Source organism: Canis lupus, chromosome 8, assembly GCF_048164855.1.
Source record: "Canis lupus baileyi chromosome 8, mCanLup2.hap1, whole genome shotgun sequence".
Taxonomy (NCBI): Eukaryota; Metazoa; Chordata; class Mammalia; order Carnivora; family Canidae; genus Canis; species Canis lupus.
Genome location: NC_132845.1, coordinates 26,994,104 through 27,138,282, shown reverse-complemented (window position 1 = coordinate 27,138,282; position 144,179 = coordinate 26,994,104). Strand labels below are relative to the sequence as shown.

Here is a 144,179-nt window from a genome sequence, read left to right as displayed (position 1 = left end):
GCATTCTTACCAGCAGTTATTTGAGAATTCCAGTTGTTCTGCATCCTTACCAACACTGGCTACAGTTAGTCTTTTTAATTTCAACTCTTCTAGAGCCAGCAAACTGGCTCACAGGCCAAATCTCGCTCACCACCTATTTTTGCAAACAAAGCTTAGTTGGAACATGGTGGTGCACACTGGATTATATTTTCTTTTTTCTTTTTTTTTTTTTTTTAAATCGGAACTATTTCCAAGTTCTTTTTTTTTCTTATTTATTTATTTTTTAATTTTTATTTATGATAGTCACAGAGAGAGAGAGAGGCAGAGACACAGGCAGAGGGAGAAGCAGGCTCCATGCACCGGGAGCCCGATGTGGGATTCGATCCCGGGTCTCCAGGATCGCGCCCTGGGCCAAAGGCAGGCGCCAAACTGCTGCGCCACCCAGGGATCCTGGATTATATTTTCTGTGGCTCTTTTTGCTTTATCATGGCAGGGTTGAGTGGCTGAGATAGAGACCACCTAGCTCATAAAGCCTAAAATATGTATGATCTGGTCTTTACAGAAAAAAATTTGCTGACACATGGTGGAGCAGTTTCTCATTGAGGCTTTGATTTGTACTTTCCTAATGATTAGTGACACTTCAATGTCATACATAGATATTTAAGCTTAATTCAAGCTTTTGTACCTAATACCACATGGCAGAGTTAGACTTTTCCATTACTACTTTTCTAATTACAACTGGAAAGAATCATAAAGATCATGTATTCCAACTACTCTTCTAAAACTTGACTCATCTTTTTGTCCCCTGTTCTTCACTGTGTCATGCTTAATTGTTACATTCATATGTGATCTAACTTTCCTACAATCATGAGAAATTCATTTCTTTTACTCTAATTTTCTGCATAGTTGTAAATATCTTGTTCCAGAAGTAGCAGATTTTTCCATTGATTTTCCAATTTTATTTATTGGGTCCTAGACCAGAGTTGGCTAAAAAGTGACGTATTTATCCTTTGCCCAGTATCAACTATATGTGTAACTCCTTCTGGCATATCTTCTATTTTTTGTTATGTTATTTGTCTCTGAAATATCTTATATACATAAATATATATGTACATACACAAATACATTTTACACACAGATGCATATAGATATAAAATAATCCATTTTAACATATTTTAAATTAGGAAATAGTTAAAACATTTGAGAGTATAATAAACTGGTTTCTCAGTTTCAATTTGGGTCCTGTCTAGTAGATTCTCAACCTTGTACTCAGAGTGATTCTTTGAAGATAAGTCACTTATGTAACTAACTCCTCTTCAAAATCCACTGATGATTTTCTCTCTTGCCTAGAAGACAAGCAAAGTCTTGCTATGGGCTCTTGCCTCTTGAATTCATCTCCTCTCACTCTTTCCTTGCCACTTTGGTGTCCTTACTAGACCTAGAACACACACAAGTCCTACCCAGGGCTTATGCTTGTTTTCTTTACCTGGAAAACATTCCTCCGTTTGCTTCTTCACTTCCTTCATGTCTCTGCTCAAATAACATTTTTATCAGAATCTCTTCCTGACTACTCTATACAAAATAGTTCCTTTAATATCTATATCTTCCCTCTGTTTTAATTTTCTTCACTCAATTTTCATCCTTGGTATGTTGTATATTTATTTATTTTCTTCTTATCTCTTTTCTCTCATGAGGATGTGAGCTCCTCAAGATCACAGATTTTGCCTATTTTCTCCCCAACTGTGTTTCTGCTACTTACAACAATCTTTTGTATTTGATACATAGAAAATATTTAATAAATACTTACTGAAAATACTAACTGAATGAATACTGCAAGCTGCTTTTTCACTTGAGATTATATTTTTGAGATTTATGCATGTTTATTTGTATTGGCTCAGTTTTCCACTGCTGTGTAGTATTCTCTTGTATGACTATATCTCAATTTGTCATTCTTGTTTGGTAGATATTTGGGTTCCTTTTAGCTTTTCACTGGTACAAGCAGTGCTGAAATATATATTCTAATTATTTCTCCTTGTGTATATGTGCTGGCTTATAACTGAGTGGTGTATAACTGAGTGGACTTTCTGAATTGTAGGGTATGTTAAAATTCAATTTAAACAGGTATTGTCAAATTTCTCTTCAAAGTGCTTGACTTATTTATTCTCCCATCAGTGGTCAGTACATGATTAAAAGTGTGTTATTTTCCATTCTCTGAGCATTAGTGTGGCTGGCTCTTTGTATGCTTTCTAATAGCATTCTAATGTGCAATCTTGAGTTGAGTGTTTTCTGTAATTTTTTTTCCTTTGTTGTGGTCTTTCTTCCATTTAGTGAATAGAGTTGACACGCAAAGGCTGGGCAAAAAGATATGTAAATAGTACTGCTATGCTTGCTGGAAAATCCCCCCAGAAATGATTATCCTTTTTTGAGGGGAGGCTGTATAGTTCCCTTCGAGGAAATAAGTGAAGGAAACAGAGAGTAAATATTAGTAAGCAATTAAGGATCATATTCCGAAGAGCATCAGAAATATTCAGCATCCTGGAAGTACTGGAAAACTGTATGAATAGCAGCTGAAAAGAGCTCTTACTGGAGGCATGCTGTGACTTGAGAGGATTTGACGAGAGGGAAGAGAAATGCCAGAGCAGGTCGCCCTCAGCACAGTCCCTGTGCGATGATAACATAACAGGTAGGGATGTCATCCTGGTCACTTTAGCAGATAACAGCCTCATCACTATTATTATTAAATGATGCACAGAGAAAAGTAAAAAGAATATCTATATAATACACACTCTATTCCTGGCCTTGTGCTTATTTTTTAAAAATATGCATATTTGCCAGTATATTACATTATTGCCCAATTCCAGGGGTCTCCATACATAGAAATCAATGTAAGTAGTGCTTTCTGGAGGATACAGTGTGGTCTATTTACCAGGCACTGTGATAAGTTCTTTTTATACATCATCTCATTTTACTCTTGAAACAGCCCTTCAGGTTAGGTATCTTGAGATAGTACTTAGTTCATAAAACTTTATGCCTAGTGTTATGTAGCTGAAAATGTATTATTCATAATGATATATGGGAGCATGGTTGAAATGTAAATGCAATTTTGTGCTGGAATTGAAAAACATTTTTTCTTCATGTCTCCTTCCAGGTTGATTGTTGACTAAGTAAGTCTAAGTTCTCCTTGCAATGACCTTATTTTTCCTGATTTGCATATGGCTCTTCAGAAGGGTTGGGGGTCAGGCAGGAGTTTGAGCTGGCTTCTCTCAAGCGGTCCCTGTAGACTCATCGCTGCAGAATGGGATGTTGTTGCTGAGCTGACACAGATGGGTTGATTGAAGAGAGAATGGATAAAGGACAGCTATCATATTTTATGACACTTTAAGGATAGGAAATGTTTTTGGAAACTGGAAAATGAAGGCATCTCTCTTTCAATGATGTTCAGAGACATTAGCAAAGGAATTATTCCCCTGGAACCCCTGAGAGCTCTTTAAAACTCTGGTCAGAGCACATTGTAGTCTTAATACATGGCCTTTGATTTAGAAAATACTATTGTCTAAAAGGAGAAACTTAGAATCCCTTGTGAAATCTTCCACTTGCCAAATACACAGTAATCTTTTGAGACCAAAACTTGGTGAAATAAACATCAAGGATATTACTGTCCTCCCAACATGAGAAAGCTTTCCTTGATATCTTGATGTTTAGGTTTATGTGACTTGATCCAAATTAAGCATGTTTGTAGAGGATCTAAGTATGCTTCCTTTTTTGAACTTATTGAAGCAGATGAAAATAATGGATTTTCTCATATTTTCTTTCTTTGATGCTTCTACAGGCCTTCCTAGGGGATCCTCAACCTAGAGGAAACACATAGATGTTAGAAATGAGTGTTTTGATCCAGTTGGTATGTCACAACTTGTGATTCAATTTACAGCAGATATCTTGGCCTTTGAATTTTTTTCTACTTAAGGACCAAAGGATTTTCTTTCATATCTAACCCTCTTTACTCAACCAATAAGATGGATTTTTATTAAGATGATTAGATAAATCACTTGACAAAGAGGGTCAATGACAATTGAATGACACAGACAGATTATGGAAGACAGTGGTTAGTTACTGAGTCAATATTCAAATTCATGAAGGTCCCTGTATCATATTCTCCTTTTCTGTCCATTAAACAGTGATATATCTCTTTTTTAGCTGAGAACTTTTCGTTTACATGTGCATAAGTTTTTTAATGCTTAAAGATAGATTTTTCTTTCTTGAGAGAGAGAGAGCACATGCATGCATGTGTGTGCAAGTGGGGAGGGGGAGTGGCAGAGGGAGAGTGAGAATCTTAAGTAGATTCCACACCCAGCATGGGGCCCAAAGTGGGATTCAATCTCATGATCCTGAGATCGTGACCTGAGCTGAAATCAAGAGTTGGATGCTTAACTGGCTGAGTCAGTCAGGCACCCCCCAAATAGAAAGATCTTAATTAGTTTGTTGAGATGGAGATATGTAACAAGGTCATTTGAACTTGTCAACACTGATTTCATTTTTGCATACGGGTAGAAATCATGTATTTCCTCTTCCTCCATTTAAAATAAATTGATAAGCAAAAATGACCACCCAAGTTTCTTTCCTTTTTTTTTTTTTTTTTGAGTTTTTTTGAGTTCCAAGTTTCCTTTTGAGTATTCTCTGACCACACTGGGAATGTTACTAATGGTTGCCATTTCTAGAAAGTCTAGATAAAGATTGCAATGGAATTCTAAATTTAAAGGACAATAGATTTGATTTGCTGTCTTCTTTTTTTATAAGCCTTGAACTAAATAACATTTCCCTTTAGTTATTTTTTCTTTCTTTCTTTCTTTTTCTTTCTTTTTCTTTCTTTCTTTCTTTCTTTCTTTCTTTCTTTCTTTCTTTCTTTCTTTCTTTCTTTTCTTTCTTCTTTCTTCTTCTTCTTTTTTTTTTTTTTTTTGTGTTCTCCAAGATTTAAATAGATGACAGAAACAGTAAAGCCAATCATTTGGTCATCCTAATGTATTCAGCACTTTTGTATATGCTAAATATTACTGTAGATGCCAAGAAGAACATCTGCTTTGAAAATTACCAACATCTCTAAGATTACAGAGCATTAAAGTGCAGTAGAATATCCACTCAACAGTGAGCCACCCACATAGTTTTTCAAGCATATGTCTCATAACAAAAATTCCCAGAATATTATTGTTTATGGGGAGTTTCTGATATATTCTCAAATAAAACAAATGGAATTATATTTACATATGGATTGCTATGCTTTGAGATTCTATAATATGAATCTATAAATGTAATTCTTGTTCAAAATATTCCCACCAGCTTGTGTAAGAACAATATTTAAAGCTGCCTCCCTTTCCTCAGCAAACATTTCCATGTTAATTACAAAAGATTCATAGTTCAGTCAAGTTCCTTTACATTCTTGTATATTTTGAAGGGATGATATAAGCAGCTACATATGTGAGATAATAACAGGATGATTTTCCTCTTTAATCTTTGTGTTTTATATTTTTCAAAATGCTGTGTATAAAACTGAAAAAGGAAAATGATTCCTATTGAAATGTCCTTCTCTTAGAAGAGGAGAGGATTTAAAAGAGAATAAAACATTTTAAGCTTGATAAGTTAATGAATTAGTCATCAACCACCTTCAGTAAATAAATTATAGAAACAATATGAGAAATACATGTAATGTTTTTGTGGGAATTGATCTTGGGCCTACAATAGGAAACACCCAGAAAGCATTTCTGAAATGAGTCTCAAGCAGGAGCCTATGGACTACATTTTATTCTGTTATGTTTAACTCAATTTAGATGCTAATGTTCAGGTCAAACAAATGAACAAACAAAATAAAACAGAACCGAAACCAAAATAAACTCCAAACAAGCAGGCAAACAAACAGCTTATATAAAGATTCACAAATTCTTGGTAGCAGGTGGTTGTAACTTTTGTTCCATTTGACTCTGATTGAAAGACAATTCTTCAGTTTCTAGTCTGTGTTCTCTCTGAACAACGAGGTCGAGTACATAGAATATCCTTCAGGGTAAAGTATTTAGGGGTTTCAGAGATTTCATTAAATCAAATAAGATCTCTTTCTTTTTAGATTGATGAAAGCAGGTATCTTTTAAATTGTTTTTCTGCTTGTTATCTTACTGTGTCTTTTCTCTTCTGGAGAAATCATTTTCATTTTTGTTTAAGATTCCTACCATGTGAATCTGGTGAGTCAGTTGCTGGCCCTACTCCACCAACCAGCCAAGGGTGACTGCAGGCTATGACACCCATCCCTTTTCAGCAGTTGTCCAAAGGGGTATGCAAGTGATTGGTTGGGTCAAACTCCGTCCTTCTCTGGAATGGTTCCAAATTAGGACAGAAGAGTTTTCATTTTGCTCTGCCTGTAGAAAAGTCCCCATTGCCACCTCTTTATTGTACACCCATTTTATGGAGCAGGGATAAGAACAACACATACAGATGTATTGACACTAGAGTTGGATGCAGGCACTGATAACAGTACTTGAGTCCAAGAAACCAGATGTTCCTAAGGCCAGCACCTATTTTATACTTTGTGAGTCAAAAATTTCCCTGTTTAAATGTAATCTTATTTTGGATGAGTTCCTACCCTTGCAGTGGAAGGAGTCCTAAGGAATGCATTGATCATTTAGCAATAATCTTTTAGTGCCTACTCCACTATAACCTTTCAATGGAGTTAAATAATTGTATATGTACCATGAGAAGGCATAAATTTACACATCTAATTTGTGGGTTAGTTTGCCATCTTGAAATAAGGTGGCTGTACATAAACATTTCAGACGGGCATCTCTTCTGCAACTATTGACATATTTTGGTAAAAATGGAGAGTTTCATTGGTTGAAAAATACGGAAACAAGGGGATATACCAAGCAATGTCTTAGAACCAGTAGTGAAGCTTCTCATGATTGTCAGCCAGGTACACCCTTGTGGAGTAATGAAAGGTTGATTATTGAACGGACTCTGAGTTTAACAGCATCTATTAGGAACAACATCCAAATTCTGACAAGAAAGAACATCAGTTGTAACTTGGGGGCTGATACCGGGTTGACTATAAGAAGAGAGTTACTGGACTCTGTAGTAATATGGAGCTATAAAGGCAAATCTCAGCAAAGTCAAGATAACTTCAATTTCGAGGACTATGTTTCCACCATTTTGTCTGCCCTGCTTCTTCTCTTCCCTGAGTCTCCATCCCACTGCCATCTTGTCTTGACTTCAAGTCCCTGGGCATTTTTTGGCTCCTGATGACCTGCTTTGGAGACCATAGGCCTGTGTGCAACTATGTTGTCTGCAATTTTTGTTCAAGACATTTACCAGTACAACAGAAGCCATTCCTACCTCAGTGTGAAAAATAAACTTAGACTCCCTTTGGTGAAAAAGTGCAGTAACAGGGAAGAACACAAGCTTGGGATTAAAATAGGCCCAAGTTAAAATTCTCTGTCACTCACCAACACTGATGAGATGAGCATCTCTAAAATAGGGACAATAATAGCAATCTTGTAGAGGTATCATAAAAAATAAAATACTGCATATGAAATGCCCAATATTGTCCCTGCACAGATCATCAATAAGATATATCATTGATATTTTTATAATGCAGTGGGCCCCAAAGCACTTCTCACCTGAGGGCTCATTTCACAACCAAAAGAAATGTGCCTGTGCACTTTTTTCTTCTAAGTCTAAAATGCTAGGGCTTCTCCTTATATTGCTGAGGTCCCTTTATCACTAGGGGCCTTCAACACATGCACACTTTTAACCATAGTCAGAAGTCAAAGATTCTGTAATATATAGAGTAAAGATGGGCTTAGGACCTATAGCTCAGGCTGTGCAATATGGAATACTGTGCTTGACACAGTTCCTGGACCATCTTTCTTTTCCTGGTGGTAGAATCCCCATCAGCTTCTCTGAGCTGGCCTGTCCTCTTCCCACATAAAGGAAGCAATTCAACAGAGTAACAATTGCTGAGAAAACTCACCTGAATCATCCTTAGGAAGCCAGAATTATTGTAAAGGGGAAGAATAATGTTCCTACAATGGAGATTTAGATCTTGGTTTTGCCTTTTTTTTTTCCCATGTGACACCAGACAAATTACTTATTCTTTGTGCCTCATTTTCTTCATTGTAAAAGAGAAAATAATGATGTTTGTGAAGATAAAATGAATTAGTAAGTGTGAAGCACTTGGCACCTAGTGATCGCTCAATGAATAACTGCTGTGATTTTGCGGAGGCCAGTGTGACTGTTAGGATTATTTTAGAAGACCTTGCTCTCCACTTTCATTTCCTGTTTCCAGTAAGTTTTGAAAACATTAGGAAATACACTGCTAGCCTTCAGAGGTAATGAGCCACTGGAATGGTTCTTGGGATGTGCAAGCAGGTTAATATTATGTAGTATTTCACTTGGAGCAATTACATTGGAGGGAAATTTTCTCATTTCAAGGGCTCAAGGGCAGTGTGTTCCCATGTTTAATGAGCAAAGTTTTCAAAATCGCTTTTATGAACTATTGGAAATTTGAGGTTTAACTCTTTATGAGTGAGAGTAGCAGTCATTAAACTAAGTGGATGTAAAGGTATTTCAGGGAATACTTTGGTATAATTTTTGTGATTTTCTTAAACAAACATCCAGAAGTATTTAATTTAGCTTAACCATTACCACCAAATCTAACAACTCTTTGTTAATTTGTTCAGAAGCAGCAGAATTTGCTTTGTTGAGATGTTCTGACATCTCAAAAGGGTAACAATACCCTTTTGCTGGAACTTGGTGGGCCTGAAATGCTGTATTTGGGGGATAGAATCCCTTTAAAGGTGAAAGAAAGCAGAACACAGTGTAACTCCATTTTTAGGTATTTTGGGGAAGCAGATTGTAGGAGACACTGTTTTTGAAATGCCTGCTCTGGGTTTAACTAGTTTGACACCAACCATTCTTCTGGAGAAACTTGCTGAGAGACTCTTATTTTATGTTAAAGCCAAGAGACCCCACAGAAGCCTGGGCCACCACCATTTTACCCTGGTAACAAGACCTAGGGCATGGTGACATTTGTCCCACTCCAGCTACACTGAAGTTCAGAACATATGTGCAGATTGAAAACTCGAGATAAAATGTAAATATGTATTTGGTAAAATTTGGAAGTTTAGTGAAAAAATTCACTTTATGTTCTATAGATTACATAACGATGACAATAAAGTAAGCAAACATTTAAACTACAGGGCAGATATTAAATCTTGAATATTGAATATCTTATTTTTCCACTTTAATCTTCTCTTGCTATCAGTTTCCATTTATCTTACCTTAAGAACATTCATAGCAATAGCCTGGACCTTAACAGATAATAACTAATAATTACCAGAAAAATAAATTTGCATCTCAATTCTTAGGGATTTCTTTCCTCAACAAAGATGGTAATTATGCCTAAATTGTCTTGAAATGTCAGAGCAGTTTGGCCAACTTGGTCAAATATACTTAAGACAAAAATGAAGAGACAGAAAGAAAAAAAGAAAAAGGATTTAAGCTTTTATGTTTAATGACTATCAATACTAAGAAAGTAGATGCCATGTTATTTTTTGTGTTTGGAGTACACAGATAACAATTGTCAGCCCAAATTTTTATTAAAATACCATTAAACACGTTTATACTAGAATGAAACAAAGAAGGAGGTTCATATCTCTTTCTCAAGAAGTCAGCTCCTTTTTCTATTAAGCACAAAATTATGCACTGCTTCCTCTTACTATCCTGCTTTAGTGTTGACTATCAAGTGTCCAGTGAACTAATTTTGACCTACCTTTGGGGTGAGACTACCATAGCGCAATTCTGATTGTGCTGAGATATATATATATTTTTTTTTCTTTTTTTTTTTTTTTAATCATTGTCATACCAAGGGGGAGGAGACCTAAAAAAGAGAAAACTCAACCATGTTGAAGTTTTAAGGGAAACTGAAGTCTGCTTACTATTTTTTTTACTTTTGCCTCCCCTATCTGGGAACATGTCGCAATAAGGACAGTTCTGTTTTTCCTGTGCACGCAGGCCTAGAACTCACATATTGTCTCCATATTACTAAAAGCTTTTGGTCTGATTCATGAATGTCACAATGCAGAAAGATGGATGCATTTTTCCTGACTCTCGTGTACCGTTTGACAGCCTCCCACTCAGAGAACTGGCAGACTGGCTGGGTAGTTATTGTGCTCTGCAAAGAGAATTATTACAAAGAAATATTCATTCAACAGGAAAGGAAAAATGAATCTCACAGATTTCAGCACAACATGAATTGATTTACTTCAGACGGTGAAAATCTCCATGTTAAGGTTATGCAATTAAGATCCTTCTCATTTAGATTCCTTTAATTTTTTTTTAAAGAAGTGAATTTTCTTTCATTAAGAAAATTAGAATACTCTCTCCACTCTTACTCCTGTATATGTAGAACTATTACTTAAATTACGATAATTACACTTAAGTAATGTCAGCTCTGATTTATCTGCATATGGTGCCCCCCCCCACTTCCATTTCCACTCACATATTCATTTGTAAATTGCTTTTTCAGGTACTCTAATGTGAATCAATTGCATTGAAGGTCACAATTAACAGCCTCCCTGTGTCCATGGCCTTTACAGTGTGACCTTGCAGATTCTTCCTTCAAGAGGTAAATCTATTTCCTTGCTCCATGTGCCTGGTCTAACAACTGTGATTTGCTTTGGCCGATTAGAACGTGGCACAGATCACACTGTGCTACTTCTGAGCTTGGGCCTCAGGAGGTCATGCATGCTTCTGCTTTTTCTCTTGAAAGCACGCCAATGTGTCACTGCCATGTGAATATCCTGGATCACACTGGGGGTTAGGACCTGATAAATGAATTTTGAGGGGGAGGATCATAATTCAGTCTAGAGCAGTATCTAAAGTGGTCTTATAGTTCAACCTTTATGTAAGATGTGTCTATTTCTAAATTTTCCTAACAAAGGGGATCAAAAACTCTATTTAAAATATTCTTGGAATTGATTCAACAACCATTGTTAATAATTTGTTTCTTTCAGAGTCAGTGGGTTCTTGCTTATGCCTACTTACACATTTTTAATTTGTTGAAATTAAACTCTTTCAATTAAACACATACTCTCTTCTGCACAGTTAGAGAATGAATGATTGGTGTAGTATCAAAATTTCATTTTTTGATTGTAGAATATTCACATCATTATTTCCTTTCCTCATTGTGTTTGTTGATATTCAACTTTATGATTTTCAGGACTATATCTAAAACCAGCAATACCAATTAGGGTCTCTGGAAGTTGTTTCATCTAGGACATATTTGAAATATTCTTAAATTGGTTGACCAGTTACATAAAGCATGCTATTCCCTTGGAACCCACAAGATAAAACTCAGAACTACATAAATCTCTTCCTTCATAGGAAGACAATGCACATATGAAGAATTCCTTTTAGGACAAGAACCAAAAGTATATTTTAGTTTATATAACTGATGTTTACATTATCAGTATAGGACCTGATCTGTCTTAATCATTTTTGCATGTGGCTTTAGTCACTTTCTTAAGTACATCAGTACATTGTACTGATCTCTGCCAGTTTTCGTTTATAACATTCTTGAATTAATTTCAGAGATTCATTTATTCTTTGAATTAATAATGAGTAAGATCCTACAACATGTTATGTATGTACCATTCTAAGTTCTAGGGTTTCAATGGTAACCAAATGAGACAAGATTCTGGGAATTTTACTATCTAATGGGAGATAACAAAAATGAATATAAAATACGCTCTCTAGTACCATTCTGTGTTATGAAGAAAAGTCAAGATAAATAGAGAGTGGAGGGAAACTATTTGAATACAAGGGTCACTGATAGTGTATCTGAGGATACATGATTTGAGCAGAGATCTAACTGAAGTAACAATACAAGTTATAGATATTTTCTGGTAGAAGGTTTTTTACTGGATGAAGGTTCTAAGAAAGATCTTTAAAAGAGGGAGGGATCAGCTTGCGCATGCCTTTTACCCTGCAGTGTTCACCTTTCCCCTTCCCCAGAACATGAACTCAGTTCTGGATAATGAGGTAAATATACAAACAAAAGTGAACATGGAGGTAGTGAAATGGAAGGCCAGAATGAGCCTGGCTCCCAGTGACATTGTACAGTTGCTGAATTGGCCCTGGATTTCCTACTGAGAACCTCTTGTTTTGTATGCAAAACTGTCTGAATTTCTTTAAGCTAGTGTTACATTTGGGGTGGGGGTTAAGGGATTGCTTCTTTTTTTAAAAAAATTATTTGTTAGAGAGAGAGAGAGAGAGAGAGAAAGAAAGTGCACATGAGTTGGGGGAGGAGCAAAGAGAGAATGGATCCCCAGCAGATTCTCCCTGGAGCATGGAACCTGATGACTTGGGGCTTGATCCCAGGACCCTGAGTTCATAACCTGAGCTGAAATCAAGAGTCAGAAGTTTAACCAACTAAGCCATCGAGGTATCCTGGGATTATTCAGTTATTATTCATAGCTGAATGAATTGTTTTTTTTTCTAATTTATTTATGTTTATTGTCTGATTTTCTTTTTTTTAAATTTATTTTTTATTGGTGTTCAATTTACCAACATACAGAATAACCCCCAGTGCCCGTCACCCATTCACTCCCATCCCCCACCCTCCTCCCCTTCTACCACCCCTAGTTTGTTTCCCAGAGTTAGCAGTCTTTACGTTCTGTCTCCCTTTCTGATATTTCCCACACATTTCTTCTCCCTTCCCTTATATTCCCTTTCACTCTTATTTATATTCCCCAAATGAATGAGAACATATAATGTTTGTCCTTCTCCGATTGACTTATTTCACTCAGCATAATACCCTCCAGTTCCATCCACGTTGAAGCAAATGGTGGGTATTTGTCATTTCTAATAGCTGAGTAATATTCCATTGTATACATAAACCACATCTTCTTTATCCACTCATCTTTCGATGGACCCCAAAGCTCCTTCCACAGCTTGGCTATTGTGGACATTGCTGCTATAAACATCGGGGTGCAGGTGTCCCGGCGTTTCATTGCATCTGTATCTTTGGGGTAAATCCCCAACAGTGCAATTGCTGGGTCGTAGGGCAGGTCTATTTTTAACTCTTTGAGGAGCCTCCACACAGTTTTCCAGAGTGGCTGCACCAGTTCACATTCCCACCAACAGTGTATGAGGGTTCCCTTTTCTCCGCATCCTCTCCAACATTTGTGGTTTCCTGCCTTGTTAATTTTCCCATTCTCACTGGTGTGAGGTGGGATCACATTGTGGTTTTGATTTGTATTTCCCTGGTGGCAAGTGATGCAGAGCATTTTCTCATGTGCATGTTGGCCATGTCTATGTCTTCCTCTGTGAGATTTCTGTTCATGTCTTTTGCCCATTTCATGATTGGATTGTTTGTTTCTTTGGTGTTGAGTTTAATAAGTTCTTTATAGATCTTGGAAACTAGCCCTTTATCTGATACGTCATTTGCAAATATCTTCTCCCATTCTGTAGGTTGTCTTTTAGTTTTGTTGACTGTATCCTTTGCTGTGCAAAAGCTTCTTATCTTGATGAAGTCCCAATAGTTCATTTTTGCTTTTGTTTCTTTTGCCTTCGTGGATGTATCTTGCAAGAAGTTACTGTGGTCGAGTTCAAAAAGGGTGTTGCCTGTGTTCTTCTCTAGGATTTTGATGGAATCTTGTCTCACATTTAGATCTTTCATCCATTTTGAGTTTATCTTTGTGTATGGTGAAAGAGAGTGGTCTAGTTTCATTCTTCTGCATGTGGATGTCCAATTTTCCCAGCTCCATTTATTGAAGAGACTATCTTTCTTCCAATGGATAGTCTTTCCTCCTTTATCGAATATTAGTTGACCATAAAGTTGAGGGTCCACTTCTGGATTCTCTATTCTGTTCCATTGATCTATGTGTCTGTTCTTGTGCCAGTACCACACTGTCTTGATGACCACAGCTTTGTAGTACAACCTGAAATCTGGCATTGTGATGCCCCCAGATATGGTTTTCTTTTTTAAAATTCCCCTGGCTATTCGGGGTCTTTTCTGATTCCACACAAATCTTAAAATAATTTGTTCTAACTCTCTGAAGAAAGTCCATGGTATTTTGATAGGGATTGCATTTAACGTGTATATTGCCCTGGGTAACATTGACATTTTCACAATATTAATTCTGCCAATCCATGAGCATGGAATATTTTTCCATCTCTTTGTGTCTTCCTCAATTTCTTTCAGAAGTGTTCTGTAGTTTTGAGGGTATAGATCCTTTACCTCTTTGGTGAGGTTTATTCCTAGGTATCTTATACTTTTGGGTGCAATTGTAAATGGGATTGACTCCTTAATTTCTCTTTCTTCAGTCTCATTGTTAGTGTATAAAAATGCCACTGATTTCTGGGCATTGATTTTGTATCCTGCCATGCTACCAAATTGCTGTATGAGTTCTAGCAATCTTGGGGTAGAGACTTTTGGGTTTTCTATGTAGAGTATCATGTCATCGGCCAAGAGGGAGAGTTTGACTTCTTCTTTGCCAATTTGAATGCCTTTAATGTCTTTTTGTTGTCTGATTGCTGAGGCTAGGACTTCCAGTACTATGTTGAATAGCAGTGGTGAGAGTGGACATCCCTGTCTTGTTCCTGATCTTAGGGGAAAGGCTCCCAGTGCTTCCCCATTGAGAATGATATTTGCTGTGGGCTTTTCGTAGATGGCTTTTAAGATGTTGAGGAATGTTCCCTCTATCCCTACACTCTGAAGAGTTTTGATCAGGAATGCATGCTGTATTTTGTCAAATGCTTTCTCTGCATCTAATGAGAGGATCATATGGTTCTTGGTTTTTCTCTTGCTGATATGATGAATCACATTGATTGTTTTACGGGTGTTGAACCAGCCTTGTGTCCCGGGGATAAATCCTACTTGGTCATGGTGAATAATTTTCTTAATGTACTGTTGGATCCTATTGGCCAGTATCTTGTTGAGGATTTTTGCATCCATGTTCATCAGGGATATTGGTCTGTAATTCTCCTTTTTGGTTGGGTCTTTGTCTGGTTTTGGAATTAAGGTGATGCTGGCTTCATAGAACGAATTTGGAAGTACTCCATCTCTTTCTATCTTTCCAAACAGCTTTAGGAGAATAGGTATTATTTCTTCTTTAAACGTTTGATAGAATTCCCCTGGGAAGCCATCTGGCCCTGGACTCTTGTGTCTTGGGAGGTGTTTGATGACTGCTTCAATTTCCTCCCTGGTTATTGGCCTGTTAAGGTTTTCTATTTCTTCCTGTTCCAGTTTTGGTAGTTTGTGGCTTTCCAGGAATGCGTCCATTTCTTCTAGATTGCCTAATTTATTGGTGTATAGCTGTTCATAATATGTTTTTAAAATCGTTTGTATTTCCTTGGTGTTGGTAGTGATCTCTCCTTTCTCATTCATGATTTTATTAATTTGAGTCTTCTCTCTCTTCTTTTTAATAAGGCTGGCTAATGGTTTGTCTATCTTATTAATTCTTTCAAAGAACCAACTCCTGGTTCTGTTGATCTGTTCCACGGTTTTTCTGGTCTCGATTTCGTTGAGTTCTGCTCGAATCTTTATTAACTCTCGTCTTCTCCTGGGTGTAGGATCTATCTGCTGTTTTTTCTCTAGCTCCTTTAGGTGTAAGGTTAGCTTTTGTATTTGAGTTCTTTCCAGTTTTTGAATGGATGCTTGTATTGCGATGTATTTCCCCCTTAGGACTGCTTTTGCTGCATCCCAAAGATTTTGAACGGTTGTATCTTCATTCTCATTAGTTTCCATGAATCTTTTTAATTCTTCCTTAATTTCCTGGTTGACCCTTTCATCTTTTAGCAGGATGGTCCTTAACCTCCACGTGTTTGAGGTCCTTCCAAACTTCTTGTTGGGATTTAGTTCTAATTTCAAGGCATTATGGTCTGAGAATATGCAGGGGACGATCCCAATCTTTTGGTATCGGTTCAGACCCGATTTGTGACCCAGTATGTGGTCTATTCTGGAGAAAGTTCCATGTGCACCTGAGAAGAATGTGTATTCAGTTGAGTTTGGATGTAAAGTTCTGTAGTTATCTGTGAAATCCATCTGGTCCAGTGTATCATTTAAAGCTCTCGTTACTTTGGAGATGTTGTGCTTAGAAGACCTATCGAGTATAGAAAGAGCTAGATTGAAGTCACCAAGTATAAGTGTATTATTATCTAAGTATTTCTTCACTTTGGTTATTAATTGATTTATATATTTGGCAGCTCCCACATTCGGGGCATATATATTGAGGATTGTTAAGCCCTCTTGTTGGATAGATCTTTTAAGTATGAGATAGTGTCCCTCTTCATCTCTCACTACAGTCTTCGGGGTAAATTTTAGTTTATCTGATATAAGGATGGCTACCCCGCTTTCTTTTGAGGACCATTCGAATGGTAAATGGTTCTCCAACCTTCTATTTTCAGGCTGTAGGTGTCCTTCTGTCTAAAATGAGTCTCTTGTAGACAGCCAATAGATGGGTCCTGCTTTTTTATCCAGTCTGAAACCCTGCGCCTTTTGATGGGGTCATTAAGCCCGTTCACGTTCAGAGTTACTATTGAGAGATATGAGTTTAGTGTCATCATGATATCTATTCAGTCCTTGTTTTTGTGGATTGTTCCACTGAACTTCTTCTTAAAGGGGAATTTTAAGAGTCCCCCTTAAAATTTCTTGCAGAGCTGGTTTGGAGGTCACATATTCTTTCAGTTGCTGCCTGTCTTGGAAGCTCTTTATCTCTCCTTCCATTTTGAATGAGAGCCTTGCTGGATAAAGTATTCTTGGTTGCATGTTCTTCTCATTTAGGATCCTAAATATATCCTGCCAGCCCTTTCTGGCCTGCCAGGTCTCTGTGGAGAGGTCTGCTGTTACCCTAATACTCCTACTCATAAAAGTCAGGGATTTCTTATCTCTTGCTGCTTTAAGGATCTTCTCTTTATCTTTGGAATTTGCAAGCTTCACTATTAAATGTCGAGGTGTTGAACGGTTTTTATTGATTTTAGGGGGGGATCTCTCTATTTCCTGGATCTGCATGCCTGTTTCCCTTCCCAGATTAGGAAAGTTTTCAGCTAGAATTTGTTCAAATACATATTCTGGCCCTCTGGCCCTTTTTGCGCCCTCGGGAACACCAATTAAACGTAGGTTTTTCTTCCTCAGGCTGTCGTTTATTTCCCTTAATCTATCTTCATGGTCTTTTAATTGTTTGTCTCTTTTTTCCTCAGTTTCCCTCTTTGCCATCAACTTGTCTTCTATGTCACTCACTCGTTCTTCCACCTCGTTAACCCTCGTGGTTAGGACGTCGTTTGGATTGCATCTCATTCAATTGATTTTTAATTTCTGCCTGATTAGCTCTAAATTCTGCAGTCATGAAGTCTCTTGAGTCCTTTATGCTTTTTTCTAGAGCCACCAGTAGCTGTATAATAGTGCTTCTGAATTGGCTTTCTGACATTGAATTGTAATCCAGATTTTGTAACTCTGGGAGAGAGGACTGTTTCTGATTCTTTCTTTTGAGGTGAGGTTTTCCTTCTAGTCATTTTGCTCAGTGCAGAGTGGCCAAAAAGCAAGTTGTATTGGGAAAAGGAGAAAAAGAGAGGAGAGAAAGAAGGAAAGAAAAGAGAAAGAGAAAAAAAAAGGAAGAAAAGAAAAAAAAAGAAGAAAAAGAGAAAGAAAAAGAAAGAAAGGGAAAAAAAAGGGTGGGGGAAGCAAACAAATCAAAAAGCAAAACAAAGCAAAACAAAACAAAAAAACCAAAAACCAAAAACCAAAAAACCCACGGGGGAGTATCTTCTGATTCTGTGTACTTTAAGTCCCTTGGCTTCCCCTGGAACTTGTCCGTCTAGCTGGTCTTCTGGGGGAGGGGCCTGTGGTGCTGATTTTCAGGTGTTAGCACTTGGGGGAGCTGCTCTGCCCCTGCCTGGTGCAGGGCTCTGTGGGGGTTGTTTACCCCGTGAGGCCCCAGGAGGCCCCAACCCCAGTGGCGGGGCCAGCTCTGGAGCCCTGGAGTCAGCCCCTGCAGTGACTCCGGAGCTCTCCGTCTACAGGGCCTGGAGGCTCCGGGGCGGGGCCGCTGATCTGCTCAGCCCCGGGCAGGAGCGTCCTCGCTGTCCTGGGCCCTCCCGACCTCTGCCTGTCCCGGGGGGAGGCCCGATCTTGGACTGTGTCCCGGCGCCCTGTGCTCCGGGGCCTGCGCTGTTGGATTCGCGCTCCCGCCCCCCAGCCCCCTCCGCGGAGCCCCCCCCGAGCCCCCCCGAGCTGCTCCCGCCCCGCAGCCCCCTCCACGGAGCCGCCGCCCGAGCCCCCCGAGCTGCTCCGGGTCCCGCCGTGCGCGCTGCAGCCCTTAGGGAGCTCGGCGCACTCTTCTGGGGCGCAGGTGTCTGTTACTGTCCCGGGGAGCCCGAGGGCATCCTCGCCCTCCTGGGTCCTGCTCCACCTCCCCGCGAGCCCCTTTCCGCCGGGAAGGTCGGTGCAGCTCCTGCGTCTCGGGGACGGGGCTCTCCTGTCCTGGGGACCCTCGCCCCGGCCTCAGCCCGGCTCCTCGCGGGGCCCCTCCCCCTTGGAGGCCTTTTGTGTCTTTATTTCTTTTTCCCGGTCTTCCTACCTTGATAGAAGCACGAACTCTTCTCACTGTAGCATTCCAGGTGTTCTCTCTTTAAATCTCAGGCCGAATTCATAGATTTTCAGGATAATTTGAAGGTTTTCTAGGTAATTTGGTGGGGACAGGTGACTTGGGGACCCCACTCTTCCGCCATCTTCTATTGTCTGGCTGAATGAATTCTATAACCAATATATGAGATGTCTCGTTGCCACTATCTCCTAGAATGGCTATATGGACCACCATTGGTGACTTTTGTATTTTTAGGTATTTAGGAAGTAATTCACATTACAAGCCCTGTAAACGAAATATGCCACTCTGTTTCTTCCCCCAAATTCAATTTTGTCGCTCCTTGTAGACCTTTTTTGTCAACTAGATGTACCTATACTACATTAACCTGAATTCACAGGTGCAGGCTCAATGTGAGAGGAGAGCCAAATCTCTTCTTGCAAAGGGTGGAAAAGACCTTTCTTCCTGAAAAATGGCCGGCATAGTGATGGATACTCGGTAGGTGCTCCATGTAGTTGAGTCTGCTTACATCATCACACCAGAAACAGCTCTCTGTCACTGCTTTAGTAGCATCTATGTGTCATTTAAAGGCAGAATTGTGGCCTTTCCACATCTGTGCATTTACCATTTTCAAGAAGTTTTGGTTATCAAACCAGAAAATCATTTCCATAAATGAATAAGAATAAGAAGGTTTTCAGCTTCACTAGTTAAAAAATAAACAATATAAGTGAATTCCTTTCTTATTCATATCTTAATTTTAGTTATTATTTTTTAAAATGGATCTTTTTATTTATTTATAGCTACATGAAAAAATTCTTTTGGTTGATTTTCTCCAAAGGTTTCCTTTCCTCGCCCCTTTCCCTTTCTTTCATTCCTAAAATGTAACTTGAAAAGTGCACAAGGGCACAATCTATTTTTTATCTACGTTTGGTTGGAGATCAAATGCCAAGGAGAAAAGCTAGCTATCAATTGCATGGTCATATTTTAAATTTGGACTCAACTGGAGCATCATAGAGCAGGAATATACCCCTTCACTTACTTCCTAAGTACCTAAAAATACAAAAGTCACCAATGATGGTCCATATAGCCATTCTAGGAGGTATTGGCACCCAGACATCTTATATATTGGTTATAGAATGCTTTTTGTCAATAGGTGCCATCCTTAATTTTCCATCATTCTTGGAAAGGATTTGTTGGAAATCTCGAAGCATCATCATTTCCCCCAACCTCTGCCAGCTCCTATGCCTCAGAGTGTCAGCCAGCCCTTTGCCCTTTGATTTCTGTACTAGAGCACATCCCTCAGGCATTTCTTACCACTTGCAGGGCTGAAGTCAGCACTCTCCCAGAGTGGGAAGCTCAGGATTCCTTCCAAGGAGTTGCAGGAAAAGCTTTAACAGTTTTGGGCAGAAGATCAGTACATATTGCCTTTCTCCAAGTCAGCTGAAAAATTGTCACTGAACCCTCACATTTCCTTTAGGGATAATCAGTAAGTTTTCTTTCAGAGTTGAATGTATGTATACACTGTGGATGTCTGACTTACCCTCTCCTAATTATCCATGAGTGTCCCTTTAAGTAGTGTGTTATAATGGTAATGGCATTGTCCTGGAAACAAAGGCCCTGAGTCCTTCGAGTTCTTATCAACTTGACTTCAAGTCCCTCATCTGTGGAATGGAGTTAAGGCCTGCCCTATCTATCTCATAGGATTGTTATGAGGTTTGATGAGGTGATAATTTGTTGAGAGTTTTGTTGGCTAAAATCTCATCACTGAACCAGAACTTCCCCCCTCTCTATAGGAGTGCCTCAAAGAAGGGAAGTAATTTTACCTCTGCACCAGGCTTCTATAAATATCCAATCCTGCCAGACCAGGGAAACCCCAACACTTTCTACCTTGTAGTCATGAGACTTGGGGCAGTGGTAAATAATTACACTGTGGAGATCAAATCCTGACTTCTTTGCTTACTAATTAGTGGGCATCTTGCCTTAGTTACTCAACCCTGTCCAAGTTTCAGTCACCTCATCTGTTGAATGGGAATAGGGATCATATCCATACTTCTGGTTGAGACAAATCTTATAAAGTGGTTAGTATAGTGCCTGGGGTATAGTAAATAGTGAATATTAGTTATTATCAATTTGTTTTTAGCATGGGCACAAGTAGGTTATGTGATACTGAGAAGATAATGGCTACCATTTTATCTTCTTTCTCTAAAAATGGCTAACAGTTTACCATAGAGACTAGGGTACTTTCTTTAAGATCTTGGTAGGTAAGTTTTTGTTTTATTTTGTTATGTTTTACCTTTTCTGTCATTTAACTGGAGGTCATTTTAATTTGAATTTGACATCTTGGCCTCTACCTTTTCATTCTACATTCTGACAGAAATGAAGGGTCTTCAGTATTTTATATAAACTGTGACTTTCATTTTCTGCCCAATGTCTGACATTTTACATTTTCATTTGTGCATTTATTTATATGAATAATCTTATAAAGGAAAAATAATAAAATTACATTTAATTATAAACTTATTTAACTTTAACTTTTGGGAAAAGGCTAAAAAGATGTGAAATATACTCTGTTCGGGAAAATCTTGTCTATGTGGTTGTAGGTTGGATTTATGACTGAAATTAATGAAATTAACCTCATCAAGCTTTCAGGAACTATAATTTAAAACACTTCATTTCCTACAATTGCAGCTAAGAAAATAGTTATTAGATCCTAAAGCTCAACTATCATCTATTTTTGTGAGAGTTTCTGAATGCATTTGTTGAAGACCTATGTTAATTTTCTCTTAACCTATGAACAGGGAAGGTATTGAGGACCTGATGTGAGTGAGCAAAATAGGAATTTCAGGGCCAAAGAGATTTGGTGAGGGTGAAATCTAATGAGGAAATAAATATATTTCATTGATAGACTTACTTATGCCTAGGATTGGAATGGGCTAATAAGACAGGGCTCACATCCACATACCTTCATTTTTATAATACCTGTAAGCACATACTCTGCTGGGATGTCCAGTGTATCAACGTGTGTCACATACATGACCTCCCAGGTATGCCATTCAGCTGTTCTTTGTTAATCAGTTAAGGACTAGGATAATTCATAAGAATATAGTCATATGTTAGCAACCCAACTGAGTCTTCTGTGTCTTCAGACTTCTATTAATTTTAGTTTTATTCCTTAAACTTAAAATGTGTCCAAGATTCTCATATATAAATACATATATATATTTATATATCTGTCATATATATTTAGTGGCAAAGAAAAAAGCCCTTTATCTGTGCTCCAGGGTGTCATTCTTAGTTATTTTTGGGGTCCTCATTTTCTTTTTCCTACTCATTTATTAACCTGGTTTCTCCCTCTGTTATGTTCTTCCACATACACTAGCAAAGCTGCTCCCTCCAAGGTCTTTAGAAACCTCTAGTATGGCAAATCCTGTGGGCAATGTTCAGGTATCTCCATATTTGATTTTCTGTGGCATTTGATACTGTTCTTTAAAGTTTTATCACAATTATATTTCTTCTGTAGGATCCTCTTCTTTCATGTACCTCTTAAATGTTGATATTCTTTATGGTTCTTTCTCTTCATTTTGTAAATCATCCTTAGGTATAGGATAGATACCCTCCTACATGCCAATGAGTCTCACATACATATTTTTTTTCAGTATCCCTATCCTGGTTTCTAAGCCCATGTTTATTATCATCTATTAAACTGTCCTCTTTAGATATAAAACAGCTAATTTAAATACAGTAGATTTTTTTTAAGAAAAGATTTTATTTATTTATTTGAGAGAGAGAGAGAGAGAGCACGAGCAAAGGGGCAGGGTGCAGGGAGAGGGAGAAGCAGACTCCTTGTTGAGCAGGGACCCTGAGATATGACCTGAGCTGAAGGCAGATACTTAATAGACTGAGCCACCCAGGCACCCTTAAATACATTATATTTAAAATGTAAGTCATTGCTTCCCAAATTTTCTTCTTCTCAGAATTTAAAAAAAAAAATTGCTTGATAATAATAATATTGTTTATCCAGTAGCTCATTAAAAAATTTCCAAGTATTGCTTTTGAATTTTTTTCTGATCATCAACTACTCCTTGCATTTCCATCCATATCCAGTCTTGCTCTCCTATCTGTGTTGGAGATCCCCCAAACCACATCTAGCTTTGATGATTTACTAGGAGAACATGCAGAACTCAGCATATGCCTATACTCACAGCTAAGATTTATTTATAACTGGGTGATACAAAACAAAATCAACAAAGGGAAAAGGTACATGAAGTGAATTCCAGAGGTATCAGGAATAAGCTTCCAAGAGTTATCTCATTGTGGCAACTCACAGGACAGATTTCATTTCTTTAGCATTAAATTGTGACAACATATATGAAATGTTGTCTATCTGGCAGCTCATTAGAGGCTCAGTGTCTCAGGTTTTTATTGGTGACTGGCCGGTCATATAAGCAACATCTATCTGCCTAACACATATGAAAATTCCAGATTCCCAGAAGGGGAGAAGGATTTATATTCAGCAGAAACCTTATTGTTGGTGTAAACAGTTTGAGTACAATGAGCCATTCTAATCAGTTAGGGAATGTTGGGAACCTTTCTAAAATCCAAGTTTCCAGACACCAGCCAAAGATCAACATTGCAAGCAGGTCTTTCTAAGAATACCGATCTCTGGCCTGCTACTATGTAAACTCTCTTCTCTTCAATTACATCAAATGCCTTTCAAAAATACATACCAGTTCTCTGATTAATCTTTTTTTGGTCTCCATTAATTTCACTCTAAAGCCCAATGGCCCACTCAATAATGTATCCCAAAGGTCTATCATGGGACCTAGCACATGGTAGTCATTGAATACATTATATAATTGGAAAAATATACAAAATTCCTCATAATTTTGTCATGTTCTACATTTTCCAATGTCATCCATCACCCCTTCCCCAGGCATATTCCATATTTTAGGAATTCCAAACTCTGCTCTTCCCATGTTTTCCCACATGTTCAGCTTTTTGCAATGGAAACTTCTTTTTCCTAGAATATTCTTTCCTCTGTTAGCCACCTGGCAAAGTCAAGCCTCAGCTGAAGTGTAAGCTCCTACTCTCCCATCCCCCTGTAATGTACTCTAGGCAGAGTTAGATATACTACACATACATCTCTGATATGGTCCTTATTGCTCTTGAAGATTTAAGAACACATGCAATGAGAATGAAGAGGTGTTTTAATATGGAAGGTCAGTTGGTCACCTAGACAGATGGCCACAAGGTCATATTTATTTGTTTGCCCAGTGACCTCACTATAGTCTAAGACCAGACTCTTGGCCTCGTGTGCTCAGAAACTAGCCTCAGCCATGTTTCAGTTAATAAGAATGATTGGACATAAAGATGCTAACTCACACTAAGAGGCCCAGCAGAGGCCATTTTGTGAATTTAAAATGAGGAACATCTGTGAAGCTGACTTTACATTCACATTTGTCTTATAAGTACATTTGCTCCCTGTAGATAAGCTGTACTGAGAGCCAGATTATCAGAGAGATGCTTGAGAAACATGGAATCAGTACAAGGGGATTTATATACATTATATAATTTCAATATTTTATGGCATTAGGCTCCCTTAACTGGACATAACCATCTCAGCAACAAAGATATATTGTAGGCAGAGCAGATAAGCCTGCAAGCCTGATAAAACTCTTTCTGGATGGTATTTGGATGAAAGCTCCCAAACTTTTCCTCTTTTTTGCCTGTATATGATTCTCAATTTCTTTCTATATTTAAATGGCTGAACTATCCCTTGTATGATTGGCACTTTCTTTATTATTTTATTGCACTTAAATAAGATTATAGTCTAAATTTTGTGGGCCTGGAGACCAGTCTATTTCTTTAAGTGGAATTTGCAAATCTCCACTTTGATAGATTAAGTGTTGATTTCTGAGGGCAAAAATTGTTTTTCTTATTCCTATTTTATTTTGGAGGTGATGAGGAGACTTTTGCATTGTAACTGCTTGTTTATTTTCATATTTGACTTACCCAGAAACCTGTAATCTCCGAGAGATTGGTGACTATGATTTATTGATTTTGGTGTCTTGTTACCTAGCCCAGAATTTTATTACAGAAAAATACGTTCCTTAAATGTATAGAGGTTAAAAATTTTCATTGGTAGTAAAGTTTTCTTTCTTTGTCTTTTAAAAAATATTTTGTTTATTTATTTGGGGGGACAGGGCTAGGGACAAGCAAATTGGTAGAGTATAAAGCCCAATGTGGGGCTCAATCCCACGACCCCAAGATCATGACATTAACTGAAATCAAGATTCAGAGGCTTAACTGACTGCATCACCTTGGCATCCCATTAAGTGATGTTCATTTTCATTAATATTTTAAGCTACCTTAAGTGAAAGTATTACTTTAGAATCTATAATAATTTTAACATTTTAGAATTTGTGATTTTTGTGTGTGTGTGTTCTGCAATTTAGCTTCTTTTTCAGAAAGTATATATTCAATCAATGAATAATATGTGAAACAGAGAAAAAGAAAAAGTAGTTTATTTATTTATTTATTTATTTGTTTGTTTTTTAGAAAAAGTAGTTTAAAGCAATGGATCTTGTGCTCCATTTCATGCAGATTCCCCATAATTCTTACATATACATATATTCCTACTCATCTCTGAATCTTTGCTGTTTTTCCTCTATCTGACTAGAAGCCATTTTTAAAAAGATTTTATTTATTTATTCATGAGAGACACACAGAGAGAGGCAGAGACATAGGCAGAGGGAGAAGCAGGCTCCATGCAGGGAGCCCGATGCAGGACTCCATCCCTGGACCGTAGGATCACGTCCTGAGCCAAAGGCAGATGCTCTACTGCTGAGCCACCCAGGCGTCCCCATCTTTTACTCTTTAACAGTCTATGTGAATACACCGTGTGATGAGCCCTTTCAATGATCAAACATGGTATAACTCGTACTGCGTTATTTTTTTTCCCAAACCATTTAAGAGTAAGTTGCAGAGATGATTGCTTTTTATCTCTGAATATTTTCATGTCCATTTCCTAAAAAAGGAAAAGCTTCTATATAAGCACAGTGCAATTATCAAAATCAAGAAATTAACATGAATATAATAGAATTATAGAATATATAAACTGCAGACTTCATTCAGATTTGTTTTTAAACAGCTTTTATGGAGGCTCTAAACAATTAATGTTGTATCTAGCCACCGCCCCTCCCCCCCAAAAAAAAATCCAAGGTCATGTGTTGCCTTTGGTGATAATATATCTTAAATCTTCTTTAATTCACTTTCTGAATCTTTGTCTCTTATGATATTGATATTTTTGAAGAGTAGAGTCAGTTATTTAGGATAATGTTTCTCAATTTGGATTTGTCTAATGTTTCCGTAGGATTAGACTCAGTGTATGATCGGTTGGTGGGAATACTATAGATCTAATGCTGAATTCCTCTTAGTACCTTCTGTCAGAAGGCACATGCTATCAATTAGTCTCATTATTAGAGATACTAACTTTGATTATTTGGTTAAGGTAGTGTCTCCTGGTTTTTTCCCCTGCAAAGTTATTATTTTACCCTTTGTAATTAATATGTATCCTCTGGATAGATACTTTGACACTATGCAAATATCCTGTTACTTCCCTTAGAGTCTACCTTCTAGTTTCAGCATCCACTGATAATTTTGGCTTGAGTCAACTGTTATTGTGAGGGTTGCCAAATGGCAATTTTCTAATCACATCATTCTGCCTACATTTGTTAGTTGGCTTTCTGGGGGAAGAAAGAGCTTCCATCCTCATCTTTTTTTCCTATCAGTGAGGACACATGGACCCCCTATTCCATGCAATACTATCTTTATTTATTTTGATATTCACATTGTGCCAGATTTGGCCAGTGGGGACCACTTTAAATTGGCGTTGTGTCCTTTTGGCATGTCCACACCACTCCTTTGAACTCTTTCAGACTTTTTGGCATAACAGGGTGTTTCTGGCTTACCTTGTACTTTTCTTTCTTTAGCCCTGGAATCAGCCATTTCTCCAAAGACTCCTGGTACCTTTCAATGGACAATGGAGAATGTTATTTAGACACCAAGATCTGGATGTCAGGTAATTGCAACTGGGTTGTCTTAGACTTTTAGGCCTTTTCAGATAACGGAACTAGGAAATTGAATATGTATAAGAATATTCTTATATACATGTATTAACAATTTTACATCCTACTTTCAGTTCTAATTCTCTTTTATCATAAAATTTATTATCTTCTAATATAGTATATATTTTTTCCTTATAATATTGGTTAATATTTGTTGCCATTTTTTTTTCCTACTAGAATTTAAATTCCACCATGGTAGGGGCTTTTCATTTGCTTTGTTTATGAACACATCCCAAGCAGCAAGAACAGTCCTGGGCTTAGTGGTTATTTGTGAATGAAAGAATAAATTCATTCCAGGGAAAACAAAAAATGTTTAGGAAAGAAAATACAATTATATTATATAGTTCCATTGGAAATAGTACTTCTATAGTTAAAAACTATAGTAAATTAATACTGAATATTGATATAGATAAAATTATAATAGAAGTATATTGTAAAGATGGAGGGAAGATGAAGGAAAACAAAATCTTTATTTTTTAGACAGTAGATAATGCCTAACATTGAAAAAATTTTTTGTTTCTTTTTGTTTGTTTCTTTGTTTTCACTATGTAGTTGAGTGTCAAAAGACACAGGGAAGTTGAAGATAATTGTGAGAAATCAGGAAGTGGGTGGTGGAGAGGGTTTAGAGGACTACATTTTTATAATAAGTAGAACAAAACTACTTGATTTATTAAATTAGATGCATTTGGTTTAAATACCTTTAATATATTCTCTAACCATTTCCCTCCATATATAAAATATACCTTTGATGAATAATAACATAAAAAGATCTTGAAAGAAATACCATAAATGAATGACTATGTGAATATACATAAATTAATTTTTCTGGAATCTTCTCTAAAATATATCCTTTCTTTAAGGCAAGTCGACAAAAAGCTGTATCAATGGACAAGAGTTTTTATGCTAGACTGCACTTTGGCATGGAACTCTCTGCCTCTATTGATGAAATTTTTTGTCTTATTTAAATGTTGTTGAGACTGTCACTTGTAAACAGTATGAAGAATTTTTCTTCTCGGGATGCCTGGGTGGCTCAGTGGTTGAGCATCTGCCTTCGGCTCAGGTCAGGATCCTTGGGTCCTGGGATTGAGTCCTGCATCAGGCTCCCTGTGAGGATCCTGTTTCTCCCTCTGCCTATGTCTCTGCCTCTGTGTGTGTGTGTCTCTCATGAATAAATAAAGAAAATTAAAAAGAAAAGAGTTTTTCTTTTCTTCTTACTATCAGATATTGTGTATTTCTGCAAAGCAAGTGGTTTGCTTTATTTTATGAAATGGCAACCCAAAAAGCTGACATTGTTTCTCTGTAGGGTATTAGAAAGTTCAGAGACAAAATTCTCACATCTGTGGCAAGTGTACAGGATCTCTGAGTATGTATCTTGTTTACTAGTTGGTGCCCTCCTGCTCTAATTTTCTCCTTCTCCTGAGTTTATCACATATTTGTCATAAGTTGCATTGTTTTGTAAACTTGATTAAATCTGTTGAAAACAAAGAAAGGTATAAATAAATAATGACTAATTACATATGTTTTTATCCACGAAAATAGGGAATTATTTTTGAGGTGTTCCTAAACCCTAGAGGTAAAAGATGTATAAACTTTTTAAATTACTTGCTTATTTGGAACTTGTTTTACTTTTCTCAACTTAGTTAACATTTTCCTAATCTTGCTTATAATTACATTTTGAAGGAGACATTTAAGACAATTTGAAATCAATGTGTTTCCTATTTATTTAAAAATTATAGGACAATAGATTTTTGGGTTAGAAATGGTTGTAGTGATTTTGTAATATAAAATCCTATAATGAGCTACTCATTTGATTCCAGGTTTCTTTCTCTTGTTCTGTTGGAAAAGCCTTTCTTTAAGCTGAAGTACACATATACACACACACACAATCTTTTCTAGAACTTTCTCTGGAGTATATAATGTGCTCAGCACCAGGAAAGCTCAAGTAAATAAAATAAGCTCCTTCAGTGAGCTACTCTCTGAAACCTGTTTTCTCATGTGTCAAATGGAGATAATAGCAGCACCTATCACACACACAGAATTTTGGTCTGAGTGTTCAATGAATTAATGCATATAAAGTACCACCACACTGTTACGTGCTCACTAGGTGTTTACTGCTGCCATATATTTGACAGGCTTGTTGCTAACATCAAGTGAAAGTACTTCGTAAAGTTCAAAGCACTATTAAAATGTAAGGACATGCCAGTAAATTAAATCCTAGTAGTGTTAGGTTATAACTACAGTTGCTTGAATACTTTTTTTGTCTATGATTCTACTTAGAAGCATGTTAATTGTTTATGTAATCACTTTTTTTGGAAACCACATACAGTTTTTTTTTTCCCGCATACAGTTTTTAACATGTATGTTATTAACTTTCATATTTAACCCCTCATTTCAGTGTAATACCTTTCTCAATCTTCATCCTGACATTGAATGCATTTTTTCTTATTTTCCTGTTTTGTGTGTTGCATAAATGTTATAAATATCCTATTATTAACAATTATTTGATTCTTTTGGGCAATCTACTTTTTTTTTTTTTTTTTTAAGTAGGACTATCTCTCCATTTTGTTTGGAAAGGACTTTTGTTTGTTTCTTTTTTCTTTTTTTAAGATTATATTTATTTATGAGAGACACAAGAGAGAGGCAGAGACATAGGCAGAGGAATTAGCAGGCTCCTTGCAGCAAGCCCCATGCAGGACTCGATCCCAGAACCTTGGGATCCTGACCTGAGCCAAAGGCAGACGCCCAACCACTGAGCCACTCAGGTGCCCCAGGACTTTTGTTTCTTAATGTTCCTTAGACCCGTAGGAAGCAAAAGACTAGCTAAAGCCTATGTAAAGCCCTGTGTTGTGACATTTAAGTAAAGGTTATCTCCCGCCTGCATTGTTCTGGCCAGCAGTCTGATGTGTGGGATGCTGAGCTAGCATTTGAGCCTGAGGAAGGCCTTGGCCTTTTATTTTTTTTTTTTAAGGTATTTTTTTAAAATTTTTTTTAATTTATTTTTTATTGGTGTTCAATTTACTAACATACAGAATAACCCCCAGTGCCCGTCACCCATTCACTCCCACCCCCCGCCCTCCTCCCCTTCCACCACCCCTAGTTCGTTTCCCAGAGTTCGCAGTCTTTACGTTCTGTCTCCCTTTCTGATATTTCCCACACATTTCTTCTCCCTTCCCTTATATTCCCTTTCACTATTATTTATATTCCCCAAATGAATGAGAACATATAATGTTTGTCCTTCTCCGACTGACTTATTTCACTCAGCATAATACCCTCCAGTTCCATCCACGTTGAAGCAAATGGTGGGTATTTGTCATTTCTAATGGCTGAGGAATATTCCATTGTATACATAAACCACATCTTCTTTATCCATTCATCTTTCGTTGGACACCGAGGCTCCTTCCACAGTTTGGCTATCGTGGCCATTGCTGCTATAAACATCGGGGTGCAGGTGTCCCGGAGTTTCATTGCATTTGTATCTTTGGGGTAAATCCCCAACAGTGCAATTGCTGGGTCGTAGGGCAGGTCTATTTTTAACTCTTTGAGGAACCTCCACACAGTTTTCCAGAGTGGCTGCACCAGTTCACATTCCCACCAACAGTGCAAGAGGGTTCCCCTTTCTCCACATCCTCTCCAACATTTGTTGTTTCCTGCCTTGTTAATTTTCCCCATTCTCACTGGTGTGAGGTGGTATCTCATTGTGGTTTTGATTTGTATTTCCCTGATGGCAAGTGATGCAGAAGAATGAAACTAGACCACTCTCTTTCACCATACACAAAGATAAACTCAAAATGGATGAAAGATCTAAATGTGAGACAAGATTCCATCAAAATCCTAGAGGAGAACACAGGCAACACCCTTTTTGAACTCGGCCATAGTAACTTCTTGCAAGATACATCCACGAAGGCAAAAGAAACAAAAGCAAAAATGAACTATTGGGACTTCATCAAGATAAGAAGCTTTTGCACAGCAAAGGATACAGTCAACAAAACTAAAAGACAACCTACAGAATGGGAGAAGATATTTGCAAATGACATATCAGATAAAGGGCTAGTTTCCAAGATCTATAAAGAACTTATTAAACTCAACACCAAAGAAACAAACAATCCAATCATGAAATGGGCCTTGGCCTTTTAAATATCTGAATCAATCGTAGAACTTAGAACCCAGGTGACTTCTAGAGTGCACCATTCAGTCTTCTTGTCCATATTCACTGAGGAGTTTGGTATTAATTGGAGGAAAGAAACCCTCAACAGAACTCATAATTACTGAATTTGCACCTATTGTGATGTTGAGCATTTTGCATCAGAAAAGCCATCTTCCCCAAAGCTTGTGATGCTGTTATGAGAGGTAATTCAGGGAGTGAGAAATAGTTCCCACTTAATTTGAAGTTACTGGGATTCTTATTACACTGAAAGGCATAAATCTGTGTCTTGGAGCACTGGGCTTTGGACATTTGTTCCTCTCACCCTCATACTTTCAAATATTGCCAGTTCATCTAGGCAAACTTATTGCTATAATATGGATCTTTTGCTCCATTTCATGCAGATTCCCCATAATTCTCACATATACATATTCCTATTCATCTCTGAATCTTTGCTGTTTTTCCTCTGACTAGAAGCTATTTTTTAAAAGATTTTATTTATTTATTCATGAAAGACACACAGGGAGAGGGCCAGCGACATAGACAGAGGGCTATGCAGGGAGCCTGCAGTCCCTCCTCCTGCAGGGAGCCTGATGTGGGACTCCATCCCAGGACCCTGGGATCATGACCTGAGCCAAAGGCAGACAGACGCTCAACCACTGAGCCATGCAGGTGCCCCTAGAAGCCATTTGTTATGCCCTCTCTACCTATACTAATCTACTCAAGGAGTTTCCCTAGGTAAATCTCTTCAAAATGATCTTTTTTACTTTCTTGTTTCCATTGGATCATAATGTTTGTAATGTACATTTTATAACATATGGATTGTTTCATATATATAAATGTTCACTTCCAAAATAATTAATCCAGTATTAATTAAACACAAAATTATTTGACTTAACTAATTTATAAAATAAGTGAAATCGCCATTTTGATATATGAATTTTTAAAGACTTTAATTTTTAAGAGTTTGCAAAAGATGTTACATACTTCCTTAATTAAACATTTGTATCAAAATAATTTAGCCGCCTTCTGGTGGTTTAGGATCAGAAACATTTGTTTTTCCCTGCTATAAATTACCCCAAGACTGTTATCAATTGTTATTATTTGAGGCATAAGCATCAAAAAAGACCTCTATTTCCCATTTAAACCTCTGCTCCTAAGATTTAATCAATCATTTATTCAGTTAGTGTTTATTAATCACTGTATTTCAGTATTATGTTACTTAGGAAAATAGTAGAGCAGACATTAATCTCATAGTACTTTTGGGCTAGCATACTTATAGTCTAGATGCTAAACCAAAATCACATAAATAAAAATACAAATTCAGACTAAATAAGCTCCAAGAAGAAAAAATAGAGGAGGGATGTGAGGGAGTAGGTACAAAGATAACTGATTTAAAATGATATGTGAAGGAATGCCTGTGGAGAGAAGGGACATGTGAGTTGAAACCTGAAGAATAAATAAATTTTTGCCAGAAAAAAATGTGGGAAGAGCATCTCAGCCACAGGGAAGAGCATGTACTAAACCCCCAGTGTGCAAAAGATCTTGGCACATTTATGGAATGAAGAGAAGCTATGTAGCAGGGGAGCTGTGAGCGAGGGAGTGATGTGGAGTTGATAGGGCCGGATATAATAAGGTCTCTTTGGCTATTTTATAGATTTAGATTTTTCCTAAGTGTACATGGAAATAGTGACCAGGAAAGTAAGATGTTACACATATTTTAAGATCTCTGGCTGCCTAGGTTAGACAGGTAAGGGAGAAAGTCCCTGAAACAGGTGGATTAAAAGGTCCAGGTAGAGGTGCCACAGAATAGCCCTGGCAGCAGAAGTGCTGAAAAGTAGACAGATTCAGGTTTGACTTTGGAGGGATGAGTAAAGGATTTTCTGATGGACCTGATATGGGGGTGAGGGAGGAGAGGTCAGTGTTGACTTACATTTCAGGGCATGTATTGGTCCACAAGCTCTTCAGGAGCTTCCTGGGTTTACTCTGGGGCCAGCCCCCATACACGGAGGGCACAGTGAGACCATGCGGGTCACTTATTAAACCAAGCAATGGAACTTAAAACAAGGCTTGTCTTGGGCAGCCACAAGGTGAGTAGATCTCTACACTGTCCCAGCAGAATCTTAGAAGTGTATATAGAGGCCTTAACTGGATTCAGTCATGTATCCTGTCTGGATGGTCTCAACATGACATCATTAACTCAAAGCTATGTCCTTGGGCCAGCCTCTGGGAGCAAAGAAGGCAAGTGGAACACACATTCCAAGGACAAGGGAGGGAGTGAAGAGCCTCTGATCACTGGGGTCCAGCTCGTGGGTGAACCCCAGTCACATCTTCCCCACGACCAACAGCTTCTGTAAGAATACATACAAACAGACTGTAGAACCAGCAGGCATGGCATTTCTTGATTTAACCATTAATCTGTCACCTGAAGCCTCACTTTACTTACTTTCAGATCCGTGGTGTTATCACCAAGGTTTGAGGCTCCTTGAGGTCTGAATTCTAGACACAGGAGCATCCAACTGTAGAGCTTAAACTCTTTGACCCTGGGGACCAACGCTCATACTTCTGAATCATCTTAAAGTGCTGTTCTCAGCACAGAAAGTAGGTGCTTACCAAGTTGATTTTAAGTTAAATAAGTATGGTTTAATTTATGCCAGCTGCTTCCTTGAAAATTTCCTAGATGATAAGGATTATGTTTTATAACCATTTTTCACTCTTCTTAATGGTGGGCACATCCATAAATCTTTAGTGAATTTACCCGGACCCCTAAATTTGAAGCGCATGTTCACTGTTTGTCCTCATGGGATATTGAAAGTGGGACAGAAGAAAGAAGACTCATGAATCTCAATGTGCATCAGAGCAAGAATTAGGCATGCATGCACATTATCATTGCTCCTGGCTCTCTTTTTGGGTTCTGCCCAACTGTGGAGAGATTATGTTCTTATCTTCTTTCCCTGCCACTCTGGAAATTGTGCAGGGCACTGTTAAAGAAAAAAAAAATCATTCCGATACCTGTTAAAATAATAAGAGAGACTTTATTCAGGACAGTTGTGATAGGTGTCGAGACTTTCACAATAGGAGAGAGTGCTCAGGCTCAACTCTGAATACAACAAGAACAAATGAAGGTGTCTAGCCAAGAGGCAGGTGAAGGGAGTCAGTAGATGGAACATTTCTGAGAGGAGACAATAAGGGCAGGGAGCATTCTTGCTGAATCTGGTAGTGTCTGTTAGTCAGACACTGTGTGCAGACACAGGAGTCAGAGACTCCTGTAGAGTCTCGTGAAGGCAGGCTGGGGGGTCATCGATCACCTGTTGGATGGTGAAGGATGAAGAATCCGGTCTGAGTCTCTCTAAACTGACTTAACAAAATTCTTGCTTAGACAGCAATGCAGGCCTCATTGAGGTCAGGAGACCTCATTGAAAGGGGGCTATGGGGAGCCTGACTCAAATTTTGCCAAGGAGGGTTTTCATCAGCAGGCTCTGCCTGCGGGGGCATGAGCTTGTCATCCACAGCTGTCAAACTGGCGGAGGAAGTCTTGCATGCAGTCTAAGGTATTCTCCAAACAACATTATCAGTGATAAAACTGACGCCGTTACCTCCAACTGTTAGATTGTCAAGTTTGTTTCTCCAATGGCTCAGAACTCAGGTGGAGAACAGAGACTTTACTGATAATTCATGGGCTCTCCAAGAACCCCAACACATATGTCTAGATATGCTGATGCGCTTGTAACTGTGATCTCCTAGAGCGTAGGAAGAGAGAGTTAAGTATAGGACAACATTATCACCAAATTGTACCAGGCCCTATGTTAGGTTTCTTAGACATATTATTTCATCATAGTGATACCGAAGAAGTCAACAGCACCATAAAATCCATAGAGGTACCAGATATTGTGTTCTAGCTTTTCCTTAAAAATTAATATTAGATTAATTAACATATGGTGTATTATTAGTCTCAGAGGTAGAATTTGTTTTGTTTGTTTTTAAAAACATGTCAGCTAGTCCCAGGTATTAAAAAGGAGGACCCCAAAATTTTCCATACCTTCTATTATTGCACTCATCTCTGTCATATTGTGCAAATGAGTGTCAGTTTGGGATTTTATATACTACTCAACTTGACATCTCAGATGGAATTTTGCTAAAGTGTAATGCCAGGTAAATGCAAATCAGAAACTTTGTGCAACCAACAGTTCATTTCACTTATTCTGGAAAAAAAACCCAGGAATCCTCTGTAGACTACCTTCATTGCTTTAATTATCCCTATTTAAGATACATTTCAGATTTTCTTGAAAATACCTTCTCTGAAAATTATGTCACCAAAATGAGGTTTCTTAGAATATAATATTGAGATGATTCAACATGGGACCAAATTAAAATACAGCAAATGATTAGACAAACTACTGTCTTAGAGAAAACAATTAGCAATGATTTGGACTATTAAAATCATTACAATTTTTTCCCACAATTTTATCTTTTCTCTGAGAACTATTTCCTTCCCTTTCATAATTGCAAATGACTGGTTTCCCACTTTTGTGCTTCCTTTCTGCAATATTTTGTTTGCTGACTCAAGATGCTACCCTTCCCTCACAGGTCCTTCTGGGTTCTCAGAGCAGCCTTAGACATAAATCATTATTATGTATTGAAAGTATTAACATTAGCTTAGTCTTTACTCAGTAGATTCATGTCTAGGAATAAAGTCAGTTCTAATACAATCATGTTCCCAAGAAACCTTGCGTTATTAAGAATCACAAGTAAGAATGATTATAGGAAGGGAAGTTAGAGCCTCAACAATTTCAGAATTACAATTACAAGATTATATTTCCTACAGGAATTTTAATCAGACAGGTATTTGGAAACTACTAATAATTTGTATTTATAATGTAAAAATTAAAGATTAATCTACAGAAACAGAAAAAAAATTAGATAAAACATTCTGAGTAAGCCCTGTGCATTTGAAATGAGAAAAATGAATGAATTTCTAGGTTACCATTGTGTTAATAATTATTATAACCCATGTGATACTAAAGACCAGATTGAAACTAGATGTTTGAAAAATACATTGTCAAAGTTAATTATAACATTTGTAACTGGCAATGGTTTTTAATTATAAGTAAAAAACAAAAAACAAAAAAGTAAAAAAAACAGGGAGGGAGGGGGCTTAAGAGCTGTATGTAAATGCTTGACATTTTATTTTGTTTATTTTTAATTTTTTAAATTTAAATTCAATTTGCCAACATATAGTATAAACATATAGTATAGTATAGTATAGTATAGTATAGTATAGTATAGTATAAACATATAGTATAGTACTCATCCCATCAAGTGCCCTACTTAGTGCCCATCACCCAGTTACCCCATCCCTCACCCACCTCCCCTTCTGCAACCCTTTGTTTCCCAGAGTCAGAAGTCTCTCATGGTTTGTCTCCCTCTCTAATTTTTCCCACTCAGTTCCCCTCCTTTCCCTTATAATCCCTTTCTGTATTTCTTATATTCCACATATGAGTGATATGATGATTTTCCTTCTCAGATTGACCTATTTCACTCAGCATAAAAGCTTCTTATAATTAACAGCAGTTCATGTATTAAAAATCAGGGTCATCATGAAAATTGCAGTGGAAATGAAATGCTGGTATAGCTCAAATAAATTACAACAAATATTATATATATATATATATATATATATATAGCCATTCATTGCAGCACTTTTTATGACAGAAAAAAATAAAAAATAACCTAAAATTTCAATAATAGGAGATTGACTAACTACATTTTTGTAAATCCCTATAATGTATGTTTGTACATGTAATGCATGTATTCATGGTATATTATTGACAAAAGCTTATTATAGAATAACATGTACATCATAATCCCATTTTTGAAAATTTATGTTAATTTTCCATTGAAAGTGTCTAGAAACACACATAATGAAATCTTCAGACCAGTAATCTAGAATCCCTTCATTTTGCTTGTCTCTTTTCTATAATCAATATGGATTACTTGGCTAAGATTTATAATTGGAACAATTATAATTAATTAATTATTTCCTACTTAATAAGTAATTGTAAAAGAAATCATGTTCCCTACAGTACTACAGAAATTGAAATAGAGCTTTTGGAAATGGAAAAAAAAAACCCTCAGCCATAATGACAAAATTGTTTATAAGTGTCTTATAACTTAAGTTATAAGACACTGTCTTAATAACTGATCCAGCACAACATTATTATAGAAAATCTCTGAAGGACAGAATGCTGTATAGCACTAATCAGTGCATAGTTTATAGAATGCATTTAAGTTGAACTACTTAAATTCTATTTTTTTCTTAAGGGAAATTAAAGAAATATTATGTAAATAGAAAAGTATATTGTTAATGTTCTCCATAATTGAAAAGCCAAGCTAGAAAGAAGGGTCAATAAATGTGGTGTGGTATGGTGGCTTTATATGTTAGCATGAACTTTTTATTTTTATTTTTTTAAAGATTTCTATACTTAGAAATTTCTATACTTAGACTACTTCTCTACACCCAACGTGCGGCTTGAACTCACAATCCTGAGATCAAGAGTTGCCTGTTCTGTTAGCTGAGCTGGCCAGGCGCTCCACGCACGAACTTTTTAAAAACAATTTGACACTCAGTTTTTTGGCCTTTACCATACTCTAGATTTGGTGCCATGTGAGCAAGACAGGATGCCTCACCTCTAACATCTCACTAGCTAGTGAGAGAGAAAGAAACATCCAGAACTTCACGATGTGTTAAGCAGAGCGATTGAGTCTAAGTGCTGTGGGAGCAGAGCCAGCAGTGATGAATTCAGCCTGAGGTGGGAGATTTCCCTGAGAAGGTGAAATTTGAGTTCTGCAAAGAATGAGCAAGACTTACTAAGTGAAGATTGTAGAAAGGGCTTTCCAGGCCTATGGAACAGCGAGAGCAAAAGAACAGAGTGTGAGATGTGTCATGGGAACACCGGTTATTCAGAGGTGTGGGTAGGTTTGTGTCATAGAGTACAGATGAGGGGATGTGCAAGGAGCCAATCAGTGCAAACCTTTAGCTATGCAAGTACAAAATGGGAGAGGCTAAAAAAAAAAAAAAAAAAAAGACATGAAATCACAATTCTGAAAATAAAGGTGGATTGTTTCTGTCACTTAAAATCTGTAGCAGAAAGAAAAGCAGAGTTTATTGAGTCCCTATTGTATGCCTTTATATCTGCTGTAGCATTCAGCCCGCATATCAACCTTAAAAGGTAGATTACTCTCAATTTACACCTGAGGAAATGGACACTACAGAAATCACCCTAGTTTCTGGAAAGATGAAGTGTAGCAGTAGGGTTCAATCAAAGTTCACACAACTCCCCAAGCTGGTACTCTTCCCATTATACCCTTCAGTCTTTCTGAAACACCCGACTCTCCTATTACAACAAACAGGGGGACTCATTACCACACAGATCACCCCCACCACTACCACCATCCCCAAATAACCTGGTATATTTGGAGTTAAAAATCAACTGAAGAGAGATGAAATGTGCATGTGAAAACTTTCTAGATCATTCTGCCCTATTCAGCATCCCTTATGGGATTGTCACTGTGATGTGAATGCAGAAATTTGCTGCTTTGAAAGCCTCGATATTTCCCCATTGTAGCCCACAGCTGTCTGAACACGGTGGTGTTTCTTGAGCTGGCAAGGGGGGAAAAAAAGAAGCTCGTTTTCTGCAGTGTGTGAATCTGCACAAAGGTATTTATCCCAAACAGCTACTCTCCCCTTTACAAAGGACTGATTTGGAATTCAGGTTGGTTGCGATGCCACAGGTGTTTTGGATTTGGATGGCAGCCTCTGAGGGGGGCCTGATGAGCTGTGTGTGCTGCCTGCCTGGCTGCACATTTGCCAGGCTGAGTAAGCCCATTCATCCGGGAGATGGCCCTGGAGTTGAAAGATGTGAGGCCCAAATGCCTTGTCACTTGAGTTTGCCTGTTTTCCTTTTTTCCCTCCTCTGCTCCCTGCCAGGAGTCTCCACAATGTAGTACTTCAGGAGGAGGGATGAATGCCAGCATCTGCCAAGGCATTAAGATACAGATCCTGCTTCTTCAGTTGACTAGATTAACATATTAAACAGCCTGTTCTGTTAAGATGTTTTCAGCTAAAATTAGTATTTCCTTTCTTGTTATGCTAGTTGTGATTTCACGGGGTTGTTTATCTCCTGGCGGAGCTCCCTCCCGTCTTTCTCTGCTCTTGTCATCTTCCGCACTGCTGCCAGACTGATCTGCTGTAAATGAAAATCTCCTCATTTTTCTTCCCTGGCTTAAAATTGGTGCGAAGTGAACTCATCCTTCAACGGTCAGCCACGCTGGGCCCCCCCATGCAGAGGGGGCCACTTTCTGGTCTAGCCAGAGCCTGTGCATACCTCACAGAGGGGTGTTCGCACAGTATTTGCAGTTATTTGTTCATTATCACTTTCTCTTTCTAGTTGATGCTTGAAGGAGCATGTCTTTTTTCACTATTTTAGTATCAAAATCTCATGTGTGGCCAACTCATCGTAGGTACAAAGAAAAGATTCGCTAGAAATATTAAAGGGTTAACTAAGTAGTAAATGAATTAAAAAATATTAAAAGAGCGATTGGTAGTTGTGAGAACCTAGCAGAAGGTGAAGGGGGGAGGAGCTGGGAGGCAGGCTATCTCTTATCCACTGTAGCACCTGATAAAGGGTAATGGAAATGCCTGGAATTTCCTTAAAGTGACATGTTTAGGGGCTCCTGAATGGCTCAGGGGTTGAGCGTCTGCCTTTGGCTCAGGGTGTGATCCCGGGGTCCTAGGATTGAGTCCCACATCAGGTTTCCCATAGGTTGCCTGCTTCTCCCTCTGTCTTTGTCTCTGTCTCTGTCTCTGTCTCTCTCTCTCTCTCTGTCTCTTATGAATAAATAAATAAAATCTTTTTTTTTTTAAACTGACATGTTTAGATAGTAGCCTTTGAAGCAAATTTTCCCTGTTTTTAGACAATTCTTGGTGTTGATTTTAATTCGTGGAATATCTCAGGGGTTGTCAGCTTACAAGTGTGTACAGAATGCTTTATGGTGATAAAAATGAGTACAAGATGAGACCTAAGAAAATGTATGATTAATAGAGAACATGGTTTGTGTCTAATCCCCCTTTACCCTAGAGCTTTGTGGAAGGATCATCCTATTTTATGGATGATACTTAGGATTTTTAAAAAATCCATTTTTCTTAAGATAACCCAAATGTCGAAACTGCCTTTCTTCTGAGGCTTTTATGGTTAGTGAAAACTCCAGATAAAGCAAAATTATTCAATCATATTTTATAGATCTCTCTGAATTGCCTTTTCCTTCCTCTAGAGGACTATCTAAGAGAAAATTTTCCATTTTTTCCTACCCAACATTTACTCCATTTAAATAATAGAGAAAATGGTAGGGTGTACTTTAAAACATCAGTGTAGATGGGAGACAACATTTCCAAATTAAAAATCTTAAAATTTAATTTTAGCTAGTTGTAATAATGCCTAATCCTATCAACATGATGTATGTATATTTAACATATACACATATATACGTTATATACTCATATATATGACAAGCAATTGGCAAGTTGCAAAATAGATATTCAAAGGATTACTGGTAAAAGAGTGTCATACAGCCCAATCATTTGAAAATGGCGTGAATTATATACAGGTAATAACATTTTAAATTGGTGATAACTATAAGACCTTAAGTTATCCCAACATTCCTGAAGTAAGAGAGAGAAACATGATATTTGATTATTGGTACCTAAACTTGAAAGTCTTCTTTAACCATAATTTGAATAATTACTCTCTAATTTAGAGAAATTATTTTGTGTCTTGTTAGTACCTCTACATTCTTCAGCTAACTTTTTTTTTAAAGATTTTATTTATTTATTCACAAGAGACACACAGAGAGAGGCAGAGACATAGGGAGAGGGAGAAGCAGGCTTCTCATAGGGAGCCTGCTATGGGACTAGATCCGAGGACCCCGGGATCATGCCCTGAGCCAAAGGCAGACACCCAACCGCTGAGCCACCCAGGCATGCCTTCAGCCATCTTTTTAGAACAAAGAGAGTTGAGCTATTTATAAGGTAAGTTAACATGGACGCTAAGGAGAGAGTTTATTATTAAGGCCTAGAGGTGACTGAGTGGAAAGACATGGGACCTGAACCAAATTCATCCCCAAAGGGTCATTGATGAAACTAACTTGAAAACAATCAAATTAGTTTTACATCAGATACATGAATGAATGTTCTTGACTTAAAGGCCTTGTTTCCAAGAAACATGTAAAAATGTCAAATTTCTAGCTTTGCATCCTTTTTCCAAGAAATCATGGCTCATTATGCCTTTCCTTTGAGATGAAGATTCATATGTCCATGGGGCCCACTCAACCTCTCATTTAAGTCTCAATCTGAACACCAAAGACTAATAGTTTAATTCCCCAAACAATCCTCTTCTGTTCCGATCTTAGAAGAAGCATCCTTCACTCAGCTCTCAGGCCAAAAACTAATATGAGTTCATCTTGATACTTTCTGCTTTCTTACCTCCACATCTACTCCAGCACTTCTTAAATACCTACTAAACATTTCTTAAATATTTTCTCCTACTCCCACCACTGCCTTAGTAGCAGCTACCATGACCTACTGTCTAGGAAAGAGTGTTAAATAGAATGGCTTTCTTCTCCGATTCCTTGTGCAAACTCCAGCTGAGCTGTCTTTCTGAAATGCAGATTCAGTTATGCCATTCTCCCTCTTAAAATCCTCCAGTGTTTTTGAAATTATTTTTAGGATTAAAAATAAATTATTAAATATAGGTCAAAGGCCCTGAGTGGCCTGGCTTACCTCCCCTTTCAACTCATCCCATCTCACTGAGTCCTTCACACCTACCAAGCTACCTCTCTCTCTCTCTGGACCTTTGAACTTGCTCTTTTCCCATCAGGAAAGCTCTTCTGTCTCCTTGTCATCCAATAAACTTTTATTCTCCCTTCAAATTCCAACCTAGCACCCATGATCATGACCACTCACCCACTCTCATAGCACTGTGCAACTCTCTCTAATGACACTAACTATAATTATAACTTTAGATCTGTCACCTTTACTGGGCTCTCTCTAAGCTTTTTGAGAACAGGTACAACGTCTGGTTTTGTCCTCTAATGAGTCTTCAGAGCTTAGCCCCATAGTCAGCATGTTCTGCATTGTCAATATTTATTGAATGATATTGGACCTATTAGCCAGTACTGACATTAGAGATAATCATTTTCTGAGTAATGATAAATATTCAGAGAAAGAAAGTTTTTAACATAAGTGCACTAAATAGATCTGTACTTTTATTGCCCATGTATGGGGTTGTCAATGTACTTCTTGCCTTTGTTTGTTTGTTTGTTTGTTTGTTTGTTTTACAGACTTTATTTATTCATGAAAGACAGAGAGAGAGAGAGAGAGAGGGAGAGGGAGAGAGAGAGAGAGGCAGAGACACAGCAGAAGGAGAAGCAGGCTCCATGCGGGGAGCCCTATGTGGGACTCGATCCCGGGGCTCCAGGATCACGCCCTGGGCCGACAGCAGGCGCTAAACCACTGAACCACCCAGGGATCCCCTACTTCTTGCCTTTGTATCCATTCAGCAGACCTTGCACGTTTGGATTATTTGGCTTATGTTAAGTCTTGAAATATATTTTTGTCTGCCTCAACTTATTATACATTTTAATTTCTCAGAATTGAAAGGTAATTCTCAGAAGTGTCAATCACTGGGTACAATGGATTCATTAAATGACATACATGGTATGGGCTTGAGATTTAGAACCAGATCTGTTTGGCTTTGATTCCTAGCTCTGCTATATATTACATATGTAAACTTGGGCAGTTGACTTCATATCGTCTGTAAAATGGGTTTTATAACACCTATCTCATGAGAAAATATAATTACAACTCTTCCTATTTAATAGGTACTGAATAAAAGGTCTTCATTATTCTTGCTGCCTTATCTTCCTCCCAGATAATCTTCATAGTTGCAAAGACATACCAATTAGATTACCACCCCTACTTTATGTTCCATCCAAATGAAATATATGTTTTAAAACTGAACTGTAACTGAATTGGAGATAGAGAAAAAGGATGAAAGGAGGACAAATATGCCGATCAATAGCCATGAGCACCCTAGGTTAATGCCTTGTAAATGAGCAGAAATAAAAAAGTGTCATTTCTTTGATGTAGTGGTTACCTGAGTTCGGTTTGCTTTTAATTTGCTCAAGTTATTAATAAAAATCTCTCCTTTCAGAGTAATTAGTTGTGTTTATTTGCTTCTTAGAGGGAAGGTGTTGGAGGAGTTCGTCAAGGAGATGAGACCTCTGGTTGACTTGTGAGCTTGATTCAGCAATGAGTCTCCTATACCCTCGCCTATACCCTATACCTTATACCCTAGGAATGTATGGACTGCTCACTGTTCCCACCATGGGAGCCCGTTTTCAAGGATGCAGTCTTGTGAAAGCAATGTGTTGTTGAGACCATCTGGACTGAATAAATGACTGAACCTAACTTCTCTGCAGTTTTAGGATTCTGGAGGGCAGGTGTGGAAATCTATCCATCTTGCAGCTGCCTGAGACAAGCCTTGAATCAAGTGCCCTTGCTTATTAAACCTGCCACCTACCTGTGTGGAGTGGTCTGTCTCTTTGTTCCTTCCTCATCAGCTTGGAGCCAGTTTCAGATTTCATCCAGGAAGCTTCTGAATTTCCAAACCAACTGAAGGATGCCTTCATGTTTTGTGCCGTAATTCCTTTCAGTATGCTCTTTTAACTTTACTTACTTTAAATAGAAATGATAAAGTAGATACTGCAAACATAGTAATCATGTTAACTCCTACTTTAGTTTAAAATTAAAAACATGGCAAATGCCTTTATGAGAGTGCTCTTTGATGGTGAGGAGACTGAGGTATTATTGAGATGTCTAATTTTATTAACAAACTATGCAGCTGAAAACAATATCATCAATCATTTTTCTATTCTTACCTTTAGGGAAGACTGTGCCTAGACCATCTCAGCAGAAAGATAGCCTGGCTCATTGTTTACAAAATATTGTATGTCAAAGACACTTTTATGGATCAAAGCCTGGGGAGCTTTGCTTTTCTTGGTTCTTTTTCTTCCAGAAATAATCATTACCTTTCTATACCTATTGGTTAGCATGTGACTATGAAATATTGTAGATGGATTTGTTAGTAAAGGGGGAGCATAAGATTATTCACCAACCAATGAAAAGTATTATAAGACCTAATGAAGTAGTACACCTCTGTCCTCAGAGAAGAAATAATTATTAAGTATGAAGTCAGTATATGATAAAGGCATTACCCTTTGACCTTGTGTTACCTATTATTTTAAGGTAATAAAGATATGGATGTAGTTTTCACAATGAAATAATACACATATGTGTTTTAAAGATGTATCAATGGGCTATAAAAGTCTCTCTTCACAAGCATTAATCTCTATAAATTCTTCTGTGATTTATACACTACAATAATCATAATCTCTATGGTTAACAATTATTCAGTGCTTGTTATGTGCCAGATATTATGGTAATTATTTCACACACATGTAACTCTAGTGATGTTTTGTTGAGGCAGAGATGTATATGTTGTGTTTCTTAGATGAGAGAAATGAAATTTGGAGAGATCAGGTGAGTGTCCCAAGATCTCTGCAGCTTAGTTTGTGAAGGAAGTATGTTTTTGAGTTCAAGTTCACTTGATTCCAAAGCTTTGATCTTGGCAACTAGTCAGAAATAAGCAGAAGAAAGCTGATGGGAGTCTAATGCGTGACTATTTACAAGTAATACTATTCTTTTATGTATTTCTTTTTTTTTAAAGGGGATGTATATTTTTTAAATAAATTATTTTATTCATGAGAGACAGAGAGAGAGAGAGAGAGAGAGAGAGGCAGAGACACAGGCAAAAGGAGAAGCAGGCTCCATGCAGGGAGCCTGATGTGGGTTTTGATCCCCGGACTCCAGGATCACGCCCTGGGCCAAAGGCAGATGCTAAACCACTGAGCCACCCATGGATCCCCTCTTTTATGTATTTCTGTGAGCATTTGATTAACATAAGCAACATGGATTTAGTAAGTTATTTACCTCTGTTTTTTCTCTGAAAGCTTTTCCATATGACCCTTTCTGCTTGTGAGGGTTACTGGGAGTGAATAATATCCTCTGAGGTTATTTAAGCACTTTGTTGCCATGGAGTCTGTAAGAATGCCCAGATTAAGAGAAATCGGGATGGGTGAAAATAGTTGCTGCTACATAAATTAAATCACTCAGTCACTCATTAATTCAACAAAATGTCAAGAAACTATTATATTCCAAGTAAAACTTTAGATTAAACACATACACACACACACACACACACACACACACACACACCCCAGCATGCATTCTCTGTCCTTTACAAACTCATACTCTAGTGTGTATGGCAAGAGAAGAATGGATTAAGTATGTAAAATAATGATTGCAATAAGATACATCTCAAAAGAAAAACATGAAAAAAAGTACTCTGTGCACACTCAGGAGAGAGTGTTTCACTGGTTAGAGTTTCAAGGAATTATTCTAGAGAAAGTTATAGTTGAGTGTGAGATGGAGTTCCTCAGCTGACATGGACAGGTGAGAGGTGATGGGCGTTCCAGAAAGAGGAAATATATGCAAAAGAGTCTGGAGCCTGTTAGTTGGGTGTGGCTGAAATGTAAGGATCAAAATACCCACCCACTTATGCACACCTTGGACTGTTCTAGACAAAAGACCCCATCTGCCATGACCTGTTTCCCTGTCTCTGTCACCGTCTCTCAGTTTAATTAACAGAATTGGCTCATGTAATTGTGGGATTGTAGGAGCTGACAATTCTAAAATCTATGTCCAGTAGGTCAGCAGTCTAGAAATTCAGGTAGGATTTAATGTTACAGTATTAATCCAAAATCTGCAAGGTGAGTCTCTATGTTGCAGTCTTGATGGCAAATTGCTTCTTTCATGAGAAACCTTGGTCTATGATGTTTAGGCCTTCGGTTGACTGGATGAAGCTCAGCCACATTACGGAAAGTTATCTGTTTCACTCAAAGGCTATTGATTATAAATCTTACTCACTTCTGAAAAATATCTTCAGGGCAACATTTAGACTGCTGTTTGACTAAACACTGGGCTGCATAGCCTAGCCAAGTTGGCACATAAATTAACCATCACCCCTGCTAAAGAAGAACCAGCTTCTTCCTCTTCTATGTGTTGTTGCCTTTTTTCTTGCTAATACTAAGCCCAAATCTTATATAGATACAGAGCACGGATCACTTCCTTGAAGCCCAGATGGACGGGGAATCTAGGAAATATAATCTTTAGCTTTCCAGTCTTTAGAGAACTAGGAAGGCAAACTAGAAGTGATTTAAAATGGGTGTTAAATAAGTCAACTAAGCTCACTTTCTGCTACTTAGCATCCATTCAAACTTTTAAAACAAGAACAGGAACAATAAAAGCAAGAGCAATAGGCGTGCCTGGGTCCCTCAGTTGGCTAAGCATCTGCCTTTGGCTCAGGTCATGATCCTGGGATCCTGGGATTGAGCCCCACATTGGGCTCCCTGATCAATGAGGAGTCTGCTTCTACCCCTCCCCCCACTCACGTTCTTGCTCTCTCTCCCTCAAGTAAATAATTTTTTTTAAAGCAAGAACAACATGCTTAATGCAATTCAACTATCTTTTTTAGTTTGTTTGTTTGTTTGTTTTGAGAGAGAGAGCATGCGAGTGCATGAGAATGGGGGGAGGGACGAAGGCAGGGGGAGAAAGGATCTCAAGCTCACTTTGCTGAGCACTGAGCCTGAGGCAGGGCCCCCTTCATGATCATAAGATTGTGACCTGAGCCAAAATCAAAAGTCAGACACCTAACCCACTGAGCCACCCAGGCACCCCAACTATCCTTTGCTCAAATGAAAACTCACTTATTCTCTCTTTGAAGGGAAAGTCTCAAATTTCATCTGTTTCTGCATTTCTTTCTGGGTAATGTTCATTTCTACTTTGGGTTAGTTCATTTCTACACCTCGGTATTTTGTAAGCTGTAGAATAAATTATGATGTTATCAGCAAAGAATTTATCCTATATAAATTCCTACATAAATTACTAGGTGGAAGTTATATAGGAAAAAACAGGATTTCTCTCCTCTTTTTTTAAGGAAGGACTACTACACATAGTTGTCATTCATTTTGCAGCTTTTAATGAGCCTTTTTTAAAAAAGATTTTATTTATTTATTCATGAGACAACAGAGAGAGCGAGCGAGAGAGAAGCAGAGACACAGGCAGAGGGAGAGACAGGCTCCATGCAGGGAGCCTGATGCAGGACTCGATCCCAGGTCTCCAGGATCATGCCCTGGGGTGAAGGTGGCGCTAAACCGCTGAGCCACTGAGCCACCCAGGCTGCCCTTAATGAGCCTTTTGTTAATATTTGTAACTGGTCATGGTCCAAATTTATTATTTGTAACATCCTCCATCACTAGCTATTCTTTTTTTTTTTAAAGATTTATTTTTTTGTTTATGATAGACATAGAGAGAGAGAGAGGGAGAGAGAGGCAGAGACACAGTAGAAGGGAGAAGCAGGCTCCATGCCAGGAGCCCAACGTGGGACTTGATCCTGGGACTCCAGGATCATGCCCTGGGCCAAAGGCAAGCGCTAAACCGCTGAGCCATCCGGGGATCCCCATCACTAGCCATTCTTAAGTTAGATAACTATTCATGAATTTCTGGCCTTTCTTATTTCTAATATAATCATTCTAATGTAATTACTTCATTAAAAAGTGAAGTCTTTTTAATACTACTTTTTTAATCAAATGAGTTTTGATATATAACATTTCCATCATTGTTTATCCCAAAGTATTTTTTTAAGATTTTATTTATTTATTCATGAGAGACACAGAAAGAAAGAGGCAGAGACACAGGCAGAGGGAAGAGAAGCAGGCTCCCTGCAAGGAGCCCGATGAGGGACTCGATCCCAGGACTTCAGGATCATGCCCTGGGCTGAAGGCAGGTGCTAAACCGCCAAGCCACCTGGGCTGCTCTACCCCAGAGTATTTTTAAATATCTGTGAACATTTTTTTCACCCATAACATATTTAGACCCAATTTTTAAAAATTTTCCAAGTATATGGGAGTTTTCATTTATGTTTTTGATGCTGATTAATTGCACTGTGGTTACAGAATATGGTTGATAGTATATATTAAAATTTTTTGTATTGTATTGTATTATACTATATTATACTGTTATACATTTTTTAAAAAAAGATTTTATTTATTTATTTATTTATTTAGAAAGTGTGAGCAGGGGGGCGGGGCAGAGGGAGAGGAAGAGAGAATCCCAAGCAGACGCTGCATTAAGCATGGAGCCTGACACCAGGCCCGATCTCATGACCCTGAGATCATGACCTGAACTCAAATTAAGAGTCAGATGCTTAACTGACTGAGTCACTCTATTATATTGTTATACATATAAATGATAACTGAGAGAAGCATGTTGAAAATGTTCACTATGATCATGAATTTTTCAAATTTTCCCATAGCTCACCCAACTTTTGATTTGCATATTTTGCAAATTGTTATATCTTCTTAGTGAATTTAGACTTTTATCATTATGCAGTCACCGTCTGTATTTATCTTAGTGGTTTTCTATTGTTTTGCCTTCCTAACATCTGTTCTATATACCTATGTAGCTTCTTTCTTATGGGGAATCCATTCTTCCTATACCACCATTCTCAGTGCTAACTTGCATTTTTTCCTATAAAATTTTTTTTCTGTACTCTTAAGAATTCAACTTGCTTTAGTGTGCTTTACTGCTATTTGCAATGCTTTTATTTCCCTGTGGGTATTATTTTGGTCTTTAGTTGGTTTTCTCAGTTCTACAGTCTTCCGAATTCTTTTGTTTCTTCATCTCATCTTTGAAGTCTCTCATTGAATTCCTGTTGTTTTTTATATTCTTCTATTGTAGAAGGCGCTTGTAGGGAAAGTTCTTTTTTTTGGCTATGATTACTTCCTTATGAGGCTCTACATTCATCCTTTAAATAATATGTTTCTTTAATTTTACTGTCTCTTTTGTGTGTGTGCTGATGTTTTTAAAATTGAGGCTCTGCCATGTATTTTTTTGTTACTCATTTATAACACAACATTTTTTTTAATATATTCCTTCAGCTTTGATATAAAGTGAATGTTTGTTCCTCTTCTTGTAACTGCCTATGCCAATTTGGGGCTCCTATCTATGTTTTCTGGCAGAAAGGTTCAAGCTTCCTATCTTTTTCTAATGTAGAATGCAGCCCTGAACTTTGGCTTCAACAGAATATCAGGACCAAGTCTATATTTTTTGTATTTCCATCTTTTCTCTTCAAGCTCTATTTTGCCCCCCTATAATTCAGAGAGGGAGAAAACATTATTTATGTGTTCTATTCCTGGAGTTTCTAGGGAGTGGGATAGAGCAGAGAGATATCTTACTCAGAGATCTTTGTATCCTCGTGTCCTACTCATAATTCTTTGCTCACCCACCAGACTTTAACTTCTTTTCAGATTTTCTCATACTTACTTTTTCTTTTGCTTTTTTTTAAATAATAAATTTATTTTTTATTGGTGTTCAATTTGCCAACATACAGAATAACACCCAGTGCTCATTCCATCAAGTGCCCCCCTCAGTGCCCGTCACCCATTCACCCCCACCCCCTGCCCTCCTCCCCTTTTCTTTTGCTTTGTTAATTAATTACCTTTTATCTTGAACTTTCCCCTATAATAAGGTCATTATGACAGCCTCTGATAGATGTTTGCCTTATTAAGGGAATACTTAATAAAACTACATTGTAGATGACTGCAAGTAAAATTTTTGAGTGTTCCTGTGGTCATTTGTCTGGATTTTTCACATAGCCTTTCCTGGTTTCCTACAAATTGACTGGAGGTTTATTTTAGATGAGTTTCTTAGGGTGTGGTCTGTTTGTCTTTTTCCTTTGTTTATAACTTTTCTCTGAGGGGAGGTAAGGTTAGGAGCCTTTGAGTTATCTTGATCTTTGGCTATCTTTTTCAAGGATTTTTGCCTGAGTTGGTATTCCTTTTTTAAAAAAGTTGAAGCTGACATGCCAATTTCCTCTTTGTAGGGTCTGTTGTTACTAGCAGTTCCCTAAGATTTGGGAGAAATAGAAAAATTGTTATCTGGCCTCACCTTCCTTCTTACTTTGATATTGCTTAGGATTTTTAAACATGAGGTGGCTTTGCTATTTATCCCAATCATAAAATATTAATAATCTGGTTCAGCAGCAAGTGGTCATTTATCTGAAGTATGCAAGTTGCAATTCCATTTGGTGGCAGAGAGGAGATGAACCCAAGGTACTGATGTGTGGTTATGTTTTCCAATAGCATTATGATGCTACTGGGAACTAACTACATGTCTGGGTAAAAAGACAATTTATTAACATTCAACATTAACCTTTGCTTTAAGAGAAATACACATCAATTTATCATGTTTTTTCAACAGACACCCTAGTAACTGGAAGAGAAAAAAATTACATTATATTATACTGGACTATCAGAAATAAAAGGTAATCTGAGGATTTTAAGTGATGTAAGTGACTATAGAGATATTCATGCACCCAGGGACAATCAAGTTTTCCTCAAATTATACATAATAAAACTGAGAGAAACGAAGCATACATGAAGTCTTGAGAAGATTCCAGTAGGAAAACTGGCGCTGATTTTTTTTCTAGATGCTAAATTCTTTGCCCTTAAATTGCTGTTCTATTTGTGAGTAATCTATTTTTTTAATCTTTGTCCATATATCCACTGATCCAAGCCAGTGAACAGCTTTATACGATTCAACTCACTCTATTTGAAGTGAGAAATGGAAACAAGTAGAGAAGCTGAGTTGAAGAGCCAAAGAAATATGAAATAAATACTTGTAAGTAATTCAGTAAGTCTCAGGTCTAAGTATAATTCCTTTTTCGTATTTTAAAAAGTAAAGTTTTAAAAGATAGAATAAACATGGAAAATTCAAATGGATAATTACTAGCAGTAAAAGAAAATGAGTCATAGTCATTGGGAATATTAAACTTTATATTCTTATACTATCTTGATTATTAAAGGTCTACTTTCCAACCTCTTGTCTCATCCTCCTCATACTTAGAAAAGGTGGACAGACAAGAGAAAAAATATGTGTGATGTTCTTTCTTCCTTAACGGTAGCTGCCTTGCACCCTTAAGCCTCTACTTGTTAGAACACTACACATCTGTGCCACTACACATCCATGAGGAGCTCAGTCTCCTTCAGACTCTTTCCCACTCCCAATCTTTTTTTTTTTTTTAATTTTTATTTATTTATGATAGTCACAGAGAGAGAGAGAGGCAGAGACATAGGCAGAGGGAGAAGCAGGCTCCATGCACCGGGAGCCCGACGTGGGATTCGATCCCAGGTCTCCAGGATCGCGCCCTGGGCCAAAGGCAGGCGCTAAACCACTGCACCACCCAGGGATCCCCCCACTCCCAATCTAAATACAAACATATTCTAAATTCTCAGTGCCATCTGGGACCCTTGCTGTATCACATTGTATATCATATTTCTGTCTCTACTATTTCTGCCCAAATTTATTTAAGCTGTAAAATATAATAGAGTAAACATTAAAGACAGCCTGGAAGTGACAAAATAAGGAAAATAATGTCATAATATCAACATCCTTTATACTCTTGTGGACCATACTCAACAAAAGAAGCTCAGACTTCCTAGAGTCTTTTTCCTGTAATTATGTCCATCGTCTTCAGGGTCTTAGTTCCACCCCTCCCAACCCCAGCCTGTCCCTGAGAACACTGTTTTCCACACAAACTTCCCACTTGGTGACTGTTTTCTTCTACACTGGCCCTATTAGAGGCAGGATAGTTATTCTTGTTTCTCTACCTCTAGCCCATTGCTCCTTTGCCTCTAAAGAAACCCAACCAACAAACAGCAAACACTTTACCTGGTCAAAAGTCCCTTTCCAGCTTCTGCCTCAGATCTCTGTTTTCTTTTACTGAAAATTTCTTGGAAGTTTTGTTTTCCCTGCTTCTATCAGTTCATGTCTCACTCTGAGAAAACCATGGTACAAGCTTTCATAGGTGGTATGAAGCTGCTGTCATCAAAGTCAGCCTCTCTCTGACTTTCTGTAGCCAAATCAATAGTCAAGTCCGATTTCTCATCTTGCTCTGTTTTTGTTTCATTAGACAAGTTGACCTCTCCCTCCTTCTTGAAACCTTTTTTTCACTAGCTTGCAGAAATTTCAGCTCTCGAGGTTCTCATCCTATCCCACCAGTCTTTTTCCGTCTGCTTTTCGAGCTCCTATTTCTCTTCTCAAATTCTAGGTTTTTGGAGTGCTCCGATGATTTAGAATTTTTCTTCTTTCTAAATTCATTCCCTAGTTGATCACATGCAGACACTCGACTTTGAATATCATCCACTTGCCAATCATTCCCAACTTCATGTTTCTAGACAGCCCTCTCTCCCAAATTTCTGACTCCTGTGTTTTAACTGTCCACTCCATATCACGCACTCATCTCAAAACAGAGATCTTGATTATTTCCAAAAAAACTCTCGTACTATTTTCATCTTTGTAAATGTCACTTCTCTTTCTCCATTGCTCAGGCATCTCCCACATCCCTCTTCCCATCCATCAGCAAACTCTGTTGGCTCTACCTTCAGACTGTATCCTGACTCCTATCATTTCTCACTAAATCCACAACTACTGTCTTACTTCAAGCCATTATCGTTTTCTCTCCTGGACTATTGAAATACTTTCCTGACTCACTCCTCTGCTTTCAACTTTATTTCCCTGATGTTTTTTTCTTCTCATGGAAACCAGAGTGATACTTCTAACATGGAATTCACACCATGTCACTGCTGAATCTTCAGTGCCTAGAATACTTTCTGGCACATAGTTGACACTCAACAAATATTTGTTGAATGAATGAAAAAGAAATGTTCTTTGGGAAAAGGGGCTAATATAATAGTTAGCTCCAACATATATGTATATTTTAGTTCCTTTAGTAGTCCAGTCTCATTACCAACCTCCTTGCTGAATTTTTTGGACATTATTCACCTTCTATCATCTTCCTTACCAATCGATAGATTAGTGTCCCATATGTCATAGTGAGAGTAAACTTGTTGGTTTACCACAATCTACAGCTTGGGTGTTGATGTCTTTCCTCTTGTTCTCTACTATCCACTAAGGTTATTCACTGACAAGAACCAATTCATTAAAATAAGAAGCTTATATTCTCCTGATACTTCAAATTACTTTTCAGGAAACAACATATTTATGCTACAACTCAAGGTATCAGGCAGGTAGAGGTTATAATGTAAATCTAAATGCACTAGGTGGGATCACAGAAGGTTGGTTGAAGGGACTTACAGACCAGTGACAGAGCTTGTGTTGTTCTTCAAATCATACAATGTACTTAATGCACCAATGTGGAGCAGCCTTAACCTTGACATTCATTATACAGAAATGTAGATATTGCAGGAGATTAGCATTCAGATTGAGTTTGGTAGTATGTCATTTTTCTAAAGTGCATTTACTATAAAGTATGAAAAACCAAGGTTTTTTTTTTTTTTTTCCTGGTAAAACTAAATTTCTGTAATCAATCCACTGACTAGTTAATTAACAAGAACAGAATTAAGCTCCCAGGCCATGAAGCATTTAATTTGCCTTGGAATCCTAATCTAGCTAAATGCCAAGTCCCGGGGGAAAGACACTATCTTACCGCATTTTACCTTTGGTAAACTGGAATTTGAAAGAATAAGAGAAGCCCAGAAAGAATAAGTAGGTTTTGGCCCAAGCATACCTTTGGCAAGGTTGAGCCATATGCTTACATTTAACAATCTCAATTAATCACTAAGAAAAAGAAAGATTTAGGAAATAGCAATTTATATATTTGAAAGTCCTCTTCTATATAATGTAAGGCAAAACCAAATTAGTAAAAACACTGATGCAGGTTTGTCTCAGTATTTTCCTGTGACCTTGTTGTAATGAATGAGAAAAAATAATAGAAAGCTGTTACCTTTTCACCAAATCTATTTTAAGATCATAAACTACTTCACTATATAAGAGAAAAGCAAAGCACTTTTTATTGCAAAAGTATGGTGCCAAGATTTTATGGCTCCAGGGTCATCATCCTGAAGAAAATTCAGTCACAAAAAGAGCAGACAATTTACAGTCTATAATTAGCACTCCTCCCTTTACTTTTGGCTTTGTCTGATGCCAGGTGGCCCGTGGTTAACCATGCCAGGTCTCATACTCGGAGAGGAGAAGAGTCAAGGCTAGTGTTCTGTGCGGTACCAACAGTAGCTTCCACTAAATTTCATTTGGGATGCCAACTTTAAATGTTGCTGAACTTTATGCCAATTCAGTGACATTTAAAAGGCTTGCTTTGTTTTAATACCTCTCATTTTCTTTGAGTCACAGTAGAGAGTGACATATTTGCTTACCAAGTGAAGGTGAATGGCAGTTCATGCCAATTAGAAATTTATTTAGGGAATTTGAAGTCTTTCAAAATCTACCATTCCTTGCCTAAAAAGATCCATTTCAATCCAGTGGCAGAAATCATGAATACAATCAATTATTGAAAAGAAAAGGAGAATGATGCTTAAAATGTATAGAGAAATACTAAAATAAGGGGAATCTGTGCTAAGGTAAAGCATTGCTCCCAAGGCCCAGACCCAGCTCTGAACAGGGTTATTATTAGTGAGCATAGTTTTAAGGCCCAACACTCCTTACTCACAATCTGGCAGAGACGAACAATGACCAGGACAAGAGAAACAGGGAAGAAGATAGTGGATTGGAATTAGTAAAGGCAACAGGTAGATGAATATTAAACCACATACTTGTTTGTGCAGAAAGTAAAGCTCAAATAAAAACTATGGAAATGAAGCACTATTTTGCCATGAACAGAAACTGAATGTTGAATTTATCCTTACCAAATGTAAGATAGCAAAAGGACAGCTCAAGAACAGACTGAAACATAATTTGATTTTAAAAAGTGAACACAGGTCTCTTTCTTTGAGCTCAGATCCTACCCATGCCAAGGAAAATGATCTCCCCTATTTCAAGCCTCATACAGAAAGGGACCAGAAGATTGTATTTATAGGTTAGCTTTGATTCTGTGAAAGAAAGCTTCCTTTAAGTAAAGAATAAACAAATGGTCCATCAAAGAGAATCTTGTTTGCTTCCCTGAAGATTCCAAGTACAAAAAGGATGGGATATTTTTGTGTCCCTGAGGGAATCAGAACAGCTTTATTGGTGTTTGCACGTGGGTCTTTGAAGTAGGCAACAATCATATGATATTCTTTCCATCTTTCGCATGGGAAAGCTCTGGCTGTAAGAGTTAATGGGCCTCTGAACTTCAACAATAGTCTAATGTTTATGCCACTACAAGGACCTACTGATATAAAAAGTTCTAGATTAGAATCTTAAACTCAAAGATTTTGCTGCCTTGGCATGTGGTACTTCAAATACTATTTAAAGATGCAGATGATGAAAGCGTTTGGGTCTTTTGTTGGACATATGTCTTGAAAGGCTGAAATTGGAATTAATTTCAAATTTGAAAGATGACTTAATTTTATCTGGGCTTTCCCCCAAACAACTTCTAGCATGAGTGTTATAAATGTGCACAGAGTCTTCAGCATGAATAAAAGATTATCATCTTTTGGCCCATGGGAAAAGTAAGAGTTTTGAGTATATTTATGTATATTCTAGATGCCTAAGGTTATATGCTAAAGAAAGAATACATTAAGATGTAGTAAGGTGTCTTTAAGGACATTAGGTTGGTGCCGAAGAAGGTGGAGCTATACTGTATCCACAAATTGCTGAAAGTCTGAGCCAATTCTTGCTTTGAATACTTTCCTAGTTAGTGATTTTGGTGATACTGACACTACATAGATGGAAACTTTATTTCCCCTCCTCTGAACTGCAAATCCACCTTTTACCACTGCTAAGTATGTTGTTTTAGACAACTTAAGGTGTCTTGGCTTCCTTATTCCTGAACAGAGATGAGACCAGTTATCCTAGGGTGTTGTTTGAAGATTAAATGAGAAAATATGTGTGTAGCAGGATATGAAGCTAAGACTTGCATAGGATTTTATGTGCGTAGGCAACACTACTTCATCACCTCACTTCACCTCAGTTAGATGTTTGCATTCTATGTAGTCTAATTTACTGGTCTGAAAATGTCCAAGGCTTGGTTATATCCTATCCTTTGCATAGGACCCCTCAGGCTGCTGAGAAAGAGTTTAAAACTTGCCTGTTAGCTACAATTTAGTTGGGCATATGTAGACTCAAATGATTTACATGAGGGAAGGGAGATAAAAGTCTTGTGATGAAGTAGCAGACCATCATAACAGGGTCTTTTAGCAAAAGTCCCCATGAATGAGGCTGACATCTTAGGGTTTAGGTCAGATGCCCTGCATGTGTACTGAGCAAGCTCCACCTTGGTTCCAGGGAGAGATGTAGGGCAGGCACCAGGAATATGTGGATATTTGGTGTGGAACAAGGGTGCAGTGGATTCACTAGTAAGCAAGTATCAACTTATGGCTGCAGATGTGGCTGCAGGCAATGGTGCACAGACTGACAAAGGCAGCAGTGAGTGCAGAGCCATAAGCATCACTTGACTTGCCTACCCTCCTTAGAGACTCCAAGAGTGGTATAAAACTGGGGAGAGGTGGCTGGGATGTATCATTAAGAGGTTGCAAGGGAAAACTATTTAAAATGACTGGGCTTAGCATTCCACGGTGGCTCTCATTCGGACTACTCGTGGAAGAGTCACTGCGAGGTCCTGGTGATAATTGTGGAAAGACCACTTGGAAAAATCTCTAGAGTTCTTTTAGCATCATGGTTTGGCATTTCCTTAAATGTGGCCCTGTTTGTTTCACTAACCACTGAAGCCTGAGACATGCAGTTTAGAGTCATATAAAAAACACAGCAGGGAGACTGGCATATAATAAGCAGTTAAGAAACAGAGGTTGCTATTATTATTGTTGTTGTTGTCACTTCTTTAATGCTAGCACTGTCCATTATCTACTATTTCTGTCAACAGAACTCAATTAAAATGTGACAAATAAAAGCTTAAAAAATATGTTACAGATCACTCCTAAGACCTGTATATCTCTTCTGTAGGAATCCGAAATGCTAAAGTTACTTCACAGAAAGTATTCTATGGAAAATGAGTTCAGAATCAATGAAAAATGCAGACATGAGTACATCCAATACTTACCATTCTAGTTCATGCTCGTTCCCTCTGTGGCATCTGTCAGCATTTCTTTAATGCAACCATTACTTTTCTATTATTACTGCCAATGACATCCCATTTCTATGATCATCACCGCTGTGATGCTGGTCCTGCCTCTGTACCGGGTGTGGGAAGGTTTGCTGAGCTGTGGCGGCCCTGTAGAATGAGGAGTGGTCCCTTTCCTCATTTATAAAGTCTCACTTGCAGAATTTGTGCTTCCTGTCTGCTCTGAGTGATTAGAGGTTCTGGTTCTCAGGGCACTGAGGGTGATACTTCTAACCAGGGGGCATAATAAAGGGTCCCCTAAAACCCAAGCTATGGCTATGGCTTGGGTTTTAGGGGGACCCTAAACCCCGCTCTTACCAGAAAGTATCAAGCAAATAAATTGGATACTCCAATGGCAGATAATGGGAGTCACTATGATGTCCCTTGATACTTCTAGGCCTGGTGAAAACAGCAAATGGGCTACTCCACCACCACAGCCCTGACAAGGAGTTTATATGTAGGAGTTCAGACACTTTAATTGTGAAGCAGGTTGGAATTACCCCACGGGGGCAGCAGATCTAGACTAGAAGTGCTGTCTGAGTCTGATCATAACCTAGAACAGGTGGAGAGAGGTAATCAGTATAAATTACAGCCTCAACAAATATATCAGTGCAACAGGGATTGTAGTACATACAACCAATCTTCCTATTGTCTTTTTTTTTTTCCAAAATAAATTGTGACAGCTATCTTTTTTAAATGTCTGTGGTAGGACCGAGGTTTGAGTACATTTAGTTTGGATCATGAGTGTTTTAAGTGCTAGGTGGGAGCAGAAGATGTCAGTTGACATTTATGTTTCCCTGGCACTAGCTCTATACACATTGATGGCTGCAGACATCTGTCAGCAATCTGCCTGAGTACTTTCACTGGTTGTAGGAATGTGCTTGGCTTGTGTGGGGTATGCTGGAAACGACTGGAAGTTAACATCCCTGGGAGTGGTCCTCAACCAGTGATGGATGGAGTTGGTAGAGAAACTTCATAGTTTTCTCATCTCTCAGGTAGAACAACGCTGAGGGGTGTTCTGTAGAACACCCAGGGGACCCTCAAAGAGTGATCTTCAATTCTCACAATAGCAAACTCTTCAGTAATGTACCTTCTCTTGGCTTTGTTCCTTTCCCTGTCTTGCTTTCTCACTCCCCTTTGGTGCTTCTGGGAATCATTTCCCCAGGAAATTATTTTCATACAGTTCTTTACTTCAGGGAACTCAACCCAAGACAAGTAACAAAGCAAGTCAGAGTTCTGACCCTCCTACCACTTACAGTCTAGTAGAAGAGAAGGATATTAGTCAGATAATTACATCATAATTATAAAATTACAATTGTGACAGGACGGCACATTAAAACACTGAGTGTGTGTGTGCGTATGTGTACACTAGACTTAGGAAGGGTCTTCCCTGAGGAAGGGATCTTTGAGCTGATAGGTACCTGCTACAATTTCCTCATATATGAAATAACTATATATTTTAATAGTGATTAGAATAGCCTCTGATGTATGCTAAGCACAATACAAGTGTTAGGTATTATTAACATTATTATGATCTTCTCATATATCATCTGTGAAAATTGATGAATTTTAAGATGGATTGTTGTCCAGGGGCTTTCATTACGTTTTGGCATATACAGCATATAGATGTTGCTTTTCTGTCTTCTTCTTTTTTCTTAGAAAGGGAAGAGAGAGGGTGGGGCAGAGGGAGAAAGAGAGAGGGAATCTTTTCCCCAGGAAATTATTTTCATACAGTTCTTTACTTCAGGGAACTCAACCCAAGACAAGTGACAAAGCAAGTCAAAAAAAGATTCCCTTTTTTTTTTGGAGTTCAATTTGCTAACATATAGCATAACACCCAATGCTCATCCCACCAAGTATCTAATCTGTTCCTGTCACCCAGTCACCCCAAACACCTACCCACCTCCCTTTCCACTAGCCCTTGTTCGTTTCCCAGAGTTAGGTGTTGGTGAGAGGGAATCTTTTTTTTTTTTTTTAATAAATAAATCTTTTTTTTTAATGTTTATTTATTTATGATAGTCAGAGAGAGAGAGAGAGAGAGAGAGAGAGAGAAAGGCAGAGACACAGGCAGAGGGAGAAGCAGGCTCCATGCACCGGGAGCCCGACGTGGGATTCGATCCCGGGCCTCCAGGATCGCGCCCCGGACCAAAGGCAGGCACTAAACCACTGCGCCACCCAGGGATCCCGAGAGAGGGAATCTTAAGCAGACTCCACACTCACCATCAAGGTGACTCAGGGCTCGATCTCATGACCTTGAGATCATGACCTAAACCAAAATGAAGAGTTGGACACTCAACCGATTGAGCCACCCGGCACCCCCCTGGTATATACAGCTGTTGCTTTAACAGCCAGTGCAGGGGAAGGCAGTATGGTAGGGGGTCTGGAATCAAATACAGGCATCAGTGCTCGCCTCTGAGTAACCTTGAGCAAGTTACTTCACTTCCATTTTATCTTCTCTATAATAGTACCTACTTCATGGGGTGATTTTAGAAGAAATCAACTACTATCCATCAAAGACAGGTAGGTGGTGGCATATAGTATGCTTTGTATCAGCTGGAACTACCATGATAAGCACTTCTAGCCATCATTCTCATCAGCTGCTGCTTCTTCCATTGTGATCCTATTTATTATAATATTTTGATAAGCATCTAAGATAATACTTTGGAATAACTTTTACCTTTGGAAGAGCCCTTAACATAGAAAGCCCTGCGGAAATGTAGTCACCTTCACTACTCTGCCGCAAATTTTATATTTTCTACGACCTTAATGTCTTTAGATTAGGGACATTGCAGTGCTACTGCTGCATTATTATTGCAATAAGGACCTCATCAAAATGACTTATTTTGGAAGGCAGCTATGCTAACCACTATACCACCAACGCTCCAAAATGACTTATTTTGTATCTCTGTGAGTGACATAATCATTCTGAAGCGAATTGTCACATTGCTAAGAACATCTCAGGTATTTTATCCTTTTCTCTATGGCTTCAGTGATTTTATCATAATTATTATAGCAAAATACCACATATTTAGCTCATGAGCATAAAACTCTGTATTCTCATACAATTATCTTTCAAGGACAGATTCTAATGTTTCAGATAGAAGAAACTTTTTTTTTTTTTTACTTGCAGCAACCTATGTTTAAAAAAATTATGAGTACTCTTATAAAAAATTTTTATTGGAACACATTAAATTTTTGGCAAGCATTGTTTATTTATTGCAAGTATCTTTTTTTCCTTTAAACTCTGGCATAATATTGATATATTGGGAAACAATTCCCCTTTTAGATCAGTTCTTACTTTTTTATGCCTTTAGTGCATTTCTTTGTGTATATACGCTTACTTCCTACATCGGCTTTTGAAGTTTCTTTAACTACAATCAGATTAAAGTTTTTCACTTTTAGGTAAGGGATATATGAAACTGAAGATTGTTTCCTAATTGAGCTCTGCTCTATTAAACAACTTGGTATATATAGTGGTTATACTATTATAAAATTTAGGTTATAAAAGATACATTACTAATATACCCTAACATGTTTCCTTTCATGTTGCAAAATATTCCTAATATATTTTGCTTAAGAAATTTTCTTATGTTGTTTGCCCCAACTTTTCAGCTTCAAAAGGAGATTTCTAAAATACATTGATTTTGCTTTTGACATTTTGATAGTTTCTGCAACCCCTTTTGGTTCTAATATCTGTCTATGACACTTAACTGAAAATACTTTGAAGAAAGCATTGCTGAGTTTTTGTACTAACAGATGTGTATCTTGTTTGCTTTAATTTTCTTACACCGTATCTGATATGTTACTCCAAATCTTAAATGGTTCAATTCTTATAAAATGTGTGGTAACAATTCCTAGAAACATCTAATGCTTCTTTGGCATTATACTGTATCTCGAGTGGGGAGGAGGTATGGTACTCATTCTCTCTGTGGGAACTGTCGTAGAGTGTATCCTGAAGCATTGAGAGGTACAGAAACTGTCTCTTTTACTGTAAGGTTTCTGTGGTCTGTCCATATGGTATACATGACCGGATGTTAAAAGTAGAAAAATCCATGTGTCCTTTAAGTAACCTTTAAGCTTCAATATATGTAAATTCATTGGGTAGTCATTTCAGTATTAATTTTTGTGAAAAGACATTTTCAAAGATGAAATGTTAAATTCTATTTCAGATCAGCCTTGACGAATGAACATTTGCCATCGGTTCTGATGATAGAGAACACTACCTTGAATCCCAATGAAGGAAACATTATTCTCTAAAAATAATTACTTTCTTTTCATTAGTATACCTGTATTGTAAGAAAGCTGTGTTCAATTATCATTATAGTTTGAATACTGTCAGTAAAAATTTTATGAAAATTTGTCTTTTCTCTTGCTATGAGTGCTTACATAATATCTGTGATTTTACCTCTTGTCCTACAAAACCTAAAACACTTACTATCTGAACTTTTAAAGGAAAAAGCTTTATGACCTCTGCTTTAAGGAAATCATCATGGTTGTAGGAGGGGGAACGGACTTTAGGGAGGTGAGGAGTCAGGTTAAGGAGCAGTCCAGGGGAGAGAGAGGATGATGTTCAAAATTGAACAAGAGAGTCAAAGTGGTCCTCTGCCTAAAAAGAGAGTGCTGAGCCTTTTCCAAGTCTCTTTGGCAAGAGTGGGAGTGGGGTGAGAGTCATAGCCCCCTGATCCAAAAAAGGGGTTTTAAAGCAACAACTAATAAAAATTCGGGCTGATGAATAGACAACACATACTAAATTGTTCTTTTAATCAAGTACTATTGGAAGAGTATGACATATATTAATTTATTCAATCTTCATAATAAAGCTATGTGGTAGGAACTATTTTGTCTTCGTTTTGTAGGTGAGGTGTCTGGGGTACAAAGAAATTTAAAACTTGCCGGATGTCATAGGAACAATGAATAGAGGCACTGGGATTTGAACTCAAACATTCTGGTACAAGTACTTAATCTTTAGTCACTACTACACTCTCTCTTCCATAAACAAGGGAGGCAGCTAGCTCAAGTCCTAGATGGCTCTCTGTGGAGGCATATGTTTGTTGTTCTGGCCCCTGTATCTAGTAGAACAGGGAGAGAGGAGGAGGGAAGAGATGGTAGAGAGCATTTTCAAAATTGGTGTGACAGGGATGGGGGGTGAAGTAGACTCTGTGGAAAGAAGCTGGGCTGTAGTTATCTTCTGAGTATGGCAGAGATATCTGCTGAGGTAGAGATCCAAATGGCAAGAGGTGAAGAGAAGGAACTGGAGGAGGAGGTTAAGCTGGCAACTATCTTTTATATCAGCAAACTGTACTGTGGAGACTACTCTACATTCTCCTGAAGAAGCCACATGTGCCCTCGGTGGAAGGGGGTGGGTAGTACTAGGACATCTACCACATAGAGGACAATGATAACTCACAGAGGTGTTTAGTAACAAGAGTTTTTTTGTTTGTTTGTTTAAGAGAGGGATGAGGGGAGGGGCAAAAAGAGAGGGAGAGAGGATCTTAAGCAGGTTCCACACCCCCAGAGTGGGCTCCATCTCACAACCCTGAGATCATGACCTGAGCCAAAATCAAGAGTCAGATGCTTAGCTGACTGAGCCACTAGATGCCCCAAAAGATAATTTTTAAAAGGAGTCTCCTTTTTTTGAACATGTTTCCTATCCACCTCCAACAGTGAAAGTGATGTAATGGAAGCAAGACTGGGTTGGGAATGGTGGGGGCTGCAAACTGGTGGTGTGGAGGGAGCAGAGACAGAACGAGGGCAAGAGAAGATAAGAAAGATAAGACGAGCCTCCTTCTCACTTTAGTTCCTTCACATTGTTGCTGAACTGCTCAAACTGAGAGAGAGTCCAGATTTCTTTTCTACAATGGTATCACATACTCAGAGAATGAGAATCAATTTTGCCATGGAATAATGCCAATAAATAGTTCTGGTTATACTGCGCTGTTGCAAAAGCATTTCATAAAACAAGTTGGGGCAGGACATGTTTGGTGTAGCATTGACTATATGTCAAGTCGCATAAATTCTCTTTGTAAATAAATTTACCATGATTTTGAAAACTCTGATGAAAATTGGTGGCTCTATTCACTGTATACAATGTCGTTCCCCACCTCTACCTTCAATTTCAACCTGTGATGACCCCAAAGCGATGGAGACAAAGGTCAAGTGAAGTGAAACAGCCTGACCTATGCTAAAGAGCTGTTCACTCTGGAACCTGGGAGAACTGTGTCTGTGTAGGACTTGAAGAATTATTGCCAGTATTGTTATGCCACTGAATTTACTTGCCAAAGCAATAACATCAATAAAACTGGGAAAATTGGAGGTATCCTGTTAATATCCAAAAAAGCCAAACTTTCTCATCCTCAAATTTCATCCATTCAAACAATGTAAAAATATTGTGAATATTACAATCATTCATCTATTCAACAAAATTTTATTGAAATTTTATTATGTACCAGGCTCTATTTTAAACAGTGAAGTTTCAGCAGTGAAATAAAATGAAACAAAATTCCTTTCTTCCAAAGAGCTTGTATTTAGTGTAAATGGGTGTGGGTGGTTGGGGGTAAGGAGACAGAGAAGAGATAGACAATAAACAAAACATGCAAAGAGATTATATAATATGCCAAAAGATGATATGTATTTTGGGAGAAAAATAAAGCAAGGTTGGGAGATGAAGACTATATAAAGAAGTGGTTTGCAATTTTAAGTAAGGTTTTTCCAGGTAATACACGTATATGGCAGGATTACTTTGCACATAGCAAAATATCACACAAAGTCTACTGTTTCCATTGGTTGGGGGAATCACAATACATCATATAACATAATGAAGAATGTAGAATGTATCCTCCTCAAGCATCTCTGCATTCTGGTCCCTAACGTCTTCTAGTGAAGTGGTAAAACGATTTCATTGGAAGTGAATGTCCTTATAGTGCTTGTAAAGGATTTAGGGAAAGGTTTAGAATGGAAGACTAAGGTCAGATACATTTATCTCCATACTGTGTTTCAAAAGCATCCAAATACTAAAGCATTTATCCATCCATCTATTCATCCATCCAACCATTCATTCATCCTTCCCAAATTATTGATTATGTATCTTATCCCAGGTACAGTGAATAAGTACTGGGAACAATTATAGAGGTGTTCATGTTCTAGGGTGAGAAAGGGGCTAATAGGAGTAATTAGGGATTATATTCCTGAGATTTCATTTGATCCTCACTATACTATTTAAGGAAATTGTCTGAAAATTTTATTGGACATCAGAACAACAACAACAACAACAAAAAAACAAACCCTTGAAAAATATATAAAAGTATATACCATCTTATATAGTGTGTGCAGATCTTAACTTTACTGGTAAAAGTAATGAGCCAGTACAGACTTCCACAGAAAATTTCATAGTGTGAGAAATATTGTAAAAATAAAACTTAAATGGAAAATAAGCAGTTGAAATACCCTCTAAATATTATTAATAATAAGAAGCATTCTAATTATTGTTATAATAGAAGTGACTTTTGGGTAGAAATAGTTTTATTTCATTTAGTGGAATTTTCAAGATGTCCCTGACAGCTCCACATTAATATACCATTTTCAAATTTCTGTACTTATAATCATTGTAATCTCCTTAAAAGTAAATATCCTAATTATAGAAATTTTAAATAAATACATCTCATACACATTCAAAAAATTCAGATAAAGTAATAGTTTCACTTGCCATCATTAGTTTAGTTTTCTGTATATCTGTTACACATGTGTGTACATGAAGAATATTTAGTTTGGGTAACTAGTTTGTAAAATAAATGGTACTATACTGTGAGTACTGGTCTATAGCTTGCATTTTTCCCTTATAATCACACCTTGGAGATCCTTTCACATTGTCTAAATATTAATATATCTTATTCTGTTCAGGAACTGCATTGTATGACTTTACATAATCTTTTTTTTTTTGTTGATGGGGATTTAGACTGCAATTTTCAAAGTCACAGACAATGCTACAAAGGATGTCGTATATGCCTTCATCCTCACACAGATAGGTATTTCTTTAGGGAAGGTATTAAACGGTACAACTGCTAGGTGGTAGGGTGGTTATATTTCAACTTCCAGTGGTACTTATGAATTATTCTCTAAAAGGACTGTGCCAATTCATACTCCTACCAATAGTGTGTGATAATATCAAATACCCCACAAATATAACATACCATAAAGTGACTTTCTAATTTCTGTAACTTTTAAATTGACTTGTATGAGCTCTGTATCTGCTGTGGGAAATAATCTTTGTCCCATTATAAAGACTGAAAAATATGCTTTTCTCATCTGTAGTTTATCTATTCTGCATATTAATCCCTTCTCTGTTATATAGGTTGAGAATACATTTCCCCAGTCTGCAGCTTTGTTTCCTAATTTTCACATTTTTTTAGAGTTGTGCAATCATTAATATTTATAAATAATATAAAATGTACAAATAATATAAAAAGTTTATGATATGTTAAGTGAAAAGGAATGCAAAAATGTTTACTTTTAAAAAACTGTTTTAATTCATTCTTTATTTTATTTTACTTTTAAGCTTTAATTTTAATCACTCTATGCTCATCATAACAAGTGTACTCCTTAATTCCCATCATCTATTTCACTATCCCCCCCACCCCTCTGGTAACCATCAGTTTGTTCTCTATGGTTAAGAGTCTATTTCTTGGCTTCTCTCTCTCTATATATATATATTCTCTTTTTTCCCCTTGTTTGTTTGTTTTGTTTGTTAAATTCCACATTTGAGTGAAGTCATATGGCATTTGTCTCTCTCTGACTGACTTATTTAAAGTTTTAAATTCTGGTGTAGTTAAAATTATGAGATTTTTCTTTATGACTTTTGTGTTTTATATGTTGTTGTTAAAAGCATCTTCTGTCTCAAAGTTATAAATATGGATTCCTATTTTTCTTAAAATGTGTTTGAGGCTTTGACTTTTACCTTTACATTTTTAATCCAAGTGGGTTTATTTTTTTGCAAATGGTATAAAATATTTGACTTAATTTTTCTTGCTCGATTTACTAAGAAAAATTCAGTATATGACTATCCTCTCCTCAGAGTTATTTTATTGCCATTATTGATTATTGCACAATTATCCATACATGGGTCTATTTCTGAACTCTATTCTATTACAAACCATTTGTCTCTTCCTGAATCAATACCATAATGTTTTAATTTCTATTTCCTTTTGATTTTACAGTGCCTGCCACTTGCATGTTAATATTAGCAAACTAAATGCCATGTTTCCCAGAAAGGATCCTGGCATAGAGTAGGAGTTAAATTGACATTTATTGAATTTTTTTCTTTAAATTCTAAGTTGCTTTTGGCAGACTAAAAAAAAATGTATTTGATGATAAGAGAAATTGGCTTCTTTATTCTCGTTTCCTGAATCCCATCTTAAAAACTTTGGATTAAAGTAAACCTATTTTATGATTCTCCAAGGGTAGATGCTAGCAGGTCATGACTTCTGCATTTATAAATGTGTTTGCAGAAGGGTATAGTGGTCTGGAACCTCCAATAGCCCTTTTGGTTAAGGGTTTAAAGAAACTCCAGTTCTTCCTTTTGATTGTTGTCACATACTTCTAAACAAAACATGATTTAGACATGTTCAGTAACTGAGAAAAATGTGTTCCACAAGCATTGCTTTCAAATGTTTTATTGATTATTTAAAAAATTTAAGTAAATATCAATGAAACAGCAGAATACATAGCATGAAGTAATCGAAATTAAAATAGCTTTAAGTTTTTACTTTTACTAAAAAGACTGATTATATTAATAATATAATGTCCTGAATGAAAAGATGAAAATATGTCCTGAATGTGGTAGAAAAGAAAATAAACCTATGGAGAAATAGGGGCTGAATCAAAATAACCCTAGAGACTGCTACCCTGTTAGGCAATTAAGTCATTTCTCATTTTTGGGAAAGAAACAATTTTATTTTTATTTTTTATTAACTGTAATCTCTCTACAAAGCTATTTGGATTTAGGTCAGGATGAAGAGCAATATACTTTTAAGAGTTGCTAAAAAGCACATTAGAGTAACTTACTGCTTAAGTGAACTAATTAATGCATAATATTTCCCCTCTTGCATTCTTTCTTATAAACTTTTCCGCTTATTAGTCATCATAGAACTGTTTTGTCTTTGCGTTCCATATCCTTTCTGAATGATTGTAATAAAGAGATAAATTTGGTATGTGTAATATTGTTACCCTGAGAAACCATGGCAACGAGTAAATACATCATTGGTCATTGTAATTCATCAGGCATTGTAGACAGTAGGAGTTACATTATAAGTTGAGAAAGATCAGGGTCCCTGTGGGCTGAGACTTGGGGAAAAGAAAAGCAGGTCTTATTCTTTCTGCTACTAAAGTCTTTTGCTGAAGTCTTCGTTATTGATTCTTAATTATGTTCTAGATCTAACTAGAAGGAACACGTTGTAAGCACTTGGAAATCCAAATGTGAATATGTATGGCATTCTTAGTCTGCTTAGTCTCACTCACTCATATTCTGTAAGATGTCTTCTAGCTCTTTTTTTTTTTTTAATGGGAAGATTTTTCATTGGAATTTATTTCTTAGTAATAAAAATTACTTTTTGATAATCAAGTTGTTTCAGAATATGTTCATACTTTCAATTGATCCTATTTAGTGTTTAGGAGTAGAGTGAAAATTTATTTTATTTGCATATGTTGATGTATGCTACTGCCACTTATTTTAAGTTTTTATTTAAATTCCTGTTAGTTAACATACAGTGTAATATTAGCTTCAGCTATACAATTTAGGTGATCCAATACCTTACATACAACACCCAGTGCTTATCACAAGTAGAATACATTTTCCTCAATTAATTAACCCAGCTCCCTCACTCACCTCCTCTCTGATAACCATCAGTTTGTTGTCTTTAGTTAAGAATCTATTTTCCTCTCTTTTTCCCCCATGATCATTTTGTTTCTTAAATTCCACATATGAATGAAATCATATGGTATTTGTCTTTGTTTGACTGAATGATTTTGTTTAGCATAATATACTCCAGCTCCATCCATGTCATCACAAACGGCAAAATTTTTTTATAGCCGAGTAATATTCCAATATATATATTCAACATATATATATATTCCAATATATATATATACATATATATACACACACACACACTAAGAAAAAAATATATATACCATCAGTTGGTGGAAAATTGGGCTTTTTGCATAATTTGGCTATTGTAGATAATGCTGCAAAAAACGTTGGGGTTATGTTACTACCATTTAAATCATTTTAATCCCATAGTTCTTAGCATTGCTATTAGATATTATTGAAATTTTTAAAAATTCATCAACAGATTTTACTTCAAATATTGATTAAAGGTAGAAAATGAGAAGGATATGCCTTCTTAGTTTTAGTTACAAATATCTTTTCTTATCTGAGTTTTTATATAGATTTGATAAAATTAATGACTCATCAAAGCATTTCTAAAAATTTACACTGGGAAAATATTTTTCGACTTGTCACATTAAACTTATTAAGAAATCAAGCATATTATCCAATAATTGGAATTAAAGTCCAGTACAGGAGGGAATAGTGAATAATCTCTTTCATCTTCTAGCTAATTATTGGCCTGAGAAATCTCTTGATCTTCTTTATCTGGTATCTCAGGCTCATATTAAAACTTCAGTTATAGTCGAAGTAACAACATTTCTGTAAAGAGATGTGTAAAAAAATAGTATAAATACTTTTTATACTTATAAGCCTGTACATTTGCTATTGGGAATTCCTACCCCAGGGACCAATTTATTAGAAATATTACCATCACTATACATGATGCCTTTAACCACTTTATATCTTATAAGCCTGTACATTTGCTATTGGGAATTCCTACCCCAGTGACCAATTTATTAGAAATATTACCATCCCTATACATGATGCCTTTAACCACTTTATATATGGTTCATTTGGAGATAGTTCATATTTGTTGATTGTGCTTAATGTAACCACATTCCCTCATTTCAAATGAACAAATGATTTTGAAATGTAGTTGTTTATAAATTAGTCTAAGTATCTGGAGGAATAAATTCAAAGTATAGTGTAAAGACTGTCCTACATGAACACATTCACTTCAGTATTTGAGTTCAAGTATTTTTGGTATTCACTTACCCACTGGAGAAATCCACATTTTCAAAGAAAAGAAATACTTCTCTATGGGCATTTCAGAGTATAGGATAAAATGTTTTGACTTCAGTAACAAACTTTGGCTGGCTGATTATGCACCAACTGGATAATTGAATGAATAGCCCTGAGGGTAGATTCTTAAATACAAAAAAATGACTTTGGAAAGTCGTCCATAAATACACAACTCTAGATATGAGCTAAGCAGGCTGGCCACTATACTCTTAAGGTAATTGAGTTGTATTAGACTTATTCGTAGAACCCATTCATCAGAAAGAACACAAATCACAGTGCACATCAAGTAGACATCCTTACAGGGTAAGTTATGGGTTTATAATTGTAGTTTACCATCAGTCACTTGTGAAATTTGCTTTGCATCAATTATGTGAATCCTGGTCACCTTTAAATGAGCTGATTCAGTCAAGTTTCTGAGCTTTCAAAGTGGCAGTCTCTTTCCTGGACTGTGCTGCTCTGTGGTGAGGACTTCCCTGAGTGGTAAACCATCTGTTAACTGAATGCATCCTCTCTAAACCTGAAGTGAGATACTATTTATTTACTCATCTGTTGAGCATCTTTTAGCAAAGGCTGTTCTAACCGTGGAGGATACAGTAATGAACAAAATCAACAAAGTCTTTGTGTTTATGGAACTTATGCGTGATAATATTGTGAAATAATAAAATGTAAAAGTCCTTGAAAATCCTTTAGTTTTGTTCCCTCATTTCAATAATCCGAAGATGAATGCAATTAGTTAATAGTACAGCTGAGACTTAAAGCTCAGGTTTTTCTCACTAGCTGTCAAGGAAAAGAGGAAGATGATAAAAGAACCACAGTGGGGTTTCCATTGACTGCTGAGTAGTTCTGGTAAGGAGAAATGAGGGTCATTGTGGCTTAAATAACAAAATAACAATTTAGTCATAAGAAAAGGAGGGCTCAAAATATAAACTCAACTAATTCAGTTATTGTGACATTAAGAAAATTATTCTATGATTATTTGACTTAAGAAACAATGCCATAAATCATGTGTCCACAAGGCTATAAAACTAACACAATTTCCTCTGTGTTTTCCTTCCAGTCCCTGCCAAAATAGCAAAAAGCATGACTTTGAAGCTCAGGTCCCTATATTTATCTGCTTCTATCTGTGCTTAATACCAGAGTGACTTTGGCTAAGACAACCAACCTGTCTGAGCTTCTGTTCTTTCTCCTTTAAAAAGTGGCAAATATTTACTTCTGGGGAGATTTAGTACTTTTAGAGTGGATTCAAACCTAAGCAACCATCAACCTAATATAGATTGCCATATGCATAAGATGTTATATATAAACCTAATGGTAACCACAAATCAAAACCCAGTAATAGAGATGCAAAAAATAAAGAGAAAGGAATCCAAGTATATCACTAAAGAAAGCTTGCAAATCATGAGAAAAAGGAATAGGGAAGAACTACAAAAACAACTACAAAATAAATAACAAAATGGCAATAAGTACATACCTATCAATAATGACTTTGAATGTAAATGAACCAGATGCTCCAATCAAAAGACATAGGGCAATGGAATGGAAAAGCAGGATTCATCTATATGCTGCCCTCAAGAGACCAAATTCAGACCTAAAGACACATGCAGATTGAAAATGAAAGAATGGAAAAGCATTTATAATGCAAATGGAAGTGAAAAGAAAGCTGGGGCAGCAATACTTGTATTAGAGAAAATATACTTTAAAACAAGAGATGAAGAAGGATACTAAATAATCATGAAGGGGACAATTCAACATGTAAATATTTATGCAGCCAACTTGAATTCATCCAAATACATAAAGCAGCTAATAACAAACATAAAGGAAGTAACCAAATTAATGCAAAAGTAGGAAATTTTAATACTCCACTTGTATCAATAAATAGATCATCCAAACAGAAAATCAACAAGGAAATAGTGGCTTCGAAGGCCACATTGTACCAGATGGATCTAACAGATACATTCAGAACATTCCATCCTAAAACAATAGAATACATATCTTTTTCAAGTGCACATGGAACATTTTCCAGATTAGACTACATTAGGCCACAAAACAAATCTCAACAAACCAAAAAGACAAGTCATACTATGTATCTTTTCTGACTACAACACTAAAAGTATAGAAATCAACCAGAAGAAAAAATCTGGAAAGAACACCAAATACATGGAGGTTAAATAATATGCTATTAAACAATGAATGAGTCAACCAAGAAATCAGAGTAAACAAAAAAATACATGGAGATGAATGCCAATGAAAACAAAATAGTCCAAAAACCTTTGGGATGCAGCAAAAGCTATTCTAAGAGGGAATTTTATAGGAAGTAATACAAGTCTACCTCAAGAAGCAAAAAGATCTCAAGTAACCTTAAGGAGCCAGAAAAAGAATAACTTAAAACCAGTGGAAGGAAGGAAGTAATAAAGATTAGAGCAGAAATAAATGACATAGAAATACTTTTAAAAAGCAATACAATAACAGATCAATGAAACTAGGAGCTGGTTCTTTGAAAGAATCAACAAAATTGACAAATATTTAACCAGACTTATTAAAAAAAAGAGGGAGAACTCAAAATCATAAATGAAAGAGGAGAAATAACAACTGACATTACAGAAATACAAAGGATTATAAAGAATATTATGAAAAACTGTAGCCAACAAGTTGGAAAACTTAGAAGAAATGGGTAAATTCCTAGAAACATATAACTTCCCAAAACTGAAGCAGGAACAAATAGAAAATTTGAACAGGCCAATTATCAGCAATGAAACTGAATTTGTAATAAAAAAACTCCAACAAATAAAGTCCAGGATCGGATGGCTTGATGTGTAGAATTCCACCAAATATTTAAAGAGAGTTACCACCTATTCATCTCAAACTATCCCCCCCCAAAAATAGAAGACAAAGGAAAGCTTCCAAATTAATTCTATGGGGCCAGCATTACTCTGATACCAAAACCAGATAAAAATATGACGTAAAAAGAGAACTACAACACAGTATCTCTGATGAACATAGTTACAAAAATTCTCAACAAAATATTAGCAAGACAAATCCACAATGCATTAAAAATCATAAATGAAAGAGGAGTAATAACAACTGACACTGCAGAATACAAAGGATTATAAGTATAGCCAAAGCCATCTTGAAAAAGAACAAAACTGGAGGTATCATAATTCCGGATTTCAAGATATACTACACAGCTGTAGTAATCAAAACAGTATAGTACTGATACAAAATAGACACATAGATCAATAGAACAGAATAAAGACTCCAGAAATAAAGCCATAATTATTTGGTCAATTAATTTATGACAAAGCAGGAAAGAGCATCCAGTGGGAAAAAGACAATCTCTTCAACAAATGGTGTTGGGAAAACTGGACAACTACATGCAAAAGGATGAAACTGTACTACTTTCTTACACCATACACAAAAATAAACTCAAAATGGAATATGTGAGACCTGAAACCATAAAAACCCCAGAAGAGAACATAGGCAGTAATTTCTCTGACATTAGCTGTAGCAATATTTTTCTAAAGATGTCTCCTGAGCAAGGGAAACAAAAAAAAAAATAAACTATTGGGACTACCTCAAAATAAAAAGGTGCTGCACAGTGAAGGAAATAATCAACAAAACAAGAAGACAACCTAACGATTGGGAGAAGATATTTGCAAATGATATATCTGATAAGGGGTTAGTATCCAAAATATATAAAGAGTTTATACAACTCAACACAAAAAAGCCAAATAATTCAATTAAGAAATGAGCAGAAGACATGAACAGACATTTCTCCAAAAAAGATACACAGATGGCCAACAGACACATGAAAAGATGCTCAATATCACTAATCTTCAGGGAAATGCAAATCAAAACCACAATGAGATATCACCGCACACCTGTCAGGATGTCTAAAATCAAAAACACTAGAAATAATAAAGGTTGGAAAAAATATGGAGAAAAAGCAACCTTCATGCACTGTTGGTGGGAATGCAAAGTGGTGCAGCCACTGTGGAAGATAGTATGGAGGTTCCTCAAAAAATTAAAAATAAAATACTGTATAATCCAGTAATTCTACTACTGGATATTTATCCAGAGAATATGAAAATACGAATTCAATAAGATGTATGAACCCCTGTATTTATTACAGCATTATTTACAATAGCCAAACAATGGAAGCAGCCCAAGTGACCTTTGACAGATGAGTGGATAAAGGACATGTGGTATATATATATATACATGAAATACTACTCGGCCTTAAAAAGAGTGAAATCTTGCCACTTACAATGACTAGGAGGATCTAGAGGGTATAATGCTAAATTAAATGAATCAGTCAGATAAAGACAAATACCGTATGATTTTACTTATATGTGGAATTTAAGAAACACAACAAAGAAAAAAAGAGACAAACAAAAAACCAGATTTTTATTGAGAACAAATTGATGGTTACCAGAGGAGAGATGGATGGGAAGGTGGGTAAAATAGGTGAAGGGGATTAAGAATGCACTTATCATGATGAGTACTGAGTAATGTATAGAAATCTTGAATCACTATATTATACACCTGAAAATAATGTAACACTGTATGTTAATTATACAGGAATTTAAAAAAGGGAAAAATTTGATGGACAAAAGTGGTGAATGAAATACATCTGTGCATAAAAACACACTGTAAACTAGGAAGTGTAATTAAACTAATTAAGCAAATATTAGGCATTCATTATGTTTAAGTATTTATAAAGTCCATGCAGAAGTTCCCTTAGTTCAAAGCATCCTCTGATCTATATACTAGCATTTTGCTTGCTTCTTAATAGACTCCTACCAAAGGCTTCTCTGTAATTTTTTTATAACTTGGCAACACCTGGTTACCATTACAGGGTCAGAGAAGTTTGTCTCCATTCCCTCTCAAGCTCTTTGCCAGGTAATTTTTCCATTTAAGATCCTATAAGATGAACATAGAACTCAGGACAGAGGATTTTCTGTTAAAATTCTTATAAGAATGTCTTGAGAAATGTGAAGCTCTTTTTAAAAGTGCTTAGGATATGGAAAGATAGATGATTATCCTTTAAATTCCCTCGTTTGTGCAGATGAGAATTTCTCAAGCAGCTATATTTAATAAGTGCACAGTAATTTAAGATTGTCTCAACTCTCCAACCTGAGGAGGGTTGGAAACAGATTCACTTTATTTTGTTTGTTTGTTTGTGAACCTCTTACCTGGTAGGATTTTCATATTTTCTTTGGATTGTAATTTGTACTATTTTAGATTCTCCTGTGGTTTTCACACATTATTGTTATTACTGGAACATTCTGATGCAAGCAGTTTCTAACTTTTCCTTATATATAATTTATCTCAGTGCTCTCAGAGGCTTACACAATATGCAGACTCAGATTAAGCAGTAGCTCAAAATTAAGTAAAATCAGATACAATTTTAGAGTTTGCATTTAAGTTCTGCTTCTTTCATACATTCTAAGAATAGTTTATTCAAAAGCTCTTCTAGAACATGAATGTTTACTAATCTCAAGTATGTGATAGTCATACTTAAAAAACAATGAAAATTATTGGTTCACATCTCTCCACTCCCTTCTCTGTTATTCTGATCCTTCAAACCTGTGTATATTGGACTTCAGAATGCTTTGAAGGAAATGCGAGTTTTGAAAAGTCAGCTTCTTGGGCCAGGGCTCATGTCTTTGTATTAAATGTATGCTTAATACATAGCAGCTGCTCAGTAAATTCTTGATGATTTTAAGTAAATTACAAAAAATGGGAAAATACTTTTGCAATTGGGGGCGAGAGGGCATACCAAAGATAAAACTAATATACAGGTCTGAAAGTAAATATTAAAAAGCAGAGAGGTATGAGTCACGTGAAGAGGTTCAAAATAGAATTTAGAATAAGTCAGAGTTCAGATTATTTAATCAATGTTGTATTCCATAGGAAATTGGGATCTGAAATATATGCTCAGAAAAGCTGGTTGGGTCCACAGGTTGACAAAAGCAGAATCCAAGGTTCCCAAGCAGAGCCAGAAGACCTCTCTTTTAGAGAAGGCTGGGAACATCTTGAGGAAAAGGAGTGGTCTCGGGCCCTACCTACAAAGACAGTGGGTAATTGAGAAGGTGGTATTGTATTAGAAATAAATAATTTAGAGCAGAAAGAAACATGATGGCCAGTTGTATGTGTCAGAGTGAAGGGTGGAGACTGATGATGTAGCCTCTCTTCTGTATTTACTACTTGGACATCTAAAAGGTCAAAGGCATATGAATTGTAAGATGGATTCTGGTGGTTAAGGTAGGAAAGCTGTTCTGAGGGGACCACTACCAGAGGAAGGCAGAGAGAACTAAGACTATGATTGGAATACAAATTATGGAACCAAAATTTGGACAGAGGATGGATACAAATAGGATAAGGCGTATAAAGGCTATTCAAGAAAGAAATCCCAAACTTTCCAAGACTTCTCAGCCTTATTGGAGGCAAATAGCTTAACATTAGATAAAACCTCACAGGACATATGTTTTTAAAGAGAATTCCCATAGTAAATCATATACTTTTGGACCAGTGAGAATACTGTTGTTTCCATTGAGAATGTAATATTTCCATACCCTGAAACACTCAGAGATAGATGGTAGGACTATGTACAGAGAAGAGTACATCTGCCTGTCAAAGAAGGACTAGCAATTCACAGTTACAGAAAGGCCCTTCTTACTGGTACACGTACCGACCAAGGCACAAGGCAGAGCCAGCCAAAAAGTGAATTGGACAGAAAGCAAATGGAAGCCTTTTGATTTACCTAGAAGTCAACAACAATGCAAGTATGGCATCAGAGATAAACTTTACGTAACTAGAGCACTAGGGAAATAATCTAATTTACAGTAGTGACATGTCTTACAATTTCTAGTTTCTAGAACTACTCATTTCCTCATGGATATTAAGGTCTGCTTTTTAGCATCAACCATAGCTTATCCTTTCAGTCATTGTTTTTCTGATCCTTTATTCAAATGAAATACCATTTGTGTGGAAATAAATAGAATAAGTTCTGCTGCAGTGATCTACCACCTGTCTGAACAGATCAAGAAATGAATAGCATTACTAATGTTTGATTCTTGCTACTATGCTTTCTTTCCCTTACTTATAACAACTACATATTTTAAAAGCCTTGTTTGTTGTCGGCATCCCAAGTAGTATTGTTTGAAGAAATGGAAGGGTTTCTTTGGCACCAGAAATATATATTTAAGCATAAACTACTGAACATCAGAAATAATATCTTTTTCATGTAACCGAATCTCATTTTTGTTATAATGGAACATATTTTAATTAGTATAAGGTACAATTACTTCACTTATTAGGCATCTGATAAGGTCAACTTATGCTTTTAAATACAAAGGAGATGAAATGTCTAACAGCCATTAAATGTCTGACATGTATTTCATTACACAATCTCCCCTGCAATGAATGCAAAATTCATCCATCAATGGAACATTGCACTGTCTGCAATAAAATGGAGTTACTTTCTTGCATTTTCTTTATGTGATTACAATCATTCTCTGAAGAAACCTCAAAAGAAGTGATTCATGTGAATCTGAACTGTTAGGAGTAATTTATATTTGTCTATGCTAACACACTGTCAGGAATACATAACTTAACATTTGCTATATTAAAAGGGAGCAGGCAATACAACTTATTGATCTGTATCATGAAACTACCCAGAAAGTATAATGCTAATGATCGTTAACAATCAAATTCCAGAAGAAAAGGAAAACTTGACAAGTATTCAGATGATATTAGTATTTCATTTCAAATATTCTTTTCTGGGAAAAGACATTTTTGAATATAATCATTTTTTATCTTTCTGTGCCTTTACATGTGAGACCTACAGGTGGCCTGATTCTGATTAAAATGAAAAAGATCCCTTCCTCTGTTGAATGCACAATTATCTTATATGTAAAAAGCATTTAGGAATGAGACCAAATGTGGTGTATAAGATTCTAATATTTTCAAAGCAGAGTAAAACTTCATAGGTCTCAATCAACTGCAGGCTTTCTTTGCTGACCAAAAGTAACTAGGGTGGTAAGGATTGATTGATTGATTGATTGATCCGACAACACTGAATTTACTGGGTGGGTCTGGTGACCCAGAGATGAATAAGGTGGATCCACAGAATTTAAGGAGCTCATAGTTCAATGGAGATTATATCATGTGAAAATTTATAATACATCCTAAGTTTAGGAAAAAGTCAAAATTAATAATTTTTATTTAAAGTGTGTTACTCTTGCCATCAAGGAAATAGAAGTCAAAACCACAATGAGATACCACCTCACATCAGTGAGAATGGTGAAAATTAACAAGACAGGAAACAACAAATGTTGGAGAGGATGTGGAGAAAGGGGAACCCTCTTGCACTGTTGGTGGGAATGTGAACTGGTGCAGCCACTCTGGAAAACTGTGAGGAGGTTCCTCAAAGAGTTAAAAATAAATCTGCCCTACTACCCAGCAATTTCACTGCTGGGGATTTACCCCAAAGATACAGATGCAGTGAAAGACTGAGACACCTGCACCCCAATGTTTATAGCAGCAATGTCCACAGTAGCCAGACTGTGGAAGGAGCCTCAGTGTCCATCGACAGATGAATGGATAAGAAGATGTGGTCTATGTATACAATGGAATATTACTCATCCATCAGAAGAGACGAATACCCACCATTTGCTTCAATGTGGATGGAACTGGAGGGTATTATGCTGAGTGAAGTAAGTCAATTGGAGAAGAACAATCATTATATGGTTCCAGTCATATGGGGAATATAAAAAATAGTAAAAGGAATTAAAGGGGAAAGGAGAGAAAAATGAGTGGGAAATATCAGAGAGGGTGACGGAACATGAGAGACTCCTAACTCCGGGAAACGAACTAGGGGTGGTGGAGGGGAAGGTGGGCGTGGGGATGGGGTGACTGGGTGATGGGCACTGAGGGGGGCACTTGACAGGATGAACACTGGGTGTTATGCTATATGTTGGCAAATCGAACTCCAATAAAAAATATACAAAAAATAAATAAGAAAATAAAAAGTGTGTTACTCATTTTGTAGACTTACAGTCCCAACTTTGTCTCTAGATATTAATGTATTAACTGAGGCATATATGAGCAGATTCATATACATTTATTGTATTTCCCAAAGATTCAGTATATATTTAGATAATTTCCTAAAGTATACAAAGCTAGATTTATAAGATACATAGGTAGAAAGTGAAAGCATATATTAACATGCCTTTAAATATACATATAAATGAACTGACAACCCATGAGAGACTCTTAACTCTGGGAAACAAACTGAGGGCTGCTGAAGGGGAGGTGGGTGGGGAATGGGGTATTGGAGTGATAGGCATTAAGGAGGGCATGTGATGTGCTGAGCACTGGGTGTTACATGCAACATAAATTATTGAAAACTACATCTGAAACTAATGATGTAGTATATGTTGGCAAATTGAATTAAAACTAAATAAAATAATGAATAAATATATATAAAAGAACTGAAAAGCCAATGGAGCTTATATGATAGTGCAGTAAGGGGGTGAAATGCTAGATAAATATGCTAGCTATGGTAGAATTAATAACAATATGCAAATAGAAGACTAACTGAAAATATTCCACATACAAATAGCACAAAATTCTAGAATTTTTTTGAGTAGGGAATAAGATGTGAACTTACTGTTGAACATAAAACTGAGCAGAGCAAATGTAGACAACTAGTTCACGTGTTCCTACACAGGAAGACTAAATGTTATATAGATGTACATTGTTCCTGAATTAAATAATAAACTAAATGGAAACAGTAATGGGAATTTTACGGAACCTCGAGCAGATTCTAAAGTTCATACAGAGAAGCAAATAAACAGAATACTAACACACGTTTGAAATAGACTACTGCATATTAAAACATGCTAGTTAGCAGATATAAGTGTGGGAATAAAAAATAAACGAAGGGACTATAATACAAGGTCCGTGTATAAAATATATCCTTGTATATTTGAAATTTAATATATGATAAATAGGGCACTTATAACTATCAGGGAAATGAAAACTACTGATAATCCAATTGACATTTTATAAAAAATAAAATCTTACCTCCCAATAAACGGAAAGTAAATTCCAGATTAATTAATAACAATATATTTTTAAGACTAAGAAAAAAAAGAAATACAGGGGAATGTTTTTATAATCTTGCAGTAGGAAAGGCTTCCTGAGTGAGGCAGAGATTCAGACTCCACAGAAGAAAACTGACATATTTAATTTTTTTTTTGAAAACTAACATATTGGACTACATAAATTAAAATGCCTGTATGGCAAATGAAACCATAATACAAAGAACATTAAAAGATAAAAACATAGATTGGAAGATTATACATGTCATTAGTATATTATCATATTTGTATACATATATAAAAATATTACTATATTTACATATATATATAAAACCAAGGGTAATATTCATAGGTAAGAATTTCTACAAAATTATGTCGAAGAGTGTATAAGATTCTAATGAAGGGAATGCAATCTGGAGAGTTTGTTTGTGGTTAATAAATGTTATTTAAAAGATATCATGAATTTTTCAATGGGGGCTAAAAAGAAAACTACATCCCAACTGTACATTTTTCTTTTTAAATATTTGAGTATTCTATCTCTCGCCATGTGCTTGCCAACATCCATCTAACTAAAATTTCAATTTTAGTCATCTATTTTTACACCTTGACAAGTATATCTGTTTTCCTAAATCTTGATTTATATGTTATTATCCTAGCGATTCTCCTTATTGCAGAAAGGTATTCAAAAATTGAACTTTCATAAGCCTGCTATTATAAAATATCTATTTATAGGTAGGCAACTGGCAGAGTTACCATAGAAACTGAAACAGCAATCAATTCTGAAACCATGAAAGTGTAAGTAAAGATGTGAGTATTATGAATAGAAAGCAATAAAACACGAAATCTTTTGTAATTATTAGGAAAAAATGCAAAGTAGGATATGTTTCAAAAGATGGTAACAGAAGGAAAAACAATTTACAATTATGTTTTATCCACCAGCATAAATTTTCGCAACTGTAATGAAGCTGGGCATGCTCCCATTTTAAGATGCTGTCAAGAAGTTATTTTAAGAAAATTGGATAAATATAAAACTCATGTATTTTGAGAAGCCTATATCTTAAGGCAAACACCTAGTATTCTCTAACTTACCAATATTAAACCTTCTTCCAATGCAATGTCCAAGTCATTTTGAATTGGCAGGTAGATATCTTGACCCAGACCCACATCTTCTACAACTACCACTGCACACACTTTGCATACTGCCAGGTGACACTGCCAAAGAGGCCAGGAATCATATTATATAACCATCAAAGTGGGAAAGCCCTTTGATAATTAATTGCCTAGTTATTTTCAGCTGGCACATTTAGTGCACTAATGCATTCCTGAACTCATGATTGTGGCTGCTGTAAGATTACAGTAAGAATTACAGCTAATTCTGGTGGGAATGAATTCAGTTCTCTTTTTATCTTTTTAAAAATATATTTTAATTTATAAAAGGTAAAACAAAAGAAAAAACACTCCATTCATAAAGATTTTAACGAATGGACTTTTCTCACCTGTGGGTATCCAGTGCTTTAAAATGAAGGTGTATAAAAGGGATGTCAGAAAGTTAAGATCCTTTAATCATTTAATCCATATCAGTTATTCCCTAAATTTCAAGGCAACTTGTAATTTTTAGCTTCTTATAAACCATTGTGAGGAAATGGATATTTTCCTAAACAACAAAAAGCATTTATCACTTACTAAGGAACACGAGATAATTCATATTTCTATGAATATTCGCTTAATTAAAGGCTTCTCAAAAGTTTACTTACAAAAACCAGGGACTGTGTGATTGTTTTCCCATATGTCCACTAAAGAAAAAAGAAAATGATTAGAGTGCAAGAAGTAGATATTAAATTATACCAGATATCTCCAGTGGTCCAGAGTAGGAGGATTATGATTCAATATAGATTTGTTGGGCTTCAGAAAGCAATACATTTTCATTCCCAAAGGGACATAGCTCAAGTACCACTCTCAGGGAGCTGTAAACCTCACTACCCTGATTCAGAAAGGATTACACAGGGCAACATGGGGATTACATTGTCAATTATTAACCTTAAAAATAATTCTGATGAAATATTAAACTTATTATTTGACTTTGAAAACATTCAAAGGTCTCTCATTCATTTGAATACCCAGAGTACACAGTAAGTGTGAGAACAAATGGACTATTCCAAGCCCTTTTAACTAAATTTAAGGAGAAAAGGAACTGTGGTTGACAATTGCAAGAATATAAAATCCTGATAACGACGATACCTTGGTGGTGACTTTTATGCATCAAATTAAAAACAAAGGGAAGTATTTATTCTGTTTTTATTTGAGCTTTTAATTGAAACGAAATAGATATTTTGTGTGAACAAATGAACAGTCCAGTGAATTTTTACTTTGTGTGAACCTTCTAATATCAATAGCACACACAATTCAAGAACAGAACATTGCCAGCATCCCACAAGCTAGCTTCATGTCCCTTACCTGTCACTCCCCACTCTCTCACAGCTAAACGAGATTTTAGTGCTGCTCTGAATGTGATTGTACATGGTTCTTGCTCAACACATGTAAGGATTTTTGTAGGCTGTATACCAAGGAAGGAAATTGATGAGTCATGGAGTTTGTACACATTCATCTTGAATCATTACTGCCAAATGGTTCTCCAAAGTAGTTTTACCAATTTAAATTCTAACTGTATGTGAGAATTCTGGTTGTGCCGCATCCTTGCAGCATCGGCAGCATTTGGCATTTTCTGTCCTTTTCATTCAGCGATTCTGTTGGGTGTGTAGTGGATTCTCATTGTTTCCAGTGAACACTCTTCAAATATGTAATGAAATTGGATTTCTTCCTATGTTTGTTGGGCACACGGAACTCCTCATTGTGAAGGGCACACTAAAACAGTGATTGTTTCATAAGGGAAAACTGTAATTTCGTTTACATTCTAATGACTCTCATCTTAATAAATACTCCTGGTGATGATTATTCATACTCATATATGGCAACCATTGCAGTAGGCTCTATTACCATCAGGACATGGACAATGTTTTAGTTACCATTGAATTTCTGGTGTCTAGCCCAGGGTCTTGTTTTTGGATCATTGGTTTTGTCATTTTTTAAAAAATATGAACATTTAAAACTATAAATTTCCTTCTAAGTAATGCATCAGCTCTACTTTAGCTACATCCTGCTAGTTTGGGTATGCTGTGATTTAATTATCATTTAATAAGAAATATTTTCTAATTTCATTTGTGATTTCTTCTTTATTCCATCAGTTATTTAGAAATAAGTTGATTAAATTCCAGGTATTTTGAGATTTTCTAGATATCTTGTTGATTTTCTAAGTTAAATACAGTCATTGTATGGAAACATGATTTCATGTCCTTTTATTTATTTTTATTATCTTTATTTTTTTTAAGATTTTATTTATTCATGAGAGACATAGAGAGAGAGAGAGGCAGAGACACAGGCAGAGGGAGAAGCGGGCTCCATTCAATGTAGGGAGCCCAACGTGGGACTCGATCCCCGGTCCCCAGGATCAAGCCCCGGGCTGAAGACGGCGCTAAACCGCTGAGCCACCCCGGCTGCCCTGGCATGAATTTTTCTACAGTTGATCTGGAAATTATTAGCCTACCTGTCATAATTCTGAGATCTCAATGGGCAAAAAGATTGCATTTTCAAAATTCAGTGCATAACTGATAGATTTCTACTGAAATTTGAGGTTTTAATATGGATTCCTGCCCTGTTCTGTGGTGTATGTTTCCAAGGGACAGATCTCTTACCCTCACAAATAAGTCTCTGTGTCACCATTTCAAGGACATATCTTCAATTTTCTGCAGAGCTGGAGAAGGGACAATGAGGAAGAAAATCTGGAGGCTCTTGTGACTCAAACAGCCTCTTGTTTTTAACCTCATCCTTATCTCCTTTTATAGGTAACGGGTACTGCAAATTCAGAATTGTGGGACAAGTGGTAAAGACAAATCAGATAGCTTCTAAATTTCTAACATTTTGTAGCAGAGCTGGTGGTCATATGTGAAGGAGTTAACTGGCAAAATTGTGCAAATTAAGAGTCTACTGGGATCTATGGCAGTGTTACTGCTGAAATTCTAACATTATAGATTCATTCTTCTTTTGAGTATTCATTTGTTAAATTAAAAAAATTTTTTTTCTCATTTCCAAGGGATTTGAATCAACGAATTAATCCTTGGGGATAATAAATTTCCCCTTTGAATGCACATCACCCTGGGATGTATAACACACTGACATTTCCATCAGTCATTTACATTATATTTCAGAATAATTTTATCAGACGTTTCTGGCAAACCTATGAGAAACTTGCCCATTAAGAATGGGAATGTGGACAAAGTAAATATGAAAAAGGAGGTGTTATTCTGCACTGGAAGCCCTGGAAGCTTGCAGGGGGGGGATCCAGTGCTGCTGGGGCCAAAGGGTGATAGACTGAGGTCTTGAGTAAAGGATGAGAAGTGACAGACAGAGTTTTATAACAAATTGGATGGAGAGAAAGGAAATAAGAATTCAAAGATAGTCCTGAGCTTTCTAGAATTTATCAGTTGTTATTATTAATACTTAAATACCTTTTCCAAAGCTAAAAACAGAAGTCTTGGAGTTACATGATAACTATGGATTTTTCTAAAATGGAATATTTCTGCTGGGCCCTTAAAATATACTGCAGAATAACCTTGCTTTCTTATATTGATAACAAGACATTATTTGTAAATTACCATTTTTTTTCTAAGTTGAATTATTTTATATTAATTCATCTTGTAAATTTAGAAAAGTTCTATAAGTTACTCATTAGTTTATTATTTTCTTTGATCTTCATGCCCTCTGTCAAGTAGCTAGCATATTTTGACCGTTAGATGTACTACAGTTAGCATTTAAGAAAAAGTAATTATGTTGTATTGCCTTAATTTTCTCCTAGAATATTTATGCTTTAGCTGGCTTTTTTCCTCTTATATTTAAATAATACCAATCCAAATAGGAAATATAGCAATTTTCTGATTTAAAAATACATGTTTTTAAAATATTTTATTTATTTATTTGAGACAGAGAGAGAACATGAGCAGGGGGAGGGGCAGAGGGAGAAGCAGGCTCCCCACTGAGCATGGATCTTGACTCTGGGCTCAATCCCAGGACCTTGGATCATGATCCAAGCCAAAGACAAACACTTATATGACTGAGCCACCCAGGTGCCCCTGATTTAAAATATTTTTATTTCAGAAGCTAGAGAGCCCATGTTCATAATACCTAACTTACATATTCTATATTAAATTAATAATGTGCATATGTATAATTATTTGTTACATATTATGATGCGGGGGAGTATTTTTTGGTGGTTGTTTTGCTGGTAAAGCTACCTCCTGGGTTTACTCTCTAAAAAACTTGTCGATATAGACATAGGATAGGATTTAGACTTTGATGAATCTATTTCACTCCATGGCTGAAGACATCCAAAAGACTAGTTTGTAGAAAATAAAGTAAAATGCCTTATGAAAGAAAAGTTGTAAATACTTATTACTATGGAAAGTTTTTAGAGATGACTTCGGAAAAAGCAATTAAATTAGGCTCATAACACACTGGTAGTGTGAATTCAGCTTACCTGGAGGTAAAGCTCTAGCTCTAACAGATTTTTCCGTTGTTACATTTGTTCCTATGGAAACTGACCTCTCTTACACTCTTCTCTTTCTCTTTTTATCACTTAAAAACAAGTTACAGAAACAATGGCCAGGAGGAAACATGAAATATTTATACAGTCATTGCTTAGAAGTTTTGAGTAACATACAGGTACATGTTTGCTTTTACAGGCTGTGTACACAAACCCACATACCACCTATTTATATATGTCTAACAACCTAGAACACAGGAACTGAAAGAATTTTTCTGACTTTGTAATGAGGCAACTTAATGAATGCTCCAAAGTCTTCCAAGGCATGTGGGAGGTAGAGCAGGTTTAACAGAGCTGAAAGTAGCTGGTTACTTACTGGAAACCTTTTAGTTTTGGGACAATATGAATGTGCAGGCTTCTCCCCCACACTCAGTATCTATTTATTAACAAAAGCATTACAATAGGTTAAAAGCTCAGTTTAGAGAGAGCAATCATACCTGGCTAGTCTTGGATTTTAGAAAAGGCCCTTATTTTTTTTCTTTAAGATATATCTAAAAGTTTTTAATAAACTATACTGTTTATTTAAAGATAATTTTTAAAAAGCCAAAATTAATATTTGATTTACCTTTATCTTAAAAGATAAGGTGAACTCACATTACAACAAGGCTTCTGATCCAAAGTGTCTTATAAAAAAAAAATCAAAGGGTGCCTGAGTGGCTCAGTTAGTTGAGCATACAACTCTTGATCTCAGCTCAGGTCTTGATCTTAGAGTCATGAGTTCAAGCCCCATGTTGGGCTCCATGCAAGATGGGGAGCCTACTTAAAAAAAAAATCAATATTTTTTTGCTATTGTTAAGGAATTTTCCAGACTAAATTCCCTTGATGGGATTTTGGTGATTATTAAATACAATTTTCCACCTCCCTCTAAATCTGGATGCCTTCTCCAGGCTGAATGAGTGAACATTTTTGATGTTCATCAAGAAGGGGGGAAAAATCCTTTTTTTTTTTTTTTTTTGGCTTACCATCACAGACATAGCTGCAATCCCAGGACCCTGGATTTTAAAATCAGGTCTGTCCAGAGCTGGTTAGTGAGGTTGACAAAGTCCTTTAACTTCTTCGAGTTTTTGCCTGTCATTTTTCAAATTGAAGCAGTAATAGCTATTAAGTTCAGAGGTTTTAATAAAGTCATATAGATGGGTTTAAGTTTCTTCAATGCTGAGGCACTGTAGTAAGCACTGGAAATACAATGGTGAGTAAAACACAGTCCCTGTCCACTTGGTGAGTATGACCTGTTGCAGTGGTTTCCAAATGGTTCCCAAATGTTAGTGAGAATAATCATCACCTGAGATATTTACTAAAAGATGGAATTGTTAAAATGTAGACCACATTACAGTTTTCTTATGAAATGGTCACTGGTTTACATGAAATTACATAGCCCATTTGCTCCAGCACATATATATTTATTTTTTAAGCTTTATTTTTTTCTTTATTTTAGAGAAAGAGAGTGTCAGGGGAAGGGGCAGGGGGAGAGAGAGAATCTTAAGCAAACTCCCCACTGATCACAGAGCCCAACGTGGGGCTCAATTTCATGACCCTGAGATCGTGAACAGAGCCAAAATCAAGAGTTGAACTCTTAATTGACTAAACATCCAGATGCTCCTGAAGCACATATATTTTTAAGAAGTTGATCAAGAAAATATCAGTGAGGGTGACAAAACATGAGAGACACCTAACTCTGGGAAAGGAACAAGGGGTAGTGGAAAGGGAGGTGGGAGGGGGGTTGAGGGTGACTGGGTGATGGGCACTGTGTTGGGCATTTGGTGGGATGAGCACTGGGTGTTATGCTATATGTTGGCAAATTGAACTCCAATAAAAAAAATAAAAAATAAAAGTTGATCAAGAGAAGTTTGACTACTTTCTTTTTCCTTTTTAAAGATTTTATTTATTTATTCCTGAGAGAGGCAGAGACACAGGCAGAGAGAGAAGCAGGCTCCATACAGGGGGCCCGAGACGCGGGACTCGATCCCGGGTCTCCAGGATCACGCCCTGGGCAGAAGGCAGCGATAATCTGCTGAGCCACCCAGGCTGCCCAGTTTGACTACTTTTAAAAAAAATTTCATCAATAACAGTGTATGTTTTGAACACAGGTAAAAAATTAAAACTGGATGATTCAAGTCATTTGTCAACATAAATTGACTAATATAAACAAAGCAAAAAATAAAAAATAAAAAAGACTGGGGAGGAAAAATTAATCAGAGATATGAGAATAAAAGCTTACTTCAAAAAATATGTCTTACTTCAGTAACTGCATTTGGATTGGAAAATGAATTGGAAGGACACATTTTAAGATTTCTTTTTAAAAGATTTTATTTATTTATTCATGAGAGAAACTGAGAGAGATGCAGAGACACAGGCAAAGGGAGAAGCAGGTTCTCTGTGGGGAGCCTGATGCAAAACTCAATCCCAGGATCCCGGGATCACAACCTGAGCCAAAGGCATATATATTCAACCCCTGAGCCACCCAGATGCCCCCATACTTTAAGATTTTAGTAGAAAGATCTCTACCACATTTTCTCTTCAGTATTTTTCTCTCTTGATCTGGAAAATGAATGATCAATGGTAAGAGGAAAGATTGAAAATCTAGTCAGAAAGTATGTTATAAAATGGTTGCCCACTGATCTTGTTATTCTCTCCATAGTTTCGCCTTTTCCAGAATGTCATATAATTGGAATCCTGTAGTGAAGCCTTTCACGACTGGCTTCTTTCACTTACTAATATGCATTTAAATTTATTCCATGTCTTTTCATGCCTGATAATCTTTTCCCTTAATTGTAGGAAATTAATGTTTAACCCAAAGTTTCAATGTTTTCACCTCCTATGTTTATCATTTTTTATGGTTGCTTGAATATATCTATATAGACACATGTGTATGGTAGTATGGAGAACAAAAGAAAGGAACAGTAACAAGAATTTGGCTTTTTCTTGATCTTCCTCCCCCTTAAACCTATATGAAAAGAGCAGCATTGTATTTAGCTACCACGCTTAATATTTCATAGTGAAGACAAGCAGAGAAATCCGTGGAGGGCCTAGAAGCACATATTGGTACAATGTGCTGAAAAGCAACTGGTGGATGGAAAACTCAAGATAGGATCTGAGTTAATAATGTGTCTTTTTTTTTTTCCTAAAAATACCAGAAGGACATGACATTTTAAACATATTTTAAAATGACAGGGGGGATATACGTTTGTAATCTTGCTTAATTCTCACCACAAACTTTTTAAAATAAAGAGAAAAAAATATATATAGCTAATCAGAAAGGGTAGGAATGTTGCTCAAGGTCACAGAAGTGGTGAGTGATCCAGGCAGGACTGCACTCAGTGCTCTGTATTTTAAAATTTGTTTCTGGAAGATAGACATGTTGATGTAATTAACACATATTTACCAGTTGAATAAATAAAAGAATTATTTGGGGTATCACTAATACTGAAAATGACTTTATTTTGATTAATTGAAGTCACCAGACATCCTTAGAGCTCATGGATAATGCCATTAAGGCACATATGACAAGGTCCTCAGTCTGTCCTCTGCTCAGATTGAGTTCACTCTACATTCTACATCTCACAGGTAGCATCCCTGAAGGTTGAGGTTCCTTTGTTGGGAAACTTCTCTTCGCCATTGCAGGGGACTGGATACCCATGTGTAAAGTTTTCATTGTTTTTAGAACTCGAATTTCCATAAAACTTTTTGGGAATTTTAGGAGGATATCTTATCTGACTTGTGTTTTTAAGAAGTTTACTCTGGGTACCATGTAAAGAATGGACTTTAGGGCAGCAAAAATGGAACCCTCAAGCCTAGAGAGGAGTATCAAGAGTCCATGATGGTCTGGCCAATGTTTAAGGCAACGAGGTTGGGGGAAAGAGATTGTAAGATATATTTTGGGGGAAGACCTGATAGGACTTAGTTCATACCATAGGAAATGGTAAGGGAAATAAATGGATTAACATTTTAGATGTTCTGCTTTCACAATTGTAGTGGGTGTCAGCAGTTTACTATTACTAAGATGGAAGAATATATTTGGGAGTAGAAATCAGGAAATGTATTTTGAAAATGTTAACTTTGAGACAATTATAGTTATTTAATTATAGATATCAATCGAGCAGCCAGTTGTGTATTTCTAGAGAGAGGTGAAGACTAGAGATAAAGGAGTCATTCAACACTGCTCAAGAATAGGAAACTACACTTGTACACTGACACACAGTATTTCAAATGTTTTGCCTATAATTTTAAAAGATTTATTCATTATTTATTTATATACTTACTGGGGTGGGGGTGCAGAGGAGAGGGAGCAGGGAGCTCCCTGAGCAGGGAGCCTGACATGGTGCTTGATCCCAGGGTGCTGGGATCATGACCTGAGCTGAAGGAAGATGCCCAACCGACTGAGCCACCCAGGTCCCTCTGTTTTGCCTATATTTATTCATTTAATTTTATAATAACCTGAAACTATTATCTTTATTATATAGGCAAGAAAACTGAGGAACACAATAGTCAGAGCTAGAATTTGAATACTTGCAGGCTGACCTCAAAGACATTACTCCATAATTGTGAAAATAATTGTGATATCTTAAATGGTGGATTGTATGGGAATAAGACATCAGTGGATATGCCAAATATAAAGAAATGACTATAATCCCTGGACTCTAGTATCTGAGTTTGAATGTGAAAAATAAGCTTGAATGCTGACTATAGAGAGGGCTTGCTTTCTTTTTCTTTCTTTTCTTTCTTTCTTTCTTTCTTTCTTTCTTCCTTTCTTTCTTTCTTCCTTTCTTCCTTTCTTCCTTTCTTCCTTTCTTCCTTTCTTCCTTCCTTCCTTCCTTCCTTCCTTCCTTCCTTCCTTCCTTCCTTCCTTCCTTCCTTTCTTTCTTTCTTTCTTTCTTTCTTCTTTCTTCTTTCTAATGATAGAATAAGTAAGTACTCTTTATTGGCACCCTCCTCCATCAAGATTACTGTGGAGGTGGGAACATTTGAACAAACAACTGTTGCAAAATCATATCTATTGTGAGGAGACAGTTTGTTCTAAGAAATCTGGCTTACACAAAGTCAACACTTGAAAAAGAGGCTTCAAATAAGAAAAAGGAGAAAAATATAAATAATATATATTTGGCTTCAGAGTCACAGGATATCTGAACACTGTGGGATTTCAGGGCACAATCAAATGGATGACCATTTCTTTCTCTTTCAAATCCTCTCATCCTTTTTTTTTTTTTTTTTTTTCCGGAAGAGAAGGCTATGCACCAAAGAGGTATGTGCTTCAGGAAATACACTTGCCAGCCACAGAAATGGATTTACTCCATGTCACACACACTTGTTACGTTTCTCACCTGTGTCACTACAACTTCGATTGAGAACACTGAATACAGGCATTTGACAGAGTACAGATTTCTCATCCACACGCAAATGGAATGGTATTGACCTCATTGATCCTTTCCCTGTCAGGCTTAATCATCACTACTCATAGCAATTTAGATTATAGAGGTTAATAGTATGGCACCCTTTGCTTTTACTTCTATTTTATACAAACATCTTTACAGGTTTCTTTATAGATAACATTATTATGACCATCAATAGAGGGAGAGAGAGAGAGAGAGAGAGAGAGAGAGAGAGATGGATGTACAGAGCATATTTAAAACTTTAGTTAATATAATTGATGGAAATATATGAGATATCAAATTAGGTCTTCCCTCTAAAAGGTTTATGAATACTGAAATCACCAATATCTCTCATGTAACATTTTGAGACAGGGTGTTTGTTGGTTTTTAACCTTTGGTTGTAGACTTTCTGAATTTTAAGATGGATTCTTATTATGAAAGTTCTTACATTTGGATAAAGTCAAAACCATATGGAAGTAGATCTCATGAACATTTTTCCAAAAAAGGAGGAGTACAAGAATCACAATGGGGGAAAAAACACTAAGATAAGATACGATGTGGAGACCCAGAACTTTAATACATTCCCTTGCTTTTATTACTTGTTTTATTCATAGTCAAGTTACCACTACCACCCACTTTTGCTACCAGCTGCTGTTCACCGTGAGATTGTTATATGGCAAGCGTTGAGCTAAACCTTTCATATAGCTGCTTTATGCAATCAGAACAATGCTATAGCAAGTGTGTTTTCTCATTACCACACAGTTCATAACTATGATTATGTTAGTTCATAATACTGCATCTTGGAAAGGTTAAACAAATTGTCTCTGCTCACATGCTTCATGTGATGAGTTTTATTATTTACTCATTTTCATAATTTTTTCACTTATAGTAGATGGAACATACTGTACTCACTCAATTATTCTTGTATTTTTTGAGTACTTATTGTGCTAGGAACTGCTTATAAAAGCTTACAGTTTAATGTGTAGTATATAGCCAATGCCTCACAATCAAATTGATTAATAATACAAACTGGTTAGGTGAATACATTGATCATGTAGAACAAGGATTTAGAAATACAAATATTTCAATCATTCATTTTAAATGTTTATTGAGTGTCCAACCTGTGTGGTGGGTGATGTGCTAAACAGTAGGGATTAAAAAGTGAACAGGAGGTATTTTTTCCTGCCCTCAGAATCCTTCTTACATCTACAACTTGTGTGGTTTTGGGTAAATCACTTCTCATGCATTCTACTTTCTCATGTGTGTAACATAAGTGATTACAGTGATTATATCTAAAAGGATGAGTGATATCTCAAGTCCCTTCCAGCCCTAAAATTAGAATAAAGGAAAAACTGAAAGTAAAATAATATTAACATTGATTTAAACTTGAAGGACAAAAGGGACTTTAAAAGGGGGAACAAAGACTTTTCAGAGAGTTAAAAATAAGCTACACACACAGATGCCTACCTACTGCCCCTCCCATACACACAAATGAAGACACCAGGCATGTTGCAGCAAATAGCTTTGTATGGAGAAACAGTGAAATATAAGGCTCTGTTGTCCTACTGTGAAGAGTCTCGAAGCTGGTATGACAGAAACTGATCCTTAGCCTCCAGGAGCCATCCTTTCTCATCTAGTTAGAGAATACACAAATTTTTAGCTGGGCCCCGGGCCTCTCAGCTAGAGACTACATGCTGCCTCTCTTGCAGTAAGGTGATCTAGTTTGTGCCATTGGGTAGATTAGACAAGACAAATAAAACTTCTATGTCTTCTTAAAGACGAAGTTGTATATCTAAGAATTCCTCCTTCCTACCCCACTCCTGCTGGGAAATTATGGCAACTGGACCAACTGTGGAAGCTGTGTGTTAAAGATGGCAAAACAACTTCATGGGGGCTGCTCATATCTGCACTGTCTTATGAGATGGAATCATAAGTGTGTAAACTTTTGGTAGTGGCTTTTTCATTCAGCGTAATTCCCTGGAAATTTATTCAAGTTGTGCACTATCAATAGTTCATTTATTTTTATCGCTGAGTAATAGTTAATGGTTTGTTTACCATTCACTCTTGGGAGAACATCTGGGTTGTTTCCAGTTTGGGGCGATTAGTAATAAAGCTGAGATAAATATGTAGGTCCCACCTTTTTGGTGTGTGGACATAAGTTTTTATTTCTGTGGGAAAATACTCCAAATGTAGTTCCTGGGTCATATAAGTATATATTTAGTTTTGTTTTTTTAAAGAAATTGACAAATTGTTTCCAGAGTGTTTAGACCATTTTGCGTTCTCACTAGCAATGGATGAGTGATCCAGTTCCTCCACATTCTTGTCAGCATTTGGTATTATTTTTAATTTTAGTCATTATTATATGTTTATAGTAATATCTTATGGCAGTTTTAATTTCTATTTCTTAAATGACTAATGATGTTCATCTATTCATGTGCTTATTAGCTCTCTCTGTATCTTCTTTGGTAAGATGTCCTTTCATGCATTTGTTCATTTCTTATTTTACTGTTTTGCTCTTTTAGTCTTTAATATTTACCATTATTAATTTATTGTTGCTTGATATTTATTGCATTTATTGTCATTTTATTGTTGAGCTCTGAGGATTTTTTCCATATCTTAGATTTGATTTTAAAAACGTGGCCCACAAAAGGAGAGGACACATTGGACCTCATTAAAATGTAAAACATTTGCTCTTGAAAGGCCCTGTTAAAAGAATGAAAGGATAGAATACAGACTGGAAGAAATATTGGCAAACCACATATCTAACCAAGGACTAGTAGCTGGTCCTAGTCCTAGGTCCTGAAGATTTTCTCCTGTATTTTTTTATTAAAAGTTTTATAGCCTTATATTTACATTTAAATCTTTAAGCCATTTTGAGTGATTTTATTAAATACTTATTTTTGTGCCTTAGAAATATCTGCCATTATTTAATTTAAATGCATAATGGGAAAGATTGAGCTGGGAGTGGTGTGAATTAGATTTTCTTAGTACTCAAAGATGATGCACCTTTTCTCAGAGGGATATCTCAGGCTGGAAGGTATAAACCATAACATGGGAGGAAGAAAGAGTTCCTAATATAGAGACTATCTAGCATTCTTTCTAAAAGGTGGTACCTGCGTGTAAAGCATCCTGAAGTGATTAAGGGAAAAAAAGAGATTTTACAGGAATATTATTCTCATACTTTTTTTCAAACCCATTTCCCAATTATCAGTTGTACTATTTTGTAAAGCTAACATTAAAGTTTAAATGGATTCTCCTCAAAGGCAGTGACTAAGAATCTTAAGGTAGGGGCAATAAAGAAGGTAATATGGGCATTCAACAAATTTATTAAATAGAATTAGTGGTAGAACTATAGATTTGCTCAGTTTGTCCTTATTATTGTTGACTACAGTACACAATCATAAACAATTGGGAGCTTTCATTGACTAACAAGGGTATGGACAGTGAAATAAGAGTCATTTCTATACCAGAGGACTCATCTAGATATTCTTTTGCTATTAGAAAGTATGGTCACTGGGGATTTCCTATAATTGGATCTTACCTGTAATATAATATACTATTACTGAAAGCTATGTTTTCTTCAAACTGGAACATTTGATCCTGGGGCATTTTAGAAGTTTTCTACAGATTAAATGCAGGAAACACATTCAATAAATGGAGAAAATGAAATGTTCAGTCATAAACAGAACTTTATCCATTTTTCAAGTTACATTTTCCTTTTAGATGGAACCATTTCAATTCCTTTTGATTTCCTTCTGACATATTATTGTAATTAAATTACTCTCTGAACTATGCATACATTTTCATATTCTCTTCGAACTATAATAAAAATGACCCACAGATATTAAATAAAGATTTGACCTGTAAAAGATAGGAATGATATAATTCCCTAATGATCCTTCTTATGTATATAATCCAGAATGCACTCACTTGATACCTGATAAGAAAGATACTAGTATCAGGGTTACTCGCATATAAATCACCTATTTTGACATATAATATAACAAAATGGTTGATATAGGCTCTTAGCAACCCCATTGTCTTGCTTATATTAGCTGTATGATCAAAGACAACAATACTCATTAGTTAGTCATGTTAGACCAGCAAGTTATTTCTTATTCTTCTGACACTAGTCTTTGCTCTCTGGATAAAATGCTTAATAATTATCTAGAGAAATTTAGAAAAGACTTTAGGATATCTTTTAGAAAGGATAATAGAGCCAAACATCCCCATTTTAGAGATGAAAAGTCAAGACCCAGTTTTTCAATATTGTATTTCAACCATTATAAAATACACTTCATTATTCAAATGTTAGCATCTCTAAAATCAACGTATTTTCTATAATGAATAGCATCATACCGTGGTTGTTGGCCAGGTGACAATAGTGATGTAGTTGCCTGGTATGCATGAACTGGGTAGCATTACTGGACGACTGTAACTTCATGTTTCAGTAAGTGGGCCACTTTCGGATCATTTGAGTAAAACATAATTCCCGGTTGAGGTCTAAAAACTTGTGTTGGTACCTTCTAGTGAAATGTACAGAGTGTCAGCAGTAAAACTCATATAACAGATAAGAATGGCTTGGGAAACAATCCTGGAGTTAACAGTAGAGCATTCTTTTTTATTTTTTTTTATTTTTTTAGAGCATTCTTTTAAAGAAAAGCTGGCACAGAGGGCATAATATTGGGGAAAAGAGGCACATCAGCTACGCTTCGTCAAAAATTGATTCAGAGCAATTGGCCCTGACATATTTTTGTTTTTACACTTTATAACATTGACATGTGAGAAATCTACGTCTAAGTAAATCTAAATGAGCTCCTATAATAAGCACAAAATAGAAATTCTAAATGATGAGGGAACATTATGGCATAGTTTGACAAACTTTTCTTTGTGAGTGTAACACTCTTTCTTCTAAACAATTATGAATATAATCAGTTCTGATTCATTCTTAATTCCTCAGCTGTTTTCCCATAAGCCAAGTTATTATCCATTCACACTCTGTCTAAAGTAAAAAAAATCAAAATGTTCCAATTTTGATGAAGAAATCTAATCTTTATTTCTATGATGTTAGCACAATATACTCACACAATAGCTTTAATCTGTACTTAACAAAATACATTATAGCACTTTACAAACTTTATCAGTTTGGAAAACATTGCATAACATTTTATTAAACACGATACTTTATATATATTATATATATTTTTTCATAATTTTATTTACTTTAAAAAGATAATTACTCTCTTTATTCAATACTTGGTTTTCTCAGTAAAGCACAGCCTAACACAGGAAGAAGTGCTCTCATTAGCAAATCAGATAAATAGAACACTAAGAAGAGATACCACCTGTTAGTCTCATTTGTTTTAAATTAAGGTACCAGTGGAATGTAAACAAATATTTTTTTGTAATTTTTTTTACAAAAGATGTATTATCAAATATACATGCAGAGGTCTGAGTTCTAGCGACTATCATTATATTTCCTTAACAATGTGATACAATTGGTTCAGTCATTAAAAACTGTAGCCTTTGGCACTTTGAGTAGAAAAAGAATATATCAATATTTATGTAAAGAAAAAAAAACCCTTCAATGACTAGAGAAGTACTTTAAAATCTTTTGTTAAGAAATAGGAAAGATTAGGAAACATCTTACTGCACCTGAAATGCTGCAGCTTTTTTTTTTTTTCTTCAGAGTACTAAAACCAGTCCACCTTTCTCTCTATGCAATGGCAAAAGCCAGTAGGAGTGTGGTGACGGTGGTAGTAGCGAGAAGTGGGGAAGGCAATGTTTTACTCCCACTCCCCTCTCTGAGAAGGAAATTGCCAGAAGGGATATAGTTGAATCATATTTTATTGCCAGAGTTTTCAATTCTGCTGGTTTCAGCTAAATCCCTAATGCTTTAGGAGGTTGGTGACTCTAGAAAGCTTTGCCCTTTTCCTGTAGAAGTTGATAATGATGTGATAGTCTTTATCTCTAAACAACTCCTTCTGTTCTCATTGAAAATGAAACAGATCAAATCAACCAGCTTTGTTGTTACCTTTTATCCCCTTGGCAATCATCGAGTGTATATTAGAATTCCTAAGAAATGGTGTAAAAAAAGGTTTGATACTAAATTCCAAGAACCAAATATTTCTCCATACTTAAATTTTTAAGTTGGAAAAACCTCCAAATGTTTTGGTTTTATCTTCTTCTTATTGACAATATTGGTTTCCTTTGATTTAGGCTGAAGGCTTTATTCAGGATAGGTAGCAAAACTGTTGTTTGCATATTAAGCACTAAAACTGTGCCTACTTAGAGATTTTGAAGAAATACATTCTTAATTTATACTGTGAGATACTTTCAAATATCAATTTGCATTTTTTTTCAGATTCTTCCAGTTGATGTCCAATTAATAAAAATATCTGAAGGAAGAAGGTAAAACCCAACTACTATTGCTCTACTATTTACTGGTTATTAGGATATAAAAATTAATAATCTGGAACAAAATGAAGTTTTTGGATTACTTGTTAAGATAGCAACCGAAGCCAGCTGGTTGGAGACATCCAAGCGTAGACGCAACCAATGTTGCTGGCAATGTAACTCACAATGTCAAGTGTTGGTTCAGATTTCTTGTTTATAAATTCACAGCGATGTATTTTGCTCAAGGAATGTCAACTGTTATTCTTGATTTAAAAATAGAAAAACATACCCATAACACCAAAAGAAGTTTTTAATTAATAAATAAAGGAGGAACCATAAAATGCAAAATATGATCACAATTTCAAAAGACTCCAAAACAATGTATTTTTAAAATTATGCAAATTTACTCACTAAGAACCATTAATAGTACCTATACCTAAATAAAAAGTAAGCAGCAAAAAAAAAACCAATGTAGAAATGTATTAGTTATTCCCTCTCACTTAAAATATTTCTACACAATTCTTGTTGTTGAAGAAAGTATAATTTTGAAGAAATGCACAAAACCTTTTCATTTTTTGACTGTGACAGAGCCACTACAGAGAAGCTGCGGGGTGTCCTATTCTAACACAAAGCAGCCAGCATCTTCTTAATACAGTAGCATTTCTTTGACAAGGAATTGCACACCACTATTTCACAGCTAAATAGAATTTGAGAGTTTACATGGTATATGTACTATAATAATCAGCACCACCCTTACTGAGCTTTAGGTGCAGATTCTGCAAAATGAATATATAATACTGCATGGCCTTTGCTGTAGGGAAACATGTGTTCTGGATTCCCACAGCCAATTATAAAGAAAAATCCCTAAAGTTGGCACATTCAGGAAGTAAAATAGTATACACTGAAGGAAACCGCTTTCTTCTGATACTGCCTTCTGCAAACCTTTTGAGTTTGAAGACAGGTCTTAAGATTCTTCACATTATCACATTAATTAGGTTCTTGCATTGTGCTTTTCCCTCCCCTTGATGTGAAATCTACAAGCTTGAATGTAATAGTTCTCAAGAGTCATTGAGTTCCGGGCTGATGGTAGATGACCCAGTTTGATGAGAAGTCTTCTCAATCTGCTGGAACAGAGCACAGATAGAATCAACACGTGGTCTTTTGGGGATCACTCAAGTGATTGAACACCATCATTCAATCTTTGTAAGCCCGTGTTGGGGAGGTTCCCTTGTAGAAGATATTTCTAGTATTTTCAGGGCTGTTACTTCTTTCAGGGATTAAGATGATGTTGCCCTTTCTCCGCAGGGTAGAGTCGCGGGAGGAAGAGATGGACAGCGTCTCTGAGCCAATTTCGCTGCCCTCTACTGGGGTGACGCGGATGGTGGTGATTCCGTGGTGGTGATGCTCATTGTTATCTATGTTGCTTCTCTTGCGGTCTCCAGAACCAAAACTGTCTTTCAGGGACTCACAGCTTTCTGAGTCCCTGTTGAGATCGTTGAGCTCATAAGTTTGGCGAAGGCTGCCCTTTTCAGGGGCTTTCCATTTCCAGGAGCCACTACCCTCACCTTCAGTGGACGGGATCTGTATGATGGGCCTGTTGTTCTCTGGGTGAGCCTCAACCCTTACGATCCCACTGGGTTCGTGGTCTGTCAAGGTTTTGTAGCGGATGGAGCCAGTGCAGGAGACCGTGCTACCTTCAGTGTTCTTGGGGCTGCTTTGGAGGACGCCCTGCTGCTTGGACATAGCTATTACTTGCATGATTCGGGGCTGGCTGTTGCTTCTGTTACAGGCCACAGTCTTCTCGGCAGCCTTCAGCCACTTGGCTCGAGCAGAGCTGCTTTTGGGAGAGGTGCTTATGTTTTCCTGGGTCTCCTCGGGGATGTGCACTAACTGTGAGGACCCAGGGCGGGACTGAATGGATACTCTTGGTCCTCCAGGCATGCTATTGTTACACCCGGGAACAGTGCCAGGCTGGATCTTGAGGTACTGATTGCTGGGAGCATGGTGGTCGCCATTCACTCCCACTCTGGAGGGCTCTGAGCTTGACCTCATTTCTATGGATCTGGGTGGTGACTGTCCAGGCTCAGTCTCTATAACTTGCAGGGACAACTTCCGACTTTCATTCTTATTCTTCCACTGGGTGAGAAGCTGCTTTGATCGAGCAGAATCCATAGAGGCATGAATGGTGGCATTTCTTCTGACAGGGTCTTCCACAGATGGGGTGTTGGCTCTGGGCAGGGTATTGCTAAAGGTAACCATGTTTTCCTTCCCCATGGGGCTCCGTGGAGTGATGATTTCTACGTCAGCATTTGCCCTTTTGAGGTTTGTCAATGAGCTAGCATCTCTGTGGTTTCGGTTGAGGATGCCTTCTGTGTGAGCAATTCCATCACTGCTGCTACCATTTTTGGCAGATAAAACTCGAGTGGGGTCTTGGTTGAGGTCTGTCAGGGATCTGAGGGCGTCTCTGTGCTGAAACATACTCTCTTCGCTAGGCAGAAAGTTCCCCACAGCATACAGGCCCTAGTGTTTAAGAGAAACAATGAACACCATGCACTAGAAGACGTGATCACTAAACATTTGTCTTAGAGGACCCACTGAAGCATATAAATAAGGTAGGTGCTCTCTCCATACCATTGACTAATACAAATAACAAAAAACCCAAACTACAATTACTCAGGACATAATTTATTTAAGTTATATCATAAATCCTTGAACTAACTGTTCAGAAATAAGGAGCCCATTATTTTTTATTAGTTGGACTTTCTGTCCTTTCTCCATCCCACTGGATGTTTGGGTGAATCTCATCCTCTGTATATTTTGAGAAAAAAGGACAGACAATGAGAGAAATAAGGACATTCTTCTGCTTTTCAAGGCAATTCATTTTTCTGGATTTAGGAACCTCTTGTCGAGTGACACCCTGAATAGCTTAACTGATTTATTTTACCCTCCATTTTCAATCACACCTTATGATGGAAAGCAGGAGAGGTGTGAAAAATATAAAACAGTGAATCATTCATAAAACATGCCATCATGTTTTGCAGTGAGGTCAGGGACGAATGTTGTTAAAACTCAGATCAAACACAGCCCTGCGTATTCAGCGTTGTACAGAGTGTTCTCAAAAGAGAGGGCAGATATTATGACTAGTTTGGAGAACCTACATTCTTTCCTTTAACTTGGTCTTAAGTTTGGAAGTAATATTTGATCAATTCAGTGCTGATCAATTCAGTGTTTTAGTACCCTAAACTTGAGCTACATTTTATTTAATCTTATCTTCATACTCAACCTACTAATTTTTTATTATTTTAGATTTGGGGGATAAAAATTTGGATATGGCAACATTTGGAGTCAGAATTTTTATACAGAGAAGACTAAATCTCTGTTGGATCTTCAATTTATGAGGTGCTTATTTAGACATGAGCAAGCAGCAGATAGCTATTTGGGTACTAATTTCCATAGATGGTAGACACTTTTCAAATTAAACCTAAGAATCCCAATGATTTAACATTTTATAGAGTGCTGAACAATTTACAATAGCATTGGCTTAGAATTGAAGAATTTCCAATTCCAGGGCATAGGGTACAAACAGAAATGAAATAAGTCAAGCTTCTGCCTCTCCAACTACTTTAATTCTTGGTTCAAATTTTCTTCTAAATAGTATCCATATATGCTCTCACTGCCAGAGTTCTCAGGAAGTGCAGCCCCTACCTAATGCTCTATTAATAATTTTATTTAAAGTTGTAGGTTCAGGAAAATTGTCCACGAGACCGTAAGTAACCTCTGCCCATATTGTTCAACATGCAGTGCCCAGCACTGTGCTTAATATAGTTGCTCCATCCTTGCTATGATATGAAATAACTAGTATTCTTCTCATTTTATAAGTGAAGAAACAGGGTTCTGAGAGATTAGGTAACTCAGCCAAATGTGAGGTATTTGAGATTCAAGCCCAAATCCTTCCGAGTATGGAGCCCAGGCTAATTCCAGGACACGATGAAATCACATCCATGCAAAGGCAATGCATGAACTTGAGAGAGGCAGTTCTCAGTCTTCCTTGCTTATTCTGCGACACACATTGCCAGTCAACACTCCCATGGGAAACCCAAGCTTACGCGCAGTCCCTGGCATGCTAACTTTACTTTGATCACTTTCTCCTCCACTGAAGAAAGCATATGCATAAGTGTGAGATTTGAAGTGACAATCCTGACCATGCTAGTTTATAAAAATGAAAAATAGTCGCTTGCTTCAGTGTTTTTACTACTTTGGTCATCATTCTGTTTCTCCACTATTTTTTTGTCATCATTGTCTATTTCTCCACTACTGATTGCCCTTTTGAGCTCCAGATGCAACTCTTCAACTGCCTATTGATATTTATTTATTTATTTATTTATTTATTTATTGTCTATTGATCTTTAAATTGAGGTAACAAACCCTTTGCCTCCACCAACCTGCTTCCTCCATCATGTTCTTGGTCCACTAATGAAGTCACCATCTGCCCAGTCTTCCGAGCTAGAAACCTGGCCATTACCTCTTACTCCTCCTGTCCCTCACCTTCCACTTATACTTGACTCTCTCCTACATCTTTTTGCATGTGCAGTTTCTTCCGCTTGGATGGCCTTCCTCCTTTCCTTGCTCTAAGAAAAAATTTCTTATTCCTTAAAAACCACATCACTTCTAGGAAGGCTTCTCTAACTTCCTTCTTCAGTTTGCTATTCCCAAAGCATTTTGTTCACTAAATGAACAAAATATATCATTTAGCATATTGCAACTATTTAAATTTATTATCAGTCTTTACACAGAAAACTCCTCAAGGCTATACCTTATTTCTCACTGTTCTGATGCTGAGTATAGTACCTGGCACAGATCAGATATTGAATGAGTGAATGAATGAATGCATGAACAAATGCATGAAATGGGCAATTTCAGTTTTCTTATGCTGAGAATATTTTTTCTGAAGGAAGATCAGGCTTGAAAATAGAGTACTGCTATACTAAGAATTCAGTATTAGTTGGTGCTAACATATCCCAGTGCTACATTTGTGTTCTTGGGCAAGTTATATAAACTTCCACCAAACCTTTAGTTTCACTTATATTTACTTTCCTCATCTATAAAATTATAGTAGCAAAAATAGTCCTTGACCCTTTCAGGTGTGTGTGTGTAAAAATGCAATAATCCTAAAGTTGCAGTTTCTGGTCCATGGTATGGGTTTAAAAAAATTATTTTGCTGAAAGCAGGATATGTGTTTTGGCACAGGATGGAGATGCACTCAGAGATTTTCTCATGACTATAAACTACATTGCAAGAAAATTATTACAGTGCAAAAATGTTCAATGCATGTTTTCCACTTAAACTGTGGTTTATCAAATAAGAATAGTAAATTGTTTACCAAGTACAGAGCAATTCCTCCTCCTATTAGAAAGCCACAGTAGACATCAACTGGGTGGTTCTTATATTGAGTTATCCGTGTGAGCCCACAGATGATCCCGCAGATAATAAAGGTGAAGACCAAGAGAGGTTTGAGAAGCTTAGAGGAATCTGTTAATGTGGAATTGAAGTACATCTGAAAAATGAAAGAAATCTGGTATGTTAGAATGGTCATTTTACTATTAAATTATAATCAAATTAAAAAGTTGACTCAAAGTCTAACTGGTACACTTGACATTAATTTTACTCTTCCATTCCCCTTGCCATGGTTATGTTCTATACCTGAAAAAGAGGAAATATATAGCAAAATTCATCAAATAAAAAACAGATCTCATTTAATTACATGGAAGTTTGAAAGACAAATTGAAGCAGTAGAATTAGCCAGATAACTGTTTAGTTGCTGTGCTATTTTTCACATAATTTCAACCCACTTTTCTTACATAAGATCTGATGGACTATTGTATTAATCAGACGTGATGACAATTCATTGTATATCATTTATCACATTTAGACTGACTTTGAACTCCTTGTTACATAAATACTGAAAGGAAAGCACATATGTATGTGTGTGTATGTGTGTGCTTAACAATTCTTTTGGTTTGGGCATTTATAACATTCATGTAGTTCACAATACCCTGCCATGAGGTATATTACATGGAAGGTATACCAGGCTGAGTAAATACGAAGACTGTGTAGAAAATTTCTTTTACTATAATACCGTGTACAGTATCATCCAATTTCTGCTTTCAATGCAATTGTGTTGAAGGATTGCTGTACTCAAGTTTACTGTTCAGTGATTGCACAGCTATATAATCTAATTAGTCACTTGGAGACAACAGTCCTTTCTGATTTTCCCCAGGACACAGACCAATGAAAAAGAGCCAGTGACTTACCGAAACATACACAGCTGCAAAGGCGGCAAGGGTCGCATGTTGAGAAGGGAATGATTTTCTGCCAAAGGAAGACAGTCAAATTATGCCTCCTATTTCAGATCCACTGCTAACAATCCTCTCAAGAACACTGGATGGTTAAAATGTTCAACTTAAAAGCCTCAAGGCAATAAGTGATAACTTTAATTTCTGTTTAGTTTTCTGGAGAAAGATCTGAGTGATAAAATAAACACTGCTAATCACCATTAGAATTAAATAGTAGAAATGTGCTTTTCAATAGAAAGTGCCAACTTGAAGGGGATCACTTTGTTACACCATTGGAATGATGGTTGGAAGTAGAAGTGGATTGGAAAACATTATCATTGTTCTTTGGTATTCGAATTATATCAGTTTAAAGTAAATCATAAAACCTAGGATTTTAAAGCTCTGAAGCTTTTCCTATGCTCCTAAATATACGGTTTCATTTACATAAGACTTTAAAAGACAACATTGTTTTCTCACAGCAATGGGTCTAAATGTATTTTTTACACTCAAGAAAACACAAGAAGTCCAATTTTAACAAAATGTTTCTTTGTATGTTCTACTTTCACATAATTATCATCTCAAGACTCACAGAGCATCTTATTTAGTTAAATGATTTAAGAAGCAAGGTAGGAGAGGTGGAACACAGGATATGGAAGAGACACTGAAAAGGACAGGCGAAAGAAAAAAACCCAAATATTTCTTTTAATGGTTAAAAAAAAAGGTTAAAAAAGATAAAACTCAGTTATATTAATGTTTTCCTAATTATTTGGTACCCAAGAAAAAGGATTACCACTTAACACAGACAAGATATGTAAAAAGACTGAGAAAGAATAGAGGACATAGGTCTTAAAGGTAGCTTCAAAATTATTGAATGGACCATGAGAACTTGAATGTGTATAATTACATAATATCAGGTCTGCTTCTTCAAGGGTACTTACTTATTTTCGACTCAAAACAATTTTGGGAACTCACTGAATGACAAATGCAATTCTTATAGCAATCACTTATTGCCCTTCGTCCTTCTGTAATTTATTTCTTTTGAACTTCCAAAACATTATCTCTTGCCAAAAAAGTTTAACTTTTACTTTACTGACTGAAAAAAACTTAATGCATTGGTATTTTCTTGAATTTCTCTGTCTTTTATTTTCTAAAATGCAAGGTTAGAAGCTATACTGATCTTCTGGGTTTATGCAAAGAAGATGTATGTAGAAAACTCTACCAGAAAGAAAATTCACATGATTTTTAAAAAATAAAGCACATAGTGGAGATAAGATATTGATGCTTAGTTTTCCACTTAAGGAATGCGTATTGACTATAAGTCATGACTAATTGTAAACATCCTAAAAGAAACTAATTGTGATATCCTAAAACCATAAGTAGTAGATCAGAAAACATGAAAGGATCTGATGATATGAAGATTAGTGGCAAGAATATGAGGCTGAAATTTGTGAGACAGAAGGATTTGGAATGAGCCACCAAAGAGTTTCTATGGTATAACTAAGGGAATCACTGAATTAAAAACACAGAAAAGAAAAAAGCAAACCAAAATCATTATGACTGACAAATGTAAGCCTAAAACAATACGCCACGCTATTCATGTACAATGAAAACACTGACACAGGAAGTTTCAAAATCTCAATTTCTAACCTGCCACTGTTGATAACTGTAAGGTCAGATCCTGAGCAAATATCTTCTACAATATAGGAATTTTCTTTACAAGACACATTCAGAGAGGTGTAGTTCGGCTTGCACACGGTCAGAAAGTATGGTGCCTGATACCCTGTGGAGAGCTGTATGATATCTGTAATGAGAGCCGTAGAGCACAGTCCAAACACATGAACACCTATAAGCAAAAGGAAAAGAAATTGTGATCAAGTTAGTGCTTCATGCTGATGCTGTGCCGTCACCAACCATGTTTATTATACATTTCCGTGGTGACCTGCAAATCTGTTGAGATCATTTTCTCTGAGTTTATTTAGAGAAAATTAGTATAGGAGATTTCTAAACCTTTAAACCAGATACTCATTGCCAAAATAAGGGCAGTGAGTGTCTCCAAGGTCGTCATTTGAGGTACTTTCATCACTTTGGTAAAAATAGGACCCATTCTTAATATTATTACCATAGGTCGCTTGTCACACACCTGGGACATGTAAAGGTGACCAATTGTGTGATTTGAGAAGGATTAAATATGGGCAATGAAGGAAAATTCAAAATTATTTAAAATTGCTTAGCATGTCTGAGCTTTCAGGGCTCTTTCCCCAGTACTTCCTGACTCCAGCCTCAGTTGCCAAACCCTGCAGAACTGGTTCCAACTCACTACAAGCTGCAGTCATACCAGGAATACTCATTAAAACAGCGAAGAGGGCAGGTGGGTCCTGTCATGGAAATAATCATCATCTATTGGGTACAGGGCTATGGAAGACTTCCTGCATATTTGGAATTCAGAGATGATGTTCTCGTATCTCCCTGTGCAAATTCTTTCTTTTGTCTCCTGGGGGCCAGTCTCAAAACATAAACCCACAAACTCTGATGCAGGTTGTACACTCAAACTCCATTCCTGCTCCAAGTCCCTTGCGTGGGAGCTAAGTTCTGCTCACATACACATAATCTGAACTTGCCAGCTTCCTTTACATTGTCTTGACACTCTGAATTCACTCTGACTTGACAGTCTGGATTCTGACTCATGATTTGCTCATAGAAATCAATGCAAGAGGCAGCTGAGAAATTCATCAGTAGAATCCTCCAGACCACATTTGCTGGCCTGCCCATTACCCTGGTTTCCACTTTCCTTTTCTGCTTATCCCCACCTAGCAACTACTCTCCCAATTTCTTCTCCATCCTCTCACCTGGGATTCAAGACATAGGACCTTCATTTCTATATTTTGATTCCTAGCAGCATGTAAGGTCTTGGAGAGGAGTATGCTTTAGTGGGGAAACCCATCCATGACAATCTCCAGACCCACGGAGAATGGAGTTGCTGACTCTGGGACACTGTTCTCTAGGGTAGGATGGACCATCCTTACAGGCACGAGGCTTTTCACAGCCTTGGGGAAGTTTTTGTCTGAGATCAGCTATATGTCCTAAAGATTTCTTTCCTTGCCTCAGTTTGTGCTAAGGGGTCTGTTCTTGGATTACCACATCCAAGAACCTTGCTTAGCAGAACAGAGTCTAATGCATAATTTTTAGACCAGACTTTTCCTCTAGCAGGAGAGAAGGTTGCATTTAATTACCTTCTAGATAGTAAATGAAATTACCTATTCTTTTTTTTTTTTTTAATCACCTATTCTTTTGAGCTGAGAGGTTACAGGTGAAGTAGTTTTTTACTGACTTCCTGGGAATGAATGTAAAACATTCATACTGATGTCATATACTGTGTTTTGACTTCTCAATTCAGCTAAAAAAGCCAAAAGGCCTGTGATTCTAACATTAAGATGGTCATATGCTAATCAAGAGATGAGAGTTTAGATAACGGTTAGATTCGGATGCTGATTTTCTATAGATCTCATAAAAAATAGGAGTAAAGTTAGAGGCTATAACTAAGGAAAAATAACCACAATTTGGTTCTCTATGGTGACATTTCCATGTGCAGTAACTTCTGGATGAGCAGTCCAAGAGAATTGAAATGGAATCACTGATGTGGCTAAACTAATTTCTGAAGAGTTATCCATTCCTAATGGCCATTAGGACATTGCTGACATTTATTCTCCACTTTCAAAAATGAACACACATCCAGAGAAACCATTTTAAACTAAATTTATGCTTTAACTACAGCTAAGACCAGAAATATACTGAAATGCATGGCGGGTTAGCTCTCAAAACAAGGACTATAGCTGTAAATAACACATTACAGATACAAAGCCCAAATCTTACTGTTTTAACGTTTTTTTGTATAATGTAAAACTCATCATGTACCCGAAATTATACATTTAAATTATAGCTTTAAAGATTTAATATCTGTAATTAAATATAACATTTCTATTAAAAAAAACATTTCCTTTCTTTGTGGTTCCCCACACCCACCAACAAATCTGACAGCTCTTCTAAGGAAGGAGTTGAAATTGCAGCCTCCGGCATTGATGTTGGGCTCCAGTCCAACCCCATTTCTTCTTTTGGACAGGCAACAGTAGAGAATTCCTTCCCCTACCATAATCTGCAAAGACAGGATAGTGTTCAGAATGGACTCAATGGGTACAAATGAATTCCAAGTTATCTCTTAACACATCATCAGTTCAACAAGGTACAGATGTCTTTTTCTTAAAAGTGTTAGAGATGTGAGCAATGTCTCCTGAGTAGTTGAGGGAGTAGTGAGAAGAAGCAATCAGAACACTGTAGAGAGCACTGGTTGGATCTTCTGGGTACCTATGTACTGGCCAAGGGTGTGATATTATCCTAGCATTTTCATGCTGTTGCAGCACTCAATCTTTGGCCCTTTGCTCAACAACATGCAGGGATGATGCCTAATTGACTAATTGCACGATGACTGACTCTGCCTAACTCTTAGAGTCTTGGCATTTCATCTCTTAAAGCACAAAAACATGATGGCTGGTGAGATCGAGGAGAAATAAAGTAAGCACCAGGGCTAGGATTAGGAAATTTTACTAACATATTGTTTCAATAAACCAGTTCAGAATTGAACAGAAAGTTCGACCCATGGAAGCCATGCATGAAGTTAGAAAGGTGTTATCTAATGCCAAGCTGTCCAATAAAAATTTCTGTGATGGTGAAAATATTTCCATCCTGTCCGATAGGGCTGCTACTACCCACATGTGGCTATGGAGCCTTGAACTTTAGCTACTACAACTGAGGAGGTAAATTGTTAATTTCACTTCACTGCATTTAATTCAGTATTTAAAAATTTAAATCAGTTTAGACAACATGGAAATAGCCACATGTGGCTGGCAGCTATTTTGCTGGAGAATGCAGATTACATGAGAATTTAGGTAAGCAGGTCACTACTTCTTAGGTATAAGATTAGAAAATGTGTTTGCAGGGGTCCCTGGGTGGCTCAGTCGGTGGAGCCTCTGACTCTTGATTTTGGCATCAGGTCATGATCACAGGATTGTGAGGCAGGGCTCCAACGCCAGGCTCTGTGCTGGGCACGGAGATTCTAAGATTCTCTCCCTCCCTCTCCCTCTACTTCTCCCCACCCTGTGCTTTCTCTCTCTTTCTTTCAAAAAAAAGGAAGGAAGGAAGAAAGGAAGGAAGGAAGGAAGGAAGGAAGGAAGGAAAAAGAAAGAAAGAAAGAAAGAAAGAAAGAAAGAAAGAAAGAAAGAAAGAAAGAAAGAAAGAAAGAAAGAAAGAAAAGAAAATGTGTTTACAATGGACAATGTCATACTGTAGTATTAGAAGGATTAACATATCAGGTAAAGATTTTAAGATAAAGAAAAGTGTATTTGCTATTGGATTCTAGGACATAGGACATCAAAGAAGGGACCCAATATAGTTAGGCATTATTTCCTTCAGGAAGTTTTCCTTGAAACATCCTACGGCACCCTAAATTGAATTATGTCCCCTTCCTAGCTTCCCTAGCATCTCATCCCTCCTTTTTAGCATAGCTTGGTTAAAGTGCACTTCAACTGTTCATTTGTTTGTCTCTCACTAGACCAAAACCCCCTGAGGGGAGGGACATTTCTCATTTACCTTTAATTCTCACCATCTGACACAATGCCTGGCATCATAGGACTTGTGTTTGTTACCTTCACTTTGGGATTCTGGTTGGCTAATTATCCTGGGCATTCCGGCTGTTAGTTATGGTATATAAGAATAGCAAGATTTGAAATTATGAGTTTTATTTATTTAAAAGTTCAAATATTTAAGATCATTGTGCCTAAGGGATTATTATGAAATGTGATATTGATTGGTAGAAATGTTTGGAGCTGAGAAAAGTCAAGTTTTGGAGACACTGCAGTCTCTTTCAAGGTCATAGTCAAGATAAGGGGCTCAAACAAATTTCCCTAGATAAACTTCCCAGTTCTCATTACTAGCTTAACTTATATTTTATCAAGTATTTAAGATTACAGTTCTTGTAAACTAATGGCAGGAAGTCTTCTGTTTTGAATGTTCAGTCTGCTATACTTAGTTCTGTTGGTATTGTGGTATGTGTGCAATTATAAAGAATCTTAATTTGTATAAAAATAACTTTATTAATGGAACTCTACCAATAACCACACGTGTGAAAATCATGTGGCAAACGTGATAAACATCCTTAATGGAACTCTACCAATAACCACACGTGTGAAAATCACGTGGCAAACGTGATAAACATCCTTAAGATCCATTGTATAGAAATCATCAAAACATGTTTTTTTTTTTTTTTCAAATCATTGAAGAGTGAATTAGCTCTTTATACTTCTTGAAAAATATCATCCTACATTATCATTTTAAGTTAGACCTGGAAACACAATCGGTCCTATATTCAGCATAGAGAGATGTGACGTACTATACACACTCATAGAGTAAGATAATGTTTATCTCAAATTCATCATTTCAAAGAAAATTAACCGCTCACTTCTGAAATGCATTGCTGTATGGTTAAAAGATGATTTCATCTTCACTTCCTCAAAAATAATCCTGAGAATAATTTTCCCTTCTCTTCAATTATGTATGTAATGATGCATACTTTGACCAGGAATGCTAAATTATATAAGATTTTATTTGTGTAGTGCCATTAGGGAAATATGTCTTATCATACAACACAATAGCCATTATCTCAAATGACCTTGAGATTTCAGGAGTTTTATTTTAGTTGTTTAATATGCTTAGAACTCATATGTCAAGAGAGTTCTTTAATACTATTTGGCTTGATTATGGATCAAGGTTTCTTGTCATTATTTTGACATCACCCAACTGTCCTCTCTAGGAAATGCATCAATTTTCTCCTCACAGTTCTATTCACTTAACCTTGATCTATATGTCACTGCATGAATTTTCAAAGTGGTTCAATTTTGTCTAACGAAGGAATTCTCCTTAGGGGGAAGGGAGATGCTTCCTGATGTATTTCTAAATGCTTCTGCTTGTTTCCTCATTCTGAATGGCAAGCTGTTGTGCTCAAATATGGTTTCAGAGTTTAGGCTCTGACAAAATTATTTGTTGCTTTTGTCATTTGCAAATAGAAAACAGTCTGTGACAAGCATCTTTTCACAGTATCCTATTTTATCTGTACACAGGCCAAAAAATATTTTTTTTTCTTGTTGAATATCTTGGGTGGGTTTTTGGAAGAGATTCTGAAGTGACTCTGCTGTGGGGGAGACATGGTGAGAAATAGATTTCTTTTTATTAATCATATGGACATGGCCCTAGCCACCACAGGGAGAGGTCACAATCAAAGAAATCTTTCTTGTGAAACCAACAAAAGAAAATGACAAAAAGTATAATATTTATAGTAGTATCTTCAGTGTTTAAATATGCAGTTGAATATCTTTTTTTTAAAGATTTTATTTACTTATTCATGAGAGACACAGAGAGAGACACAGGGACACAGGCAGAGGGAGAAGAAGCAGGCTCCATGCAGGGAGCCCGATGTGGGACTCGATCCCGGGACTCCAGGATCATGTTCTGGCCCGAAGGCAGGTGCTAACCCGCTGAGCCACCCAGGGATCCCAGTTGAATATCTTTTTGGAAACCCTAATACATTTAATATTGTACATTTTGATTGTCATAAAACTAAGAACTATAATCAAAATCCAATAGAATTCTCCCATCAGGTTAGATATATTTATCTTTTAAAAATTAGAGAGGGAGACAAACCTTGAAAGACTCTTAACTTTGGGAAATGAACAAAGGGTTGCAGAAGGGGAGGTGGGTGGGGGGTTTGGGTAACTGGGTGACTGGTACTGAGGAGGGCACTTGATGGGATGAGCACTGGGTGTTATACTATATGTTGGCAAATCGAACTTCAGTAAAAACAAATGAAAAAAATTTGTAATAAAAATGTACTTCCAGGGATGAGAAAGTGTATGTTTTTTTCTATTCATATAGACTTCATGAAGATTTACGATGTCCTATTTTGTTTTCCTGGAGATACAATCTCCAAAGGACTGAACAAAATACTTATTTCATTATCACTTTAAAGTAAATGAAAAGGGAATATTAAGGATGAAATTTTCCATTTTAAGGGCAATTTCAGAGATATAAGAAAATGTATTTCACAGACACGAAAGGAATTTTTACAGTTTCTGGTACAACATCACGAAGACAAGTTATTTTTAAAATATCTCTCCAAGCATTTTTTTAAAAATCTGAAAAGCAAACACAAAGTGATTTATATTTAAATGCCTGTATCAAAAATCAGTTGATCTTCTTTTGTTCATATAAAGATTCTTTTAAAGAGACTATTGCTGACATGAGGTCTTTTGTTTTACATGGTCTTCTCTCCAAGTGAATGGATGAGAGCAGGAAATGCCTCTCCTCATAAAAATGGGCTTTAAAAAAGTTTTTTTTTTAATTTAAATTCAATTTAGTTAACATATAGTGTATTATTAGTCTCAGGTGTAGGATTTAGTGATTCACCAGTTACATGTAACACCCACTGCTCATCACATCAAGTGCCCTCCTTAATGCCTATCAGAGGTGGGCTTTAAAAATCATTTCAAAATGAAGGACTCCTCTTGCTTTTCCTCCTCCACTCACCACCCCATTTTGCAACAGGTTTATCCTAGAATATAGATAAAAAGAAAGCAGAGTATCCTTGATGGTTGACAATGAGAGTCTACTTGTTATTTTTCACTTTCAGGAAAAGAGGAGGAGATTAGAATAGTAACTATGTAGTAAGATTAGAGACAGAATTATGGGTCCAGGACAAGGAGACTATAGACTCTATAAGACCAATGTTGAGAAAATGAATGTTTTGGGATAAGTCCTTAAAGATAGAGGAGAAAATGGAATTGGAAAGAAGTCTGGAAGAAGTATGATATATATCTGGGAGAAAGGTGTGAAAGCAGTATTAGATGTGAGTAAAGTCAGGATTTGGTTTTCCACTGTGTGTTTACCCCAGAGCTACAAACCCAGTGTGGAAGAAAAGAACCACTGACACCCTGGAGTGTCACAGAGCTCTAAGTGATAGGAGGGAATTTAGGGACCCCAGAGTATAAATAGTTTCCTAGTTTGCCTTTTGTTTCATTAGGAGGCATGCAGCCACTCTGGAGGCCCTGTAGAGATCCCTAGATTTAGTGGGTCCTTTGTGGGGGGATTGGCACTGGATTTCCAGGTTCAGATTTGCCCTGTCATTTCTCAGGGCTCAAGAAAGAAAGCTTTGGCCAGAAGCCCCAGAAAACACCCTTAAATTGCATGTTGAATATTTATTAAGGAAATGAAGGAGTCACAGCGGCAGGAACACAGTGTTGAGGCCAAGGTCATTGTTCCCAAGACATGTAACAGTGTTAGCAAAGGGATCAGTGTGAGATAAACGGTTCCAGCAGCAAGTGCTACAATTAGACTCGCTTTCTTAAAAACGTAATAAAATACCCTAGGGAAGAAAGGCTTCTGGATATATGAAGAGAAAATTATTTAAATGATTAAATATCAAATGGTCTTGTATTTAATATCAACACAGTCATGAACATTTGTACAGAATTTTATTTCAAGTATTCTATTATAATAAATTTGGGGATTACACCCCAACTAGGAGAAATGCTTCCTGGTGTAATAGTTTAAAGCATATATTCTTTTTGCTCTTGTCAGATGACTGATGATATGGATTTTTTAGTAAGTCATTAGAGAAATGATAGGAAAATGCTATTATTCTGAGCAATACTGCACTTTAAATATGTTTTATAAGTTTGAGTCTCAGCTATTTCCAAGCACATCATTAATAGTTCCAGTCACCCTGGGGTTAACTGGAGTTCAAATAACTCATTAATTTACAAAGTATTTTGAGAACTTTTAAGTCTGATAAAGTTCTATGGAATATTAAGTTCTGATTTTTATCTTCTGAGAATATTTTATATAATTTATTTGGTGTGTAAACATATGCTATAATTATTTAACACGGGAAATTTAAAAAAAACAAATTCATAGATACATAAAAGTATAGAATTTGGAAGGTCTATGCACAGATTTTTCTAAAATTGCTGATGTGCTGAACCAGAATTGGCCAATTCATTAGGGAATCTTGTAAAACTTCCATTCAAATACAGCTTTTCATTTAATAACCACTTCCTCTGACATTCATGAGCATGATAAAAGCAAACTAAGGGCTTTTACTGGTAGAAATAAATATTATTAACCTTGAAACATGTTCCTTGTCCTTTATGTAGGATTTTGGGGGCAGAAGAGATGGTAGAAAGGCTTGTCCAGTCTTATTTATTAATGAATTAATGAAAATGCATTTATTCATAATGTGTAAGTTAGCAAACTAAAAATAACTATGTTTTAAATTTAATTTCAGTAGGTTAGGGCATTTCTTTATAGTATATATTTAAAAATGCAAATGCTTGTTTTGCATCTAAAGTATTTTATTTTTGTGTGTGCGTGCCTGTGTGCACCAACATGCCAGGAATGTGAATCATGCCCTTTCTACTTTATAATTGTTGATGTTCAGTGCTCATAATCAATAAAAAGTGCTAATCCAGTAAAAAAAATCTAGCTGTAAGTGATATCAACATGCCTTGTGAGAAGAAAGTTCTTGGCTATATAATTATTTGTTTTTCCCCTCCAGCTTTCCAGACTTCAGATACCAAATCAACACATTAATTAGGGAGCATATCAGAAATGTCATACTAGCTATTCAAGGAGAATTATGTAGTCACAAACATTTTTGAGAACGATTTATAAAACTGAACATTAGAGACCCATCAAGTTTGTAATTATATAATCTTAACTTTTATTTATTTATTTTTAAAGATTTTATTTATTTATTCATGAGAGACACAGAGAGACAGAGAGGCAGAAACACAGGCAGAGGGAGAAGCAGGCTCCCTGCGAGGAACCCAAGGTGGGACTCGATTCCGGAACCCAGGATCAGGACCTGAGCCGAAGGCAGACACTCAACCGGTGAGCTATCCAGGCGACCCAATCTTAACTTTTATTGCCAGTGATTTTCAACTATTAAGTCACATGTCGTTTTCACAATATCTCAAAGACATGATCTTTCTGTTTCAAGATTTCAAGTTCTACTTTTTGTTTTTAACGCGTTTATTACACAAACATGGTCATTCTTAGTTTTTGTAGACTGACAAACATCATTGGGGGGCAGTTCTTACCGTAATTGCAGGTCCAGCAAAAGCCAAACTCAGCAACATGAGGAATGGAATTGCCTCCTGGGTTGGTTCAATATACGGCATGCTAAGACTCCGGTCATAGCAGCTAAATCCAGAGTGCACGGGTTTGAAGACATCGGTGAGTTCAAGGAAATACAGGCTAACCACCGATGATGCCAATATAGGCAACTGAGAAGGAAGGATGTAGAAGAGCAATTTATTATTGTGCACATGTCACACATAGGATCAGTGCATCTTTAAGTAGAAACAAATGACGATCTCCCCTTCTCTCACCACTCTTCTCCAATCTCAGAGTTAAAACCTTCATAAGCACTACGGCTTCTGCTTTCAGAACATATCTCTAATTCACCGACCTCTGTTACCAGCCTGCTATGAGCCCATGCCGTTGTCCCTCACCCTTGCTCCCGGATCAACCTCCTAACTGGTGTTGTACTTTCACTTTTCCTCCCCCCCCCCCCCCCCCACCTATCCACTATCCACTCAGCAAACCAAAGGGTCTTTGGAAAATATTTTCAGTCACATCCTTCCCTATCTTAATCATTCTAGTACCTTCCATTCTACTTGAATAATATTCAAATGTCATATCATGGAATATAAATTTCTGCATGGACTGACTCTTGTTTCATCTTTTTTTCTTTTCTTTCTCTTCTCTTCCATCTTCTTGTAGGATATTTATACAACGCCCCAAACGCCTGCCCACCATATCTAGTTGGTTTCCACACTTTTCCTAAAATTCCACGCTTTTCCTAAATAGTCTAATTCACTTCTACCTTCACATTTGCCATTCCTTTTTTTTGTGCTCTTCCTCTGGCTCTTTGTATGACTGGCTTCTTTTCATCATTTAATGATGACTTCCTGTACTTTCTAATGAAGGAAGACTTGATCCATCCTTCCCTCTCTAACCTTCTACCATCTCGCTTTTTTTTTCTTTGTGGTCATTAACTGAAATTCACCTGTTTATTTTTCATCACTCTGTCTCCATCTCCCACTGAGGTACATGAACCATGAAGTGAGTTTTCCAGGGATATTTATTTTTTGCTGAGTTAGGGCATAGTATTGTTTCTGGCACATGATGGGCATGTAGTACATCATTTAATAATTTAATACTGCAATAAATACTTTCAGAATCTGAAAACTTATATCACACATGTATTAAGAATTGTTTAGCTTAAGACTTTGTTACTTGTAGAGGATACAATATTTATTTGACTAAACAGGGCAGATTTTTGATGAAGACATTCTTGACCATCTGTGGTATCTGGTTGTTCAGTTAAAAAAAAAAAACAACACCAAATTTAGAAAACAACATTATGCCTCCTCTTCTCAAGAGTCTTTTTGTAATGAGGTGAGAATTAGGTTTATTAGAAAAACTAATTATATAGAGAGATTAATCTGGCATTGTCCTCCTGTTATTCAGATTGATACTTTCCAATAGAACAAAAAGTACACCAAAACACTCACATTTCTCTCATTAGAACCCACGATCATTTGATCACTCAAACATCTGATCATTTCTCCTCACCATTCCCTTTCCTGTAATACACGCATAGGAGCTTTGAGTGTCGACCAGCTTTGCACTGCATGTGTGTGATGGAGATTTTTCATGTAAATCCACTTAAATATATTTTAGTTTTAATTTAACAAATAATGCATATAGCACTTACTATGTACCAGCCAATTTTCTGTTCCGTCTCCTCTAGTAAGTGGCAGATTTTGAGCCCATGGATTGGAGCTCCAAAGTCTTATTTCTTAACCACTATTCTATGCTTTTCTTTTTTTTCAAAAATGATATTAGTTTTAGGATAATGAAATACAACTAGCATCAATTAATGGCGGGAGGGCGGTTTAGCTTAAAGTTCTAATTAAAGGTCTTACTTGCAAATTTTTAATTAAAAATATGTATCAGTTTTTAAATTTTTTTTAGTTTTTATTTATTTATGATAGTCACAGAGAGAGAGAGAGACGCAGAGACACAGGCAGAGGGAGAAGCAGGCTCCATGCACCGGGACCCCGACATAGGATTCGATCCCGGGTCTCCAGGATCACGCCCTGGGCCAAAGGCAGGCGCCAAACCGCTGCGCCACACAGGGATCCCCAAAAATATGTATCAGTTTAACATAAATAGACATTATCTTAAAAGTATTGACTCCATGAAGTCAGTAAAAGTCTTCCCTCCATTAATGTGAATGTTAAGTATTTCACTTTTAAACCAGATTTGATGACCCATCTTCTTTCCTCTTTCCCTGATGCCTTTAGTTCATATTTTAGATCTTACAAAGATATTTTGTAAATGGGAATCAGATCTGAGACCCCTAATGCCCACCTAAAAGACGTTTGATCATCTCAGTTTAAGATACTACTGCTCCAGTGAAGTGTTTGATGTCTTCTGCAGAAAAGTGAACAAGACTTAGTCAAAATGTCTAATCTGAAAATTAAGCAAATCTTCTCTAGGAAAGACATTATTTGGCATTGAATTTTGTGGATGATTACTTTAGAATTTGCTTAACTGTACCAATGAAGATATAGCTATGAAATGAGAGTTCTAGTCCTATAGTGTGCATGTGTCTGTGTGTGTACATGTGAATGTATAAACAGGAAGGGACACTCTGAATTCCACATACTGTAGTCAAACCAATGGGGTCATATGGTTTTCAAGGCAACCAGGGGGTTCTAATATCAGCTCTTCTACTCACTACCACCAATGTGAACTTGGAAATGTTTTCCTTAAGTCTCAGTCTTCTTATCCATGAAATCAGTACATTGACAGTATGTACCCATCATCACAGGTAGTTGAAAGTATGAAAGGAGCCACTGCAAGTAATTTCAACAATACTTGGGATGAAGAATAGCTTATAAATGTTAGTATTATTATTGCTATTGCTATAACTATTAGTAATATACTTGTCAAGTGTCCCCTTTTTCATAATTCTTTACATGGTAATTCTTTTTGAGAGTAATTTCCTCATTCTTAATTCCCTAGTTCTTCTTTTCAGGAAATTTTTATATGCTGTTCTTTATAATAGTTATCTGCTATAGGTTAGTTGGAGTCTTTGCTCTGCTTCTCAATGAAAATTTCCTTAAAGTGGGGGCCTAATCTTACTCATTTCTATATTTCCACTAATAAACATCAGAGTGACTTCCAAATACATATGCATGTATGTAAATATAGTAAATTAATTTTTTGAGTGAAAATAATTTCCTTCAGTAATGTGATGTACCTTAGTCATTGCAGACAGCAGTCTTCCTGAAACTGCCCATTTTTCCAGCTACACCATTTTTCTACCCATGTATTAATAGCCTTTACAGTTCTATAGAAACATATTTTAAGACCCTCATCTGTTTTCAGAATAATGGTCATATTTTTCTTCTTTTTGGTACTTCTCTGGCTTTTTTTTAAAAAAAACTTTTATTCTTTGTATTCTACTTCATTTTTTAAATTTTATTTGTTAGACAGGGATATATATATATATTAGATTTTATTTATTTATTCATAGAGATGCAGAGAGAGAGAGAGAGAGAGAGAGAGAGAGAGGCAGAGACACAGGCAGAGGGAGAAGCAGGCTTCATGCAGAGAGCCTGACGTGGGACTCGATCCAGGGTCTCCAGGATCACACCCTGGGCTGCAGGCAGCGGTAAACCGCTATATATACATATACATATATACATATACATATAAATATATATATATAGAGAGAGAGAGAGAGAACACAAGCAGAGGGAGTGTCAGGAAGAGGGAGAAGCAGATTTGCCGCTGAGCAGAGAGCCTGATGTGGGGTTCAGTCCCAAGACCCTGAGATCAGGACCCGAGCTGAAGGTAGCTCGTTAATCTGACTGTGCCACCCAGAACCCTTCAATTTGTTCTTAAGAATGATCTGAGCAAAATATTTATAGTATTTGTGGAAAAAGTAGTTTTATACACTGTTGTCCTATACTATATTTTACTACCAGACAATGTAATGAATTAAATTACAATGCTTCCGAATATTACTCAGCCACCAGAAAGGATGAAGACCTACCATTTACATCAACATGGATGGAACTGGAAGGGTATTATGCTGAGTGAAATTAGTCAGTTGGAGAAAGACAATTATCATATGGGTTCATTAATTTGTGGAATATAAGAAATAGTGAAAGGGACCATAAGGGAAGCAGAGGGAACTGAGTGGGAAAAATTAGAGAGGAAGACAAACTATGAGAGGCTCCTGACTCTGGGAAACAAAGGGCTGCAGAAGGGGAGGTAGTGAGGGGGATGGGGTGACTGGGTGATGGGCACTAAGGAGGGCACGTGATATGATGAGCACTGGTGTTATACTATATGCTGGTAAATTGGATTTAAATTAAAAAAAATTACAATGGTTCCTTCTAACACACTTATCTTCAGAAGTATCATCTTTTGAAATACTCATCAACGAAACTTCCTTTTGAATGGAAGAACTTTAACAGATGGTATGCACTAATTTGGGCACAGATATAGAATTGATATATATACATAATAAAATCACAGACATCTTTCGTTTGCATTTAAAATGAGATTTAAAAAGATATTTTTAAAAATCCATATAGGCAGGCATTAAGAATTTTATTCTCTAGTTATGTTGTAGCCAAGAAAAAAGTGTGAATTTCCTATTTTTATGTAGCAATATAGAGGATGGAAAGAAATTACCTGAAGATTAGGAAAATGGTTTTCAAAAAAAACGAGATTGATTCGTCTAATTATCATCTGCTAAGGAACTTGTGAGTAAAAATAGTAGAAGCAATTCTTGAGAGAAAATTACAACAGTTTTAGAGGACAAGGCAAACAAAAGAAATGTGTTTCAAAAGATTATATTTGCCAGATAATATTGATTTTTTGAGGCCTATTTAAAAAATACAAATCGACAATAGATATCAATTTTAGCAAAACATTTTATGGAATCTATCATGACATTTTATCTAGGTCAGATAACTTAATTTGCTTCTAGCATGTTGATAATAAGAACAAACTCTCCTTCTCATTTGGGAGAGTTTACCTTGCTCTTGGCCTAGAGTAATTACAGGTCAATTCCATTCTTTTCCTTTCTTATGGCCATCGGGAATGTAGAGTCTTATGAAATCCTCCTATACTGGTGGGATCATAGTCGCAAAGGGCCAATTAACATATATAATATTAAATGCTCCTTTGTTTATTTATTTATTCAACAAATATCTACTGAGAGCCTGCAAGCACTAGGCCTTGCTCTGTGTCCTGGGAACACAGATAGGATCAAACAAAGTCTTTCTTCTCCTAAAGATCTCGTTCTAGCTAAGGAAGGCAGATAAAAATTTAAAAAATATGGTACAAGAAGGAGTGTATACTCTAAAGAAGATAAAAAAAGATGGCTATGGTAATTGAGTGCCTGGATTGCTACCTTAGATCAGAGAAGACCTACCTAAGTAAGGTTTCATTTAAGCAGAGACTTGATGTGGCAAGAAAGAACATATAAAAACCAGGTAAAAGGCAGAGTCAAAAGGGAGAAGTGATGTAAGAAGTCAAAGGTGGAGCCTCTTGGGGCCAAGCTTTGCAAAGAATTGAAGGCTGTGGCCGTAGTTAATCGTTTATTCACAGTACATTTGGAAATGCTTTGGAGAATTTAAGCAGAGGTGTAATATGACTTGAAATCTGTTTTACAAACATCACTCTGGCTGTTGGGTTGAGGATGGATTGTAGTGGGTCAAAGTAGAAGCAGGGTGAAAATTTAGAAGACTCATCAAAACTCAGCAAATGCTTCTTGAATATACTGTACGCACTAGACACTGCTCTGCGAGTGAGAAAGACAGCAGTAAACAAAAGAGCAAACTCTCTGCACCCACTGAGCATCCATGCTAGTGGCTGCATGGCACTTGCAGTAAGCCAGGCAAGACGTGATGGCAGCTTTTACGCAGGTGTAGTGTGGAGAAGTTGCCCGACCTGGATATGATTTAGGAGACGGAAGTGACAGGACTTGTTGATGGTCTGGTCACTAAAGGCTGATTTGAAGGATGCAAGGCTTGAGCAATCAGGTCAGTGGCATCATTTATGGAAAGAGGGAAGGCTGGGAGAAGATTGAGTAAGAGAAATCCGAGGTTCTGTTCTGGAAATATAAAAGTAAAGATGCCTCTTAGGTATCAAAGAATTTAGCTGTCAGAAAAGAGTAAGATGCCAATCTGGGCCAAGGCTGCTGGTGGAAAATTGTGCATTATTGCTACAAGATAATTTAAACAACACTTGCACAAGAAATTTCAGAGCGAAATTTCTTTGCTTTTCATAAGAATAATTGGCACAAGAATCAAAGAACATAATTGTGTATATTCATACTACTCATGTGCAAGAGGTAATCTACAAGAAAAAGAACATGTTTAAAAGTGAATAAAAAATTTCATTTTATTTATTTTTTTATGAATAATGAATTTTATTTTATTTTTTAAAGATTTTATTTATTTATTCATGAGAGACACACAAAGAGAGAGGCAGAGACACGGCAGAGGAAGAAGCAGGCTCCCTGCAGGGAGCCTGATGTGGGACTCAATGCCGGACTCCAGGATCACGAACTCAACCACTGAGTCACCCAGGTGTCCCTGAATAACAAATTTTAAATGAGAGGCTGGGAATCAATTCTGATGAAGTATCCCCAAATTGTATAAAATGTGAAATTTAAAACGTTTACACAATATATTGAAATCAAGTTCAAAACAGAAGAAATATCAGCAGATCAAAGGAATTTTACTAAATTTGTGCCACAAAGGAGATTGTCATAGGTCAGCACAGCGATGATAGAATTTTCCACTTCCTACGGTGCAATATTTAATGACATTCCTCAGTAATTTTTGCCTTGTAGTTAATAGAGATAATGTTTCCTTAAAATATTGGCAATGATAATTACCAATAATATATACTTCAATATGGTATAGGGCTTTATAGTTTATAAGGCTATCTGAATTGCAGCATATTTAGATGAACTACAATGAATCTCAAAAATATGGGTTATAAAAAACAACACACTAACGTGTAGTATTGTTAAGGGAAGGAACAGGTCAAGAATGAGTCTATAACATCATTCAAGGTTTAGGTTTCTAAACTAGTTTTCAGAAATAAACTGGCTGTGGTTTCAATAGCATGCATAGGTACAAATTCAAACAGGGCAGTGTGATAGAAGGAAACCAATGCCAACCTTAGAGCCAGGAGAAGCCAGTTTCTCCCCTCATTTATTCCACTAGCTTCTGGAATTTGAGGCAAGTCATTTAACCTTTCTGGGCCTCATCTGTTGTCAGTGAAATGAGGGGTTGCTTACATTGCCATTTAGTTCTAGAATTCTCCATATGCTGGCATGATTTCAGAAACATTCTATTCCATTTCTTTTACATGGTCACTACCCTCTGTAATGTATTACCTCTGTCCTCTGCGTGATTCATTTCATCCTCTACAATGCTTCTGGGCTGATTTTTCTAGAGTTCACATCTGATCATGCCTTTAAGAGTGTCCCACCAATAACCAAAATGAGTGCCAATTTTTTAGAATGGTACTTATGACCTTTAACATTATATAGCCTAGTCTGCCTTTCTCATTTAATTTTGCTCCATACCTACTTTCCACTGTCCCAACCCACAAACAGCTTATGTTCCCATCACACTGATGTCTCAAAAGGCATGTTGTTGTCTCTGCTTCACATTACATTTTCACATTCGTGTCCCATAAAAATTGTCCTCATAAAGGTCAAGATCACATGATTTTTTTCTCCTTGAAACCTTCTCCATGCTCTTCATTCAGAACTGAAGACTCTTGACTCCTGTACTCCATATATATTTTATTGAAGGACCTGTTTGTCGGCCTTGTATTATAGTTTTCTGTATATTTCAGCCCCGGTCCTAAGATTATATACTTAAAAGTGAGAACTGTGTATCTCACAGTGCTTTGGAAGTTTTAGGTGGTCAGTAAATGTCCACCAAATTCAATCAAAAGAAGTCAGGACATTACTATTACACAGAAAACATGAACAATATCTTAACACTCACATAGCATTTGTGTTGGGCATGTGGGTGCCAGATACTGTGGTAAATTCTATAAAAGACTGCTGCATTCAGTCCACACCTTCTAAAGGATATTCCCAATTTACAGATGAGAAACTGAGGCAGATGTAGGTTACATGAATTGTCCAGGGGTCACGAAGCTGGTGAGTGGGAGCACCCAGATTCCTACCCAGGTGCCTACCTCCAGGACACATGCTGTAAACTTCTTTGCTCATGGCTGTCAACCTGCTTTCCCCTCGACATTGCTACAATGGCTGGGATTGCCAAAGGGGAAGAGGGTGTTTCAGGGAATATGTGCCCTTTGGGGAAAAAAAAAAAACTGCTTCTTTACTATTACATAGTTTCTCTACCAACTTCTTCAGCATCCAAACATGAAAATTGCTTCTTGTGCTCAAATCTACTACCTATCTTTTCTACAGCTGAGTTCCCTTTTAGTTACTGAAGGTAGGATTTATTGAGCAGTAACTCAGGTCTAAGAAGAAAAGAATTTTTATTGGGTTGTTATTTAGGCATTTCCCCATAAATTATCTAATTTAATACTCATGACCCCTTTGGGAATTTTAAGATAAATCTTGAGAAGAGACCCTGCTACCGACCCTGCTACCACCAGAGAAGCTAAATGACATGCTCAGCTTCTGAGTAGCAAGTCAGAGTGGGGAACCCTATCTGTTAAATTCCCTGGAAGCACAAGCCCCGCTACACCCTGCTGCCACTCTGGCACATGTCGCCAGCTGGCATTAGTCTGGTGCTTTTCAGGAAAGAATAGCCCCAGGCTTCAGTGGAAATGCCACTTAAGGACAGAGGCGAGAGCTGGCCATGCATGCGAGGGGTTTAAACAGAGGCATCAAGGGTGAAAAGTACTTGGTACTTTTAAATCACGCTCTTAATCATCTGATTTCCAAGGTCTTAAATTTCTTCCCTGTGTAGTTTCTCCAATGCAATTTTAATTTTTTTTTTGGTAATATCTTAAGAACCCTTCATTATATGTTGGGTGTTTTCTGCTTTTATTTTCACTTTTGTTTTCCCTCGTAAAGAACTTCTGGTATAAAATACCAGGGATTGGGCATCCTTAAAGCTCCAGATGCTTTCTGTCCTTGATGTTTCCTTTGGATCACTTTCTCTAACTGCACAGAGATGGCCAGATGAAGGCCTCTGTCATAGTGATTGTCATATGGTATGGCAGTTGTTCCTTCACTTTTCTCTTCTCTTCAGTGATAAAACCCTCGAGAACAGAGAAATGGTCTTATTTATTAATTCTCTATCCCCAGGGCCTAGTAAAGCAAAGGACATACTCAGTAGCTTCAATGTAGAATAAAAACATACATGGATGGGTAGCTTGAACATATATGTTAAGTGTTTACACAATTCTTGTTGTGTGGTAATACGATAAAAGAAAAATCCCCATGTTAAAAGATCCTTGCCTTCTTCTATCACAGAACATGTTCCTATTATAAATTTCTAGAATTCTAATAATGTTTTTTTAAGCATTGAAGAACACAAGAAACTCAAACTAAATCCTTCAAAAAGCAATAGTAGTTAATAGGGATGAGCAACCAGACCTAATATATATGTTAAGTTTGATGGGAAAACCCTGTTCTATGTTATTATATCCAAATATCAATTACATCTTTGCAGCTCCAAAAACACTAATTACAATCAGTCAATGATCAAAGAGTAAAGTTTAAAATAATAATATATTTCTGTTTTATCACCCAAATATTGATACAGCATTAGACTGGCATAGTAAGCTTTGTAATCACCAGTTTTAACCTCAGGTTTTGAAGATTGGCTCCTCTTACATAATTAGACAATGAAGTATGTGCATTGTCTGGGAAAGCATTTTGTTCTTTAAACTAAATTAGACATTAAGACCTGAGGCTGGGGACCTGTACCTCAATTGTTGAAAGTAATTACTTTTAAATCTTTCTAGGTTCGTAATTTCTTTCTCCCTGGAACATATACCTGACTCTTAAAGACATGGGTACAAGTATCAATTTAATGCTACTAATATTTTCCAGATGCCATTTAAAGTAGTTTACATTTCTGATTCATGCAATCTTTGCAAAACCTCTTACTATTAACAGGTACTATCATCATCCCCACAGTACAGTTGAGAGAACTGAGGCATAGACAGATTAGATGATTCCCGCAAAACTATACAACTGGTTAGCTAGATTATAAACTCCAAGAAATCTACCACCTGAGTTCATGTTCATGATCATATACTTACTGCCTTTTTCTAAAAGATTCCACCTCTGAGCTTTGCCTTCACAAAGACATTGAGAAATAAACTAATATTAAGTACATTTTATCTTTATATACCTTGAATGCCACCCTACAATTTCTGCTGGGATTGGTATTGTGCATGTATTTTTTGAGGTCTCTTAAAAAAATTAAAATTTTAACATACTTAGATTAAAAGACATTTTCACTATTACTTGAATTATTTCATTCATATAGAGAAAGCATACATATTTTTACCTGAATGGTCTTACAAAGGAAATGTACACAGCACAGTACTTTTGGGGTCCAATACATATTTCCTAATATGAAACAACATAGAAGTAAAAGAAAAAAAATATTGTCATGCAATAATGTCAGGGAAATGAAATGTAACTAAAAATTACTAAAATTTTGAGATAGCACAATAAAAAAATTCTGATTTTGAGATCTAAAGTGACATATAATTTTACATTATAAACAGAAATTATTGAATTAGAGACATTTTGGAAACATTTTCTGAGTTGTTTACTAAATTCAGGCACGAAATTTGGCATTAAATCATTTAATTTAAGCACTATAAAAGTTTATATATTTTATTATATAATAAGTAATTGATTGATTTAACATTTATTGAGTGTATATTATGTGCCTGATATATTTTATTTGACCTATCAATTATCCAGCAAAGGAATTTCTTTTTTTTTTTTTTTAATTTTTATTTATTTATGATAGTCACAGAGAGAGAGAGAGAGAGAGAGGCAGAGACATAGGCAGAGGGAGAAGCAGGCTCCATGCACCGGGAGCCCGATGTGGGATTCGATCCTGGGTCTCCAGAATCGTGCCCTGGGCCAAAGGCAGGCGCAAACCGCTGCGCCACCCAGGGATCCCCAGCAAAGGAATTTCTAATCAACTTTTTTAGATAAGAACTTAACAATGTCTCATGAGCCACTCTCCTATTACCCATCTCTCCTCTCTGTTGTGTTAACCTCTGCAATCTTAAAATGAAAGGGCAGTATGGAGGAAGGGACAGGGCCTATTGAAGCAGGTGGGATGGGAACTTTGGAATGAGCAGTCTGTAAAATCTTTCATAGCGCCCCCCCCCCCCCCCATAGAGAGGGCGTCTTTTGGGTGGTGCTGCACCTGGCCCTTCTTACATGTTGGAATACTTATCTGGGTGATGAAGTATTAGCAATTTCTTCGCTCGTTTCTTAACTGGACTAGAAGGATCAGTAAGTAGGCTTTGGACTCAGCCAGAGAAGACTGAGGCCAAAACTAAGACCAAAGCTGAGGCTCAGTATAGTTTCTATCTCCCTATCTCTGTTAACTGACAAATTTCTTGACCAACATGACATTAATGCAACACAAATTTGTTGAGAACTTATTATATTCTCCCTGCTATTTCTATTGCTCTAGAGGTTGGAGTTTTAAAATGTGGAAAAAGGGGATCCCCTGGGTGGCTCAGTGGTTTGGAGCCTGCCTTCAGCCCAGGGTGTGATCCTGGAGTTCTGGGATTGAGTCCCACATTGGGCTTCCTGCATGGAGCCTGTTTCTCCCTCTGCCTGTCTCTGCCTCTCTCTCTCTCTATGTCTCTCATAAATAAATAAAATCTTTAAAAAAATAAGTAAAATGTGGAAAAAATAATTATATCCTGTCTAACTCATTTCAAAAGTTCATTTCTTTCTAGTATACAATTGCCTTTCTTTTTATGTTTTCCCATGGAGAAGACTTATGATCTAAACCTAAATCTTGGGGTACCTGGGTGGCTCAGTTGTTTATAAGTCTGTCTTCAGCTCTGGCCTGCTTCTCCCTCTCCCTCTGTAACTCCTCTTGCTTGTGCTCTCTTCCTTTCTCTCTCTCTCTATCAAATAAATAAATAAACAAAATCTTTAATAAATAAATAAAATATACCCAAATCTTTACAACTGGAAGCTCTCTATGTTTTAATCACTCAAATCTCAGTTGCTATGATACAAGCATCTCCAGATCATCACACAGGAGGCAAAAACTTGTTAATTCTTTAGGGTATACCCAACTGTCTCAAAAGACAAATTTCAATGAATTTCACCCTAATAGCCTTAATGAGGTCATTCATTCTCAGAGATTGGATTATCCTTTGATTCATCTTTTCTTGCAGGACATATTTTTTTTTAATTTCATAGATGGCCAAACTGAAACATGAGAAGATAAGTAATTTGCACTGGATAGCTGCTGCCGAGTTCATATATGGTAGCACAGAATTCTAAAAAGATAAGAATGGCAAGGTCTCAGAATGTGCGCCTGCCAACATCCTTGGGTGAAGACTTGCAGTAGAGGGTTACACCAGTATATAGAAGGTGTTCAGTAAATGTGAATTTTCTCCCACTGACAAGGTCAAGTAAGGATATTCAAAGCAAGTGGCTTCCATTTTATTTTGTGTGTTTCTATCAATAAAAAATGAGCATGCAATCCAATAAGCATTTGTTTGTATGCATTTATATATTGAAACAAATTACTTTATCAGTGTATGCACATTATAAAACATACCAAAATGTGTGATACAAAAAAGTCAGGAAAACAACCTTCTTTCTGGAGAATTTACTAAAGTCTGAAGCCACATAAAAAGTTTATTTCAGACAAGATAAGGAGTGGCTGGGTGTTGGCAAATGAGAAACAGAAAACTCATTTACTAAGCACTGAGTTAGTTACTCAGTTGCTAAGCATTAGAAATTGCTAGCCATATTATATAATTTGTACACAATCAAAGAGTCACAAAACGAATGTGCCCACAGTATTTTCACTATTTTACAAATGTGGAAATTGAGATGAAGAGGGAGTGAGTGACTTGCCCAGAGTTCACTAGAATGTGTGTCTTATGTAACTAAAAGAGTTATCTATGAAAATTAGAATGATGAGTGTTTTTTGTTTAAATGATACCGCTCCTTGAAGTCTCAAATCTCAAAAAATCCCTAAGTATGCCTTAGAAAATAAAATGAGTATGAGTATAATTAAGAAATGAGGACTCATATAGACCCTTGGAGATTGATTTAATCTTCCATTGTTCAATAATTCATGAGACAGAGCAACATATTTTATGGGACATTCATCAGCACTTACTTTATAAATAAAAACATCTCCATTAGCTGAAAAAAAGAAAGTTAAGAACAAATTTATGTTCACGTTAGTGTTGTTTTACTCCATCCATTCAGTGAAAATTTATTGAAACTCTACTATGGACTAGGAAGTATGCCAGTAATGGTTCCATATTATTTCCACTAATTTAACTAAAAGGCACATAATAAGCAATCAATAAATATTTATTCAATGAATAAATGAACTGTCATGAAGGTACAAACAGATTACACTCTGGTACTTCATTTTAGAGCCCCCCTTTTGGAGACTACTTAATATACAATTGGTATCTTTTAGGCTCTGTCCACATGGGCTCAGTTTCTGAAGCATGATTAAGACTTTATAAAAAGGCAGTTTTACCACTAAGGCAATTGCACAGCCCAGGCTTTTGGTGAGGACATTAAACTGTAAAATAACACATTCACAGTAGTTCCATGGTTCCCACTCTCAAACAACAGTCTGCTAAACAAACTAATACCTCATTTACTTTTTCCTCTAAATTCATTGATTTTAATTACCTACATTTCTCCCTTTCTTTCATTTATACCTATTTCTAAGGCCACTTCTAGAAAAATATACAGAAGCCATCTTGTTACAGCAAATAAGAAAGCTGTATCCTCCTTTATATTACATTATCCTCCTTTATATTACATTAACATAAATGTTTTGTGATTTCAAAACAACTGAAGAATAATGGAACTACAGGACAATTGATTCAGGGTCTAATTACTGACAGGAAAAAACACCTCCACATTAATTGTCAAAATTAGTATTTCCGTTCTTGGCTTTCATAGTCCAAAATCCACTTGACCATGAGAAAATTATTGAAAGTACATTTCTCAGCTAATTAATTCCAGAAGAAACCATAGAAGCTAAGGTGCTCATAAATAGACATTTCACAGTCTAAATACAAACTTCTTTTCTTTTTTTCTTGTGCCCAACATAGGAGAATAGTACTTCTTGGATCTCTTTGAGTCTGTTACTTAATTTGTAGAACAGAGTTAATATCTACTGCTAAGTTGTATTTAAAGGATCACAAAAGACAATATACGTGAAAAATGACATCACATTATAATAGTTATTTTGTTACTGATGTTGTAAATTATATTCTTACTCCTTCCATGTTTCCTCTTTCCTTTACCCTCTGTCAGCGACCTCATGTCAAAGGAAGCAATTGTGAAATTGTAGGTGGGCAGTTAGGCAATAAGAAAGAAAAATATCACTTCCAAACTTAGAATCTTTAGCTGTAACCATGCTTTTCAAAGAGCCTAGCAATTTGGGAAAGTAGAAGATCCATTCACAATTGCTTTAACATGTTGATTAACACAGTGTAATGTCATGAAATAGGCAACCTAGGTCTTGAGATACAACTTTCAAACAACTAGCACAATTTGTTCACAGGTACAGTTAGAATTAGAATGACCTGTATTTTAAGTGTTTAATCCAGGGGGAAATTTTCTAAGATGAGGAATTCTAGAAATAGTAATAATTAGGACTAAGCACCAGAACAGGAGTCGGGAGACTCAGGTTCTATTCCTGATCTGATGTTAACCAGAGTGTTTCTTTAGGTAACTCAGTTAACCTTTTCAAGCCACAGTTTTCTCATCTGTGATAGAGGAACCAGGCCAGATGTTCTTGGAGTGCATGATTTTATTAGAATTAATTCTGTAATACAATATTTCTTCACTTTTTTTTTTTTTTAAGAGAGGTTGCCTGAAAAATAGCCTGGGCTGTACACATATGCGGAAGGGAAATCTGCTGTGCATAATATTTGTAATACACTCTTGACATAAACACAGACAATTGTGACTTAAGTGCTTTTTATTTAACAAGCCAGCTTAGACAACCCAAGTGCTGAAAGGAATCTCCATGGTTTGCCCACAGACTGGATCCCCATTACCCTCACTTGGACTTCGCTCTTACCTTCTAGGTTCTCATGCATTTTCTCCTAATTCCCCCATGGCCTGGCCTCCTCTGGTTCTGTTATGTCTTTGGGATTCATCCTTCTGAAGACCTGCAGATTCTCCTTTTCCAAGCTTTATTTCAGTTCCAACAACCCCTCATTCCTTACCTAGGTGCTCAGTCTCCACAGGAGGCTCTTGGGTGCCCTGCGCCATCCCAAAGGAAGCACATTTTTTAGGTGGACAGATACTGTGTCATCTATACCTCCATGTCAGGATTAAATCACTTTCTGTGAGTAGGAGACAGTGCTAACAGAGCCAAGTTCAGTAGCTGAATAAAGGAGAAAAACTTGACTGTACATCTTAGAAGAAGCCCCAACCAGATATCTTTCAAGGACATGCCTTTAGATACCATGATACCCAGGCATGGTAGAGGTCATTATCCCCATTCCCACTTTGTTACATTTACCTTTATTATTAGAGCATGGGAGAGGGGGAGCAGTGTGATGGCAATGCAAGAGTGAGATGGACCAGCACTCAGATCCCGGCTGCTTCACTTCATTGCCATCTGTTGCCAGAAACATTTAGCTCTCTCAGCTACGGTTTGCTGATTTAAAAAATAGGGATAATAATATCTTCTTGTTAATACTTTAATGCAATATTAATGCTACCTTCTAGGGTAGTCCTCAGGATGAAAAATAAAGTATGGGCAGCGTCTGTCAAGCAGAGGAGGACTGAAATTGATTACTCTGTTTTATTACTACTACTATTATTCTTAATCTCCTTTGAGGTTGGTAGAAGCCAAATGTTTTCTCTTTTTCCTATTAGAGAAAAGTGGGCCAAAGGACATTACGAGCGACTTGGCCATGGAGACACAGTAGGATGGTGATGGTGCCTAGGAAGAGCACAGAATTCCCTAATAGCAGGTTCTGCATATTTATCAATACTTTGTATTTGTGGAAATGTCCTCATTTAGTCTCTCTAAAACTTAGGCATCTAATCTCTATTTCCTTCTTGTTTTTCATCAAAGAACTTTGTGCATTGTGACTCTAAAAGAGGAGGAAAAATTTGTCAGCTCATCTCTGTTGGCAGGGTTTGCAGGACTTCTTTGAGCAGACTATTTCTCTATGCCACCCAGAAAAGGGAAAAGCCTACAGTTACTATTTTGGTATGTGCAATGCAGAAATGTGATTTTGTACTTCTTACTGATGCCAAAGTTTATGTAGAAGGAAATAAGCTAGCTATATTTCCCAGCAAGAAGATCAAATGAGTTATATAATTTTCATATAGATCATGAGTTAGAACAGAAGTCTTGTGAATTAAGGTTTGCTACAATTAAGAATCTGAGGACACTTTCCAGCAGGAAAAAAAAAATCAGATTAACATTTTATCAGGACACCAGAATGTCTGGGCATGGTGTTTAGACTGACCTAACTAGGGTATCTGTGCTCAAACAAAGGCTGTTGGAACTTCTCCAGGTAGAACGGCAACTGAGAAACAATGGCTTTTACTCCTTAACACACTGTCTGGTTTCCAACCCCATAATAATTAGCCTGAATTAACAAAATCCTGAAATACAACCATTGTTAAGTACAACATTCACACTAGTGAAAACTTCCTGTATGATTTCAAGTTTGTTGTGTTTAAAATATTCTGATTCTGTACTGCTTCTGATACTGCTATTTTATGCTTAATGGAGATAGATGTACTCTCACTTGACCTCTGTTTGTGCCTGCCTATATGTGGAGGGGGAGTGTGTGTGTGCGCGCGCGCGCAAAAAACAAAAATTTCAAACTATCTGTCTCTGTGATCCTATAAAAGTATCCTTGCATATTGGCCAAATACAGCTCTTCTACTTCCATTTTAAAAATCCATTAAATTAGTAATAAAAATGTATGTCATAAAATAGAACATTTAAATGAAAAGAATCTCTTTCCTATTTATTTATTAAGAGTCTTTTTGGCTTCAAAGGTATTTGTCATTTGTTTATATTACATACTGGATTGATGTGAACTCATATCCTTGAGCAGGATGACTAATGAGAACCAAATGAGTCTGAGCACAGGTACAACCATTATGATGCCTTGTATGAAGGAAATGCATTAGGTTCCCAGAAAATCAGCCTTATCAAATGTAATATTGGGTGATTAAGCTTGAAAGACCTTTTACTAATCTATGGGTGCTGCTGGTTGCAATTGCCACTGTAAGTGATACAACCAACAGTTGGAGAGTGCTTTGCAACTTTAAAGGCAAAAGAAACCTTTTCTTCAGTGGAACATTCCTTTTTAACCTGCTTTTCTGTTCAACTTGATAAGGCGTTGGATATGCTTTTTTGAGAGCTCCTTTCAAGTTGAACAATGCAAAACCAAATTAACAAACTTGTTCAAAAAGCAAGGTACTGTGCTGGAAATCATCATGGTAAATTTAAATCACCATGTAATATTAATATATTTAATTACTGTCACCCATCAGCCTTCATCAGCAGACAGTTGGCAGCATAAACCAAAGATGTAAGAAAAATTAATTCTATCTATTAATTTAATGTTTGCTTAACATTGGTGAACTGTGACAAGATTAGTTGGTTTTAGTGGCTGAGCAATTCAAGCCAGTGTCCCCAGGGATGTAATTAATCTCCATACTCTTGACATTCTGCACAAGATGCTGGGGTCTCCACTCTTTTTCTGTACCTGGCCATGGGGACTTATTGGGGGGGGGACTCTGGCCCCTAACTAGTGTATCAGTCAGTATGGGGAGTGGACACTCTTCAGCAACCTTTTGTGCCTAGCATCATCCTGTGAAAGAAGAACTCAGCTGAGGAAGATGGTCTGTTATCAGGCAAAACTGTTACCTTGGTCCATGTACCCTTACTTCAAACTACATTCCCCTGTGTTTACCTGTGGGATACCAAAGGCAGTAACTTTGTCTGTGTGAATATTCTTTCAGCGTGTCGAGAGAGACAGTTGGGGGCAGTGGTTAGGAGCACATGCTCTGAATCAACAGCCAGCTCTACCTCTGACCTTGCTTTGTAAACCTGGGCAAGTTGTTCAACTTACCTGAGTTTCTGTTTCTTGTTCTCTAAAACATAGATAATAATAGCATCTTTCTTAATGAGAACCTCTGAAAACTGAATGCGATGGTGCAGGTAGAGCACTTGGCTTCCTTTATTCTTAGTACCTAGTAAGTGCTTCATAAATGGTCACCATTATGACTGTACAAACTGTTACTAGCTCTCAGTTGGTTACTCTCTCCATTCCTGTCCACTAAAATAGGTCAATTTCAGGAATGCTCTGGAACCCAAAACACCTCTGGAAATTGGGGAGAGGTGGCTTAATTATTATCTGAAGTAACAGAGAAAGGCTTGAGATAGGTGCTTTGGACTGATCTGTGATGAAGGATTCACTCATGTTTCACTTTTCCATTTAGTTACTAAGGTCTTGGGAAACGATGTTGTAAAACGACGTGTCATTATTCTAGAGCATTTTAGTGACATGTTAATTCCTATGTATTCATCCTCCAAAGGAGATATAAAGTTCATTCTCACTAGCTTCAAAATGAGTCATTCCAAAGAAGCTTGGTAGTGCATCCTGTCAACTCCTTAAATAATTGGTATACTTATTGTCTCCTCCAATTGTCTAGAGGCTCTTTAGTTGTTCATCACACATTGAAGTTTCAGGGAGATAATTTGCAACCCAATTTTTGTGACTCTCACTTTGAAATCTGTTACTCCCAAGATATAATGTCATTAATGCTCAAACTCCACACATAGTCTTCAAGTAATTATTTGAGAGCTTGCCCTGCTAAGGAATTTGTAAAGGGTCTCTGAATAGGTCAGTGGGAATGTAATGATTTGGGGCTATTTCCACTCATGGAAAAGAAGTGACATTTGTGAAATGCTTGTTCCTAGAGATATGTTTCAAATGCATTATGAGGTATTTTAACTTATAAAATTTTAGATTAAGGGACATGTACCCTGTGGAAGGTACTTCAAAAGACTCCTTAAAGGCAAGTCCTTAATTCCCTGGTTTGCATCCTTTTTCATAAGAGTATTTTCCTTGAAGCCATACAACTGCAGTGCATATGTGGTCAGCTTCTAGCTGACCTCAGGTGTGCTCCATCCTGAAGGTGGAACCCAGAAATGAACTGATTTCTCCTAGTACACATAAGGGGTCCAGAGATGGATGAAAGTGCTTTAGTATAAAACCACAGTGGCTTAGCACAATGCGACAAGTGGCCTGACATGATGTAGCTTAAAGTCAGGTATTCCATTTTCTTTCTATTTATTTTCCCTTTTCATCACAGAATCTTCTGCTGCCCACATCTTTCTGGAGACAACTCTCTATTATCTTTCAACAAAATTATCTAAACCATGACCTCAAAATCCCTTGTGAAAAAGGGCAAAAATAAATGAATCCATTAATTACTTTAAATAAACAGCATATCTCTATTTTTTTTCTTTTTTCCCCCCTATGGGTCATGGATGAAGGAGTCACTCATCATTTTTCTGAGACTTATGCAAGTCACATACATCTTTCTTAAGCTGAAACCATTTTTCAAATCTCGGACACCTAAGAGAAATTTGCAAATATACTATTCTCTATCAGAACAATCTGACAACGTCCCTTCCCCTAAGTTTCAAGGCAGTGGCTATCCCTCAATATAGATAAGCCTCACAATCATCAAATACACAATCTAGTATATGTACTTGGAAGTGCTAAACCTCCATATTTGTCTGAAAAGACAACCAATGAAGGACGTTTATAATTCAGCAACAGTCCTATATTCCTTATTGCAATCCGGGCTTTAAATACAGAACATAATTTTATGACTAAAATCATCTAATTTCCCAAAACCTATTCAATGCATCTCTTTTCTACCTATGACTTAATAAACCTCTTGCTTAAAAAAATGTCTTCCTAATGCAATGGACCACAGTGCATGGAATCACTGTACCTGTCAATCTTTATAACCCTCCCATAAATCGTTCCTTTCTTCAACACTGCATTTTGGTAAGTTAGAGGGTCATTATGACTACATCTGCCTGTTAGTTGCTTATCAGTAAGACTGCTCAGCCCCAAATAAAAGCACATGTACAGATCATGCAAAAGCAGATGAGGGTCACATATTTTTAAAAATATTATACGTCCATATATACATCCCTACATATATAGAAGTTCCCATGTATATGTACAATTTTTGTTAGCCATGGAAAAGGGCCAATAGACTAGAGATGCAGACCCAGTATTAGGAGTAGATGGGAGCACCCCAGTCATTATAATCGGGGGGATGTGTTGCTGTTTTTAAACAGAGCCATCAGTAATTCCAGGGCTCTCTAGACGTCCCCAGACCTCGTACACCCCGAGCACGGCCGGGTGCAGTTGAATTCTCACCGAAAGCTCAGAGTTCTCCATCCGGGAGGCTGCAAGCGCAAGCCCCGAGCGCGGGCATCCTGGCCGCTGCGGGCCGCGGCGCACGCTCACTCACACAGGTACCTCCGCCCGCAGGCCGCCCCTGGGGCACCCGCCCTGGGACACCCGGCCTGGGACACCCGCCCGGGGGCACCCGCCCCTGGGACACCCGCCCTGGGGCACCCACCCGCCCTGGGGCACCCACCCGCCCTGGGGCACCCGCCCTGGGACACCCGCCCTGGGACACTCGCCCCTGGGACACCCGCCCTGGGACACCCGCCCGGGGGCACCCGCCCCTGGGACACCCGCCCTGGGGCACCCGCCCGGGGGCACCCGCCCCTGGGGCACCCACCCGCCCTGGGACACCCGCCCTGGGGACACCCGCCCTGGGGACCGCCGCTCGCGGGCGCGCTTGGGGGGGGGGGGGCTCCGGAGCAACCAGCGACCGCCCCCGGCCGCGCAGGACCCGCGTAGCCGTGGCGCCCCGGAGCCGGCCCAACTCACCTCCACGAAGTAGAAGCAGGGCAGGAGGGTCACGCTGTCCTTGATCACTTTGCCCTTTGGCCTCTCCTTCGCCGACATCCCGGCCGCGGCGCGAGCGGCGAGCTCCCGGCAGGTGCGCAGCGCGGCGAGCCGCCTCCTCCAGCCGCAGGCGCCCGGCGCCGCTGATGTCACGGGCCCCGCGGGCGCCGCCCGCCCGCCCCGCCCCGCCCCGCGCCGCGCCCCCCGCGCCGCCCCCCGCGCCCCGCCCCTCCTTGCGGCAGCCCCGCGCCTCCCCGCGCCCGCAGGTGCCCCCCGCTCTGCCCCAGCGAGCGCCGCTGCGGCCCCGGCGCCCCTCCCGCCCCGCCCGCCCGCGCCGCGGAGAGCCTGACGTCAGGCGAGACCCGGGAAGGGGGGCGCAGCCCTGGATGCTGCAGCGGCGAGGCTGGGGAGCGCCCCCCCCCCGGGCCTCCGGGGGCTCCGGGCCTCGGGAGGCGCTCACCTACCGCCTGCCGGGAGCAGACCCGGCCCCCGCGGCAGCCCGAGCCCGGCGACCCCGCGGCGGACTGGCATCCGAGCCCGGAGCAGGCCGCGGAGGGAGCGTGCGGCGGGCGGGGGCTCCCCAAGGAGGGCTCCCCCGGGCCCCTGCGGACACCTTCCTGCACCCGCCTGGGGAGGCCGAGGGCTCCCCGCCTCGAGGGAGGCCCAGTGCACCCCTTCCCACCGAGCCCCAAGGCCAGGGCATGTTCCGACCCCCTCGTGTCACCTCCACAGCAAAGCCAGCATCGCCGCCTTAACTAACAGGAGGCACCTCTGCAGACAGCAACCATCTAAAATGAGTCCTTCACCTCATTGGCAGTGAGCTTGGCTGGCCTCCACTTTGGGACCCTTGTGACAACCCAGAAGGGCCCGGTGACACAGAGGAGGAAAAACACCCAGCAAATAAAAAACACTGCATTGTACTACTAAAGATTCCCACTTCCACGATGGCCTGCCCCCCCCACCCCCAAATCTTTAAAGTCTCTTTTAAGCATCTGACCACCAATGCCAACATTCCCACTCCAATTTCAATCCCCTGGTGACCTCATCTAAACAAGTCACCTCTCAAATGCCCCCACCTCCAAACACCGTGACACGGGGGGTTAGGGTTTCAGCATAAGAATTTCGAGGGGACACAGAGGTGCAGTCCACAGTACACTCCAGTAGGTCTTTGGCAGCACGGAGACAATCTGATCTGCCAATGTCCACATTTCACTGGCACTACCACCTTCTGCCCTCATTTTCTTGGGTTCCAGAGCCCAGCTATACCCTTCATTTCCACCTCCCCACGCACCGCACTAAGCAGGCAAAAGCCCAGCCCCAGTTAAAGCCAATTCTCTGCCCTCGCCAGAACAATAGAAGGTGGGCAGAGAAAAACACAGCCCTGTGGTGTTGTCTCACATTACACTGATGACCACAAACTTCAAACAGGCCCCACTACCCCACGGCCCTAGTATTTTTCCATAGTCTGTTCACTTTCTCACTCTGGGCACCAACTCACGCTTTCTTTTCCTTCAGATCTTGTCATTCTCAGCTAATGACATCAACTCATTTCACTCAGACAGTGGAAGTAATCAGAAGAGAACTGGGTTACCTTCCACAGCCCACTACTTGCTCCCATCCCTCATTTTCCACAACCGCCATCGCCTCTTTCCGGGATTGGCACAATAGCCTCCTCTGGACTCTTCTACCAGTTTCCACTCAAGCAAGGCCCCTAACCTACAAACCATTTCCAGGAGCCAGAATGAACTTGTAAAAAGTAAATCCAACTGTGTTACTTCTCTTCCTGAAACCTCCAAGAGCTCCCTGTCACATTCAAGAGAAAATCTAACCTCCCCACGTTTTCCTTAAGCCCTCCCCCAAGGCTCTCCCCGGGTCATGGGCTTCATGTATGTTGCTCTGTTCCTTAATGATCTGGAAATCCCAGTCTAGCTTTGTACTGCCTCGGGGACTTTGCACTTACCGTTTCTTTGCCCAGGAATGCTCTTCCATCAACACTGCATGGCTTAACCTCTTACTTAATTCATACCTTTGCCCAAATTTAAACTCTTCAGGACCATTCGCTCCACCTAAATAGCAATAATCACTTCAGGCCTCCATTACTCTTTATCCTTCTGTATTATTTTCTTTTTCTTCATAGAACTTGCCACTATCTGATAGTTTATCAAGTATTTATTGGCTAATTTTTCATTGACTCTTATTGACTTTATCTCCCACTAGAATATAAGCTCTAAAAGGTCAGCAAGTCTTATGTAGTAACTGGAATTGTGCCTAGCAAATAGGCATTCAGTAAATATTTATTGAAGAAGTGAATGAATCAATTAAATTAAATGATGGAGGTATAGGTGGAAAGAAATAAACAATGCATATAAAACCACGGAATGTATTTTCTTCCACATACCAAATGTTCAATAATTGTTAGTTGATTCTGTTTATCAATCATCATGCTATTAATCTGCAAATATCCTTCTCACTACTGCCAAAGTTCTTTTGTGTGCATTTCTTTTTTTCAACTTTCTTAGTACCTCAACAGAATTTTCAATTTCTGGGAGCAGTAAAAAAAATAAGTTAGGAGATTTCTGAATTTATCATCTCAGCTTTTCTATATAAAGGGGAGAAGGCTAAAACTGTAGCACCTTAATGTCATTAGCCAAGAGCTGAAAACATGTGGTAAAGTATCAAAGATGCATGCTGACCACCTCCAATAATTCAAGAAATCATTGAAGCCTTAGAAAGGTACTTTCCTTTTCTCTCTAGGTAGTTTGACCAGCGTGACCTGACCACATGGTCCGGGATCAAGAAATGCTTAAGAATTCGAATCCGATGTCTATTGTGAATCCTTTATGCTTCCCTTAACCAGATTCTCTTTTCTTTTCTATTTGTTTTAAAATATTTTCTTTCTCCTCTAACATCACTTCACAAAACAATCCAGCTACCTTTTGCAATCTTCCAAATACTAAACACAATACTTTTACATTGGCGTAATAGTGTGATATATATTTTACCTACTTTAACTTTTGATGTTCAAAAGAATGCAATGAACAGGGGCAAATTACTTCCCTCTTTTATAGAATAATCTTGTAGATGAGATTCAGAGGTGGAAGACATTAAGAAATAAAAGATTGAACCAGAAGAAAATGAGATTTGGAGTCAGAGATCAGAGTTCAAGCTCAGGATTTATATTTGAAATCTGCTCTCAAGCAAGTCACTCCTGAAAGCAAGTTTCAGTTCCTTAACACATAAAATGAGAAATGTATTGGTGCCATCTGACAGCAGCCCTTGGGAACTCAAATGTGACAGTATATGTGAAAGCACTTGGGATGTTATCAAATTGGTCCATCTATTCATCTGTCCATCCATTCAATCTACAAATATTGATTGCCCCCCCCCCCACTATGTGGGAGACACATTTCTTACAGTATACCCATTGAATAAAATAATAGATATGGTTCCTACTCTCACAGAAATCAGAGTCAATGCAGGTGGACGGGGGAGATGCAGGACAATAAATCAATCATAACAATAGAAAGCAGTTACGTGATACTCACTACAGACAAGTCATAGTTAAAAATGCTTTGCACCCATTACCTCATTTAAATCTTACAACATCTTTAAGAACTGCACACTATTGGGTTACATTTTTTGGTTACAAGACCTGAGTTATTGTACACGAGGGCAACAACTGCAATTAGCTGAGATTTTGAACCTAGTAGATTACTCCAAGCTCTGTGAGTTACTTATTTTTTTAGTAGGCTCATGCCCAAGGTGGAGCCTAATAAGCTTGAACTCATGACCACAAGATCAATACATGAGTGGAAATCAAGAGTCAGATACCCAACCGACTGAGCCACCCAGGTGCCCCTCAAAGCTCTGTGACCTTAAGGGCTACACACACTGTCTCTTGTAACAAAGATATAATTACCTCTTGTGATGTACGCTAATAGGCAAACAATTAGGCTGAAGTTATAATTACTATGGAGAAACTTCTTAAGTGTGGTGGTCAAGGAAAGCTTTGGGAAGGGTTGACCTCTGAGCCACTTCCAGCATTGAGGCTACTAGAGGACATTCCTGAAATTAAAAATGCTCCATCCCACACTCATCATGCACATCCACGTTTGGGCCAAGGGCAGAACTTAGACATTGAATGTTGCTTCAGGTTTGCTAGTTGCAGCTTCTCATGATAATAGCGGCATTAAAAACAATTTACTGTGCCTCCCAGAACTTGAATATTTTCCAATGGAAATCCTGTTCCAGTGCATTCAAATGAAAACCAGCACCCACGGAAAACACAGCATCTGACATTTCCCAAGACAGAGTACTTCACAACACAAATAACCTGGAAAAAATATGCCTGAAAATGCATTTGACGTGATCGTTAAAACTGTCAGACTCCTGAGATAAGGAAGAAGTGGTTTTCCTGTGTGTTGGTTTTAGGTGCTCACAGCCAAATACAAACTCTTTTTCAGCTTCCTGGCAACTACACATCCTTGGAATACTTGTCTGACATTTATCTTTAAGGTTGAAAAAAGTATATTTAATTTAGTAATCTATATCTCAGACATCAGCCCACTTCCCAGCAGTTTGAGGAGGCAATGTAAGATTTTATTTCATTTTTCTGGAAGAGAGAGGTTTAAGAGAACTGAATGTGTGAAGGAGAAAGAATAGTGAAATGAGCAAAGTCCTAGCAGATGGAAAAGCAATGTTCTAATTCTAGCCTCGTCATTGACCGAGGAGAACATTTTACCTCAGGAACTCAGTTTCTTCACCTAAAAATGGAGTTAGATTGATAAAATGAATATCTGTTGTTTTTGTGTGTCTAAGACCCATTGTTCCTTCTTGTGAGGGTGACTTGAATTTTCATGATGAACTGTCCACTCCTGTAGTCAAAGCTGTAGCGAAGGTTTTCAGTCCTCTCCAGGCCAACTGAGGGAGTGAGGACGGCAAGCCAAGCAAAAATGAATGGAATCAGTTCCCCAGGAATTTGAATTTTGAAGGGAGTGATATGGAGATGGAAAACTCCTCGTATCTATTCATGGCAGGTGCAGAGAGAACACCGACGAATATTGGTCCTTCGGTTCTCAGAATTGACCTGTTCCTTTCCCTTCAGAAGTCTGATTTTCCTCTTTTTTTGTTTCTTTGCAAATTCCCATATCCTTTCAAATAAATTCTCGTCTCCATCTCTCTTTGTCTCTCTCTCCCTCTTCCGCTGTCCCTTTATCTCATAAATTTAGCCAGAATCCACTTTTGATGGCTGCAACCAAAAACCCCCAAATGAATACAAAAGGATCACAGGACACTTACCCTCTAAAGGATGAACTTAAGACCTTAAAAAAAAATCTGACACCTAACAGTATTCTCTGGCAGAAGATAATTTTAAATTGAGTTTTACATTTTCCTACTATCACTGACTTTTGCCTACCATGGTCCCCCGTGATTCCCTATGAGGCCAAGGTAAAAGTTGACTTGCACGCTTCTACTGAGCCCCATTCCACAGGAATATGCCTTTTCTGTGAGAGTAGCAGCTCTCCTGAGAAATCCCATAGCAGCGACAGAAGGAACCAAAAAAAAGTTGCATTGCAGAGTTTTGCTGTGGGTATGCAGTGACATACTAATGTGTTAAGAATGGGTTACAACTGCCCTACCAAATATTTACCTCTTCAGGGTTGTGGCAGGGTCTGTGCAAGACCTTTAGTGCAGTTGCTTGAGTACTAAAGAATTCTGCTTGGGTAGAGCATCATATGATAGCAAGTCCAAAGGGCTACAAGTCCAAGGAACAGAGGAGCAGCCCCAGAAACTGCTGCTCCACCCCAGGGCACTGAACATAGCCAAGAAGGAGCCCCGCCATCTGGAAACCCATTGGACATACCATCCAAACAGCTGCAGAACATGTTACTGCCCAAGGGGCATGGGGCACAGCCCCAGGTGTGTTGGAGGGTAAGACGGTGCAGCTTCCTTGTGGGTACAGATAAAAGCAGTGACTAATATGTGTCTGTCTTATAACTATTTTGTCCATAGGTGAGTAATGTCTCTTTTATGGGGTGCAAGTGCCCTAAAAACACATGCACATTTTGGAAATAAGAGCAAGGTTTTTGTTTCAAAACTTCTGACATGAAAATTTTAATTGGATTTAAAAACATCCAATTATCATGAGAAATTTAAACATTGCTTTGGTCAATGAAAGCAGAGCTGTTGGATTCTTTCAGTGTAATTTCAAGGGTTGTTGTATTTTCAGTGATTGCAAAGCAATGATTTTAGATTTTTATCAGCTACTTGTGCAAAGATTTTTTTCCAATGGTAGCTATCACAAAGTTAGAGAGATCAAAATTTTTAATTTTAATTGTATGTACAAAATCATATTTATGAGGGTAAGCTCGAGTTTTCCATTAAAAAAAATAGAATAGATTTTATCTGGAAGTTTTATATTTAAGGTGCTCCCCTAAAATTTGATTTGTCTTCATACTTACATACTGTAAAAACATAATTAATTTTTTCCAAGTTTCATGTAGTTGCCCTTAATTTTCTTTTACTTTACCTTAGTGTGCTGTATTAATACACTATTTTATGTGTGAAAAGGTTGAGAAATACATGAATATAAGTTGACTCTTGTTTTTCTTTCGGTGTCACACTGAGCAATTGATTCTCTCCTATCTTATTGGTAACTAACATGCAGCAACTCATTGAAGTCTAAGTGACCCAACCACTCATTCTAAAACTCTTGTCATCATTTTGGACTTACTCTTGCATTTCATCCCTTGTATTTGGTCTCCAAGTCCTTTTGTTCTTTCATATTTATGTCTCCCCTATTTCCATTGGCATCAATTAATACCTGGTTTCCTACAAAAGTTTGCTGTGTCCTCCAAGCTCTTTTTTGCATACGACACCCCTCTAAATAAGGGCTCCATTGGACACTCCTTCTGTCTTCGTTAAACAGCCTTGTTTTCCTCTCTACAGATTGTGTCCTCTCCTGTGATGAGCTTGTTTGAGCCATACTTAGACCATGCTCATTCTGCCTCTGAGGCCACTCACATGCTATTCTCCTATCCTGGAACACATGCACATCTCACATATCTGAGGTTTTTTTCAGATATTTATTTATTTATTCATGAGAGACACACAGAAAGAGGCAGAGACACAGGCAGAGGGAGAAGCAGGCTCCCTGCAGGGAGCCTGATGCAGAGCTTAATCCCAGGACCCTAGGATCACGACTTGAGCCACAGGCAGATGCTCAATCCCTGAGGCACTCAGGTGCCCCACATTTCTGAGTTTTTTATTCATGCTACTCCATGCTCTCAGTGACCTCCATCTCAACAGCAGTAGACTTTATTTTACACTGCTCAGTGTAGCACTTGATTATGACCTTGATTATTTTGTGTTATTTAGTATATTCTAATCTTATATTCCCACCTGTAGGAGTAAGCTGAGGGAATGACACATGTCATTTCATTTCTATCCATCCCTTCCATTACATTTCTGCTCTTACCGTTTTGTTCAAGTCTTCCTTGTCTCTGTGACGTTATAGTAGCCTCTGGGTCAATTTCCCTGGTTTTATATCTTCATTTTATTTTTTCCTTCTTTCTTTTTTTTCCTAAATATTGTGAGAGAGCGAGCATGAGCAGGGTGGAGTAGTAGAGGAAGAGGGAGGAGAAGACTCCTGGCTGAGCAGGAAGCCCAGTGGGGGCAGGGTCTCCATCCCAGGACCCCGGGATCATGATCTGAGCCAGAGGTAGATGCTTAACTGACTGAGCCACCAGGCACCTCATGTCTTTATTTTATGGTCAATTCTTTAATTTTGCACCAAGATAATTCCCCAAAAGCACAATTTTGATCATGTCACTTATTTGCTAAAAAACACTCCATAGTTCTCCAGGCTCTCACCTGGCATTTAAGGGCATCCTTGGTCTGGTCTCCACCAATCTTGGTCTCATCTCCGACTGTCCCCTGTGTGGACCCTACACACAACCTTTAGCAAAGTATTTCATACATTTCAAGGGTTCAGTGAATACTTATTGAATATGAATTATAAGCCTGGAACAATAAAGATTCTGAGTAAATACTTCGATTAATTAATTTAGGGTTTCATGATTTGTGATCCTGCTGGGATCAACATTCTCTTCTTTTTTCAACACTTTGAGCATATTGGCAATTTCGACAAGTGTGAAGGCATCCAACACACAAACAAGAACCTGTTTTAATTAGTCCAGAGTGACTCCTGTTTTTCAATCCTTCTGCAATTACCCGCTGATTGCATAACTTTTTTATAATAATTAGTCCAACATGAGAATTTTGAGCCTCTCTCTGGAGCTGCAGAGAAATGTTCTTCAATAAAGCAGCTCTGCATCCTCTTCTCTTTCCTTCCCAGTGAGTGGCTAACCATGCACTCTCAAATACTAGATCTCAAATTGTCCTAATTTCTACTGAAGACTCACTTCCAGTATGAAGTTTTCTGGCCTTATCTTCAGGCTCTAAAGCTCCAGATGTTTTCTAGAGTCCAAATGTTAGTTGTCCTCTTTTTCCTCTGAGCACCTGTGCACTTAGATGCCTCTTGTATATATATATATTTTCACCCACTCTGGTCTCCTTGGCTGTTG

At 37.3% G+C, this 144,179-nt stretch overlaps 1 protein-coding gene and 2 long non-coding RNA genes across 5 annotated transcripts; all 3 read right to left on the bottom strand.

Moving 5' to 3' along the window:
- Nucleotides 1–25,215: 25,215 nt before the first annotated feature.
- LOC140638028 (uncharacterized) lies at nucleotides 25,216–52,545 on the bottom strand. The gene is made up of 3 exons (XR_012035149.1): nucleotides 51,823–52,545; nucleotides 26,564–26,621; nucleotides 25,216–25,620 (listed from the first exon to the last, which is right to left on the bottom strand). It is a non-coding gene; the product is annotated as an uncharacterized lncRNA (long non-coding RNA).
- Nucleotides 52,546–68,629: 16,084 nt separating this feature from the next.
- On the bottom strand, nucleotides 68,630–85,072 carry LOC140637570 (uncharacterized). Of its 2 annotated transcripts, XR_012034657.1 has the most exons (5): nucleotides 85,038–85,072; nucleotides 81,205–81,243; nucleotides 80,947–81,104; nucleotides 79,018–79,069; nucleotides 68,630–68,861 (listed from the first exon to the last, which is right to left on the bottom strand). It is a non-coding gene; the product is annotated as an uncharacterized lncRNA (long non-coding RNA). The 2 variants fall into 2 exon arrangements; XR_012034656.1 differs by lacking the exon at nucleotides 79,018–79,069.
- A 10,428-nt stretch (nucleotides 85,073–95,500) lies between these two features.
- Nucleotides 95,501–135,742, bottom strand: PLPPR4 (phospholipid phosphatase related 4). Of its 2 annotated transcripts, XM_072834658.1 has the most exons (9): nucleotides 135,577–135,710; nucleotides 126,414–126,516; nucleotides 124,917–124,978; nucleotides 114,396–114,581; nucleotides 107,218–107,347; nucleotides 104,845–105,040; nucleotides 103,177–103,234; nucleotides 102,246–102,419; nucleotides 95,501–99,385 (listed from the first exon to the last, which is right to left on the bottom strand). In XM_072834658.1, the coding sequence occupies exons 3-9, from the start codon at nucleotides 124,971–124,973 to the stop codon at nucleotides 98,060–98,062; spliced, it is 2,127 nt and encodes a 708-aa protein (XP_072690759.1). In that variant the 5' UTR covers nucleotides 124,974–124,978; nucleotides 126,414–126,516; nucleotides 135,577–135,710; the 3' UTR covers nucleotides 95,501–98,059. The 2 variants fall into 2 exon arrangements, with proteins under 2 accessions (XP_072690759.1, XP_072690758.1); XM_072834657.1 differs by lacking the exons at nucleotides 124,917–124,978; nucleotides 126,414–126,516 and having other exon boundaries at nucleotides 135,577–135,742.
- Nucleotides 135,743–144,179: the final 8,437 nt, after the last annotated feature.

Bases quoted from the DNA above. Each gene is read 5' to 3' on its own strand.
- PLPPR4 (XM_072834657.1), bottom strand. From the start codon at position 135,654: ATGTCGGCGAAGGAGAGGCCAAAGGGCAAAGTGATCAAGGACAGCGTG. The intron at 105,041-107,217 runs GTGGGTGTGGGG...TTTTGCTTATAG, and splicing joins AAGAGCTGTCAGATTTGTTG to GTGTTCATGTGTTTGGACTG. The intron at 99,386-102,245 runs GTAAACAATTTA...CTTAAACACTAG, and splicing joins GAGGAATTGCTCTGTACTTG to GGCCTGTATGCTGTGGGGAA.